The sequence below is a fragment of the Mustelus asterias genome, unplaced genomic scaffold (assembly GCF_964213995.1).
Source record: "Mustelus asterias unplaced genomic scaffold, sMusAst1.hap1.1 HAP1_SCAFFOLD_198, whole genome shotgun sequence".
Taxonomy (NCBI): domain Eukaryota; kingdom Metazoa; phylum Chordata; class Chondrichthyes; order Carcharhiniformes; family Triakidae; genus Mustelus; species Mustelus asterias.
In genome coordinates, this window is record NW_027590190.1 from 107901 (window position 1) to 229796 (window position 121896).

Below are 121896 nucleotides of genomic sequence, written 5' to 3' on the forward strand. Positions count from 1 at the left end.
AAATGACAGAAACAGTGGAAGCTCCAAATGTCCAGATATTTCACAGCTGGATTCACACAATACACACAGCAATGGATCTGATATTGCGGAATTGTTGTAAATGTGGTTAATCTCAGTACGGAGGCTGTCTTCATGTTACAATGTTAATCTGATCACTCTCATCAAAACAGGATCAACATTTCTGTACAATGTGAGTGAATCATCAGTTCAAATAGTTCAGGTTCAATGTTTAAAATAACCAGTCACTTTTCTGTGGCTGCTTTGGGAATGTCAGTGGAATGTAGTTCACAGTAAAGTGTGAACAATTGTATTGGGGAATAATTGGAAGCAGTTTCCATTGAGAGCTTCCTGCATTCTGGAAATGTGTGTGATCCATTCAGAGATAGGAAATGGACGGATGAATAAAGATGCAGTTTGTTGTTAATTACATGAGATTGTCTGCCTTGAAGATTCACAAGTTCCATGTGCTGAGAGAAAGGAATGATTAAACAATGTCTATAATTCAAATCCTTCAGACAAGTGAAAAAGCAGGAGAACAACTGAATCCACAAACGCTGCCACAGACAGTATTCGAAGCTTCAACTTCATGTTTGAATGTGAAGGGCTGATTGAAATAAACAGGAGGCCACACTGGGATGCTGAGCAATTTGATTCCTGTTTTTCCTAAACTTCAAAATAATAATATGTGATGAAACATTCCTTGGACAGAGCAGAGGGAATTTTACTCTGTATTTAGCCCATTCCAGTATTTGTGTTGGGAACATTTGATGAACAGTGCAGATTAAACATTATTCTTAACCGCTGGAATTTAAGTTGGGGGCTGATTTAATCAAACATTGAAAATAATGAGGGAAAGGGAGAGGCTGATAAAGAACAAGTTTTTCTGCTGGCTGGGAACTCCAGGATTTGGGAATATTTGAATGTTAGCCTCAGTTTAGAATTTTAGAATTGTAGAAATGGAAACATTGCCAGATGTGGTGTGGAGTTAGTTTGAAACAATCTTCTGCAAATGGCTATTGATGCTCAGTCACTTGTTATTATTTATAATCTGGGGTTGATAGATTTTCCTTAGTCCAAGGGGTTAAGAGACAGAGAGTTAGATCACAGATCAGCCAGGATCTTATTGAATATTGGAACAGGCTTTCAGGAAGATTGTTCCAGATTCCAAACACCCTCTTGATGAAGTGCTTTTCCTCACTTCACTTCTGATCCATTTCCCCATCATTTAGAATCTGTGCCCTCTAGTTCATGACCATCTCTTGAGAGGGAAGAGTTTCTCACTCTTTAACCTGTGGATACCCCTTAGGATCTTGAATCTCTCTTTCAAGTCTCACCTCAGCCTTCTTTCCTCCAAGGAAAACAGTCCCAACCTCTCCAATCTACCCTCGTAGCTACGGATCTTATTCCCTGGGATCATTCTTGTGAATCTCCTCTGCACTCTCTCCAATGTCTTCACATCCCTCCTCAAGTATGGTGCCCAGAACTGGGCGCAGTCTCCAGATGAGGCCTAACAAGTGTCTTATACAAGTTCAATATGAACTCCTTACTCTTGTCCTCAAACCCTCCATTAATAAAAGCTGGGATACCATATACTTCATTTACTGCTCTCTCAAAGTGCCCTGCCACCTTCACTGACGTATGTACATATTAGAATCATGGAATCCCGACATTGCAGAAGGAGGCCATACAGCCCATCGAGCCTGCGCTGACAACATTCCCACCCAGGCCCTATCCCCGTGATGCAACGTATTTACCCTGATAATACTGGCATGAATTGAGAAATGGTTAACGGACAGAAAACAGAGCTTAGGTACAAATGGGTCATTTTCAGGGTGGCAGGCTGTGACCAGCGGCTTATCACAAGGATCAGTACTCGGGAGCCCAGCTATTCACAATCCATATCACTGATTTGGACGTTTGGGATCAAATGTAATATTTCCGAGTTTGCAGATGACATGAAAGCAGGTGGAAGTGTGAGTTGTGAGGAGGATGTAGACTCTTCAAGGGGATGTGGGAGAGGCTGAATTAGTGGTGAAACCACACACGGAGTGTTGTGTACAGTTTTATCCTCTTACCTAAGGAAAGACATTCTTGTCCGAGAGGGACTTCAATGACATTTCACCGCATTAATTCCTGGGATGGAGGGATTGTCCTCTGAGGAAAGAAAATGGACTTTTACTTTATGCACTTGAGAAGCATGAGAGGTGACCTCATTCAAACTTGGACAATTCTTACAGGGCTCAGCAGGGTCGAGTCATAGAGGTTTACAGCATGGAAACGCGCTTTGGCCCAACTTGTCCATGCCGCCCAGTTTTTACCATGAAGCTAATCACAATTGCCTGTGTTTCGCCCATATCCCTCTATACCAATCTTACCCATGTAACTGTCTAAATGCTTTTCAAAACATAAGATTGTACCCGCCCCTACTACTGCCCCTGGCAGCTCATTCCAGACACTCACCACCCTCTGTGTGAAAAGAATTGCCCTCTGGACCCTTTTGTATCTCTCCCCTCTCACCTTAAACCTATGCCCTCTAGTTTACAGCAAGTGTCTCATCTGCCTTCTTTCCCACTTGATTCACCTGCTCTGCTGCCTTCAGGGATCTGTGAATAATTGCCCAAGATCCATATGTTCCTCTGAGCTTCCCAGTGTCCTGCAACTCATTAAATACTCCCTTGCCTTGTTACTGCTTCCAAAGTGCATCACCTCGCACCTATCAGGGTCAAATACCATCTGCCACTGCTCTGCCTATCTGACCCACCCAGCGATATCTTCCTGTAACCTACAACCTTCATCATAGAAACCATAGAAACCCTACAGTGCAGAAGGAGGCCATTCGGCCCATCGAGTCTGCACCGACCACAATCCCACCCAGGCCCTACCCCCACATATTTACCCACTAATCCCACTAACCTACGCATCTCAGGACTCTAAGGGGCAATTTTTTTAACCTGGCCAATCAACCTAACCCGCACATCTTTGGACTGTGGGAGGAAACCGGAGCACCCGGAGGAAACCCACGCAGACACGAGGAGAATGTGCAAACTCCACATTCTTCACTATTCACTTCTTCACTATTAACCATCCTACCAATCTTGGTGTCATCTGGAACCTTGCTTATCATTGCCCCCACATTATCATCTGTCTCATTTATGTATAACAACAATAAGCCCCCCAGCACGGAGCCTTGTGGTGCACCACTGGACACCGGCCTCCAGCCACTCAAACAGCCTTCCAACACCACCCTTTGTGTCCAATTACTAAACCAGTTTCCGATCCATCTCGCCAAGTTTTCCTGAATTCCATGTGCTTCCAGGATGGTAAATCTTTGGAATTCCCTATCCCAGAGGGCTGTGGAGGCTCAGTCATCGTTCACAGACTGAGATGGATAGGTTTCTACAGATTAAACATATTGCAAAGTTTCACCATCTGTGACCCCTTGTTCCAGCCTCTCCCCCCGCCCCCCCCCCCCCCCCACCGCCCCTCTCCCCACCCCCTCAGCCCCTCAGTTGGAGGAAACAACATCCCTGTATTCAGTCAGTCCAGCCCGGTCAGAATTTATACATTTCAATTCGATCCCCTCTCATTCTTCGGAACTCCAGTGAATACAGGCCCAGTCGACTCAATCTCTCCTCATACGACAATCCTGCCATCCCAGGAATCAGTCTGGTGTGCCTCCGCTGCTCTCCCTCTATGGTAAGTGCAGCATTTCATAGATACAGAGACAAAAACTGTACACAATATTCCAGGTGTGGTCTCACCGAGGGCCTGTACAGCTGCAGTAAGACATCCTTGCTCCTTTCCTCAAGTTCTCTTGCAATGAAGGCCAACATATCATTTGCCTTCCTAACTGTTTGCTGTAGCTGCATGCTTGCTTTCAGTCTCTGGTGTACTGGGGCAGAGTTTACTGATACAAGGCCCAGATTGTAATAACTGAGAGAGGTTTAGGGCAGAGATTACTGATACCAGGCCCAGATTGTAATAACTGAGAGAGGTTTCGGGCAGGGATTACTGATACAAGGCCCAGATTGTAATAAATGAGAGTGGTTTAGGGCAGAGTTTACTGATACCAGGCCCAGATTGTAATAACTGAGAGTGGTTTAGGGCAGAGTTTACTGATACAAGGCCCAGATTGTAATAACTGAGAGAGGTTTCAGGCAGAGTTTACTGATACAAGGCCCAGATTGTAATAACTGAGAGAGGTTTAGGGCAGAGATTCCTGATACAAGGCCCAGATTGTAATAACTGAGAGAGGTTTAGGGCAGAGATTACTGATACCAGGCCCAGATTATAATAACTGAGAGAGGTTTTGGGCAGAGATTACTGATACAAAGCCCAGATTGTAATAACTGAGAGAGGTTTAGGGCAGAGATTACTGATACCAGGCCCAGATTGTAATAACTGAGAGAGGTTTCGGGCAGGGATTACTGATACAAGGCCCAGATTGTAATAACTGAGAGTGGTTTAGGGCAGAGTTTACTGATACCAGGCCCAGATTGTAATAACTGAGAGTGGTTTAGGGCAGAGTTTACTGATACAAGGCCCAGATTGTAATAACTGAGAGAGGTTTCAGGCAGAGTTTACTGATACAAGGCCCATATTGTAATAACTGAGAGAGGTTTCAGGCAGAGTTTACTGATACAAGGCCCAGATTGTAATAACTGAGAGAGGTTTCAGGCAGAGTTTACTGATACAAGGCCCAGATTGTAATAACTGAGAGAGGTTTCGGGCAGAGTTTACTGATACAAGGCCCAGATTGTAATAACTGAGAGAGGTTTCGGGCAGAGTTTACTGATACAAGGCCCAGATTGTAATAACTGAGAGAGGTTTCGGGCAGAGTTTACTGATACAAGGCCCAGATTGTAATAACTGAGAGAGGTTTCGGGCAGAGTTTACTGATACAAGGCCCAGATTGTAATAACTGAGAGAGGTTTCGGGCAGCGATTACTGATACCAGGCCCAGATTGTAATAACTGAGAGAGGTTTCGGGCAGAGTTTACTGATACATGATCCGGCAGGATTTACTTTTTGGTAATCCAGCTGTTTGGCCCCGTTATGAGCACACCTTCCATGGCCATCAAGTCCGGAAGTCGGCCTTGAACCCTTGAAGAATGAGAGGCGATCCCATTGAAACAGACTTAAAATTCTTACAGGGTGTGACAGGGTGGATGTAGATTGGATGTTTCCCCTGGCTGGTGAGACTAGAACCAGGGGACACAATCTCAGAATCAGGGTCAGACCATTGAAGACTGAGATGAGGAGGAATTTCTTCACTCAGAGGGTGGTGAATCTTTGGAATTTTCTATTCCAGGGGGATTTGGAAGCCCAATCATTCAGCATGTTCAAGACGCAAATCGATTGTGTGAAATAAAATAGGAATCTGTGTGTGTGTTTGTGTGTGTGTGTGTGTTTGTGTGTGTGTGTGTGTTTGTGTGTGTGTGTGTATGTTTGTGTGTGTCTGTCTGTTTGTGTGTGTGTGTGTGCATGCATGTGTGTGTGTGAGTATGTTTGTGTGTGTGTGCATGCGTGTTTGTGTGTGTGCGTGGACATGTTTCCGTGTGTGTTTATTACTGTGTGCGTCTGAGTGTTACTGGGTGAGAATATCTGTTTCTGTGTGTTTTCATAGAATCCTAGACTCCTACAGTGCAGAAGGAGGCCATTTGGCCCATTGAGTCTGCACCGACCACAATCCCACTCAGGCCCTATCCCCATAACCCCATGCATTTACCCGAGCTAGTCTCCCTGACGCGGAGGGAGAATTTAGCACGGCCAATGCACCCGAACCAGAACGTCTTTCAGACTGTGGGAGGAAACCGGAGCACCCGGAGGAAACCCACGCAGACACGGGGAGAACGTGCAAACTCCGCACAGACAGTGACCCAAGGCGGGAACCGAACCCGAGTCCCTGGCACTGTGAGGCAGCAGTGCTAACTGTGTGTTTGGTGTGTGTGTGTTTATTGTGTTTGTGTGTGTGATTTGTGTGTGTTTTATGTGTGTTTGTTGTGTGTGTGCGTGTTTTGTGTGTGTGCGTGTTTTATGTGTGTGTGCGTGCTTTGTGTGTGTGCGTGTTTTGTGTGTGTTGGTGTGTGCGTGTTTTGTGTGCGTACGTGCACCATGATCTGTTTGAATGCTGGCGCAGGATCGATGGGCCAAATGGCCTACACCTGCTCCTATTTTCCTTTGAGATTTAAATACATTGACACACATGCACGCTGACACACACACACAGAAAGATATACACAGTGTGGACGTATTTATTGACCACTTAATGTGACTGAAAGCTACACATCCCAGTTTACCAAAGACACACAATATTCAGCAGCATTGTAAACAGCGCAGCTGGAAACATCAAATTGGGGATTTGGTTTGAAAAAGGGTCAAAGCCTCTCTTGCTAAAGGCTGTTTGTCTATATTGTGCTGACAGTGATACACTGCCATCCTCTGCTGCCTGCTGGACATTGCTCCAGCCGCAGAGAGAGTGAAGTAGATCAGAAACTCACTGGGAGAGAATGCAGCTTCACACAGTATCCATCCAAAATGACAGGAGCATCAGCACACACACAAGCTCCGTGTGGAGACTGAGAGGGGCTCAGTGTGGAACACAAACCTTCACACTAAACCTGGAAGGACATTGATAAAGAGTTTAAAACAAAACTTCAGCAAATGTTTTGAAACATTTTGGTCCGTGGAAAAGTGCAGTGTGTAAAAAGCTGAAGATGTTTCCATTTCACATCTTCCTGCTTTGGGGAAATGGGAGTTATCTTTGCATTTACAAGGATATGGGGAGGGAGGTGTTTGAATGGACATTCACCTTTTTGGGTGATTAAAGTGTTAACTTTGCTTCCAGAAGCTGTTTACAGTGATTGTCCCGAGAGATTGTATTGTTTCAGTGATGTCGACGTCTCCAATACTTCAGACAGAGGAAGGAAGCAATATACAAAAGGAAAGATTGGGGGAATCACTACATTGAAGGTGTGAGGCCTCATCACTCTCTGTCTAGTTTTGTTCTGAAATCTTTACATTTTTAAACACTGAAACCTCTTGCCCTTGTTGGGAATATCACTGCGGTTTGAGAAAAGCAAACACTGATCCCACACTAAACACCTCCCCCCCAACACAGGACTGAGCAGAGAGTGTGAAATGTGACTGGTGTCAGAGTGGATTGTCAAACTGACAGAAGGGATTTGAAATATCTCTAAATGATTCATTGATTAAAAACTCTAACATTAATGTCCCGCATCATAAACATCTGCTTCATTATTGTATCTTTCTTTTACAGATCAAGTGATGGGTTGAATTTTGGACGGTGTAGATTTCCCTCAGCTGATTATTAAGATTCCTGATTGACACAAATACAATATCTGCTGTCGGTGACTCCAACAGTGAAATTCTCTCAGTTTATCATTCTGAATCTGTCACTGAGACAATTGTGGGCGGTAGTTCAGTTTTCAGTGTGAAATGTAGAAGGTAACTTTTGTTGTAATGTAATTGTAGTGAATAGTTTTCCTGTAGTTTAAATCTCAGGTATAAATTAATAACTTTTCTCGTTCCTTATTCACAATTGTTCATTTCCCGTGATGTTGAGCTCTGGTTTTCTCTTTCTGGTGTCTGGTACAGCTGTACAGATATTGGGCAGCTCAGAGCGGGGGGGGGGGGGGGGGGGTTCTGATCTCACTGTGAAGCTCAAAGGTCAGATTCACTTTTGTTAACTTTAAAATCAATTTTCCTGTCAAATATTCTCTGAATTTTTAAATAAATATTGAATGGAAAATTAAATCTGACTTTGCCAAACTCTCTTTCTGTATTTCTCTGTTCGTGTGTTTATGTGTGTGTCTCTCTGTCTCTATTTCTCTGTGTATCTGTGTGTCTCTCTGTGTCTCTATCTCTCCGTGTATCTGTGTGTCTCTCTGTCTCTATCTCTCTGTGTATCTGTGTGTCTCTCTGTCTCTATCTCTCTGTGTATCTGTGTGTCTCTCTGTTTCTATCTCTCTGTGTATCTGTGCGTCTCTCTGTGTCTCTATCTCTCTGTGTATCTGTGTGTCTCTCTGTCTCTTTCTCTCTGTGTATTGTAAGGGAAATTGTACTGGATATTGTATGAGTTTAGTATGAAATTCAGATTCACTTGTAAGGGAAATTGTACTGGATATTGTATGAGTTTAGTATGAAATTCAGATTCACTTGTAAGGGAAATTGTACTGGATATTGTATGAGTTTAGTATGGAATTCAGATTCACAGGTTTTAGTAAAATGATAAAGTAGATTTAGGTCTTAGTGAAATGATAAAGTAGATTTAGGTGAATAGTGAGATGGATATGTAACCTAAAGTAACTTCGTGTGACCTAATATAATCAAGTGTAGTCGATATGATTAAAGTGGAGGAACTAGAAGAACTAAAGAAGTAATATAGCAGTCACTGATTAGCAAAAGCAGACAATAGTCACTTAAGAAAACAAGAAAGACTGCTCGGTGGTTCAACTTAATAGCAGAGAGAATGTTTTCTTCTAAAAACACATTAGTAGACTATAAATCAGCAGGGGGGATGTCTTTTCTTCTAAACACATTCGCCTTAGCTTACAAAACCACGATTATTGTACAAACAGAAAAGTTCAGATAAGAGCAAGAGTTATTACCACCATGGTTTAAGAAACGAAGAGATATAACAGTGAACGACCGATTGCAAAGAAAACAGATAAAGTGTCAACTAAAAATAATGATGGCCAAAGAAAGAGCGGGCTGTAGGGTAAGATTACAACCAAGGACAGGCAGTAAAAGGGAGATAAGGATCTTGAGATAGGAGGCTGAAATGTACATAAAAGATTGTAAGCCCAAGAGCTCTTTGGAGTTTTCCGGACGCTCCCGGCTTTATCTCTTATGCTGAGAAATAAAGTCTTTTGCTTGAAAGATCGCTGCTCAGACTCTCTGTTTTAAACCGATGTAAACGAATTGTCGTCCTGGGGAACCACGACAAAATTGGCGCTGCTTAGCAGGGTTGGTGAGAGATCGCCCAGAAAAGCATCTGGAAGGAGTAGCGGAGACGGTGGTCCAACCGGAACCGAGAAGTCCCCAGCCGGCCTTCTGTCAACAAGGTAAGCAGACTTGCATGCATGTAAATCCTTGTTGTCAGAAAGGGGTTTTCTCGAGGCCCGGTGCACCCGGCTCTCTGCTGGTCCTGGATCTCCCCAACCCAAAAAGATATCCTGCACAGGTAAAACCAAATTGTGTAAAAATTTTGAGAGACTGAGTCTGATCCGAAGAGCAGAATTTTTGCATGCAAAAGCGCGCTGCGAATACTGTATTGTCTGTGAATGGGTAAAAAGTGAGACGGGAAAAAGGCCGAAAGCTAAAGTAATGCAATTAGGTTAAGTCAAGCGGTTTGGAGCGGGTTTTTCAGGTCACGACTTGCCCAGAAGAGAGTAAGTGTGGGAAAATCTGCCAGTCCAAACCTACCCAGGACCTCGGGTAAGGGACGTCAACCGAGAGGGAGAGAGATCAGTGAGAGATCACTCTCTGACCTAATACAGTAGCCAAAAGCACAGGAGTGGATTTTAACCACAGGAAAGGGGAGTAGCAGCTAGAATAGAGGAAGTAAAAGACCAGTTTGAACAAACTGGTCTGAGACAACAGCGTGAAGGACAGAAATAAGAGAGAGAGTCGGAATATAGGTAGGGTAATAACTAACAACTTGAAAAATTACCCTGACAAAACTGCCTGGTGACAAGATTGAAAATAACTAATCTTTGAATAATAACAAAAACGGAAGCAACACTGGATTGGAAAAAGATTACACACATAATTAACTTAGAGGAGATAAAGAATGAGTGGCCGTATGTAAAGTGGGAAAGAGTAGTCGATAGGAATTGGATAGACGAAATAAAATTGGAAACCCTAGAGAAATTAATAAAGGGATCTGACCGATACAGGATTCTTATACACATAGACGAGCAAGTGAAAACCTACTACCCTCTGGCCCGGGAGAGGAAGATAGTGCCAGGACAGGGGACTACGGGGAAGTGGATATCAGGACCCCGGTTAGAATTACAGATAGTGGCAAAAGAAATCCAAAGGAAAGGTAAACAGGGGACTGAGCACGGAAAAACAATACAGCAAGTAATAATCACTGTGATACCTAACTCTGACAGATTAAGTGACAAAAATTGCGACAGTGATCCAAAAAGACGAGTAATGGCGCACCAAGTTAAGACACCAGTGGAGATATTAGGGGATAAGTTCCCAGCCCTTAGGGGAGATATAGAACACGTCTCTAAAAAATGGGCCAAAAGAACAAATAAGAGCAATACACAGTGGCCGGAGGAAGGCACATGGTCCATAGAGAGGTGTGAGGACCAGAAGGGAATGATAAAGAACTATAAGATTAAGGATAAATCGAGCAAAAGAAGGGAAAAGCGAGAAAAGGAGTTAGAGATATTAGCCCTATTCCAACAAGAAGGGAAAGAGAGAAGAGGGGTATGGAGGGGAGGTAGAATGCAGAGGCCAGTACAACTTGAGGAAAAAGCAAAATTGGAAGATCCAAACGTAGCCCCACCCCCATACTTAGAGAAACAGAGCTCCATGGGACTGTACCCAGTTATATCAGGCACAATGAATTTTGAGGGAGAATATGACATAGAACAGATGACGAAGGCGGGAAAGGCACCCACCTGTAAAGTTTCCAGATGTGGATAGGAGAGGGAAAAGGGTATTCCCGGTGATTCTGAAGGGTGGCAGACCGCAGTATATCCCTTGGTCAGGTCAGGATTTGCCTAATTTAATTAATGAATTACCCAATATTTTGGATGGGGCTGGAAGGTGGATTGGACAGTTGGAGGCAGGGATGGTGGGAAAAAGGATGGCACTGGGCGACATCAAAGCTCTCCTGACAAAGGTGCTAGGAATGGACCAAATGGCGGAAGTAATGAGACGTGCTGGCATCCTGACCGCAGCTTATAACCCAGCGGTGGATGGGATACTAATGGACCAGTACCGCCAAGACATCTGGCAGGCACTGCGGGATATGTACCCCAATCGAATGGATGTAAAAACCCTAAAGGGAGAGCCACTGGGTGAGGAGGAGAATGCAGCTGTGTATGTGGAGAATCAATTAAAAAGGTGGAGAAGGGACACGGAGAGGGACATTTTAATAGACCCACTGACCAATTCCATGTTCCGGGCTGCAATCCTAGAGGGCTTGCCAGCCCCAGCTAAGACAAGGCTGGAGGAAGTGGTGGGCTTGGACTCAAAAAATTACCGAGAGTTTGTGGATTATGTTGCCCATGCAGTAGAGAGACATCGCAAAGATGAAAAGAATGCAGACAAACAGCTGAAGGAGGTACAACGTAAACTCCTTCAGGCACAGTTGGAGGAGATCAAAAGCAAGGATAAACTGAAGGCAAAAGAGGATCTCGCACCCAGAAAAATAGCACCAATGATGGTGGAGCAAAAGCCAGAGGAAATACCTGCACTAATCAAAGGGGGGAGCGGAGATGGAGGCCAGCCCGTCATAACCTATAACATTTCTGCCTTCCCACTGTCCATGAACCCAGGAGCCTATGGCCTAAATTATCAAAACCCATACGCCCTGCAAAGTCAGACTGACTGGAATAGAAATGGGAAAGGACAGGGAGGTGGTAGGCCACCCTATCAGAATCAGAGAGGACAGGGACAGGTTAATCATCAGACTCCGAGACAGGGACCACTGCCTGGCCCTTCAGGTGTGTGCTGGGGGTGCGGGGAGGCAGGGCACATAAAAAGGAATTGCCCGCGGAATTTCCCCAGACAGGGAGAAAACCAGCAGCAGACAGGCCAACAACTGATCCAAGGGTCGCCAAACAGCATCCCGATGTTTCAAGGGCCGGTAAACCATCAGAATTCCCCATAGGGAGGCCCAGAGAACCCCGAAATGGTAGGACAGTACGTACAGATAACAGAAACTGCAGAGCAGGAACCTATAGTTAACGTTAGAGTAGGAGGGATCGAGGTCCCCATGATGATAGACACCGGCGCCACATGTACGTGCATGCAAACGAAATATGCGGATCACTTACCATTGTCAAACCAGTTTGTAAAAACTGTGGGGTTCTCGGGGAAAGTAATATTAGCTCGAATGACGACGCCGGTGCCTGTTACCATTGGAAATAAGACAACCCATGTACCTATTTTAGTATGTGATAAAACTCCTTTAAATCTATTGGGAAGGGATGCAATCCTAGGTTTAGGACTGAAATTAGAATGCACTGAACAAGGAATTGATTTGATGGGAATGTATCCACTTGAAATACCAGGAAAGGAAGGGGTTAATGTATATTGGTTGGGAGATATAGAGGAACAAGTTAAAAAACAGATATGGGAAGTTTGGGGAAAGCTTATAAACACTTGGGTTCCACAAGCCAAATGGCCAAGAACAGAATTACACAGTACAATGATATTTGATGAAGGGCAGGAACCTGAGATACAGGAGAAATGGGAAAGGGAGGCAGGACGAGAACAGGAAATAAAGTCAGGAAGTATTTTAATCGGACTAGAGGGAGTAGCCCTCACAATTGTTAGGAATGAATGGGTTAACAAATGGTTCTCTGTATCTGGGGCGGAGCCACATGTCACATTGAAAGTGAATCCGGGATACAGAACAAAAGACCTAGGACCAATGGTGTTGAGAGCACAAGATTTAGAATTTGTCCAGACAGACAATGTAGATATTTGGACGTCCAGCAATGGACAAATGACGAAAATAATTTTGGATGTTAAAATGCTTGGGAAACCGAAGCAGATAACAATAGGAGTGCAAATCGAGAAACAGGAACTGGAGTGGAGAGAGAGGTTAGAGCAGGATTTGAACTCCCTCCCGCAGGAGTTGTGGTCCAGACAGGACACGGATGTAGGGAGGGTCAAAAACGCTAATCCAGTTGAAGTCAGATTAAAGATAGGACGTCAGGGGCCGTTTAGGCCGCAATACCCAATCAAGACAGAAGCAATTGAAGGAATTAGAGGGACAATTAAGGGATTGATAGAAGCAGGGGTATTAAAAGAAACCCGGAGCAGGTGTAATACACCGCTACTACCAGTGAAAAAGGCGGACGGAGAAAAATGGAGATTGGTGCATGATCTAAGGGCAATTAATGAGGTAGTGGAAGATATGCCAGCAGAGGTTCCAAACCCTTATACCTTGATGACAAATATACCACCTGAAAGTAGATGGTTTACTGTAATAGACCTATGTTCGGCATTTTTTAGTGTGCCACTAGCTCAAGAAAGTCAGTATCTCTTTGCATTTACGTACGAGGGGAAACAATACACATACAATAGGATGCCCCAAGGATTTAAACATTCCCCACATGTATTCAATCAGGTGTTGAGAGCAGATTTAGAAGGAATACAGTTGGAAGGAACACTGATACAATATGTGGATGATTTATTATTATGCACAGGAACACAAGAACAGTGCAGGAAGGATAGTTTAAAACTATTGGAAAGACTAGCAGAAGGGGGTCATAAAGTTTCCAGGAAAAAGCTGCAGCTGTGCCAGAAAAAGGTAGAATACTTGGGAAGAGAAATATCAGCAGGACAGAAGGAGATAGCTTCACAGCAAATAGAAGCAGTACTAAAAGTTCCGAAACCACAGACGGTGGGACAAATGATGACATTTTTGGGAATGACAGGATTCAGTTCAGAATGGGTGGAAAGCTATGCCGAAAAAACGCAGGCACTACGAAAGATAATGAAGGAGGCAGGGTGTGACGAATTAAAAGCCAAACTAAAATGGGATAAAGATGCTTCAGACGCATTTGAAAACGTGAAAAGAGAAATGGCACAGGCACCAGCATTGGCCTTACCGACCTATGACAAGCCCTTTGACTTATTTGTGAGTAACAGAGAAGCCGGATTTGCTACAGCAATGTTAATGCAGGAAAATTGCAAGGGTAGACGAAGGCAGGCTGTAGCATATTACAGTACCAAGCTAGACGACGTAGCGATGGGATACCCTCCGTGCCATCAAGGCCTGGCAGCAGCTTGGTGGGCGTACGAAAAGGCAGCCACGGTCACAATGGGATATCCGATAAACATACATGTATACCATAAGGTAGCTGAATTGATTGAGCAAGGAAAATTTGTGCTGACACCTGCTAGGATCCATCATTATCGAATGCTAACCACATTTCCAGATATCACGATTATAAAGTGCAACAGAGTAAATCCAGCTGATTACATGCCATTACCTCATGAAGGAGAAGAACATGAATGCTTAAGAGAAGCAAAAACATTTATGAAACTGAGAAAAGATTTAAGAGCAGAGGGACTAGTGACAAAAGGGAAAAGGATACTGTATGTAGATGGCTCATGTTACAGGGATCACTTAGGAAACCACGCAGGCTATGCCATAGTTGAACAGAAAGGGGAAACACTTGAAGTCATAGAAGCAGAGAAATGTGAACAGCCCTGTTCAGCCCAACTGGCAGAACTTAAAGCATTGACCAGAGCATGTGAGCTAGCAAACGGGGAAGCATTGGAAATTTATACTGATTCAGCCTATGCCCACGGGGTCTGCCATCTGTTCGGGGCAATATGGAAGCAAAGGGGATTTAGGAAAAGCGGAGGAGGACCAATACAACACGAAGGTCAAATCAGGGCTTTAATAAGGGCCATGATGGGTCCAAGGGAATTAGCCATAATTAAGTGTCAGGCGCATAAAAAGGGAGCAGACAGCATCACACAGGGAAACACCAAAGCCGACAAGGCAGCTAAAGAAGCGTCAGGATGCATTGAGGCTACGATAGCCCCAGTAGAAATAGCAAGGCCGCACCCAGGGCCAGGTACGGGGGATATCGAACCTCACATCACATTAGAGGATGTAGCACAATTACAGGAGGAAACCTCTGTAGCTGAAAAGGCAATGTGGAAAGATAGAGGAGCACTACAGGGACAACAGGACAGGATATGGAGAAATGGGGAGGGATTAGTCATAGCACCCACATCATTACTAACCGTACTAATTAGCGAAGCGCATGGAGTGGACCACTGTGCGAGAGGAGAAGTGGCTAGAAAGATCAAGAAGGAAGGATTCTGGTCACCATACCTGCAAAACTCGATTGTCTACATACTAAGTCAGTGTGAGGTGTGTGCTCAGAATAACATCAGGAAGGGCATTACTGCCCCAATAGGGCATATACCCATTCCTGAAGGACCATTTAAACATCTATGCATGGACTATGTGGATATGGGAAAGGTGGTAAGAGGGAAAAGATACATGCTAGTGATTATTGATAGATTCAGCAGATGGATAGAAGCAACGCCATCCAAAGATCAAGGATCTGGAACGGTGATTAACTTCCTGTCAAAAGAAATTATCCCAAGATTTGGCATACCCACGCAATTAAGTTCAGACAATGGATCTGCTTTTATAGGAAGGGCACTGAGAGAGACACTCTCGGCACTCCGAATAAAGCAGAAGTTTGGATGCGTATATCACCCTCAATCCCAAGGAATGGTGGAGAGAGCAAACGGGACCCTTAAGGCTAAAATAAGCAAAATTTGCAGTGAAACAGGGAAAAACTGGATAGATGCTCTGCCATTGGCTCTAATGCAATACAGGAGTCAGGAAAACAGAATCACACATTTGAGCCCACATGAAATGATGACAGGAAGAGTAATGCCGGTACCTAAGATCAGGGGATCAGGAGGTCCTACGCTAGAATGTTCAGATCAAAGCACAAAAGAATATATACAACAATTAACTGTTATACATAGAACTATATTTGAACAGGAAAAAGCCAAGGAGGAGGAGAATCCGGTAACAGAACATCAGATCAAGCCTGGAGATCGAGTATACATCAGAAAGTTCCGGAGACGTTGGAACGAACCGAGACGAGAAGGACCGTTTGAAGTCACCAAAGTGTCTCCCACGGCTTTGCAAGTAGAAGGCAGTACACTGTGGTATCACTTGAACCATTGTACCAGAACGATACCAGGGGTGGGGGAGAGAAGGGAAATTGAAGAAGTACACAGAGTGGATAGAGGTGATAGCGAGGAAGAAATAGAAATACACGGGGAGAATCGTGGGGAGGAGGAACAGGGCCAAGGAAGAACAAAAAGAATAGAGGATGATGAAAGTAGTTCTGTACATGAGCTGGCTGATGATACAAATGCCCAGCCTGAGCCTATTAGTCAAGGTGCCGAGGGAGGTGAGGACAGGGAAGGGGCCCCATTCCCCACCTGGGAGTTGGAAACTATTTCCCTTAGGAACTTCCGTGACCCATAGAAAAGGAGAATGGGATACAGAAGACATAAGGGTGCAAAATCAGGAAGATAGAGTATTAAGACGAACAAAACGTGAACGATTAGTGAGCACAAATACTATTTGGGAAAAAGCGCAGAAAAACAAATGGTGGAAATGGGCTGAGTATACAGGTCAGAGAAACAGTGATGGGAAAGAGTGTGTAGTATGTGCATCAGAGAAACCTAACACCCAAGTAACTGATATACCATGGGGATCAGGAGACTGTAGAACCAGGAAACAAAGCTGGAGAAAGGAAAATTGCCGTCCATATACCACATATATAAGGTATCATATGATAGGGAATCGGAACTACTCGTATGAGAATATAGACTGTTCCGGATCCGCATGTGATAACCTTTGTAAAGGTGAGCCGCCGTTGTGTCAATACCACTGCATCCTGTTTGCTGGGGTAAAAAAGGGCATCTACAACTTGACCCACAGATGTCCAAAGTGGCCAAAAACGGCAGTGGACGCGGTCCCAAAGGAATGGAGTGTAGAGCCCAACTTACAAATCCGAGATTGCTATTGGAGGGAAAGTAGCACAGGAAGTAGTGTGGGAAATTACACAGGAGAGTGTGAAAGGATTTGGAATATAACCGATGCTCTTTATCTGATCCTCTCAGGAGGGGGATGGGCACCCCCTCCTTTTGTGTTAGACTATCAAGAAAATCAACTGGCCGATCTCTGGTGGCTTTGTGGCCCGGAGAAAGGGCTATTGGCAAAATTACCACAGAATTGGAAAGGACTATGTGCTCGAGTTATGCTTGCCCAGAGCATTGTGATACTACCGGGGGAAAGAGAAATTAAATCACAAAGAATTAAGAGGGCATATACCCCTGACCCTACGATAAAATTGGACGCAATCGGACAGCCCCGCGGCATCCCGAATGAGTTCAAAGCTAGGAACGAAATAGCTGCAGGGTTTGAATCCCTCTTTGTTTGGATCACACCCAGCAAGAATACTGAGTGGATCAATTACATCTATTATAATCAGCAGAGGTTTATTAATTATACGAATGATGCCCTGGAGGCCTTAGGAGAGCAGTTGGATGCGACCAGCAAAATGGCGTGGCAAAATCGACAGGCGTTAGATTGGCTCCTGGCAGAGAAAGGAGGGGTGTGTGTTATGTTTGGGGATCAGTGCTGCACATTTATCCCTAATAACACTAATCCAGAGGGGTCATTTACACAAGCCATGAATAAGTTAAGAAATCTTAAGAAAGAAGTGAAAGAAAATGCTGGGTTTGGGCATGAGGTATGGAGTTGGCTGGACAGAATATTAGGAAGATGGGGGGCGTGGTTTGCCAAAGCTGGAGCTGTAGCAATCGCAACAATAATCATTCTGGGACTGATATTTTGTTGTTTTTTACCCGCCCTGAGATCCTTCCTTACCAGAGTGGCAGCGCGGCAGATGGTGACGCGGGTGCTAAGCAGCTCACGCTCGAGAGAAAAAACAGAGGAATGGGAAAATCTTGAGCCGCCCCCGCTGAGTGGATTCACAATGACCTTGGTCGAAGTTGAAACTCGTCACTCTGTAAAATAACTACAATAGTGGAAGATCACCTTGTGGAAACAACAGCACCTTGCTGAAGTCCGCACGAAACCAGGAGAACTTAGTCTGTACACAGGAATCAGTCTTTTTCCCTTCCCTAGACAAGAGTGGGAAGGTTTTTGGCTGATGACTGTCAGGGGCAGGCAATCTGGAGGAGCAACCCAAAAATCAGAACCGGGATAGACAAATTATGATAAAGTTAGAATAGGGACACTGATCCCTGACCAAAATATTCGGCTCCTCCACATCGCCTGCAAAAAGTGATTAAAATAAAATACAAATGGGATCGAGCGAGGGGATTATTTGAGCTTGGTAATTGGGATGAGGCTAGGGAATAGCCTCAAAGGGGGGACTTGTAAGGGAAATTGTACTGGATATTGTATGAGTTTAGTATGAAATTCAGATTCACTTGTAAGGGAAATTGTACTGGATATTGTATGAGTTTAGTATGAAATTCAGATTCACTTGTAAGGGAAATTGTACTGGATATTGTATGAGTTTAGTATGGAATTCAGATTCACAGGTTTTAGTAAAATGATAAAGTAGATTTAGGTCTTAGTGAAATGATAAAGTAGATTTAGGTGAATAGTGAGATGGATATGTAACCTAAAGTAACTTCGTGTGACCTAATATAATCAAGTGTAGTCGATATGATTAAAGTGGAGGAACTAGAAGAACTAAAGAAGTAATATAGCAGTCACTGATTAGCAAAAGCAGACAATAGTCACTTAAGAAAACAAGAAAGACTGCTCGGTGGTTCAACTTAATAGCAGAGAGAATGTTTTCTTCTAAAAACACATTAGTAGACTATAAATCAGCAGGGGGGATGTCTTTTCTTCTAAACACATTCGCCTTAGCTTACAAAACCACGATTATTGTACAAACAGAAAAGTTCAGATAAGAGCAAGAGTTATTACCACCATGGTTTAAGAAACGAAGAGATATAACAGTGAACGACCGATTGCAAAGAAAACAGATAAAGTGTCAACTAAAAATAATGATGGCCAAAGAAAGAGCGGGCTGTAGGGTAAGATTACAACCAAGGACAGGCAGTAAAAGGGAGATAAGGATCTTGAGATAGGAGGCTGAAATGTACATAAAAGATTGTAAGCCCAAGAGCTCTTTGGAGTTTTCCGGACGCTCCCGGCTTTATCTCTTATGCTGAGAAATAAAGTCTTTTGCTTGAAAGATCGCTGCTCAGACTCTCTGTTTTAAACCGATGTAAACGAATTGTCGTCCTGGGGAACCACGACAGTATCTGTGTGACTCTCTGTCTCTATCTCTCTGTGTACCTGTGTGTCTCTCTGTTTCTATCTCTCTGTGTATCTGTGCGTCTCTCTGTGTCTCTATCTCTCTGTGTATCTGTGTATCTGTCTCTGTATTTCTCTGTACCTGTGTCTCTCTTTGTCTCTCTGTATATATCTCTGTATATTTGTATATTTCACTCTGTCTCTGTATTTGTGTCTCTCTCTGTCTCTTTGTTTCTCTCTGTTTCTATCTCTCTGTGTATCTGTGTGTCTCTCTGTCTCTATTTCTCTGTGTATCTGTGTGTCTGTCTCTGTATTTCTCTGTATCTGTATCTCTCTCTGTCTCTCTGTATATATCCCTGTATATTTGTATATTTCACTCTGTCTCTGTATCTGTATCTCTCTCTGTCTCTCTGTATATATCTCTGTATATTTGTATATTTCACTCTGTATCTGTATCTCTCTCTGTCTCTCTGTATATATCTCTGTATATTTGTATATTTCACTCTGTCTCTGTATCTGTATCTCTCTCTGTCTCTCTGTATATATCTCTGTATATTTGTATATTTCACTCTGTCTCTGTATCTTTACCCTGCTTCTGTAGCGTCTCAGATTCCACCTAATCTGCACATCTTTGGACTGTGGAAGGAAACCGGGGCACCTGGAGGAAACCCACGCAGACACAGGGAGAATGTGCAAACTCAACCCCCAACCGAGAATTGAATCCTGGTGCTGTGAGGCAGCAGTGCTAAACACTGTCCACCATGTCGCCCTATCCCATGTATTGGGACACGGTGAAAAGTATTGTTTCTTGCACGCTACACAGACAAAACATACCATTCATAGAGTCCATTTGGGAGAAGGAGAGGAGAGCGTGCAGAATACAGTGTTGCAGTTACCGATAGGGTATAGAGAAAGATCAGCTTAATGTATGGTAGGTCCACTCAAAAATTAACATTCTGACCAAACACTAAAGATTTCCACAAAACAAGGCTCACAAATTCAACACCACTTTCCTTTGTCCGCTCTCCCATCATGCTGTGCGCGGAGTCTCTGATCGATGCTAAGGGCCTAGTATTTGAGGCTCTGAGCTGAACCCACAATCTGTCTGATTCTGAGGGAAGATTACTGCCACTCAGATACAGCTGGCTGCAATATCCCCTTGAAATATATCTGTTGTGTACAGAGTCACATGTTTTTTTTCCCCTGTGTCTGCTGTCCTCAAAGAACTATTGAATAATCTAAACATCCGCATTAATGATCACAGAACAAGGCCAACATGGGGGAATCGAGTATCAGGTTTAAAAGTTTATTTATTAGTGTCACAAGTAGGGTTACATTAACACTGCAATGAAGTTACTGTGGAAAATCCGTAGTCGCCACGCTCTGGCGCCTGTTTGGGCAACTTGGGGAGAATTTAGCATGGCCGATACACCTAACCAGCGCGTCTTTCGAACTGTGGGAGGAAACCGCAGCACCCGGTGGAAACCCACGCAGACACGGGGAGAATGTACAAACTCCACACTGACAGTGACCCAAGCCAGGAATCAAACCCGGGTCCCTGGCGCTGTGAGGCAGCAGTGTTAACCACTGTGCCGCCCCTCATCAAAAAATTGTGCAGTTGTGGATTGCACAGGATAGGAGGGATGTGATAGCACTGGAAAAGGTGCAGAGGAGATTCACCAGGATGTTGCCTGGCCTGGAGAGTTTTAGTTCATAGAATCATAGAATCCCTACAGTCCAGAATGAGGCCATTCGACCCATCAAATCTGCACGGACTCTTACCCAGGCTTACCCCGTAACCCCACGTATTTTCCCGCTACTCCCCCTAACCTATACATCGTGGGACCCTCAGGGCAATTTTGCATGGACAATGCACCCGGAGGAAACCCACGCAGACATGGGGAGAATGTGCAAACTCCACACAGACAGTAACCCGAGGCCGGAATTGAACCCGGGTCCCTGGCGCTGTGAGGCAGCAGTGCTAACCACTGTGCCACCGTGCCACCACTCGAACTGAAGAGAGATTTTATAGACTGAGGGTGTGATCTTACCACCTGTTGACGCCACACTCCCGCTCAGCGAGGTCGGAGAATCTGGTGAGCAGCCAAATCTCCTTTCACTGCAGTGGGATGGGAAAATCCTGCCGGCCTGAACGGTGATAAGATTCCACCCTGGGGTTGTTTTCCGTGGAGCAGAGGAGGCTGAGGGGGAACATGACGGAGATGGATAAGATTATGAGGGACATCGATAGAGTAGACGGGAAGAAAGCTTTCCCCTTGGTGGTGGGATCAATGACCAGGGGGTATAGATTTAGGGTAAGGGGCAGGAGGTTTACAGGGGGTGTGAGGAAAACCTTTTTCACCCAGAGGGTGGTGGGAGTCTGGAACTCTCTGCCTGAAAGGATGATGGAGGCAGAGACCCTCAGAACGTTTAAGAAGTGCTTAGCTATGCATTTGCAATGCCAAGGCTTACCAGGCCGTGAGCCAACTTGGGTGATTTGTCTTTGACCGGCACAGATGCAATGGGCTGAAGGGCCTTTTCTGTTCTCTAGACCTCCATTGCTAAAACACAACCTCACTGACCCAGCGTCTGGTCATCCATCCAAATCTCTCCCTCCACAGCTCGGGGACAAATCCTGCCGCGCAATCTTCCTTTGAAGTGGCTTTGGACATTTCATTCTCCGTGAGGACTTGTCCGGACAGTGGTTGCTGTTGTTGTGTTTGTCTCAGTGTCAGCTCAGAAACATGGACAACATGTTAGAAATGGCCGTCTCCCAGTGAGTGTGAGGACAGGGCAGGCTTTGAGCGAGGCCTGGGCCGCTCCCTGAAGGACACAGGGCCACCATTGTGCTTTTTGCTGACAAACAGAAAGCTTTCACCCCTCTCTCTCTCTCTCTCTCTCTCGTGTCTCATCTCACTCACATTCTGCCCCTTCCATTCACTCTGTGCTGCTTTCTGGAGGAGGCTGCCAGCTTTATCCGCCACAGAGCATCTGCCAGCAAGAGCATCAGATGAAACTTTCCATTCCCCAAGTCCCTCTTTCCTCTCTGCTCCTCGCTGTCTTTCCGGGGGAAATGGGATGGGAAGCTGATGGGAAAAGATTTGCAGGGCTCCAGGGACAAGGTGGAGCAGTGGGACTGGCTCGATTGCTCTAGCAGAGAGTCGACACCAGCTGAATGGGCTGAATGGCCTCCTTCATTCTGTGGCTATTCTATGGTTGACACACAATAGATAGTCAATATCTTTTCCCAAAGGTAGGGGAGTCTAAAACTCGAGGGCATGGGTTTAAGGTGAGAGGGGAGAGATACAAAAGTGTCCAGAGGGGCAATCTTTTCACACAGAGAGTGATGAGCATCTGGAACAAGCTGCCAGAGGTAGTAGTAGAGACGGACACAATTTTATCTTTTAAAAAGCATTTAGACAGTTACATGGGTAAGATAGATGTAGAGGGATATGGGCCAAATGTGAGAATTGGGAATAGCTTAGGGGTTAAAAGAAAAAGGGCAGCATGACAAGTTGGGCCAAAGGGCCTATTTCCATGCTGTAAACATCTATGACACTATGACAACTTGTCATTTGGGTCTCAACTTCAAGTTTCTAGGTGTCCAGATCACCAACAACCTGTCCTGGTCCCCCCCATGCCGACACTATAATTGAGAAAGCCCACCAACACGTCTACTTTCTCAGGGGGCTAAGGAAATTTGGCATGTCAGCTACGACTCTCACCAACTTCTACAGATGCACCATAGAAAGCATTCTTTCTGTATCACGGCTTGGTCTGGTTTCTGCTCTGTCCAAGACTGCAAGAAATTACAAAAGGTCGTGAATGTAGCCCCGTCCATCGCGCAGACGAGCCTCCCATTCATTGACTCTGTCTACACTTCCCGCAGCCTTAGAAAAGCAGCCAGCATAATTAAGGACCGCATGCACACATTCTCTCTTCCACCTTCTTCCGTCAGGAAAAAGATACAAAGTCTGAGATCACGTACCAACCGACTCAAGAACTTCCCTGCTGCCCTCAGACTTTTGAATGGACCTGCTACATATTAGATTTATCTCTCTCTACACCCTACGTATGACTGCAACACTACATTCTGCACCCACTCTTTTACTTCTCCCCGATGTACTCTATGAACGGTATGTTTTGTCTGCACAGCATACAAGAAACAATACTTTTCACTGTATCCCAATACATGCGACAGTAATAAATCAAATCGAAATCCTCCCAATTCTTTCCTCCACGATAGATCGCAGCATTTAAAGAACACGCCCAGGGCCCAGTGCTGAGTCTGAGGGTATGTGACTACAGTAAGGTGAGTGATACAGGAGGGTCTCACTGTCTGAGGGAGGTGAGTCTTAGCCGGGGGTGCGTGAGTGACCCAGGTTAATCTGACACTCCAGGGACAGTTGGAATGGAGCTTTCCCCCGGGCTGTCCCCTCCCCGTGTCTGCGTGGGTTTCCTCCGGGTGCTCCGGTTTCCTCCCACAGTCTGAAAGATGTGCTGGTTAGGGTGCATTGGCCGTGCTAAATTCTCCCTCAGTGTAACCCGAACAGGCGCCGGAGTGTGGCGACGAGGGGATTCTCACAGTAACTTCATTGTAGTGTTAATGTAACCCTACTTCTGAGACTAATAAATAAACTGAAACTGAAGGTGAAGGTGCTGCTGTGACAATGCACTCTTGTTTAAACACTCTGCAATGCTGAGACTGGGAGAAGTGACCAACAGGGGGCAGCATTGCAGCTTCTGTCCCCCGATTGAAACTGGGATTGTTGCTCCATCTGCTGCACAATCCCAACCCCATCCACTGGGGGCAATCTGGACACTGGCTGCAGACAGACCTCACTGCGCATGCGCAGCAATGACACCCACCGCCGGCGGCCATTTTGCGTTGCCAAGGGAGGCGGCCAGCGGCCATATTGCGTTGCCAGGGGAGACGCCATCAATGCGGCGGCGTCCCGCGCGCTGACCTCTGGGAGCATTCCCGTCCCGCACATGCGCACAGGCAGCCCCCGGCAGCGTCACAGCGACGCCTGGTGGCCAGGAAGGGCAATAGCAGCAGCACAGTCTCTGCCCAAAGGCTTCCCCAGTTCAGCTGCTCAGAGACACTGGGAATGTCTTCAAGTGGAAACTTCAGCTTCTCACATTCACCCCCTGTGTTCAGTCATTGTTTCCTAGACAACCTCTGTAGTCACATCACAAACAACTTCTTCACATTGAAGGCCATGGCAATCTGGACCATTCGGCTTCAAAGACATTGAGCTTTGAAATTTCAATTGAAATGTTGGAGATGAGAGTTTATCGATGCAAGTCATGTTGCGTGTGGAACGCTCACGATGCCACAATTAGAGCGGTGCAGACATCTCACAGGGTTGTGTGACTGGAGGAGATGTCAGAGACGGGGTGGTTAAATATAGAGGGACAGGGTCTGAAGCTAAGTTTTGGGTAAAAGATGGCAGTAATGTTGTGACATTAATTTAGCTTCAGATAGTTGCTGGGGAGGGGGATAGAGAGGTTGGGGAGTGATGTTTGTATTGGGGCAATCTCTCTCTCTCTCTCTCTCATCATGTATATATATGAATCCATCTCTCACTCTCTATCTCTCTTTACCCATTGTGTCCAGAGTCTTGTGAAGGTGCAGGCCGGTGGCAGGTTCTGTTTCCTGAAGGACATTACCGAACCTGTCAGATTATTGTGACAATCCAGTAGTTTTCATGGTCACTTTTTCCTCGCGCCGGCCCCACAAATGATCAGATTCATTCAGCTCAATTTCACAATCTGCCTTTGTGTTTTTGTGGGTTCTCTCTCACTTCCTTTTTTCTGTTCGAACTCAATTTCCCAGGGTTTTAGAAGAGGAGGATTTGCAGTTGGGAAACTGAAACCAAATATGATATCGAAACCTGCTGGAGTTAGCCAATTTATTGTAACCTGAATATCATTGTGTTTTGAACATGGAAGGAAAAAGCACCATTTTTAGGGGAGAGAACCTGTACACGTGTTCTGTGTGTGGACAGGACTTCAACCAATCATCCAGGCTTTCGGAACATAATTGCAGTCACAACAGGGAGAAGCTGTGGAAATGTGGGGACTGTGGGAAGGGATTTGATTACCCACCCCAGCTGGAGATTCATCGGGGCAGTCACAGCAGGGAGAGACCATTCACCTGCTCCCAGTGTGGGAAGGGATTCACTCAGTCAAACAGCTTACATATACACCAGAGAACTCACACTGAGGAGAGGCCATTCACCTGCTCCCAGTGTGGGAAGGGATTCATTACCTCATCCCATCTGCTGAAACATCGGCGAATCCACACCGGAGAGAGGCCGTTCACTTGCTGTGTGTGTGGGAAGAGATTCACTCAGTCTTCAAACCTCTTTATATGCCCTGTTTGCCCTGTCTTTATATGCCCTGTTTGTGAACAGAATTCCCACTCACCTGAAGAAGGGGCTTGAAGCTCCGAAAGCTTGTGTGGCTTTTGCTCCCAAATAAAGCTGTTGGACTTTAAGCTGGTGTTGTTAAACTTCTTACTGTGTTTACCCCAGTCCAACGCCGGCATCTCCACATCATGTTCTGTCTGAGTCAGAGGTGGGAGAAGATTCCATCAAGAGGAAATTGAATGGGAAGCTGAAGGGAAAATATTGACAGCGTTACGGGGAGAGGGTGGAGGATTTGGAATACTGCGTCCAGTTCTGGTCGCCACACTCCCAGAAGGACGTGGAGGCTTTGGAGAGAGTACAGAGGAGGTTTACCAGGATGTTGCCTGGTATGGAGGGGCTTGGTTATGAGGAGAGATTGGGGAAACTGGGGTTGTTCTCCTTGGAAAGACGGAGGATGAGGGGAGACTTAATAGAGGTGTATAAAATTATGAAAGGCATAGATAGGGTGAACGGTGGGAAGCTTTTCCCCGGGTCGGTGGTGACGTTCACGAGGGGTCATAGGTTCAAGGTGAAGGGGGGAAGGTTTAACACTGATATCAGAAGGACATATTTTACACAGAGGGTGGTGGGGGCCTGGAATGTGTTGCCGGACAAGGTGGTGGAGGCGGACACACTGGGAACGTTTAAGACTTATCTAGACAGCTATATGAACGGAGTGGGAATGGAGGGATACAAAAGAGTGGTCTAGTTTGGACCAGGGAGCGGCGCGGGCTAATTGTTCTTTGTTTCTCGTTTCAAGGCTTCATTCTATGATCATCTTGCTGGTGCCAGTACAGAGCGAGACTGCGGATAGTTGGGAACCTGTCTCGGGGGCAGGGAATTCAGATGGTGTTCGTAAAGCAGAAGTGGAAATGACTAGGGTTGGGAAGCAGTTTCTGATCAGGGCCAGTGTGATCTCCTGGACTCGTTTCGATCGCCTCAGGGGGTCGGAGAGGAATTTCCCAGATTTTTTTTCCCCATATTGGCCCTGGGGTTTTTCACTCTGGGTTTTCGCCTCTCCCTGGAGATCACATGGTCTGGAATGGGGGGGTGGGGGTGAGTTAATAGGTTGTGATGAACAAAGCATCGTAGCTGTGAGGGACAGCTCGGTGGATAGGATATTAGGATGTAGATAGGCTGGAAAATTGGGCGGGGATCCTGGATTCAGGATTCAATCCTGGACCGGGGAGCGGCGCGGGCTTGGAGGGCCGAAGGGCCTGTTCCTGTGCTGTATTGTTCTTTGTTCTTTGATTGGGAATAGTGAAACTGCTCTTGCAGTGTGTCGATCCAGGCTTGACGGGCTGAATGGCCTCCTGTGCTGTCCCCATTCTATGATTCATACACAAGTTAACTTCTCAGTGTCTATTAGGCCCCACTCGTTCCTCCACGATCAGTTCCAGCATTTCAAGTTCAGATCCCAGTACTTTTTAGTTGGGGGATTGAGGAGTAAAACAGAAATAGGAATAAGAGTGTCGGTGCGCTTATGTTTTTGTATTTCTGTGTGTGTGTGTGTGTGAGAGAGAGAGACAGTTTCTAAGTGTGTGCAAGTGTCTATTTCAATGTGTGTTTCTGTGTGTGTGATTGTGTTTCTCTGCGTGTGTCTGTGAGTGAGTGTCTGTGTCTGTGTGTGTGTCTCTCTCTGGGTCTTTGTGCATGTGTGTCTGTGAGTGTGTGTTTGTGTCTCTCTGCGTGTGTGTCTGTGTGTCTCTCTCTTTGTCTATGTGTGTGTGTCTATGAGTGTGTGTGTGTGTCTGTATCTCTGTGAGTGCGTCTGTGTGTGTGTGTCTATGAGTGTGTGTGTGTGTTTGTGTGTGTTTGTCATGATCTGTTTGAGTGGGGGAGCAGGCTCGATGGGTCAAATGGCCTCCAACTGCACATATTTGAGATTCAAATACATTGACACACATGCATGCTCACACACACACACACACACACACACAGAAAGATATACACAGTATTGACATATTTATTGACCATTTAATGTGACTGAATGCTACACATCCTGGTTTGCCGATGACACAAAACATTAGACAGCATTGTAAGCAGCGCAGCTGGAAACATCACATTGCAAAGAGTTATTCATATTTTGTACATGGACAAAACTGGTGGAGAGGTTTCAGTGCTGCAGGGAAATGTAAACTGACACAACTTAGATTTAAAAGGGATAGAACAACGTACTTTAATAAATGATGAAATGACAGAAACAGTGGAAGCTCCAAATGTCCAGATATTTCACAGCTGAATTCACACAATACACACAGCAATGGATCTGATATTGCGGAATTGTTGTAAATGTGGTTAATCTCAGTACGGAGGCTGTCTTCATGTTACAATGTTAATCTGATCAGTCTCATCAAAACAGGATCAACATTTCTGTACAATGTGAGTGAATCATCAGCTCAAATAGTTCAGGTTCAATGTTTAAAATAACCAGTCACTTTTCTGTGGCTGCTTTGGGAATGTCTCTCTACACCCTACCTATGACTGCAACACTACATTCTGCACCCTCTCTTTTACTTCTCCCCAATGTACTCTATGAACGGTATGTTTTGTCTGTACAGCATACAAGAAACAATACTTTTCACTGTATCCCAATACATGCGACAATAATAAATCAAATCAAATCAAAATCCTCCCAATTCTTTCCTCCACGATAGGTCGCAGCATTTAAAGAACACGCCCAGGGCCCAGTGCTGAGTCTGAGGGTATGTGACTACAGTAAGGTGAGTGATACAGGAGGGTCTCACTGTCTGAGGGAGGTGAGTCTTAGCCGGGGGGTGCGTGAGTGACCCAGGTTAATCTGACACTCCAGGGACAGTTGGAATGGAGCTTTCCCCCGGGCTGTCCCCTCCCCGTGTCTGCGTGGGTTTCCTCCGGGTGCTCCGGTTTCCTCCCACAGTCTGAAAGATGTGCTGGTTAGGGTGCATTGGCCGTGCTAAATTCTCCCTCAGTGTAACCTGAACAGGCGCCGGAGTGTGGCGACTAGGGGATTCTCACAGTAACTTCATTGCAGTGTTAATGTAAGCCTACTTCTGACACTAATAAATAAACTGAAACTGAAGGTCAAGGTGCTGCTGTGACAATGCACTCTTGTTTAAACACTCTGCAATGCTGAGACTGGGAGAAGTGACCAACAGGGGGCAGCATTGCAGCTTCTGTCCCCCTATTGAAACTGGGATTGTTGCTCCATCTGCTGCACAATCCCAACCCCATCCACTGGGGGCAATCTGGACAATGGCTGCAGACAGACCTCACTGCGCGTGCGCCGCAATGACACCCACCGCCGGCGGCCATTTTGCGTTGCCAAGGGAGACGGCCAGCGGCCATATTCCGTTGCCAAGGGAGACGGCGGCGGCGACCATCTTGCGTTGCCAGGGGAGACGGCATCAATGCGGCGGCGTCCCGCGCGCTGACCTCTGGGAGCATTCCCGTCCCGCACATGCGCACAGGTCGCCCCGCCCCCTCGACAGACCCCCCTGCTGTCCCGCCAACGAGCATGGGCCGGAGTGGGCAAGAGGTGACACTGGGAGGAGCAGCCCCCGGCAGCGTCACAGCGACGCCTGGTGGCCAGGAAGGGCAATAGCAGCAGCACAGTCTCTGCCCAAAGGCTTCCCCAGTTCAGCTGCTCAGAGACACTGGGAATGTCTTCAAGTGGAAACTTCAGCTTCTCACATTCACCCCCTGTGTTCAGTCATTGTTTCCTAGACAACCTCTGTAGTGACATCACTAACAACCTGTTCACATTGAAGGCCATGGCAATCTGGACCATTCGGCTTCAAAGCCATTGAGCTTTGAAATTTCAATTGAAATGTTGGAGATGAGAGTTTATCGATGCAAGTCATGTTGCATGTGGAACGCTCCTGATGCCACAATTAGAGCGGTGCAGACATCTCACAGGGTTGTGTGACTGGAGGAGATGTCAGAGACGGGGTGGTTAAATATAGAGGGACAGGGTCTGAAGCTAAGTTTTGGGTGAAAGATGGCAGTAATGTTGTGACATTAATTTAGCTTCAGATAGTTGCTGGGGAGGGGGATAGAGAGGTTGGGGAGTGTGTTTGTATTGGGGCAATCTCTCTCTCTCTCTCTCATCATGTATATATATGAATCCATCTCTCACTCTCTATCTCTCTTTACCCATTGTGTCCAGAGTCTTGTGAAGGCGCAGACCGGCGGAGAGGGGGGCTGTGGACGCCGGGGTGACCAGAATCGGGGACGTGCTCGATGAGAGAGGGGCGGGCTGGATGAGTCCCCGCGTGCTGGCTGAGCGCGCGGGGATGTCCGTCTGGCGCGCGGCCAAAGCCATCCTAGACCTTAGGACGGTCGTGCTCGGCCCCGAAACTGCACGCAAACTTGAGATGGCGCAGGCGTGCGGTGGGATCCCGCCCGAGCGTTCCCCTGTTCGGGCGGAATTCCACATTGGCCCAAAGCCTCAGCCCCCTCCCCTGGGTGAGGTGCCCCACAGCCTGAGCCGCCTCGCGGAAATGCCCTCCGTGCCTTTTTCTACCGCGCGGAGGCGTTTCCTGTGCGGGCTGCTGCTGCACACCCTCCACTACCGCCTCCTCGCCTGTCGCCCGGATACACCTTGGCGGGCCTTGTTGCCGCCGGGCGGCGGAGGTCCCCGCTGGAGGTCCCTCTACGGAGGGATCTCCCCCAATTACGTCGGGGACCTGGGGTGGAGGGTGATGCATGCAGCAGTTCCGCACAACCGTAGGATTCACTGGTTCACGGGCTCCGAAGACTGCCCTTTCTGTGGCCTTGTGGAGTCCGTGGACCATGTCTATGTTGAGTGTCTTAGGCTGCACTCCCTTTATGTTTTCCTGAAGAACCTTTTATTGATGTTTTGTTTGCACTTCAGTCCCACGCTCCTGATCTACGGACACCCAGTGCGGAGAGGGGAGGTTCGGGATGGCGACCTCCTCGTGAACCTGCTCCTGGGCCTGGTGAAACGCGCCATTTACCGGTCCAGGCAGCGGGCGATCGAGGGGGCCGTCCATCCTGACTGTCTTCCCCTCTACCGCGGCTACGTTCGCGGCCAGGTGTCCCTGGAGAGGGAGCATGCGGTGTCCACGGGCGAGGTTGACGCTTTCCGCGCCCGCTGGGCACCGCAGGGGTTGGGGTGCATTATTGACCCTAATAACCACATTTTTATTTGATGTTTTTAAGTTTCCTTTGCATTTTGATTTCTGTTCGGGCTGTTCCCCCTCCTTTTTGGGGAGCTGCCCCTTTTACTTTGTCCTGATTTAATTTGAGTTTGTTTACTTGGTTTGACCTAAAAAGAGGTCTCTCTGAATGAAGATTGAGCTTCAGACGGCCTGAAACGTGCCTCCTCTGGGGCAGCGCCTGCACTTTGTTTCCGGGGTGGGTTTGTTTAAGAAGACGCCCGGTTCTGTTTGTTTTTGTTTTGTTTGTTTGTTCTTGGCTCCCTGCGGGGAGGAAGGAGGGAGGTGAGCTGCTGCCTGCCTTGCCCGGCCTGCCTGTTGCCTGCCTGCCTGCCTGCCGTCTGGCCTGCTTACCTGCCTGCCTGCCGTCTGGCCTGCTTACCTGCCTGCCTGCCGTCTGGCCTGCTTACCTGCCTGCCTGCTGTCTGGCCTGCTTACCTGCCTGCCTGCCGTCTGGCCTGCTTAACTGCCTGCCGTCTGGACTGCCTGCCTGCCTGCCGTCTGGGCTGCCTGCCGTCTGGACTGCCTGACTGCCTGCTTGCCTGCCATCCGGCCTCTGGAGGGTGCGCTCTCCCCGGGGGGAGGGAGGAAGAGAGGACAGGGAGTGACTGGAGGAGAGGGGGGGGGCGAAGGCGTTTGGACTGTCTCTTCTCCATCTGCAGTGGGGGGGGTGAAGGCCTTTTCCTAATTCCCCTACCCACTGCTGCTGCCCCCGGGACCGGCACCCCCTCCCCTTTTCCCTCCTGACTGGGGCACCGGCCTTGTGCCTCATCTCCCTCCTGCTCCTCCAACCCCCTCTCTCCCTCTCTCGCTCCGGGGAGAGAGCACCTACACCCTTCCCCGCCTACCCCACCCTGCCTTCCCCACCCTGCCTTATCTTCCCCATCCCACATACGCCCTGCCGTGCATCTGGGCAGTCTCTGGGTGGGCGTAGCACTTCCCCTGATACCATGGCGACATCACCAGCGTCGCCGGTGGCAGGGCCTTCTCGGCCCACCTATGCGGGCGTGGCGGCTGCCAGAGCCCCCGCCGCTCCCAAGGCCCTGCCGCCATTCTCTTTAATCACGCGGCAGCTCGGGGTGAAGTGCTACGCCCACCCCGACATGTCTATCGAGGCCTGCGTTAAGGCAATGGCTGGGGTTGTCGGCCCCTCAGCCATTGTCGCGGCCTCTAAGATGTACGGCCGGGCCGTATTCTTCCTGAAGGCCGAGCGGGCGGTTCGCCTCGCCCTGGAGAGGGGGCTCACGGTGGGCGGGACGTTCCTGGCGGTGGACCCATTGGAGGCCACCGCCCACAAGATAGTAATATCGAACGTCCCGCCCTTCCTACCGAGTGAGCTCCTCCTCCCCCACCTCCAACTACTGGGGGAGGTCAGGTCCGGGGTGCAGCCGATCCCGCTCGGCCTTCGGGACCCCTCCCTCCGCCATATTTACTCCTTCCGGCGCCAGGTTTTTGTCCGCCTGGCCCGGGAGGAGGAACTGGAGGGAGGTTTCAATGTCCCCCACGAGGGGACCGCGTACCGGGTCTTTTGGTCCGCGGACGGTGTGCGGTGCCATGCCTGTAAGGAGGCGGGGCACGTGAGAAAAAACTGCCCTGTCTCCAAGGCCGCCGACCACCAACCCAAGGCGGCCGCAGCTGGCACCGCAGCCCCCTCTCCCCCCAAGCGAGTACCATCTGCCCCCCCGCGAGGGGAGGCCACGCCGGCAGCAGCTGCCACCTCAGCTGCCGGCGGGGGGGGGAGCGGAGCCCCCGCGCGGCCAAAAGGCCCAGAAGGGACCTACAAAAAAGAAGGGGGGTACCGGAACCCCGGCCCCCAGGAAAGACACCCCAACCACCCCGGCAGCCGGCTCGGGGACCGCCTCAGTCTCCACCTGCGCCCCCCCCCCCCCACCACCACCATCTGCCGGGCCCGTGGGCTCTCCGGGGCCTAGTGCTGGGTCCGGCGCCCGGGATCATGGGCCCGAGCCGGCAAAACTGGCGACGCCGCCACCTCGGGGGGAAGTGACGGGAGAGCAGGGGGGGCGCGGCAAGGCGAAGAGGGGCGGAGGGCGAGGGGCCTCGCCTGCCCGAGGGCAGGTTAACAAAAAGAGGCGGGGCCCCTCGGGCACCGTAGAGTTCGAGGTCTGCGTGCCCCTCCCCCCTTGAGTCATCTCCTGCCGTGCCCCCACCTGTCTTTGTGCCTTGTCCCGCGAAAAAAGGGGGCAAGGCACCCTGTAAATCGAAGCATGTGTTGCCTCAGTCCCCCGGCGAGGAGTCTCCGGGGCCGGGTGGCAGCGGGACCCCCACGGTTCCGTTCCACCCGGCCGGTTACAACCCGGAGTTCTTCTTCAGTCTGTCGGGGGACTGGGGCGACACTCCAATGTTCATGTCCTCGTGCGACGGCGGCGAAGAGACGATCCACTCGTCCTCTCCGTCCCGACCTTGGACGCTGGACATCCCCAACCTCAGTCCGAAGGATACACCGGACCTGGGGGGTGTCCAAGCGTCTGGGGCGGGGGGGGCGGCTGGGCCGCCGTCGCACGGGGGCCCGCAATCCGGGAAAGGTGAGCCCGGGGGGAACCCCTCCTCCACCGATCCTGGGGGTGGGATCGGGGAGGGGCTGGGGCTAGTTGGTGGCTCCGTGCCGCCCGCCGTACGTCCTGCGGCGGGGGACTCGGAGTCGAGGGGCGACCGCCCTGAGGAGGTCAGCGGCTCGGTGGAGGGCACGGGGACACTTTCAGAGTCTGCCCAGAGCGAGGCGGGGGACTCCCTCGTGCCCCCCACCGAGTCGTCCCTCATCCCCTCCAAGGACCTCAGGGTCTTTATCCGTAACCATTCCGGTCGCTCCGACATAATCCGGCTAGCCCTCGGCCACTGGCCGGACCTGGCGCAGCTCGTCCGGTCCGTGAGGGCATGCTCGCATGCCTCCGCGGGCCTGGAGAAAATAGAGCGGCGCTGGGTACTGCGGTTCCTCCACAGGCTCGAAAAGGTGGGGGGTGGACTGGTGAGAATTGCGCCAGCGCCCCCCCACACACCTAGTTAAGTGGTGACGGTGGCACAAAGCTGCTGACATGAAGGTGACCATAGCCAGCCTCAACATCAACGGCAGCAGTGGGCCACACCGCAGGTTCCAGAACTTCTCGGTCCTCCGTGACGGGAAGTATGCGGTGTGTTTCCTGCAGGAATCCCACACCGTTCCGGGAGACGAAGCCCAATGGCTCCTGGAGTGGCGAGGGGGGGTCTACATGAGCCACCTCACGCTCGCTTCCAGCGGGGTGGCTATCTTGTTGGCCCCACATTATCAGCCGGAGATCTTGGGGGTCAAGGAGCCGGTGCCAGGCCGGTTGCTGCACTTGACGGTCCGTGAGGGGGGCGTGGTCATTCACTTGAACGGCCTCAACCGGGATCTTGGGTTCATGTCACACTGTCTGTAACTCCCACAACTTGCCTGGGCTTGCAAAGTCTCACTGGCTGTCCTGTCTGGAGACAATACACATCTCTTTAACCTGGGCTCATGCTCCCTCCACTCAGTGTCTGTACCTTTAAGACTTGATGAGCTGTAAAGACTCGCATTCCAATCATTATTCATTGTTCTGTAAATTGAATTTGTGTCTTTATATGCCCTGTTTGCTGTGTATGAACAGATCTCCCACTCACCTGATGAAGGAGCAGCGCTCCGAAAGCTAGTTGCGTTTGCTACCAAATAAACCTGTTGGACTTTAACCTGGTGTTGTTAGACTCCTTACAATAAATGTTAGCCAGCCAGTGACACCATGTCCCACAAATGAATGAAAAAGATGTCTGTCTGATCTACAAACTATCGTCGACATATTCACTGAGGCAGATGAGAGAATGGGCCTCTGACTAAACATCCGGGAAACAAAGGTTCTCTAGCAGCTCACTACAGCTCCCCTCCTGACCATCAAGATCCACGGTGAGCCCTACACCTCGGGAGCCTCCTGTCGGCATAGGCAGACATCAACGATGAAATCCAGCATCGACTCCAATGGGCCAGTTCAGGCTTCGGACGCCTGAGGAACAGAGTTCAAAGCTCGAGACCCCAAATCCAGCACCAAGCATGGTTTGTAGAGCAGCCGTGGTCCCTGCCCTCCTGTATCCATCAGAAACATGGACAATGTACAGCACACACCTCAAATCCCTGGAGACATGTCACCAACGTTGCCTCCACAAAATCCTGCAAATCCAATGGCAGGATAGGCTTACCACCGTGAGTGTCCTCTCCCAGGCCAATATCCCCAGTATCGAGGCACTGGTCACACTTGACCAGCTGCGATGGGCGGGCCACATTGTACACAAGCCCCACACGAGACTCCTGAAACAAGTGCTGTACTCCGAGCTCCGCAATGACAAACTGTTGGAGAAAATTCCTAATAGATTCGAGAAATTTTAAACCATTCGGCATTTCGGACACTAACAGAACTACCAGCATTGAGTTAAATGACTAAATCAGACACAGAAGCTAACAAGGGACCAGTCTACACACACGAACGTAGTAAAAGATTTAAACAATTAATTCTGATTTAAACATGAATTTTCTGATTTTAAAATGTATGTGAGCTGTATTTTTAAAAGCAATTGTAAACTTTAGCCAAAGGCAGGCTGCTGCAAGGCATGATGGTACTGGGACACTTACAGACAGGCTACATTCTTCGGAACAATGAAGCCACAGAATGTGACAACCTTTATCAGCGAAGTTTATAACAGAAAGGTTCTCAAGGCAGCTTCATGAATAGGATTGATTCACACTGTTCAGATAAGACAGTGTCTTCTCAGACATGAGAACGTGCATTTGTCTGGTTTGGCCAGTGGCGAAGTAAGAGCCGGTGGGAACATTAACTTTGACCTTTGTACCTAAGTGTCTGGGGTTGCTAAGCAATAGGAGGAGGAAGTGTCTGGATTCTACTGACCATTAAATCCCATTGTGTCAGAGGATAAAATGCAATTGGCTAAAGTATATGACGTGTAATTAAGGATTTATTTGTATCGAAAATGATTTGTTCACACCTAATGAAAGGCAGGAGAATTTCTGATGAATGTATAATTGATCCAGCCGAAGCATTGTACGTCAGAGTTATTGGAGAGATAAGGATGCTTCTCTTCGAGAGAGGCATTACAGTGTCCAATAATTTCTCCCTTCGATTGTTGGTCAGGTAAAAGATGTGTCTTTAAACTGGGACACTGGCTTTCATGAGTCTTTGTATTGTCTGAAGTTTTTGGCGATACCTGGTCTCCAGTGGTAATGTACCCAGTGTGTTTTGGGGAATGAACTCAGAAGAATCATTCAACACTCAAGCCTGATTCAATTGACAAAAGTTTATTGAGTTACGCCAGTGGGGAGAAGCCACAGGGGCTGACCATGTGTAACTCCACCCAACAAAGAATATCATCAATTCATATCCAGTTACTCAGCCCAGCCCAGCTGGACACAATCCAATCAGAATGGTGATAGATTACATACATATATATCGGTCCAATGAAATCAGTATCTGGGCATCATGGGGCTTTGTGATCAGCTCATGAACAGATTGGTGCCCCCATCATGATGTTTTCCAGACCACCTTAGCTTGGGCTTTCTTTGTACATAGAATCCCTTAGTTTGAAAAGGGGTGGACTAAAAGTTCTCAAATGGACGTCAGCACCCTTCCTTTGTTTTAATCTAATGACCACACGGTCTGGGAAACATTTCTATTGAATAAGCTCTCCTTTTCAACTCTCTTGTTCAGTATCCAATTCCGGAATTTCCCTTTTCATTGCGTCAGGAATAAATCTTTCGACCTTACATAAGAACTAGGAGCAGGAGTGGGCCATCTGGCCCCTCACGTTCTCTGCGCCATTCAATAAGATCATGGCTGATCATTTCGTGGACTCAGCTTCATTTACCCACCCGCTCACCATAACCCTTAATTCCTTTACTGTTGAAGAATTTATCTATCCTTGCCTTAAAAACATTCAACAAGCACTGGCAGGGAATGTCACAGAAGGCGCCGGAGTGTGGCAACTCGGGGAATTTCACAGTAACTTCACTGTAGTGTTAATGTAAGCCTTATTTGTGATTAATAAATAATAAATAAACAAACTTTGGATGAAGAAGTTCCTCCTCAATTCAGTCCTAAATCTGCTCCCCCTTATTTTGAGGCGATGCCCCTAGTTCGAGTTTCACCTGCCAGTGGAAACAACCTCCCTGTTTCCAATCGATTCCCATAATTTTATATGTACTATATTTCATAATTTTATATGTTTCGACAAGAGCTCCTCTCATTCTTCTGAATTCCAATGAGTATCGTCCCAGTCCACTCAGTCTCTCCTCATAAGCCAACCCTCTCAGCTCTGACAGGAAGTTTAACCAAAGATCAATCCAATACAGGATTGGTCAGAATCATTTCACATGTCTCAAATTGTAACTAAGCATGACAAATTAAAACTCTCATTCTTAAATGTGTGAATTGTATCCGGATTAAAATTCCCACATGTTCAGAAAAATATCCTGGAATCAGGTCTCTGTCCAGTAAATATGGTTCCACGGTCATAAGGTTTGAAAAAAAATCTTTATTAATTACACTTCGTTTTTAAAATCTGTTTGATTTAAATCACAGACAGAAATCCTCAAGGCTTGAAGCGTTCAACCCACAAATATCATCCACACACAAGAGAAACCTCATCATGTGCTTTACAACAACAATGACCAAATGAATTCCCAAAGCGTTCTTGTGGTTCTGTTTCTAAGCTTCCAGAAATACCTTTAATTAAAGACTCAAAATAAGATTAAATCCCCAGAAAGATAAACCTTAACAAATGTAGCCCAAAACAATGATAAAACACATCTACAAACATCCACATAAAACAAACAAAACACAGATTCTCACAGCTCATAAATTTCAAACAATGAATCCTCAGCATTCTCTCTCTCTTGCAGCTTTCGCTTCTTAAAGCGACAGAGCACTACAAGCTCACAACTCCTCAATTAAAATAAGATACAAGATCTACTCTCAGAGATCCGCTTTTCAGTCCAGTGCTACTTAGAGTGTACCGTCACTTCACCGACTATCAGGTCACAAGTCACTCACAAATCTATGATAAAATAATTGATACGATGCCTGAGAACGCTTCTTAACTTCTGAACCAACTACCTACTGCTGTTTGATGATTGGTCAGATCCCCTTTTTACAGATTCGGGAATCTCAGCCGCTGACCACCAGCCAGTCCTGGAATAAGTTTAATTCTAACTCATTCTGAGTACATATTCTCACCAGGTCCTCTGTCGGGGCCCTGCTAAGCAGCTTTAATGGTCCGTGATTGCAGAAACTGAGCAGTCACAGGAATGTGGTCAAGATAGTCCAGTCCCAGAATGCCTCACATTCAATCTGCAGTCCTTCAATTATAACAGAATATGTGGCTGTATGTAGCTGCCTCGGCCATGGTCAACCCCAACACTGCCTTCTTGAACTGCTGCAATGTCTGAGGTGTAGGTACACCCACAGTGCTGTCAGGGAGGGATTTCCAGCTACACATTCCAGACTTTCACTGGACTGTAGGTGGTTACCAGATTGATATATTCCATTCAACCACACCCAAGGTGAGTTATCCCAATTCCGTTATTGTCCAGGACAATATATTCACAATATCTTTAAAACAGAAATTAAACATTCCCATTTGATTTCAGGTATTAACATATTCTGTTATATTGTTGATGTCAGGTTGGGGTTGTTCTCAACAGGTCGTACCAGGGCGGCACGGGAGCACAGTGGTTAGCACTGCTGCTTCACAGCTCCAGGGACCTGGGTTCGATTCCCGGCTTGGGTCACTGTCTGTGTGGAGTTTGCACATTCTCCTCGTGTCTGCGTGGGTTTCCCCCGGGTGCTCCGGTTTCCTCCCACAGTCCAAAGATGTGCGGATTAGGTTGATTGGCCATGCTAAAAATTGCCCCTTAGTGTCCTGAGATGTGTAGGTGAGAGGGATTAGTGGGTAAATATGTAGGGATATGGGGGGTAGGGCCTGGGTGGGATTGTGGTCGGTGCAGACTCGATGGGCCGAATGGCCTCCTTCTGCACTGTAGGGTTTCTATGATTTCTATGATTTCCTCTTGGATAAAAGGAGGTTGAGGGGAGATTTGATAGAGGTGGACAAGATTCTGACAGGTTTAGATAAGGTGGACAAAGAAAAGCTGTTCCCATTTGCTGATGGAACAAGGACGAGAGGGACACAGATTTAAGGTTTTGGATCAGAGATGCAGTGGAGGGGATGTGAGGAAGAATATTTTGATGCAGCGAATGGTAATGACCTGGAACTCGCTGCCTACGAGGGTGGAGGAAGTGGAGACAATAAACAATTACAAAGGAAATTGGATGGGCATCTGGGGGAGTTTCAAACAGAAATGCTGACTAAATATCTCTGAACTTCCTAACACCCGGTCACTCTGTGATCCTTGTGAAATTTGAAACCAGGTATTTGCAACAAGACTCAAAGAGCATCAGCCCACTGGAGGCAATGTCGTGAGACCGGCCAGTCCAGCAGAAAGAAACCCTCCGAACCTCCCCATTGACCAACTGTGAGAATGAACAAAATGCAGTCCTGGATGTAATTGAGAGCAGAAACAATAACAGCAGAATCCAACCCTAGGAATCACTCATGAACTTGTTGGTGTCTCTGCAGAGTGGATAAAACACTGAATCCCTTCCCTCACTCAGAGCAGCTGAATGGTTTCTCCCCAGTGTGAACTCGTTGGTGTGTCTGCAGGGCAAATAACTGAGTGAATCCCTTCCCACACACAGAGCAAGTGAATGGTCTCTCCCCAGTGTGAACTCGTTGGTGTGACTGCAGGGCAGATAACTGAGTGAATCCCTTCCCACACACAGAACAAGTGAATGGCCTCTCCCCAATGTGAACTCTCTGGTGTTTCCGCAGGTTCGAAGACAGAGTGAATCCTTTCCCACAATGAAAGCAGGTGAACGGTTTCTCCCCAGTGTGAACTTGCTTGTGTCTCTGCAGGTTGGATGACTGACTGAATCCCTTCCCACAAACAGAGCAGGTGAATGGTCTCTCCCTGGTGTGAACTCGCTGGTGGGTCTGTAGGGTGGATAACTGAGTAAATCCCTTCCCACACTGAGAGCAGGTGAATGGCCTCTCCCCAGTATGAATGTGCTGGTGTTTCAGCAGAGTAGATGAAACACGAAATCCCTTCCCACATACTGAGCAGGTAAATGGCCTCTCCCCAGTGTGAACACGCTGGTGTCTCCGCAGGGTGCTGGAATCACTGAATCCTGTTCCACACACAGAGCAGGTGAACGGTCTCTCCCCAGTGTGAACTTGCTGGTGTGTCTGCAGGCTGGCGAACTGAGTGAATCTCTGTCCACACTGAGAGCAGGTGAATGGCCTCTCCCCAGTGTGAATTCGCTGGTGCCTCTGCAGACTGGATAAACAAGTGAATCCCTTCCCACACTGAGAGCAGGTGAATGGTCTTTCCCTGGTGTGAACTCGCTGGTGGGTCTGCAGGTTCGATAGCTGAGTAAATACCTTCCCACACTGAACGCAGGTGAACGGCCTCTCCCCCGTGTGGCTGCGCCGATGGGCTTCCAGCTCTGATGGTGACCTCCATCCCTTCCCACATTCCCCACATTTCCATGGTTTTTCCATCTTTTGGGTCTCCTTGAATCTCTGCAGGTCAGTCAACCAGTTGAAGCCTTTTCAACACACACAACACAGTCGCTCCTCACTGTGAATGCTGCAATGTATTTTCAGGCTGTGTAACTGGTTAAAGCTCTTTCCAGTCAGTGCATTGGAACACTCTCACTTGGGGGTCAGTGTGTCAGTGCTTTTCCAGTCGCACTGATGTTCAAAATCTTCTGAAGCTGATAAATATTTCTCCCCTTAGTTTTAAAGGCTGACGATATTCAGGTCCCAAGGAACCAAGTGATTCTGTCAGATCTAGACGTGACACAGCCGAGAGTTCTCTCTGATATCCTGTGAAACATTTTTGTAAAAACATCACAGTCAGTACAGGATAGAAATTCAGAAGTGACAATTCTAGTTTCTGTGGAACATTCTTTCCTCTCTCATTCCTCAAAAGCTGTGAATCTCCATCCCATTCATTCTGCCCTTATTCTCACTCTGCTGTATCTAATATTTACCCTCCCAATTCTCCTGAAGGTGCTGATTCAGACTGATGGACAGATCCATGCTCACTGCTTCCTGTCCTGGACAGTAATAAGTCTCACAACACCAGGTTAAAGTCCAACAGGTTTATCTAGTAGCACAAGCCACAAGCTTCCAGAGCGCTGCCCCTTCATCAGTTGAGTGCACTGGAACACTCACCTGATGAAGGGGCAGCGCTCCGAAAGCTTGTGGCTCATGCTACCAAATAAACCCGCTGGACTTTAACCTGGTATTGTGAGACTTCTTACTGTGCTTACCCCAGTCCAACGCCGGCATCTCCACATCCTGTCCTGGAACACAGAGAGCTGAAAATTTCCATGCAGGCTCCCAGACTAAAAATGCTGAAATAAACAGACTGGATTCACTTCCTTTCCCTTCAGTTGCTGCGAGTCCCCAATTTCCCCCAGAATGTGAAAAGAAATGGAAAGGGGGAAACATTGATTTCCTCCCAGAGGAGGACGTTTCACTCGGAAGCTCATTGGACACCTTCCGTGTTGTGACGTCACAATAGAGCCCTTCCTGAATCAGCCAATAGGAATCGCTGCGCTCCGCGGTGACGTCTCCGGGTTCCAGTGCGCAGGCCCGGGCGCGCGGACCCGGGAGCCCCGCCTCCACCCATTGCTCCCCTCCCCCTGCACCTCCTCGAGCCAAGGTTTCCAGGCAACCGGCTGACGACTCCGGCCAGAGCGAGATGCAGCTCGGTGATCTCCCCCTCCTCCCGGCCCGGGACTGCGCATGTCCAAGGACGAAGGGAAGCTGCGCATGTGCGAAGGAGAGCCCACCCCCTGAACTGCATGCTGAAGCCTGGACCAATGGGGAGATTTGGAGGACCGGAAGGACTCTGGTCCTCCAGTCAATCAGAGCGCCGGCTTTGTGTGAATGAAGATTGAGCTTCAGACTCAAACTTCCTCCTGTCTCTGTGAGTAAAACACCTTTTGTCCCCTTTCCATTTCTTATTATTTCTAGTTGTGTAATATATTACTGTGGGTATATTATACATTTCCAGTCATAAAGTCATTGCAGCACAGAAGGAGTCTGTTGGGTAACTCGAGTCATAGAGTCCAGTGCAGAAGGAGGCCTTTTGGTCCATCAAGTCTGCATCGACTCTCCAACAGAGCATTCTTCCCAGGCCCTTATCCCTGTTATCCCACGGTTTTACCCCACAACTCCCCTGCAACCCACACATCCTGGGACACCAAGTGGCAATTTAGCATAGCTAATCAACCTAACCTGCACATCTTGTCGAACTATCCGATCAGTCCCATTCAATCTCTATATCAACATTTCCTGCAAGTTTTATTTCCTTCAAATACCCACCCAATTTCATTTTGGAATTATTGATCATCTGCTGTTCCACCATCCTTATAGGCACAAGTTCCAGATCATGCTCTCCCTGCCTAAGTATGAATCTTCCTCAAATCCTTGCTCTACCTACTCAAGTGATAATGTCCTGGACATAACACTTGGTGCAGGAATTCTGACATGGTATATGCCTGGCAACCTATGTGGAGATTTTCAGCTCTCTGTGTCCAGGGCTGAAAGCAGTGAGCATGGATCTGTCAATCAGCCTCAATCAGCACCTTCAGGAGAATTGGGAGGGTGAATATTAGACACAGCACAGTGAGAATGCAGGGAGAGTGTGTGGGATGGAGATTTACAGCTTTTGGGAATGAGAGAGGAAAGAATGTTGCATAGCAACTAGAATTGCCTGTTTTGAATTTCTATCCTGTACTGACACTGATGGCTTTTGTAACTTGTTTGCACAGGATATTAGAAGAGGAGGAATCTCGGACAGAAATCTCAATCGTCACATTTAGATCTGACAGAGTTATTCGATTCCTTGGGACTTGAATATCATCAGCTTAGATTCCAGAAGGAGAAATGTTTCTCTGTTCTGTCAGCTTCAAAAGACTTTAAACATCAATATGACTGGAAAAGCACCGAGACACACACACACACACACACACACACACCCTAATGAATGTTCCAGTGAACTGACTGCAGAAAAAAGTTGAATCAGTTGCACAGCCAGAAAAAAACATCACATTGTTCACAGCAGGGAGATTGTACATGTGTTTTGGTTGTGAACAAGTGATTAACTGATTGTCTGACCTGGAGAGATAGAAGGAGACCTAAAACATGAAGAAACCATGGAAATGTGAGGATTGTGGGAAGAGATACAGATCCCCATCAGACCTGGAAGCTCATCGGCGCAGCCACACTGGGGAGAGGCCATTCACCTGCTCTGTGTGTGGGAAGGGATTCGGTCGTTCATCTACCTTAAAGACACACCAGCGAGTTCACACTGGGGAGAAACAGTTCATATGTTCTCAGTGTGGGAAGGGATTCACTCTGTCATCCCACCTTCAGACACACCAGCGAGTTCACACCGGGGAGAGACCATTCACCTGCTCTCAGTGTGGGAAGGGATTCACTCAGTTAGCCCACTTGCAGTCTCACCAGCGAATTCACACTGGGGAGAGGCCATTCACCTGCTCTTGGTGTGGGATGGGATTCAGTGATTCATCCACCCTGCAGAGACACCAGCGAGTTCACACTGGGGAGAAGCCATTCACCTGCTTGCAGTGTGGAAAGGGATTCACTCTTTTGTGCAACTTGTTGAGACACAGGCGAGTTCACACTGGAGAGAGGCCATTCATCTGCTCTCAGTGTGGAAAAGGATTCAATGATTCATCCACCCTGCAGACACACCAGCGAGTTCACACCGGGGAGAGACCATTCACCTGCTCTCAGTGTGGGAAGGGATTCACTTTGTCATACCAGCTGTTGAGACACCAGCAGTTTCACACTGGGGATAGGCCCTTCACCTGCTCAGAGTGCGGGAAGCGATTCACTTTGTTAACCCCCCTGTTGCGACACCAGCGAGTTCACACTGGGGAGAGACCATTCACCTGCTCTGAGTGTGGGAAGGGATTCACTCTTTCATGCAACCTGTTGAGACACCAGCGAGTTCACACTGGGGAAAAGCCATTCATCTGCTCTCGGTGTGGGAAGGGATTCAGTGATTCATCTAACCTACAGACTCACCAGCGAGTTCATGCTGGGGAGAGGCCATTCACTTGCTCTCAATGTAGGAAGGGATTCAGTGATGCCTCTCGTCTGCGAAGGCACCAAAAAATTCACAAGTGATTCCAGGGGTTAGATTCTGCTCTTATTGTTCATGCTCTGAGTTACATCTAGAACTGCATTTTGTTCATTCTCACAGTTGGTCAATGGGGAGGGTCGGAGGGTTTTTTTCTGCTGGACTGGCCGGTCTCACAACTTTGCCTCCAGTGGGCTGATTCTCTTTGAGCCTTGTTGCGAACACCTGGTTTCAACTTTCACAAGGATCACAGAGTGACAGGATGTTCAGAACTTAGAAAATATTTAGTTCCCATTTCTGTTTGGAATCCCCCAAAACATGCCACATTGCCATGGAGATGGGCTGTGCTGGTTGCATGGTTCTTTTGTTTAATCCATCTGGGTGTTTCTCACAGAAGAAAACCATCAAACCAGGAGGGGTACATTGGCTGTGACAGCTGGGAAATAACATTAAAATGTATTTATTTATTAGTGTCACAAGTCGGCTTAAATTCACACTGCAATGAAGTTACTGTGAAAATCCCCGAGTCAACGCATTCCAGCACCTGTTCAGGTACACTGAGGGAGAATTTAGCATGGCCAATGCACCTAACAGAACATCCTATGGGAAGAAACCGGAGCACCCGGAGGAAACCCACGCAGACACTGGGAGAATGTGCAAACTCTGCACAGACAGCGACCCAAGCAGGGAATCAAACCCGGACGCCTGGCGCTGTGAGGCAGCAGTGCTAACCACTGTGCCACTGTGATGGTAGACAGTTAATCTCTCAAATATAAATAATTATTACATATTGGCATCAAATATAGATTCCTTCATTGAACAAAAATCCAACAGAAAAGTGCAGCAACCGTGGCTACAAGAAAAGATAAAGATTCAATTAGATCAAAGGAAGAGACTCATAAAGTGGCCAAAATAGTTGTCAGCCTGAGGATTGGGAACTTTTTTTAGAATTCAGCAAAGGAGAACCAAGAAACTGAGAAAGAGAAAATAGAATATGAGAGCAAACTGGTGAGAAAGATAAAAACCACCTGGAAATGCTCCTAACGGTATGTGAAAAGGAAAAGCTTAACAAAGACAAATGTGGGTCCATTCCAGGCGGAGACAGGAGAGTTTATAATGGGGAATGGGGAAATGGCAGAGAAACTGAACAATGTGTGTCTGTCTTCTCGGAAGAAGATACAGAAATCATCCCAAAACACGAGAGAACCAAGGGGGTAGTGAGCATGAGGAACTGGAAGAGATTAGTATTAGTGAGAGAGTGGTACTGGAGAAATTAATGGGATTGAAATTGAATAAATCCCCAAAAGTTGATGATCTACATCTCAGAGTGTTGAAAGAGGTGGCTGTAGAGATAGTGGATACATTGGTGGTCATCTTTCCAAATTCTATAGATTCTGGAATGGTTGCTGCAGATTGGTAAATATAACCCCACTATTTAAGGAGGGAGATAGCTATGATGTGGAGATGCCGGCGTTGGACTGGAGTGGGCACAGTAAGAAGTCAACACCATGTTAAAGTCCAACAGGTTTATTTGGTAGCACGAGCTGTCGGAGCGCTACTCCTTCATCAGGTGATTCCTGAAATCTCGTACAACCAAATAAACCTTTTGGACTTTAACCTGGTGTTCTGAGACTTCTTACTGTAAGGAGGGAGAGAGAAAATGGGGAACCACAGACCCATTAGCCTGACATCAGTAGGATGGAAAATGCTACGATCTATTATAAAGGATGTGATCACATATTAGGAGCAGGAGTAGCTACTCGGCCCCTCGAGCCTGCTCCACCATTCAGTACAATCGTGTCTGATCTGATTGTAACCTCAACTCCACATTTCCATTATCTCTCATCTCCAGATGTCTGATTTCATGAATTCTCTCAGGCTAAGAGGCTTTGTTAGATAAACCTATATTCTGGGGTTGTCTCTCTTGTAACCAGGCCTTGCCGCTTATCTGGGTTCTGCTTCAATAAAGATCTGTGGTTTATCCCATTGCCGCTTATGTGATTTTGAAACTTGTGTGATTATTAACCCTTTCAGACCCCCCTTTACCTATTAGGTGACCACTCAAAAAAGCCAATATAATGTTGAGAACACCTCTCCAAATCCTTCAGCTGGCCAGTCTTCCAGATGTCAGGAGAGAGCCTAAACTATCCTGCTGTAAAGTTCAGTTTCTAACTTCCCCCTTCTTTTAACAGGGTGCTGCTGGAGCTTGGTGAGGGACTGCCAGAACTGGCAATTTAATAGATCCTCCATGATAACAGCACCTCATGGTGTCCCATAATAACATCCCCCCCATCCCGATGGTCATCCCTATCCTGATTATTTCCCACCACTTAGTTTCCTGCTGTTCCCGGAACAAATCCGTCCCACCCATGGTGTCCGCTGATAGTTTCAGTCTGGTGGCAGTCTGGGTAGTGAGGTTCACCTGTGTTCCTCCCTTATGGGTCTTGTTCTTTGGAGTACCTGACCTACTCATGGGCAATTTCCATAGGCTCCTGCATGGCCTGTCAGACCACTCTCCCCAGTGTTTCGTCAACGTACGCTTCATCCCACCAGGCACCAAACAAGTATCCCGATGTTTTTCCAGACGTGTGGAACTCTCCCACAGTCAGTGAGTCTGTCACTTACAGACAAAACACTGTGATAGCTTTCACAGAGTAAAGCTGCTGAGATTATCTCTGTCTCTGGGGTGATTATGTACAGTAAGAAGTCTCACAACACCATGTTAAAGTCCAACAGGTTTATTTGGTAGCAAATACCATAAGCTTTCGGAGCTTGCTGCTCCTTCGTCAGATGGAGTGGTCTCTGTTCTCCAACAGTGCACAGACACAGAAATCAAGTTGCAGAATACTAATTAGAATGCAAATCTCTACAGCCAGCCAGGTCTTAAAAGGTACAGATAATGTGGTTGGACGGAACATTAAGCACAGGTTAAAGAGATGTGTATTGTCTCCAGACAGAACAGCTGGTGAGATTATGCAAGCTGTTCTGTCTGGAGACAATACACATCTCTTTAACCTGTGTTTAATGTTCCCTCCAACCACATTATCTGTACCTTTTAAGACCTGGCTGGCTGTAGAGATTTGCATTCTAATTAGTATTCTGTAACTTGATTTCTGTGTCTGTGCACTGTTGGAGAACAGAGACCACTCCATCTGACGAAGGAGCAGCAAGCTCCGAAAGCTAATGGTATTTGCTACCAAATAAACCTGTTGGACTTTAACCTGGTGTTGTGAGACTTCTTACTGTGTTCACCCCAGTCCAACGCCGGCATCTCCACATCGTGATTATGTATCACAGAGTGGGGCCCACCTGTACTGCTTTAAATGCCTCCTTCAATGGTAAAATAGCAATGATTATCTTGCTTGTGTTCCTAAGAAGCTTGCAGGTCCGACAGGCACACACAATGTAATGCTCTGATTCTGACAGCATTCTGCCCTGCTCACATATTCCAGGCCCTCCCCATGGGTCATGTATCCTTTAGACCTGGCTCGGTGAACCCAGCCCCTTTCCTCTGTCCCCAATGATTCAAATCTGTAACTGTCCTTAAAGATCCCGTTGGATGTGTTTTCCTGTGGAAATGCCAGAATAAATGTTGTAGCCCTCACCGGACCACCTCCCAGTCGAGTGATCACTAATTAGAAAAATTAATCATTAATCACTAATCAGATCTCTACTCCTGTTTTCCTGTCCTGCAGTGAAAAGGAAAACTTTCAGGCATGCTGGTAACCTAAACATCTACATCGAAACATAGGCAGGCAGATTGGATGTGAGGTGAAACTTTAGTTACACGATAAGTACCCCGGCCTGGAACTCGCTCGCGGAAGCAGAAAATATCACTGATTTACAGACAAGTTTGGGTGAGCAGTTGGAGGAAATAAAAGTGCAGGGGAACAGGGAGAAGGGGGGGAATGAGACTGACTGGATTGTTCTACAGAGAGTTGGCACGGACTCCAATTACCCAATGTACTCCTTCTGTGAATCATACAATCCCTACAGTGCAGAAGGAGGCCATTCAACCCATCGAGTCTGCAACGACCACAATCCCACCCAGGCCCGATCCCCACAAACCCATAACCCCATGCATTTACCCTAGCTGGTCCCCCAACACTAAGGGGCAATTTAGCATGGCCAATCCACCTAACCCGCACATCTTTTGGAATGTGGGAGGAAACCAGTGCACCCGGAGGAAACGCACGCAGACCCACGGAGAATGTGCAAACTCCACACAGACAGTGACCCAAGCCGGGAATCGAACCCAGGTCCCTGGCGCTGTGAAGCAGCAGTGCTAACCACTGTGCCACCCCATTCATGTCTGTCCCGGTGAATATTAAGAAAGTTTAAGCAAGGTAAATAAATGTCAGGAAATGGTTCCAAATCTCAAATCTTCAAAGTCAGACCGAACCTCATCTATCGAGAATATCACACACCCGAACTTTGACTTGGGCCTCAGTGGTTTGAATTATCCCTTCAGTTACAACGGTTAAATGTTTTTAAGGGTCCTTCACCCTGTAGATCTACAGTGGTCAGTGCATATTCGGTTCCATAAGCTCCACACTGCAGTCCCTTTCCAACTTCGGTGCCAGCTCTGGAGGAGTAGCTATTCAGTTCAGACAGTTGTATTGAATTGACTCCCGAGTTTGCACTTCCAAATAATCCCCCGATATCTCCCAGCATACTTCTTTTATTTTGTATCCGATATTCAGGAGCAATTGTGTAAGTATAATTGTCAATGATTCCTTGCAATTGGATTTTAGCCCATTTAATGGCATTGAGATGATCATGGCATGTTGAATGTAATATCATTAAATACCTGACATATTCTAGCTTACTCTGGGGATACCATTGTCACATTGTATCATAAAGTTTTAAGAGTTCCCAATCCTAACTAGCCCATCCGGGGGGGCCTCTAACATGTTTGGACAGTAGGTAAGTTTTTGATATCTGTAAGTACTAAGATTATAACATCTAACATCGAAACAATCAAGTCTATTGGTTCGATGAGTACTTAATTCTTGGCAATAACGACCTTCTAGTCCGGCTTCCCACACAAAGGAGGGGAGATGAGTCTACCCAGTAATCAAATTAATATTGGATCTCAAGATCACAGGCTCTTGGTAACAAATGAATAATTATAAACACATAGGGTGGCACAGTGATTAGCACTGCTGCCTCACAGTGCCAAGGACCCAGGTTCAATTCTGGCCTCGGGTCACTGTCTATGTGGAGTTTGCATGTTCTCCCTGTGTCTGCGTGGGTTTCCTCCGGGTGCTCCGGTTTCCTCCCACAGTCCAAAGATGTGCAGGTTAGGTTGATTGGCCGTGCTAAATTGCCCCTTTAGTTTTAGGGGGATGAGCAGGGTAAGTATGTGGGGTTACGGGAATAAGGCCTGAGTGGGTTAGTGGGTGGTGCAGACATGATGGGCTGAATGGCCTCCTTCTGCGCTGTAGGGATTCTATTCTGTGAATCATAGGACCATCGTCCTAGCCCTGGGAAATAGTTATATATATTCTTAATGTCCAGATTATTGTCTGTATGTAGGCGACGTTAAAACCTTCAAGTGGCTGATACTCACACCGCCATCCCATTTCATAGAGTGCTCCCCATCCTCTAATACCGGCCAGTCCCTCTCCCAACTTCAGCCCGGATGCACGAGTCAGACCAGGGTCCCGGCTCTGGTTAGGATGATGTCTTTAACCGCAAGGGTAGTTGTGGACCCTTCATGTCAGACCCCTGGCAGAGTTACAGCTCTGGTTCTGTAACTAGTCAATGTTACCCTGTCCAATATCCAAGTGTTGGGTTTCTTTATCCACCCCCCTGTTCCTCCTGTGGGTTGCTGTCTGGGGTGCGAGCAAGTGTCGCCTTCCATATACATTGTTGGTGCTTCCCACAATTCCACGATAGTCATCCGAGTGAACAGGAACCTGTGAAAACATTGATGTTGGTCCCCACCAGTCGAGCAGTTGCCAGGTTTGTTCGGGTCCTCATATGTTTTTAACTGAATATAATGTTTCCACAGACTTCCCATTTTTGTGTCACCGAGTGTGCAGGTATCACCTGCCTTCACATTCCATGCCTTCACGGTTGGAGACCACTACGCTCCGGTCGCATCTTCACCATTACCTTATCACCAGATTATGGTACTTTTAAACTTTCACATTGCTGATTTCTCTTTGAATCCTGCGCTGCCTGTCAGTCTCCGAATCCTTTTTGCACTATACTGTCTTACTCCTTCGCACCTTGTCTCATTATTATTCTTGATCATTTCTTTGTCTTCTTTCGCCCTTGAGTGGGGGTGATCTGAGCAACAAGAAAATCCACTTCTCTTTTTCCTTTTGACTCCAGCCTCCTCTTCACCTGATTTGTGTCAAATTCCATTCATATGAAATTGAATGTGATCTGGGAATGATGAGATTGATGCTCCCTGATACTTCCCAGCTGCAGATCACCTCACTCAATATCATTCCAAATAATATCACGCATGGACTTCAAATATTCTCCAGCTCTCCATTTATCTGGATCCATCTAATGGAAACAAATTAAAACATGCTACCGTGCAAAGGGACCTGGGGGTCCTTGTGCATGAGACGCAAAAGCCCAGTCTGCAGGAACAACAGGTGATCAAGAAGGCAAATGGGATGTTGGCCTATATCGCGAGGGGGATAGAATATAAAAGCAGGGATGTCTTGATGCACCTGTACAGGGCACTGGTGAGGCCGCAGCTGGAATACTGTGTGCAGTATTGGTCCCCTTATATGAGGAAGGATATATTGGCATTGGAGAGAGTGCAGAGAAGGTTCACCAGGTTGATACCGGAGATGAGGGGTTTGGATTATGAGGAGAGGCTGAGGAGATTGGGTTTGTATTCGTTGGAGTTTAGAAGGATGAGGGGGGATCTTATGGAGACTTATAAGATAATGCGGGGGCTGGATAGGGTGGAGGCGGAGAGATTCTTTCCACTTAGTAAGGAAGTTAAAACTAGAGGACACAGCCTCAAAATAAAGGGGGGTCGGTTTAAGACAGAGTTGAGGAGGAACTTCTTCTCCCAGAGGGTGGTGAATCTCTGGAATTCTCTGCCCACTGAGGTGGTGGAGGCTACCTCGTTGAATATGTTTAAAGCGCGGATGGATGGATTCCTGATCGGTAAGGGAATTAAGGGTTATGGGGATCAGACGGGTAAGTGGTACTGATCCACGTCAGATCAGCCATGATCTTATTGAATGGCGGGGCAGGCTCGAGGGGCTAGATGGCCTACTCCTGCTCCTATTTCTTATGTTCTTATGTTCTTATTAGACCTCTGGCAGCTTGTTCCAGACACTCACCACCCTCTGTGAAAGGATTGCCCCTCTGGACACTTTTGTATCTCTCCCCTCTCACCTTAAACCTATGCCCTCTACTTTTAGACTCCCTTACCTTGGAAAAGATATTGACTATCTAGCTGATCTGTTCCCCTCTTTATTTTATAGACCTCGATAAGATCACCCCTCAGCCTTCTCCGCTCCAGAGAAAAAAGTCCCAGTCTATCCAGCTTCTCCTTATAACTCAAACCATCAAGTCCCGGTAGCATCCTAGTAAATCTTTTCTGCACTCTTTCTAGTTTAATAATATGCTTTCTATAATAGGGTGACCAGAATTGCACACATATTCCAAGTGTGGCCTCACCAATGTCTTGTACAACTTCAACAAGACGTCCCAACTCCTGTATTCAATGTTCTGACCAATGAAATCAAGCATGCCGAATGCCCTCTTCACCACTCTGTCCACCTGTGACTCCACTTTCAAGGAGCTATGAACATGTACCCCTCGATCTCTTTGTTCTGTAACTCTCCCCAACGCCTGACCATTAACTGACTAAGTCCTGCCCTGGATCAATCTACCAAAATGCATCACTTCGCATTTATCTAAATTAAACTCCCACTGACCCAATTGATCAAGATCCCGTTGCAATCGGAGATAACTTTCTTCACTATCCACTACTCCACCAATCTTGGTGTCATCTGCAAACTTACTAACCATGCCTCCTATATTCTCATCCAAATCGTTAAGATAAATGACAAATAACAGTGGACCCAGCGCTGATCCCTGAGGCACACCGCTTGTCAAGAAGCCAATTTTGTATCCATTTAGATACCTCACCCTGGATCCCATGAGATTTAACATATGCAACAACCTACAATGTGGTACCTTGTCAAAGGCCTTGCTCAAGTCCCTGTAGACAACATCAACTGCAGTGCCCTCACCTACCTTCTTGGTTACCCAAAGAACAAAGAACAAAGAAAATTACGGCTCCAAAAGCTCGTGCTCCAAATCAACCTGTTGGACTTTAACCTGGTGTTCTGAGACTTCTTACTGTGTCTACCCCAGTCCAACGCTGGCATCTCCACATCATGGCTATCTTCCTCCTGAAACAGTGAGGGTTACATTTACCACCTTTCAATCTGCAGCAACCATTCCAGAATCTATAGAATTTGGAAAGATGACCACCAATGTATCCACTATCTCTACAGCCACCTTTTGCAATACTCTGGGATGTAGATCATCAACCTTTGGGGATTTATTCACTTTCAACCTCCATTAATTTCTCCAGTACCACTTTCTCACTAATACTAATCTCTTCCAGTTCCTCATGCTCACTACTCCCTTGGTTCTCTAGTGTTTTTGGATGATTTCTGTATCTTCCTCCATGAAGACAGACATACATTGTTTGGTTTCTCTGCCATTTCCCCATTCCCCTTTATAAACTCTCCTGTCTCTGCCTGGAATGGACCCACATTTATCTTTGCTCATCTTTTCTTTTTCACATACCGACAGGAGCTTTTCCTGTCGGTTTTTATGTTTCTTTCCAGTTTGTTCTCATATTCTATTTTCTCTTTCTCAGTTTCTTGGCCCTCCTTTGCTGAATTCTAAAACAAGTTCCCAATCCTCAGGCTTGCTCCTGTTTTGGCCACTTTATGAATTTCTTTTTTTGATCTAATGGAATCTTTAACTTTACTTGTTAGCCACAGTTACATCAATTTTCCTGTTGGATTTTTGTTCCTTAAAGGAATCTCGAATGTAAATATGTAACGATTCCTTAAATTCTCATGATTGCCTGTCTCCCATCATACCTTTTGATGTAGTTTCCCAATCTAACACGGCCAACTTACCCCTTATACCTCGATAGTTTCCCTCTGTGTGAAACACCCAGATCAATTATACAAAAGAACCATGTAACCACCACAACCCATCTCCATGGCAATGTGGCATGCTTCAGAGGGTTGGAAACAGAAATGCAAACTAAATATTTATAAACTTACAAACACACTTCCATTCAGTAATCCTTGAGTAATATGACACTAAATATTCACAAAAAGTCTCCAAGCCCTTTGGAAACAAAGTCATGAGTCCGGCAAGTCCAACTCTCTGATCTTCCCACTTCACCAAATGAACAAGGTTCAGTCCTGGATGTGGTTAGGAGCAATAACAGCAAAATCCAACCCCTATAATTACTTGTGAACTCGCTGGTGTCTCTGCAGGTCAGATAATTGAGTGAATCCCTTCCCACACAGAGAGCAAGTGAACGACCTCTCCCCAGTGTGAACTCGCTGGTGTCTCAGCAGGCTGGATTTCTCAGTAAATGCTTTCCCACATCCCGAGCAGGTGAATGGCCTCTCCCCGGTGTGAATTCGCTGGTGTCTTAGCAAGTTGGCTAACTGAGTGAATCCCTTACCACACAGAGCAGGTGAATGGCCTCTCCCCAGTGTGAACTCGCTGGTGTGTCCGCAGAGTGAATAACTGAGAGAATCCCTTCCCACACTGAGAGCAGGTGAATGGTCTCTGCCCAGTGTGAACTCGCTGGTGACTCAGCAGAATAGATGATGTAGTAAACCCCTTACCACACTCAGAGCAGGTGAATGGTCTCTCCCCTGTGTGCACTTGCTGGTGTATTTGCAATTTTGATAACTGAGTGAATCCCTTCCCACACTCAGAGCAGATGAACGGCCTCTCTCCGGTGTGTATTCGCTTGTGCTTTTGCAGGTGGGGTAACTGAGTGAATCCCTTCCCACAGACCGAGCAGGTGAAGGGTCTCTCCCCAGTGTGAACTCGTTGATGTGTCTGCAGATGGGATAACTGAGTGAATCCCTTCCCACATTCACAGCAGGAGGTCAACCTTTCCCCAGAGTGCAGCCGCTGGTGTGTCTGCAGATGAGGAAACTGAGTGAATCCCTTCCCACATTCAGGGCAGGTGAATGGCCTCTCCCCAGTGTGAAGTCGCTGGTGTGACTGCAGTCTGCAAAACCGACTGAATCCTTTCCCACACACAGGGCAGGTGAATGGTTTCTGCCCAGTATGAACTCGCTGGTGTGTCAGCAAAGTGGAGGAGTTCCTGTATCCCTTCCCACACTCAGAGCAGGTGAATGGCTTCTCCCCAGTGTGAAGTTGCTGGTGCTTGTGCAGGTTGGATGAATCGATGAATCCCTTCCCGCACTGGGAGCAGGTGAATGGTCTCTCCCCGGTGTGAACTCGCTGGTGTGTCTCCAGATGGTATAACCGAGCGAATCCCTTCCCACACACATAGCAGGTGAACGGTCTCTCCCCGGTGTGACTGCGGCGATGGGTTTCCAGCTCAGACGGGGCTTTGAATCCCTTCCCACAGTCCCCACATTTCCATGGTTTCTCCATGGTGCGGGTGCCCTTCTGACTCTCCATGTTGGGTAAAAAGTTGAAGCTGCGTCTAAGTAGAGAACACGTGTAATGTTTCCATTCACTGGGAATTGTGCAATGTTTCTTCAAGCTGTTTAACTGTTTAAAGCTCTGTCCACAGGCAGTGCACTGGAACACTCTCATTCAGGTGTGTGTGTCACACAGATATTTAAAATCTTTTAGAGTACACAGAACTGAAAAACATTTCTCCTTCTGGATTCAAAGGCTGATGATATTCAGGTCCTGATGATTTGAGTGACTCTGTTGGGTCTGAAGTTCTGTCTGCAATTTTTCCCCTTCTAATATCCTGCAAATCAAACTCACAACAGACATCACAGTCAGTACAGGATAGAAATTCAGAACAGACAATTCCAGTTTCTATGGAATATTCTTTCCTGTCTCATTCCCCAAAAGCTGTAAATCTCCATCCCACACACTCTCCCTCCATTCTCACTCTGCTGTATCTAATATTCACCCTCCCAATTCTCCTGAAGGTGCTGATTCAGGTTCATTGACCTTTCCTAACTGACGATTTCCCATTCAGGACACCGAGATCAGAAGAAATCCAAAGATTAAACAATTCTCTGAGGAAGCGATGACTGAAAAAATATAACCTCGCTACAGTACCACATTACAAGTCTATTTAAAAATCAAACTGGATGGGCACTTCAAGGAAATAAACTTTCAGGGAAAGGGAGACTGAAGGAGGGAATGGGACTGGATTGGATGGTATTTGCTACCAAATAAACCTGTTGGACTTTAACCTGGTGTTGTGAGACTTCTTACTATGCTTACCCCAGTCCAACGCCGGCATCTCCACATCATGACTGGATTGTTGGACAGAGAGTCAGCATGGATTTGAGTTACCGAATGGAACACTTGTGCGCTATAATGACTCTATGACTGGAAATGTATAACATAGTTACAGCATTATATTACAAGAAGAGAAATAATAATATGTTTTATTACAGAACCATAAATAATATATCTAATCTGTACCATATAACAACACTAGACATATCTCTGTCCGATATTAATTTACTGTCCCCTTAAATGTCTGCCATCTCCGGGGAAAACCAGCTCTTTAATTGTGAACAAGAGGAAAGAGACCATCCTTTTAGCCAGACAAATAAATATCAATCTGAGGGAACAAAGGATTTCAATGTCTTTAAGAGAGAGAGAGACCTGGGCCAACCTTTCCAGAGTCTGCAGCCTCCCTGGATTCACTTCCTTTCCCTTCAGTTGCTGCAAATCCCCAATTTCCCCCCAGAATGGGAAAAGAAATGGAAAGGGTGAGAAAAGAAAGTGTTTTACTCACAGAGACTGGAGGAAGTTTGAGTCTGTCTGAAGCGCAATCTTCATTCACACAAAGCCCGCGCTCTGATTGGCTGGAGGACCAGAGTCCTTCCGGTCCTGCAACTTCTCTCATTGGTCAACACCTCAACTAAAAGTCAGGGGATGGGCTCCCCCGCACATGCGCAACTTCCCCTCTCCCTTGGACATGCGCAGTCCCGGGCCGGGGGGAGGGGGAGATCACCGAGCGGCTTCTAACTCTGGCTGGAGCCGTCAGCCGGTTACCTGGAAACCTTGGCTCGAGGAGGTGCAGGGGGAAGGGAGCAATGGGTGGGGGCGGGGCTCCCAGGTCCGCGCGCCTGAACCCGGAGACGTCACCGTGGAGCAGAGTGATTGCTCTTGGGTGATTCAGGCAGGGCTCCATTGTGCCGTCACAATGACTCAGAGGGGCGTTCCCAGCACACAGTGACCCATTGGCAGCAATATCACTGGTTACAGAAGCCGCACACTGCGGATTGGACACCAGCTCAGCGCAGCTGGCGGTCAAAGCCCCGCCCACCCCCCCACGTGGGCTCGGGTTCCGCCCCCTCATTGTCTACATGCGGGAGATTAGACCATAAGACATAGGAGCGGAAGTAAGGCCATTCGGCCCATCGAGTCCACTCCACCATTCAATCATGGTTGATTTCAACTCCATTTACCCGCTCTCTCCCCATAGCCCTTAATTCCTCGAGAAATCAAGAATTTATCAATTTCTGTCTTGAAGACGCTCAACGTCTCGGCCTCCACAGCCCTCTGTGGCAATGAATTCCACAGACCCACCACTCTCTGGCTGAAGAAATTTCTCCTCATCTCTGTTCTAAAGTGACTCCCTTTTATTCTAAGGCTGTGCCCCCGCGTCCTAGTCTCCCCTGCTAATGGAAACAACTTCCCTACGTCCATCCTATCTAAGCCGTTCATTATCTTGTAAGTCTCTATCAGATCTCCCCTCAACCTCCTAAACTCCAATGAATATAATCCCACGATCCTCAGACGTTCATCGTATGTCAGGCCTACCATTCCTGGGATCATCCGTGTGAATCTCCGCTGGACCCGCTCCAGTGCCAGTATGTCCTTCCTGAGGTGTGGGGCCCAAAATTGCTCACAGTACTCCAAATGGGGCCTAACCAGTGCTTTATAAAGCCTCAGAAGTACATCCCTGCTTTTGTATTCCAAGCCTCTTGAGATAAATGACAACATTACATTTGCTTTCTTAATTACGGACTCAACCTGCAAGTTTACCTTTAGAGAATCCTGGACTAGGACTCCCAAGTCCCTTTGCACTTTAGCATTATGAATTTTGTCACCGTTTAGAAAATAGTCCATGCCTCTATTCTTTTTTCCAAAGTGTACGACCTCGCACTTGCCCACGTTGAATTTCATCAGCCACTTCTTGGACCACTCTCCTAAACTGTCTAAATCTTTCTGCAGCCTCCCCACCTCCTCAATACTACCTGCCCCTCCACCTATCTTTGTATCATCGGCAAACTTGGCCAGAATGCTCCCAGTCCCGTCATCTAGATCGTTAATATATAAAGAGAACAGCTGTGGCCCCAACACTGAACCCTGCGGGACACCACTTGTCACCGGTTGCCATTCTGAGAAAGAACCTTTTATCCCAACTCTCTGCCTTCTGTCTGACAGCCAATCGTCAATCCATGTTAGTACCTTGCCTCGAATACCATGGGCCCTTATTTTACTCAGCAGTCTCCCGTGAGGCACCTTGTCAAAGGCCTTTTGGAAGTCAAGATAGATAACATCCATTGGCTCTCCTTGGTCTAACCTATTTGTTATCTCTTCAAAGAACTCTAACAGGTTTGTCAGGCACGACCTCCCCTTACTAAATCCATGCTGACTTGTCTTAATCCGACCCTGCACTTCCAAGAATTTAGAAATCTCATCCTTAACGATGGATTCTAGAATTTTGCCAACAACTGAGGTTAGGCTAATTGGCCTATAATTTTCCATCTTTTTTCTTGTTCCCTTCTTGAACAGTGGGGTTACAACAGCGATTTTCCAATCCTCTGGGACTTTCCCTGACTCCAGTGACTTTTGAAAGATCATAACTAACGCCTCCACTATTTCTTCAGCTATCTCCTTTAGAACTCTAGGATGTAGCCCATCTGGGCCCGGAGATTTATCAATTTTCAGACCTTTTAGTTTCTCTAGCACTTTCTCCTTTGTGATGGCAACCATATTCAACTCTGCCCCCTGACTTTCCTGAATTGTTGGGATATTACTCATGTCTTCTACTGTGAAGACTGACGCAAAGTACTTATTAAGTTCCTCAGCTATTTCCTTGTCTCCCATCACTAGATTACCAGCGTCATTTTGGAGCGGCCCAATGTCTACTTTTGCCTCCCGTTTGTTTTTAATGTATTTAAAGAAACTTTTACTATCATTCCTAATGTTACTGGCTAGCCTACCTTCATATTTGATCCTCTCCTTCCTTATTTCTCTCTTTGTTATCCTCTGTTTGTTTTTATAGCCTTCCCAATCTTCTGACTTCCCACTACTCTTTGCCACATTATAGGCTCTCTCTTTTGCCTTGATGCATTCCCTGACTTCCTTTGTCAGCCATGGCTGCCTAATCCCCCCTCTGATAACCTTTCTTTTGTTTGGGATGAACCTCTGCACTGTGTCCTCAATTACTCCCAGAAACTCCTGCCATTGCTGTTCTACTGTCTTTCCCACTAGGCTCTGCTTCCAGTCGATTTTTGTCAGTTCCTCCCTCATGCGCCTGTAATTACCTTTATTTAACTGTAGAACCTTCACATCTGATTCTGCCTTCCTTCTTTCAAATTGCAGACTGAATTCTACCATATTATGATCACTGCTTCCTAAGTGTTCCCTTACTTTAAGATCTTTTATCACGTCTGGCTCATTACATAACACTAAGTCCAGAATAGCCTGTTCCCTCGTGGGCTCCATCACAAGCTGTTCCAAAAAGCCATCCTGTAAACATTCAATGAATTCCCTTTCTTTGGGTCCACTGGCAACATTATTTACCCAGTCCACCTGCATATTGAAATCCCCCATGATCACTGTGACCTTGCCTTTCTGACATGCCCTTTCTATTTCGTGGTGCATTTTGTGCCCCTGGTCCTGACCACTGTCAGGAGGCCTGTACATAACTCCCATTATGGTTTTTTTGCCTTTGTGGTTCCTCAACTCTACTCACACAGACTCCACATCGTCTGACCCTATGTCGTTTAGTGCTATTGATTTAATTTCATTTCTAATTAACAAGGCAACCCCGCCCCCTCTACCCACCCCTCTGTCTTTTCGATAGGTTGTGAATCCCTGGATGTTTAACTGCCAGTCCTGAACCCCCTGCAACCACGTCTCTGTGAAGCCTACCACATCATACCTGCCAGTCACAATCTGGGCCACAAGCTCATCTATCTTGTTCCGGACACTGCGGGCATTTAAATATAGCACCTTTAATTCCCTATTGACCGTCCCTTTTTGTTTTCGTAGTGTGGTGGACCTTGGTTTACTGAGCCTTTCCAGACACTGTGTCATATTTTGTGAGATGGGGACTATCGTAACCTCTCCTGAGTGCTGTCTTTTCGTGATTTTTTGTAATCCTAAGCAGCTACGCTTCCCACTGATTCCTTCACCTCTTGGTTCCCTGACTTTCCCTTCCCCCCCAATCTCTAGTTTAAAGTCCTATTGACCACCCCATTTACTCTCTTCGCCAGAACACTGATCCCAGCTCGGTCCAGGTGGAGACCATCCCAACGGTATAGGTCCCCCCTGCCCCAAAACTGATGCCAGTGTCCCATGAAAAAGAACCCTTCTTTCCCACACCACTCTTTCAGCCACGTGTTAACTTCCCTTATTCTTGCCTCCCTATGCCAATTTGCACGTGGCTCGGGCAGTAATCCGGAGATTATGACCCTTGAGGACCTGTTTTTTAATTTGAATCCTAGCTCTTTATAATCTCTAAACAGGTCCTCTTTCCTAGACTTGCCTATGTTGTTGGTACCAACATGGACCACAACAACTGGATCCTCCCCCTCCCTCTCCAGTATCCTTTCAAGCCGGTCAGAGATGTCCCGCACCCTAGCACCGGGCAGGCAACATACCATGCGGGACACTCTATCCTGCTCACAAAGGATCCTATCTATCCCCCTGATAATAGAATCCCCTACAACTACAACTTGCCTATTTACTTCCTCCCCTTGAATGGCCTGCTGAACCATGGTGCCTTGGTCAGCTGACTCATCCTTCCTGCAGCCCTGTTTGCCATCCACACAGGGAGCAAGTGCCTCGTACCTGTTGGACAGGGTCAAGGGCTGAGGCTCCTGAGTTCCTGACTGCTGATTGACCAATGGCAACGCTTGGAGGACCGGATGGGCGCTGGTCCAGTGGTCTTCCAGTGTTGTGTGAATGAAAATTGAACCTTCTTTGAGTCAGTGGCTGCCCTGAAGCAGCGGAGTAAATATTTCAAATACAGACTCCAACTTCCTCCAGTCTCTGTGAGTAAAACACTTTCTTTTCTCCCCCTTTCCATTTCTTTTCTCATTCTGGGGGGAAATTGGGGACTTGCAGCAACTGAAGGGAAAGGAAGTGAATCCAGTCTGTACATTCCACACATTGTTAGTCCAGTCAGATAGACATATATCTGTCTGGCAGCCTGCATGGAGATTTCCAGCTCTCTGTGTCCAGGGCAGGATAAACACAGTAAGAGTTTTAAAAACACCAGGTAAAAGTCCAACAGGTTTATTTGGTAGCAAATGCCATTTGCTGCTCCTTCATCAGATGGAGTGGAAATCTGCTCTCAAACAGGGCACACAGAGACACAAAATCAAGTGACAGAATACTGATTAGAATGCGAATCCCCACAGCCAACCAGGTCTTAAAGGTACAGATAATGTGAGTGGAGGGAGCATTAAGCACAGGTTAAAGAGATGTGTATTGTCTCCAGACAGGACAGCCAGTGAGATTCTGCAAGTCCAGGAGGCAAGCTGTCGGGGTTACTGATAGTGTGACATAAACCCAAGATCCCGGTTTAGCCCATCCTCATGTGTGCGGAACTTGGCTATCAGTTTCTGCTCAGCGACTCTGCGCTGTCGTGTGTCGTGAAGGCCGCCTTGGAGAACGCTTACCCAAAGATCAGAGGCTGAATGCCCGTGACTGCTGAAGTGCTCCCCCACAGGAAGAGAACAGTCTTGCCTGGTGATTGTCGAGCGGTGTTCATTCATTCATTGTCGTAGCGTCTGCATGGTTTCCCCAATGTACCATGCCTCGGGACATCCTTTCCTGCAGTGTATCAGGTAGACAACGTTGGCCGAGTTGCAGGAGTAGGTACATGTACCCGGTAGATGGTGTTCTCACGTGAGATGATGGCATCCGTGTCGATGATCCGGCACGTCTTGCAGAGGTTGTTGTGGCAGGGTTGTCTAGTGTTGTGGTCACTGTTCTCCTGAAGGCTGGGTAGTTTGCTGCGGACAATGGTCTGTTTGAGGTTGTGCGGTTGTTTGAAGGCAAGAAGTGGGGGTGTGGGGATGGCCTTGGTGAGATATTCGTCTTCATCAATGACATGTTGAAGGCTCTGGAGGAGATGCCGTAGCTTCTCTGCTCCGGGGAAGTACTGGACGACGAAGGGTACTCTGTCCACCGTGTCCTGTGTTTGTCTTCTGAGGAGGTCGGTGCAGTTTTTCGCTGCGGTATTTGCTACCAAATAAATCTGTTGGACTTTAACCTGGTGTTGTTAAAACTCTGACTGTGTTTACCCCAGTCCAAAGCCGGCCTCTCCACTCCAGGACAGGATACAGGACAAGGCGGCCTTCACGACACATGACAACGCAGAGTCGCTGAGCAGAGACTGATAGCCAAGTTCCACACACATGAGGTCGGCCTCAACCGGGATCTTGGGTTCATGTCACACTATCTGTAACCCCCACGACTTGCCTGGGCTTGCAAAATTTCACTAACTGTCCTGTCTGGAGACAATACACATCTCTTTAACCTGTGCTTAACCCTCTCTCCACTCACATTGTCAGTACCTTTAAGACTTGATTACCTGTAAAGACTCACATTCCAATCATTATTCTGTAAACTGAGTTTGTGTCTTTATATGCCCTGTTTGTGAACAGAACTCCCACTCACCTGATGAAGGGACAGCTCTCCGAAAGCTAGTGGCTTTTGCTACCAAATAGACCTGTTGGACTTTAACCTGGTGTTGTGAGACTTCTCACTGTGTTTACCCCAGTCCAATGCCTGCATTTCCACTCCAGGACAGGAAGCAGTGAGCATGGATCTGTTAATCAGCCTCAATCAGCACCTTCAGGAGAATTGGGAGGGTGAATATTAGATACAGCAGAGTGAGAATGGAGGGAGAGTGTGTGGGATGGAGATTCACAGCTTCTTGGGACTGAAATAGGAAAGAATGTTCCATAGAAACTAGAATTGTCTGTTCTGAATTTCTATCCTGTACTGACTGATGAATTTTTACAATTTTTACAATAATTACTTCTGTAAATTCCTTTTACAGGATATCAGAAGGTGAGGATTTACAGATAAAAACTCAAAACAAACATCTCATAAACATCTGACAGAGTCATTCAATTTATCGGGACCTGAATATTATCGATATTTGATTCGAGAAGGAGAAATGTTTCTCTGTTCTTTCTGCTTCAGAAGATTCTCAACATCAATGCAACTGGAAAAGCACTGAGACACACACACACCCGAGAGAGAGTGTTCCAGTGCACTGAGTGTGGAAAGAGCTTTAACCAGTTACACAGCCTGAAAATACATCGCAGCATTCACAGCGGGAGAGACTGTACCCGTGTTCTGTGTGAGATTTAACTGATTATTTAACCTGGAGAGTCACAAGGACACCCGCACCATGGAGAAACCGTGGAAATGTGGGGACTGTGGGAAGGGATTCAGGCACCCATCTGCAGTGGAAACTCATCGACGCAGCCACACTGGGGAGCGACCATTCAGCTGCTCTCAATGTGGGAAGGGATTCACTCAGTTCTCCAGCCTGCAGAGACACCAGCAAGTTCACACTGGGGCGAGGCCGTTCACCTGTTCTGACTGTGGGAAGGGATTCACTCGCTTATCCCACCTGCTGAGCCACTATCTGACTCACACCAATGAGAGACCCTTTAAATGCTCTGACAGTGGGAGCAGATTCAAAAGCTCTCGAGTACTGATTTCCCACCAGCGAGTTCACACTGGGGAGAGACCGTTCAGCTGCTGTGTGTGTGGGAAAGGATTTACTCAGTTATCCAACCTACTGACACACCAGCGAGTTCATACCGGGGAGAGGCCATTCACATGCTCTGTGTGTGGGAACAGTTATATTCACTTATCCAGCTTGCTAAGCCACAAAGTCACTCACACCAATGAGAGACCGTTTAAATGTTCTGACTGTGGGAGTGGCTTCAAAAGCTCTGGAGAGCTGATGTCCCACCAGCGCATTCACACTGAGGACAGACCGTTCAGCTGCTCTCACTGCACAAAGAGATTTAGAACATCATCCAACCTGTGTGCACACCAGCGAGTTCACACTGGGGAGAGACCATTCACCTGCTCTGAGTGTGGGAAGGGATTCACTCATTCATCCCATCTGCACAGACACAAAGGCTCTCACAGCAATGAGAGGCCCTTTAAATGCTCTGACTGTGGGAGTGGCTTCAAAAGTGCTGCGGATCTGTTGGACCACCAGCGCATTCACACTGAGGAGAGACCGTTCAGCTGCTCTCACTGCACAAAGAGGTTTAGAAGGTCATCCGCACTGCGGAGACACCAGCGAGTTCACACCGGGGAAAAACCATTTACATGCTCGGAATGTGGAAAGGGATTCACTGAGTTACGCAATCTACAGACACACCAGCTACTTCACACTGGGGAGAGGCCATTCACCTGCTCTGTGTGTGGAAACGGATTCACTCGGTCATTCCACCTACAGAGACACCAACAAATTCACAAATGATGACAGGGATTGGATTCTGCCGTTATTGCTGCTGTTAATCACATCCAGGACTGAATCATGTTCATTCTGATAGTTGGTGAAGTGGGAGGATAGGAGGGTTTCTTTCTGCTGGACTGGCCATCTCATGACTTTCCCACCAGTGGGCTGATGCTCTTCGAACCCGGGAGAGCACATTTCCACTGAAATGATCCACAAAAGCGGGTGGCATGGTGGCACAGTGGTTAGCACTGCTGCCTCACAGTGCCAGGGACTCAGGTTCAATTCCTGACTTGGGTCACTGTGCAAACCCAGCATAACATTCTCCCCATGTCTGCATGAGTTTCCTCCGGATGCTCCGGTTTCCTCCCACAGTCCAAAGATGTGCGGGTTACGTTGATTGGCCATGTTAAATTCACCCTTAGTGTCAGGGGGACGAGCTAGGGGAAATGCATGGGGTTGTGGAGATGGGGCCTGGGTGGGATTCTGGTTATTCCAGACTCGGTGGGCCGAATGGCCTCCTTCTGCACTGTAGGATTCTATGATTCTATGAAAAGCTGATGAAGGATATTTATTCTATCCTGGACAGTAAATAATGTTTTTCCTACCACTACAGGTAGATCTAAAGTAAGTACATTTGTCTCTGTTCCAGTGAGTCTACAGCACAGGGCCAGGCCAGTCGGCTCAATTGGTCTGTGTCAGTATTTATGCTCCACATGAGCCTCCACCCACCCCTCTTCATCTCCCCCCATCAGCATATCCTTCTATTCCTCTCTCCCTCATGTATGTATCGAGCTTCCCCTTCAATGTATTCATGCTGTTCACCTCAACCACTGGCTGTGGTAGTGAGTTCCACATTCTCACCACTCACTGGTAAAGAGGATTCTCACTGAACTCACTATTGGATTATTGAACCCCTTCATAATCTTAAAGACTTCCATCAGGTCACCCTTCAGTCTTCGCTTTTCTAGAGAAAAGCAGCCCCAGCCTTTCCTGAGGGTTAAATGCTCTCAGTTCTGGGATTATTCTTGTGAATCTTTGTTGCTCCTTCTCCAGTGCCTCTATTTCCTTTTTCTAAATGGAGATCACAGATGTTGACAGTGCTCCCAGTGTGGTCTAACCCTGGTTCTAAACCAGTTGAACAGAACCTCCCTGCTGTTCAATTCTATCCCTCTGGAATGGAACCCTGTATATGGGCCTCACACTTTAGGAATGATGTGAAGTTCTTAGAGAGGGTGCAGAGGAGATTTACGAGAATGGCTCCAGGGATGAGGGACTTCAGTGAGTTAGAGGGACTGGAACAGCTGAAATTTCTCTCTTTAGATCAGACAGGCATTAAGATTGGGAATGGGGCCATTCAGCCCATTGAATCCATGCCGGCTCTCTTTAGACCAAACCGTTGTCCTGATCTCTCTCCGTATCCCTGCGGATTGATTTCCCTGATATGCCCGTCCAATTTCCTTTTGGAAACATTCCATTATCTCTGCTTCAGCCGCTCGTAAGAAGTGAGTTCCAGATATTTACCACTTCAAATGCAAACGAGGAGCAGAGAGCACAAAAGGAGGCCGTGTGACCCATTGTGCCCCTGCTGCCTCTTCAAACAGTCTCAGCAACAAGGTCAAGGAGGCCATGTTAAATTCTAACATGTGACTGGAGCTTTATTTTAAAAATTAATGTTGGATTCACCTACATGCTTGTGGAAGCTGCATTGCTGGCAGGAATTGTATAAACTAAAAATTTCTTCTATGAATTTGATCAGTTGGAGGACATTATATTCTGTCAAATCTGGCTCAAGAATAAGGTTGATTGCTCAGTTCAAGTAAGAAGGAAAGCTATTGGCTTGCAGCAAGTGTCTTTTCGAACCAGTATATCTTGTATTAACCTTATTCAGTTGTGGGACATGGGCGTCGTTGGCTGGCCAACATTTATTGCCCATCCCTAGATGCCCTTGTTCAGAGGGCAGTTGAGAGTCAACCACATTGTACGAACCAAATGTGTTCATTAAATATTACTTTATTTAGAACAAAGAAAGTTACAGCACAGGGACAGGCCCTTTGGCCCTCCAAGCCTGCACCGACCGCACTGCCGGATGAAATTAAAACCCCCTACCCTTCCAGGGACCATATGCCTCTATTCCCATCCTCTTCATGTATTTGTCAAGACGCCCCTTAAAAGTCACTACTGTATCCGCTTCCACTACCTCTCCCGGCAACGAGTCCCAGGCACCCACTACTCTCTGTAAAAAATCTGCCTCATACATCTCCTTTAAACATTGCCCTTCGCACCTTAAACCTGTTCCCCCAAGTAATTGACTCTTCCACCCTGGGAAAAGGCTTCTGACTATCCACTCTGTCCATGTCCCTCATAATCTTGTAGACTTCTATCAGGTCGCCGCTCAACCTCCGTTGTTCCAGTGAGAACAAACAAAGTTTCTCCAACCTCTCCTCATAGCTAATGCCCTCCATACCAGGCAACATCCTGGTAAATCTTTTCTGTACCCTCTCCAAAGCCTCCACATCCTTCTGATAGTGTGGCGACCAGAATTGAACACTCGATTCCAAGTGTGGCCTAACTAAGCTTCTATAACGCTGCAACATGACTTGCCAATTATTAAACTCAATGCCCCGGCCGATGAAGGCAAGCATGCCGTATGCCTTCTTGACTCCTTCTCCACCTGCATTGCAACTTTCAGTGACCTGTGTACCTGTACACCCAGATCCCTTTGTCTATCAATACTCTTAAGCATTCTGCCATTTACTGTATATTTCCTATCTGTATTAGACCTTCCAAAATGCATTACCTCACATTTGTCCAGATTAAACTCCATCTGCCATCTCTCCGCCCAAGTCTCCAACTGATCTATATCCTGCTGTATCCTCTGATGGTCCTCATTGCTATCCCCAAATCCACCAACCTTTGTGTCGTCTGCAAACTTACTAATCAAACCAGTTACATTTTCCTCCAAATCATTTATATGTATTACAAACAGCAAAGGTCCCAGCACTGATCCCTGAGGAATGCCACTTGTCACAGCCCTCCATTCAGAAACGCACCACCCTCTGTCTTCTTTGACCGAGTCAGTTTTGTATCCACCTTGCCAGCTCAACTCTGATCCCATGCGACTTCTTCTGCACCAGTCTACCATGAGGGACCTTGTCAAAGGCCTGACTGAAGTCCATGTAGACAACATCCACTGCCCTACCCTCATCAATCATCTTCGTCACTTCCCCAAAAACTCGACCAAGTTCGTGAGACACGACCTCCCCTTCACAAAACCATGTTGCCTTTCACGAATACATCCACTTATTTCCAAGTGGGAATAAATCCTGTCTCGAAGAATCCTCTCCAATAATTTCCCTATCACTGATGTTAGGCTCACCGGCCTGTAATTACCTGGATTATTCTTGCTACCCTTCTTAAACAAAGAAACAACATTGGCTATTCTCCACTCCTCTGGGACCTCCCCTGCCGCCAGTAAGGATAGAAAGATTTCTCTCAAGACCCCAGCAATTTCTTCACTTGCCTCCCTCAGTATTCTGGGGTATATCCCATCAGGCCCTGGGGACTTGTCTACCTTAATGTTTCTCAAGAACCCCAATACCTCCTCCTTTTTGATCTCAACATGACTCAAACTATCTTCACATCCTTTCCCAGACTCATCATCCACCAAGTCCTTCTCTTTGGTGAATACTGACGCAAAGTACTCATTTATTACCTCACTCATTTCCTCTGGCTCCGCGCATAGATTCCCTCCCTTGTCCTTGAGTGGGCCAACCCTCACCCTGGCTACCCTCTTGCTCTTTATATATGTATAAAAAGCCTTGGGATTTTCCTTAATCCTGCTGGCCAATGCTTTTTCGTGACCCCTTTTAGCCCTCCTTACTCCTTGCTGAAGTTTCTTTCTACTTTCCTTGTATTCCACACTTGCTTTGTGTGTTCCCAGCCTCCTAGCTTTGACAAATGTTTCGCTTTTCTCTTTGACGAGGCTCACAATATCTCTTGTTATCCAAGGTTCCCAAAACTTGCCATACTTATCCTTCATCCTTACAGGAATGTGCCAGTCCTGAATCCCTATCAGCTTACACTTGAAAGCCTCCCACATGCCAGATGTTGATTTGCCCTCAAACATCTGCCCCATCTGGTAGCTATTTATTAGCTACCAGTCATTAACAGATGAGAAAGTCATGAGCCTTAATTGAGTTATAGTTAATCAATGAATCAGTAGTTCTAATAAAAGATTGAGTTTTATTTGCTGTAAGAGTTTAATTGCTGTGTATGTAAAGAATGTGCAATGAGGATAAATGTACTGGCGAGAGAGACCTTCAAGCTCTGATTAGCCTCAACATTTGAAACTGTGAGAATAAGGGATTGTACAGAATCAGATAAAGGGATAGTATGAACCAGTTCTATTGTATTCCTGTCTAAGATAATGAGAGAAGGTGGTGTCAGTAATTGAGGATCCAGTTAAATTAATCTTGTGATCAAATTGACCAATTGTCATGATTCAACAGGCCCAACTCTGACGTGAGGTCATCGTCACTTTGTGGATAAAAGTAGAGGTTCTGAAGGTCTTCCTTGCGAGCCAAATATTGAAAACTCCCGAGGCTGAGTTCTAAGGAAATTACTGTCAGAGAAGGAGCCAGACTCCCGAGTTCCACAATAATTCCTGTGAAAGGAGCCAGAGAGGGTTACGCTTCTATGGACCAATCACCCACACAAAGTTGTAAAAGTCAATATCTTAAAGTTGTTCAGTAAAACTTTTTCATTCAATAAACTTCTTTTAAAATTTACTATCCAGAGAATTCTGCCTTTACCACAAAGAGGGCAGGGAACAGGCTACAGATGAATTAAAGAGAAACCATTTGTGTCCAGAACGTTGTGAACATCCTTTGACTCTGGTTGTCTTTGATGCTCAAGTCATTTTCTGTTTGTTTTTAACCAAGTTCTGTTTCATTAATAAACTTTCATCAGTAAAGGTGTTTGATTGTTCTGGACTTTTCCTGCTGAGATTGATGCACTTTCGGGAAAGTGGGTGAGAGGGGTTGGCAGGCTCTTTAACAGAAAGTGAGTCCCTCTAAGGTAATTGGCAAAGGAGCCAGAGGGGGAGATGAGATTTTGTTTTATTGTTTGACACAGCGAGTTGTTCTGATCTGCCTGAAAACAGATTAAATAGAATCTTTCCAAAGGGTAAAGACTTGAAAGGGAAGAATTTGCAGGGCTGTGGGGACAGATCAGAGTGGTAGGATGAATCAGACAGTCCTTTCAAAGAGATAGCAGGGGCACGATGGGCTGAATGGACTCCTCCTGCATCCTGTCAATCTCAGCCTCCTGCTTTTGTGCAGGTTAAAAGGGACAGATTTCAGTGCAGCCTCTTCCCTGTATCTGTATTTAAAGAGACAGGTTTCTCTTTAGCTCTGAGTGACTGATATAACAATTGGTTGGAGGCCCATTTCCCAGTCAGTCCTCCAGCACCTTCCTGTCTCTCTATTAGTGCGACGCCCATGGCAGTTTCCCAACTGGGGCGCAGGCCCCGTTATTCTCAGCTAAATTCAGCCCTCAGCTCCGTCACCTGGCTGTCATTGACACGCGCAACAGAGAGACAGAAAGGTGTCCCAGGCTCAAATGGGAAATCAAAACTCGGGGCTTTAAATGAACTGTTAGGATCTCTGTAACGATCAACAATTTAAAAAAAAGAATTCTAAGCCCAGTGAGTAAATTAAAGAATCACACGACAAAACTTCAAGTTTCTGGCGTTTATTCCAACAAACTGGAAGCAACAATGATTAAACACTTTTTTATAGGGAACATTGCTCTTAAACTTAAAATTAAACTTTGCCCTTTTACTCTTAACACCATTAAATATCCCACTCAACCGTTATATTTTATTCTGCCTTGGAATGTTGACACTCTTTCTCCAAAAACCAGTCCAAAGTGATTCTTCACTCCCCAAGGGTTTATTTCCATTGTTTTCCTTTTCCAGTCGGGCAACCTTTAATCCCAGAACTGTCCTTCACAGTGATGGTTCTCCTGGACATTTTCCCACTAACACAAGCAAGGCGAATCTTCCAGCCTTGTTTCACAATCCTCAGGAATCTGTGACCAACATTCGACATCGGAGCAGATGTAGGTCATTTGGCCCTTTGAGTCTGCTCCCCCATTTATTTAGGTCATGGCTGATCTGTTTGTGTGGAGTTCCACATTCTCGTTCTACACCCGATATTTTTGATGCCCTTATCCAACAAGAATTGGGATAAAGGCAAAATTCTGCTGTTGTTGGAATGTGAAACAGAAACAGAAAATGCTGGACAATCTCAGCAAGTCTGACAGCATCTGCAGAGAGAGAATACAGACAACATTTTGAGTCAGGATGACCCTTTGTCAGAGCTGAAGACAAGGAAAATCGGACATAATTTATACTGTGAGGGTCAAGAATTGGGAAGCAATCTATTAAACCTCCTCTGAACCACTTTCAATGCATTTGTATCATTTCTTAAATAGGAGACAAAGCTGCACCCAGTATTCAAGATGCAGTCTCCGTAATGCCCTGTATAACTGAAGCATAGTAAGAAGTTAAATGGGATTATATTCATTGGAGTTTAGGAGGTTGAGGGGAGATCTGATAGAAACTTACAAAATAATGAACGGCTTAGATAGGATGGACGTAGGGAAGTTGTTTCCATTAGCAGGGGAGACCAGGACGCGGGGGCACAGCCTTAGAATAAAAGGGAGTCACTTTAGAACAGAGATGAGGAGAAATTTCTTCAGCCAGAGAGTGGTAGGTCTGTGGAATTCATTGCCATAGAGGGCTGTCGAGGCCGAGACGTTGAGCGTCTTCAAGACAGAAATTGATAAATTCTTGATTTCTCGAGGAATTAAGGGCTATGGGGAGAGAGCGGGTAAATGGAGTTGAAATCAACCATGATTGAATGGTGGAGTGGACTCGATGGGCCGAATGGCCTTACTTCCGCTCCTATGTCTTATGGTCTTAAACAACACAGGTTAAAGTCCAACAGGTTTATCTGGTAGCAAATAAACCTGTTGGACTTTAACCTGGTGTTGTTAAACTTCTTACTGTGTTTACCCCAGTCCAACGTCGGCATCTCCACATCATAACTAAAGCAGAACATCTTTACTCCTGTGTTCAATTTCTCTCATAATAAAGGATAACATTCCATTTGTAAGAACTTTGATTTATTTGAACTAAGATTTATGGGGGTTCTCTTGTTTACAATAACCTCCCTCATCATAAATCACACCAGGTTCCAGTGACTTAACCAAATGGCAAGAAAGAACACTTTAAATCGTGAATTCAGAAAGTTTATTAATCATTAAAAATGTAACAAGTCAGAAAGATAAAACAGAGTGTCGATTAACAGTTAATAGAGAAAGAATAGAAAAATGTTGAAAGCCCATCTTAGCCAATTCCCATAAATCTTCAATTATAAACTAAAATAGACACGAGTTTTCAGATGATTTGAAAAGAAATGAATTGTCTGCTGAAAGGGTTAACTTTTCTACAGAACCTAAAGGGATGGGGAGTGAGCAGAAAAAAATTGGCACACAATAATACCACTTTACACAAGTAAAAAAATCAAAACAAACTAGATTGTAAACTTCAGCTCTTCATTTTTTTGTTATATTCCACAACCTAATTATTTTAATTTGATCAGTTTTTTTAGGGATGGATAACTTCTGTTCTTTATAAACTGCTTCACTCATTTTGTTGATTCCACATGGGCTCGGAGAATCAGAACCCAGACTTTATCATCCTTATCCTTTTTCCCCTTTTGCCACCACTCCCTCTGTTTTGCAGGAAGGTCGTAGGGATTCCAATCAGAACTAATCATTTTATCATAAAAGTTAAATACTGTGGATGCTGGAATCTGAAACAACAACAGAAAATGGTGGAAAATCTCAGCAGGTCTGACAGTATCTGTGGAGACAGAATAGAGTCAATGTTTAAAGTATGGATGACCCTTCATAAGAGCGGTTATGAAGTGTCTTCCAGACTCGAAACGTTGGCTGTATTCTCTAATAATTTTATCGATACGTTTCTTGTTCTTAGTTTCCAAACAGCAGGTAAGAGACCTGTCCAGTCCTCACTCGCGCTCTGATTTTTTCACTGGCCATGCTTGAGTCAGTTTATAACCATTAGAATCTACTCAGAGGTCTGCTTTTCAGTCCAGTGCTATTTGGAGTATACCGTTACTTCACCGACTAACGGGTCACAAGTCCCTCAAAGTTCTTATCACAAATTTGGGATAAAATAATTTAAACAATGCCTGAGAATGCTTTTTAACTTCTTAACCAACTATCTCCCACTGTTTGTTGATTGGTCAGACCTTCTCTTCACAGATTCGGGTATCTCAGCCACTGAACACCAGCCGGTCCTGGAATAAGTTTAATTCTAACTCATTCTGAGTAAATATTCTCACCAGGTCCTCTGTTGGGCACTAAGCAGCTTTAATGGTCCGTGATTGCAGAAACTGAGCAGTCACAGGAATGTGGTCAAGATAGTCCAGTCCCATAATGCCTCACATTCAATCTGCAGTCCTTCAATTATAACATATGTGGCTGTATGTAGCTGCCTCGACCATGGTCAACCCCAACACTGCCTTCCTGAACTGTTACAATGCCTGAGGTGTAAGTAAGCCCACAGTGCTGTTAGGGAGGGATTTCCAGCTACACATTCCAGACTTTCACTGGACTGCAGATGGATACCAGATTGACATATTCCATTCAACCACTCCCAAGGTGAGTTATTCCAATTCCTTTATTGTCCAGGACAATATATTCACAATATCATTAAAACAGGAATTAAACATTCCCATTTGGTTTCAGGTTCTAACATATTCTGTTAGTTTGTTCTTTATTGTCAATGTCAGGCTGGGGTTGTTTCCCTTGGAGCAAAGGAGGTTGAGAGGAGATTTGATAGAGGTGGACAAGATTCTGACAGGTTTAGATAAGGTGGACAAAGAAAAGCTCTTCCCATTAACTGAAGGGACAAGGACAAGGGGGACACAGATTTAAAGTTTCAGGTGAGAGATGTAGGGAGGGATGTGAGGAAGAAAATGTTGATGCAGCGAATGGTAATGACCTGGAACTCGCTGCCTATGAGGGTGGAGGAAGTGGAGACAATAAACAATTACAAAGGAAATTGGATGAGCATTTGGGGGAGTTTCAAACAGAAATGCTGACGAAATATCTCTGAATTTCCTAACATCCTGTCACTCTGTGATCCTTTGAAATTTGAAACCAGGTATTCACAACAAGACTCAAAGAGCATCAGCCCACTGGAGGGAAAGTTGTGAGACCGGCCAGTCCAGCAGAAAGAAACCCTCTGACCCTCCCCATTGACCAACTGTGAGAATGAACAAAATGCAGTCCTGGATGTAATTGAGAGCAGAAACAATAACAGCAGAATCCAACCCCTGTGAACTTGTTGGTGCCTCAGCAGCCGTGATGAAATTCTGAACACTTTTTATACACTGAGCAGGTGGACAGTTTCTCCCCAGTGTAACTTCACTGATATCTCAACAGGTGGGATAACTGAGTGAATTCCTTCCCACACTCAGAGCAGGTGAATGGTCTCTCCCCAGTGTGAATTCGCTGGTGTCTCCGCAGGTGGGATGACTGAGTGAATCTCTTCCCACACTGAGAGCAGGTGAACGGCCTCTCTCCAGTGTGAATTTGCTGGTGTTTCTGCTGGGTGGATAACTGACTGAAACCCTTCCCACACTGAGAGCAGGTAAATGGTCTCTCCCCAATGTGAACTCGCTGGTGTCTCCGCAGGACGGATGACCGAGTGAATCCCTTCCCACACTGAGAGCAGGTGAATGGCCTCTCCCCAGTGTGAACTCGCTGGTGTGTCCGCAGGTCGGATGAACGAGTAAATCCCTTCCCACAATGAGAGCAGGTGAATGGCCTCTCCCCGGTGTGAATGTGCTGATGTGTCCGCAGGTCGGATGACCGAGTGAATCTCTTCCCACAATGAGAGCAGATGAATGGCCTCTCCCCGGTGTGAACTCGCTGGTGTGTCTGCAGGTTGGAAAACTGACTGAACCCCTTCCCACACCGAGAGCAGATAAACAGCCTCTCCCCAGTGTGAATTCGCTGGTGTCTCTGCAAAGTGGATAACACAGTGAATCCCTTTCCACACTGAGAGCAGGTGAACGGTCTCTCTCCGGTGTGAACTCGCTTGTGTGACTGCAGGCTGGGCAACAGAGCGAATCCCTCCCCACACTGAGAGCAGATGAATGGCCTCTCCCCAGTGTGGCTGCGCCGATGAGCATCCAGCAGAGAGGGGGCTCTGTATCTCTTTCCACAGTCTGCACATTTCCATGGTTTCTCCATGGTCCTTGCCTCTCCCTTGGGTGGCCAATAAGTTGAAGCCTTGTCCACACACAGAACACGGGTAGAGTCTCTCCCCGCTGTGAATGATGTGATATTTATTCAGGCTGTGTAACTGGTTAAAGCTCTTTATGTGGAGATGCCGGCGTTGGACTGGGGTAAACACAGTGGCTTTTGCTACCAAATAAACCTGTTGGACTTTAACCTGGTGTTGTTAAACTTCTTAGTAAAGCTCTTTAGTCAGTGCACTGGAACACACTCACTGGGGTGTGGCAGTGTGTTGCTGCTTTTCCACTCACTGATGGCCGAAGTCTTTTCAAATCGAAGTGGAAGGTTTAATCTGAAGCTCAGTGGCCAACTTCCGCATTGAGACGTCACAATGGAGCGCTGCCTCAATCAGCCAATAGGAATTACTCGACACCGCAGTGACGTGTCGGGGTTCCATGGCGCAGGCCCGGTTCGCGGACCCGGGAGCCCCGCCCCCACCCATTGTTCCCCTCCCCCCTACACCTCCTCCAGCCACGGTTTCCAGGCAACCGGCTGACGGCTCCGGCCAGAACGAGAAGCCGCTCGGTGATCTCCCCCTCCCCCCTCTCTCTCCGGCGGCTGCGGCTCCAAAAAGAGATCGAGAGCGACCGCTGGCGGCAGCCGCACCCGACAGCTCGGCTCAGCAGCGCTTTCTGCGCCTGCGCGCTGGGCTGCCAGCTGAGGGAGTGGGGGAGGGGACTTTGCAAAATCTCTTCCCATCATTTTCTTCCCAGTCCCGCAGTTTGATTTGAAACAGAACAGCTTCTGTTTGTAGCTTCACCACAGACTCAAACTTCACCACAGACTCAAACTTCACCACAGACTCAAACTTCACCACAGACTCAAACTTCACCACAGACTCAAACTTCACCACAGACTCAAACTTCACACACAGACTCAAACTTCACACACAGACTCAAACTTCACCACAGACTCAAACTTCACACAGACTCAAACTTCACCACAGACTCAAACTTCACCACAGACTCAAACTTCACCACAGACTCAAACTTCACCACCACAGACTCAAACTTCACCACAGACTCAAACTTCACCACAGACTCAAACTTCACCACAGACTCAAACTTCACCACAGACTCAAACTTCACCACAGACTCAAACTTCACACACACTCAAACTTCACACAGACTCAAACTTCACACACAGACTCAAACTTCACCACAGACTCAAACTTCACACACAGACTCAAACTTCACCACAGACTCAAACTTCACCACAGACTCAAACTTCACACACAGACTCAAACTTCACACACAGACTCAAACTTCACACACAGACTCAAACTTCACACACAGACTCAAACTTCACCACAGACTCAAACTTCACACAGACTCAAACTTCACCACAGACTCAAACTTCACCACAGACTCAAACTTCACCACAGACTCAAACTTCACCACCACAGACTCAAACTTCACCACAGACTCAAATTTCACCACAGACTCAAACTTCACCACAGACTCAAACTTCACCACAGACTCAAACTTCACCACAGACTCAAACTTCACACACACTCAAACTTCACACAGACTCAAACTTCACACACAGACTCAAACTTCACACACAGACTCAAACTTCACCACAGACTCAAACTTCACACACAGACTCAAACTTCACCACAGACTCAAACTTCACCACAGACTCAAACTTCACACACAGACTCAAACTTCACACACAGGCTCAAACTTCACCACAGACTCAAACTTCACCACAGACTCAAACTTCACCACAGACTCAAACTTCACACACAGACTCAAACTTCACCACAGACTCAAACTTCACCACACAGACTCAAACTTCACACACAGACTCAAACTTCACCACAGACTCAAACTTCACACACAGACTCAAACTTCACACACAGACTCAAACTTCACACACAGACTCAAACTTCATCCTCTGGACAACATCTGTGAGGAAAACACTTTATTTCTCCCCCTGGGAAATACAGAGACAGAGAAATTCTCTGGAACTGGAATTAGAGACAAATATACTGAGGGGGAAATGTTTGTGATTTTGTGGAACCTGTTTTTATTGTCTTAGCTTTTTAAAGTGTAATTTATCCTGTCTATTCAAATACTGTTTCTTAATGCATGATTCAGTGATGTTAATTTTAGATTAATTTTTAATGTAAAATTTTTAAAAATGAAACATTGTCTTTTAGTTTATTCTATTGGGATTTGTGGGAATTTGCTGATTATAAGGTGACCATGAGGATCGTAACAACATTGATATGTCTGGTGTTGTTATATGGTGCATATGATGTGGAGATGCCGGTGTTGGACTGGGGTGGGCACAGTAAGAAGTCTCACAACACCTGGTTAAAGTCCAACGGGTTTATTTGGAATCACGAGCTTTCAGAGCGCTGCTCCTTCTCACCTGATGAAGGGGCAGCGCTCTGAAAGCTTGTGATTCCAAATAAACCTGTTGGACTTTAACCTGGTGTTGTGAGACTTCTTACTATATGGTGCATAATGGGTATATTATTTATGGATTTGTATTACAGTTGATGTTGTTTAATTCCAGAATAGTATTGTAACTACTCTGTATATTTTCCAGTCAAAGAGTCAGCAGAGCACAAGATAAATCAATTCAGCAGCTTGACTCCGTGCCCAGTCTCTGTCGGGGAATCCACTCGGTGCCATTTGTCCTCGATATCCCTGTTCCCCAGTACGTTTCATTCCTTCAAGTGCCCGACCAATTTTATTTTGAAATCACTGGTCGTCTCCACTTCCACCACTCTCATCATCAGTGAGTTCCAGAACATGATTGTTTGCTCCCTAAGTCAAGTTCTTCCGCACCCATCTGTATCTCTAATCATGTAATAGAGTGCTGAATATTGCATACATTTTTAGTTCACTAAATATGCAAATGTTTTATATGCTTAGACACAAGCCTGTGTGAAGATTTCAGGAATATGTGTCCTGTACAGGAAACAGTCGGCACGGATCTGTCGATTAGGATGAATCAGCACCCTCAGGAAAATGTTAGACCTCAAATAGACAAAGGTGAGAATGGAGGGAGAGTGTTTGGGATGGAGATTTACAAATTTTCAAGAATGAGAGGAAAGAATGTTCCACAGAAACTAGAATTGTCTGTTCTGAGTTTTTATCCTGTACTGACAGCAATGATTCTTGTGAATTTCTTTCACAGGCTATTAGAAGGGGAGAATTTACAGACACAAATCTCAACAAACATGACGTTAGGATCTGACAGAGTCACCCAATTATTCAGGATCTGAATACCATCGGCATTTGAAACTAGAATGGAAAATGTTTGTCTGTCCCTTCAAACTGTTTAAACGTCAGTGTGACTGGAAAATCACTGAGACACAGACACTCGAGTGAGAGTATTCCAGTGAACTGACTGTGGAAAGAGCTTTAACCAGTTACACAGCCTGGAAAAGATTGAAGGATTCACAGTGAGGAGAGAGACCATGTACGTGTTATCTGTGGGGTCAAACCTTCATCTGAACCTGGAGATGTACAAACACACTCAGACCATGGAAATGTAGGGACTGTGGGAAGGGATTCAATTGTCCCTCGAAGCTGGAAACCCTTCGATGCAGCCTCACTGTGGAGATACCGTTCACCTGCTCTGAGTTTGGAAGGGGATTTCGTGATTCATCCACCCTGAGGAATCACCAGCGACTTCACATCAGGGAGAGGCCATTCACCTGCTCTGAGTGTGGGAAGAAATTCAGCGATTCGTCTGCCCTGCTGACACACCAGCGGGTTCACAATGGGGAGAGACCATTCACCTGTTGTGTGTGTGGAAAGGGATTCACTCAGTCATCTACCCTGCAGAACCACCAGCGATTTCACACGGGTGAGGGACTGTCCCCCTGCTCAGAGCGTGGGAAGGGATTCACTCACTCATCCCTCCCGCTGACACACCAACGCATTCACACTGGGCCGAGGCCATTCATCTGCTCCGAGTGTGGGAAGGGATTCACTCAATTATCTAGTCTGCTGAGACACAAAGGATTACACACTGGGGAAAGGCCATTCATCTGATGTGTGTGTGGGAAGTGACTCAGTCAATCATCCAGTCTGCTGGAATACTGAGGCACCTCCCCCAATAAGAAACCTGTTCAATGCTCTGACTGTGGGAGCTGCTTTAAGACCTTAGCCTACCTGAGGGTCGACCAGCGCATTCACACTGAGGAGACCCCGTTCAGGCGCTCTCACTGTGCAAAGAGGGTTAGAACATCATCTGACCTACTGAAACATCAGGGAATTCACACTGGGGAGAGACCCTGATAATTCCCACTCACTTTCAGCGATTTCTCATAAAACCTACCAGATTGGAAGCTTCTGCCTGAAATTTTATTTTCCCTCAGTTTCCAAACTGAGACCATTCACCTGCTCAGTGTGTGGGAAAGGATTCACTTGTTCACCCAAGCTGCTGAGACACCATGGCAGTCACAACCATTAGTGACCTTTCAGATGCTCTGACTGTGGCTGTTAATTATATCAATAGAGGTTAAGTTTATTCAGATGGAGGGCACTGATTAGATAGTTATGAGCAGGTAAAAAGTGGGACTCACTAATATAACTTGGAGTCAGAGTTGAACCTGTAATGTTTGATTCTGTGAACAAATCTAGACCAAGTAAAGATTGACTCCACCCCAAGGCTGTCAGGATTATAACATGGTAACAGAAAATGCTTGTCTAATGGTGAAGGTTGGAAACTAAAAGAAAGTATATTTCAGACAGAAGTTTACAATCCCAGCAGCTTTTGTGAGAAATGAGTGAAAGGCAGTGGGAATTGTCAGGGTCTGATTACCTGCTGATGCTCTCGGAGTCTGAACCATACAACCAGTGGAAGAATGAAGTGGCGATGTGGACACGGGTTACATCCCGATCAAGGAGGAAACAAGATCTGGCCTTGGCATTGTCACTTCCTAACACAAGGAAAATCAGCAACAAAGCATTTTCTGATCAGCCAAACTGCAAGTTGATAACTGCACTGGCACGGATGATTCATGTAAAGAATTCACTTCAGGTGGTTGGAGGGTAGAATCCCTGTCAATTGGTCTATGGGAGAAATCCCTGATTCCCCTCTGTGCCGGGCGATCGCCCTCCTGCTTTAAAGGGATACAATTAGTTCCATTTTCAGTCATCAATTATCTGATTGTTCCATGAAAAGAATTGCTCGAAGCAACAAATTATTGGAGATACCAGAAGAGGGTTTCTTCATGTGTAACGTTTGTGTTGAAGAAGAAAAACCATCTTTTTCTTCGATTTGTTTTGAAACACTGTTTGTGTGAATTTTTGCGATCCCGGTCAGGACTGTTAACGTTTGCAGAGAAATTCGAACACCCAGTGATTAACTGAAAGAATTACATCACAAGATTCCACATTTTTAAACAAAAACAAACTTTACTGTATGTTTAAATAAAATTTAAAAAGACAACACTACAAATTGAATACTACACTCAATGAAGATTTATGATATAAACCTAGTTCTATTTTTTTACCTCACCCCAAGAGTTTCTTTATACTTAATGATATCTTGAGGTTTCATTCACTTCTGTTCCTAGGACCATCCCAAAGGTATGCTAAAGCTCTCCACAATTCACTTTAATTCTCCCCAGTACTCCAGATATTCTCCAAGCTCCAAGAGTTTATGGGAGTCCATCCATTATCTTTTCACTAAACAAGCCTCCAATTTTCCTTTAAGCTCTCAAACTGTGGACTCCTCAGTCCAAACATGGGCTTCACTGCATTCTTGCTGAGGGATTTAAATGTTGGAAACACCCCTGGTTTCTAATGGTCCTCTAGGCTTCTAGTCCCACAGATGGTTCACAGCTCCTGATCCCACAATTGGTGGCTTCCAAGCTAACTGCAGACTGTCCGCTGGAACCAGGTCATTGATTGGAAAGGACTCAAAAGGTTACGGGGAAAAGGCAGGAGAATGGGATTGAGATTTATCAGCCATGATTGAATGGCACAGCAGATTCGATGGGCCGAATAGCCTAATCCTGCTCCTATATCATATGGTCTAATTCTAACCAAGGCTCCACCCTGAATCACATATCCCCATGGTAACAGAGACGATTGAATATCTAACAGATGTTCAGCTTCAAAATTGGACCTTTTTTCCTGAGGTCTGCATGAAGAATTCACCTGACAAAAACAGTACAATAATTGTCAGACCCAATGTCTCCAGCTAAAAGATCCAGCTGACCTTTTACAGTTCTTACCTCTCGAGTTTTGACTTCTGAAACCAACACGGGCCATGCTTTGTGACTGCGAATTCCCTGAGGGTGTTTTCATCAGATTCTCAATCCAGGTTTTCCATTTTTTAAAAGCAATTCTTGCAACTAATTCATATTTCTAAAACATAGGAATTATAAAATTAGATTTTTGTAACAAAAACAGGAAGAAATGGAAATGTATCACCTTCATAATATCCCATTTAGAATATTACAATATACAACATGCTGTATATCTTAACAACAGCCATGATCTTATTGAATGGCGGAGCAGGCTCGAAGGGCCAAATGGCCTCCTCCTGTTCCTAAATCCATTGTTTTCCTCTGTTGATCTATCTTATAACCTGCAACAGACACAATAATCCCTCCATTGTCCACTTCACAGTCACAAGTCCAGCTTGGTAACAGCACACTGCTGGGTTCCATGTCCAGGAATTCAGTCCACTGAAGATGGAAATTACTGCTTGCAGTGTTTTCTGAAACTTTTCTTTTTACAATAATTATAGTCCAAAGTTCCTCCTGCAAAAGGAGAGTCTTCACTGCTGTTCATTTGTGAATTTTCAAGTTCTATTTTGAAAACAGTCTGTACAGAGTTCACATTTTGAAATTTATTTTCTTCCATGTTTGCAGTTCCTCCATTGTTTAAATCCAGAGAGAATATTCCACTCAATTCCACATTGAAACTGTCTTCTTCTTGCTCAGTTATAGCTGATTCCTTTATTGTCCAGGACAATATATTCACAATATCTTTAAAACAGAAATTAAACATTCCCATTTGATTCCAGACAGTAACATATTCTGTTAGTTTGTTCTTTATTGTCAATGTCAGGCTGGGGTTGTTCCCCTTGGAGCAAAGGAGGTTGAGGGGAGATTTGATAGAGGTGGACAAGATTCTGACAGGTTTAGATAAGGTGGACAAAGAAAAGCTGTTCCCATTAGCTGAAGGGACAAGGACGAGGGGGGACACAGATTTCTTGTTTTGGGTCAGAGATGCAAGGGGGGTGGGGGGGAGGTGTGAGGAAGAATATTCTGATGCAGCGAATGGTAATGACCTGGAACTCGCTGCCTACGAGGGTGGAGGAAGTGGAGACAATAAACAATTACAAAGGAAATTGGATGAGCATTTGGGATGTTCCAAACAGAACGAAGAACAAAGAAAATTTTGTTTTCTCAAAGAAAACAAAAAAAAACAAAAAAAAAGAACAAAGAAAATCCATCAAGACATCATTTGACTGAAGTGTGGCAGAAAGGGACCTACACAGGGTTGGAGTCGGTGGGATTTGGCGGGGGGAACTCTCCACCGGTTGGGGATATACCAGGTACAGACGAGGATGGCTGTGGTTGTTGGAAGTCAGTCATCACTGCAAGGGTCACTGCAGGGTTCATCTAAAACTCTGCTGGCCATGTTTAAACTCACATTAAGTGTTATTCCACTATCACCCTTGTGCACGATGATCCACCCAGTAAAGCAACAACTTAATATTAAAATTCTCATCCTTGGTTGCAAATCACTCCATGATCTTGCCTGTCCCAATATCTATAATCTCCGATAAGCCCCACAACCCTCAATATATTACACTGCTCTAATTCTGGTCTTTAGTTTGTCCCTGACCTTGCTTCACCATTGCAAGCTCTACCTTCAGTTGCTTAGGCTCCAACCTCTGGAATACCATCCCTACACGTCTCCAACTCTCCACCTCGCTTTACTCCTTTAACACACCCCTTAAAATCTACCATTTTGACCAAACCTTTGGTCATCTAACCTAGTATCTTCTTTGTGGCTCAATATCATACTTTATTTTACAATGCTCCTTGGATGTTTTATTACTTTAAGGCACTATATAAATATATTTTGTTGTTCCTCATGTCTCCTGGGCCTAATCATTTTCAGCTGCTTCATTAATTACCGTCTCCCCACCGTAGGGTGGGAAACAGGGATGTTCACTGATGATTGCAGTGTATATGACCATTCACAACTCTGAATACTGAAGCTGCCCGCATGCAGCGCAGGACCAGGACAACATTCAGGTTGTCAATTCATATTGACACCACATAATTATCAGGAAATATCTATTTCCAGCAAGAAAATCTAACCATCTTCCCTTGATATTCAATGACATTACCATCAGTGAATGTCCCACCAGCAATAACTTTGGGGTTACCATTGACCAGTCATTTAAATACTGTGGTTACAAGAGCAGATCAGAGGTTGGGAGTTTTGTGGCAGGTTACTCACTTAATGACTCCCCAAAGGCTTGCCATGATTCACAAGGTATAAATCAGGAGTAAGGTGGAATATTCCCTACCTGGATGAGTGTATCTGCAACAATTTTGTAGATCCTATCCAGGACAAAGTAGCTCGCCTGATCAGCATCTCAAATACCACCTTAAACATCCACTCTCCACCATTAGCCCACAATGGTGGCAGTGTATCCCACAGATTAGATGCACTGCAAGAAATCACCAAGGCTGTTTTCACAGCATGTTCCAAACCCTAACTTCTACCACTTGAAAAACAAGTGCAGCCAGCGTTTGGGAATGTCACCATCTGCAAATTGTACTCCACATCACATACCATTCTGACTTGAAAATCAATCACCATTCCTTCTCTGTCACTGCATCAAATTCCTGGAACTCCCTAACAGCGTTGTGGGTATACCTACACCAGATGGATTGCAGCGATTCAAGAAAGTGGCTCACTTTCTTCACAAGGGCAATTAGTGATGCGCAATGAATGTTGGCCTTGCCAGTCACATTCACATCCCCTGAAAGAATAAAACAAAATCCTCATCCCTGGTATCATTCTCAGTCATGAGTACTGCAATTATCAATGAACAGCTCCGCTTTCGACTTTATGATGGGGGGGGAAGGTCATTGGTGGAGCAACTGAGGATGGATGGGCCTCGGACACTACCCTGGGGCTGAGATGATTGGCCTCCAACAACCGCGATCATCCTCCTCTGTGCGGGATGTGGCTCTCGCCGGTGGAGAGTTTCCCCGATTCCCATTGACTTCAATGTTAATAGGGTTGCTTGATGGCACGCACAGTCAAATGCTGCCTTGATGTCAATGGCAATCACTCCAACATCACCCAGTTCAACTCTTTTGTCCATGTTTGGACAAAGGCTGTAAATGAGGCAGGAGGTGAGTGGTCCTCGGTGGAACCCAAAATGAGCATCAGTGAGCAGGTTATTGCTGTATAAATGCTGCTTGATCGCACCGTTGGCAACAACATCTTCCATCATTTTGCTGATGAGCGAGACTCGAGACATTGGAGGGCAGTTGGCCAGTTTGGATTTTTCCTTATCCATCGCCTTCAGCTGTTTATTGATATCCCTTGAAGTGAATCGAATTGGCTGAAGATGGGCATCTGTGATACGAGGGACCTCAGGATGGATAATCCATATGGAGAGATTAGAGAAGCTGGAATTGCACTCTATAGAGCAGGAAAGGTTAAGGAAAGATTTAATAGAGATATTCAAACTTTTGAGAGGTTTTGATAAAATGCATGTCTGTTTCCATTGGTTTAGAACCAAAAGACATCGGGTGGAATTTCATGAAAAAAATTCGAAGTGCTGAATGAGTGAGAAAAGTTTCAAACTCGTTTCTTGGCAAATTTAAAAAAGCAATCTTGTGGCACTTAGTCAAAAACAGTCACAATATAATCCTCACTGCAGGAGGAAGGGGAGGAACCTAAACTTGCTGGGGAAGCCAGCTGCTGATCTGGAGGGGTGTCATTGTGCATGCGCTCCATCCTCCCAGTTTCCATCTTCAGTGGACATGCCCCCCTCCCCACAGAAATCGCCCCGCCAATCTCCTCATCTGTAGCGTTTCCCCCAAATCACCAACCCCTCCTCCCAATCAGCATCCCTGCAGAGTTCCCCCTCTCGCCCCCTCCCCGATCACCACCCCTGCAGAGTTTCTCCGACAACCAGCTCCCTCCCCCATCAGGACTCCTGCAGAGCTCCCCCCCCACTAACCCCCTCCTCAATCACCACCCCTGCAGAATTTCCCAATCACCACTCCCTCCCCCGAGTCAGCTTCACCGTCCCACGGAGTGACCCAGGGGTCCATTGGCGCCTCGAGGGAGGAGGGGGACCTGGGGACGGTGCTGGGGCCTTCCACCTGGGGGATTCCGGCCGATGGGATGCAGGGCTTTCCGACTCCCCCATTCCTGACACCGGTGCATCTCAAGAGCAGCAGGGTGAACAGCAAGGCAAGGATACATCCATATCACCAGGAAGACGGCTGGACCCCTCTAGGTCCCAGCTCTCCAGCAGACGCCTGCCAGCGGCATCACAGGCAAATGGGTGCGGAGTGCAGCTGGCTGCCTCCAGTTCTGATGTGCATCCTGGGGGGGACGTGTTGATGTGGCGCTGGACCACGGGAGATGGAGATGTTGTGGGATCGCCAGGAGGGCACGGGTGAAAGTCTATATGAGAAAGGTTCAGGGAATTGGGCTCGGTTGATGATTACATCCACCTGTTTTATAGCACTGTTAACTATCGGCCCTTCGTGTTATTGCATTGTTAGTTTCACCAATAAATGTCCAAAGATGTGCAGGTTAGGTTGATTGGCCATACTAAATTGATCCTAGTGTCAGGGGGATTAGCAGGGTAAATGTGAGTTTACGGGAGTAGGGCCTGGGTGGGATTGTGGTCGGAACAGGCTCGATGGGCTGAATGGCCTCCTTCTGTACTGGAGGGATTCTATTCTATTCTCTATAAAATTACAGCACAGAAACAAGCCCTTTGGCCCTCCAAGCCTGTAGCAACCATGCTGCCCGTCTGAACTAAAACCCCCTACCTTTCCGGGGACCATATCCCTCTATTCCTATGCTATTCATATATTTGTCAAGACACATCTTAAAGTCACTATCGTATCTGCTTCCACTACCTTCCCCGGCAACGAGTTCCAGGCACCCACCACCCTCTGTGTAAAAAACCTGCCTTGTACATCTCCTTTAAACCTTGCCACTCACACCTTAAACCTATGCCCCTGGGAATTGACTCTTCCACCCTGGGAAAAAGCTTCTGATTATCCACTCTGTCCATGCCCCTCATAATCTTGTAGACTTCTATCAGGTTACCCTCCTCAACCTCCGTTGTTCCAGTGAGAACAAACCAAGTTTCTCCAACTTCTCCTCATAGCTAATGCCCTCCACACCAGGCAACATCCTGATAAATATTTTCCATACCCTCTCCAAAGTCTCCACATCCTTCTGGTAGTGTGGTGACCAGAATTGAACACTAGATTCCAAGTGCGGTCTATAAAGCTGCAACATGACTTATCAATTTTTAAACTCAATGCCCTGGCCGATGAAGGCAAGCATGCCGTATGCCTTCTTGATTATCTTCTCCACCTGCATTGCCACTTTCAGTGACCTGTGTACCTGTACACCGAGATCCCTCTGCCTATCAATACTCTTAAGGGTTCTGCCATTTACTGTATGTTTCCCATCTGTATTAGACCTTCCAAAATGCATTACCTCACATTTGTCCGGATTAAACTTCATCTGCCATCTCTCCGCCCAAGTCTCCAACTGATCTATATCCTGCTGTATCCTCTGCCAGTCCCCATCGCTATCCACAATTCCACCAACCTTTGTGTCGTCCACAAACTTACCAATCAAACCAGTTACATTTTCCTCCAAATCATTTATATATATTACAAACAGCAAAAGTCCCAGCACTGATCCCTGAGGAATGTCACTTGTCACAGCCCTCCATTCAGAAATGTACCTTTGCACTGCCAACCTCTGTTTTCTTCTGACTAAATAGCTCGAAACTTCCGAACACCCTGTCACTCTGTGATCCTTGTGACATTTGAAACCAGGTATTCACAAAAAGACTCAAAGAGCATCAGCCCACTGGAGGCTGAGACCAGCCAGTCCAGCACAAAGAAACCCTCTGACCCTTCCCATTGACCAACTGTGAGAATGAACAAAATGCAGTCCTGGAGGCAACTGAGAGCAGAGACAATAACAGCAGAATCCAACCACTGTCATCACTCGTGAACTTGCTGGTGTCTCAGCAGCTCCGATGAAACTCTGAAACGCTTTCCACACTGAGAGCAGGTGAATGGCCTCTCCCCTGTGTGAACTCGCTGGTGTGTCTGCAGGTCAGATGAGTTCGTAAATCCCTTCCCACACTGAGAGCAGATGAATGGTCTCTCCCCAGTATGAACTCGCTGGTGTATCTGCAGGTGGGATGACCGAATGAATCCCTTCCCACACTGAGAGCAGGTGAACGGCCTCTCCCCTGTGTGACGGCGCTGGTGTCTCTGCAGGTCGGCTGACTGAGTGAATTCTTGCCCACACTGAGAGCAGATGAACGGTCTTTCCCCAGTGTGAACTCGTTCGTGCGTCCGCAGGTTGGATGAGTTCATGAATCCCTTCCCACACTGAGAACAGGTGAATGGCCTCTCCCCAGTGTGAACTCGTTGGTGTCTCTGCAGGCTGAATGACCGAGTGAATCCCTCTCCACACTGAGAGCAGGTGAACGGCCTCTCCCCAGTGTGAACTCGCTGGTGTCTCTGCAGGTGGGATGATCGAGTGAATCCCTTCCCACACTGAGAGCAGGTGAATGGTCTCTCTCCAGTGTGAACTCGCTGGTGTGTCAGCAGGCTGGATGACTGAATGAATCCCTGCCCACATTGAGAGCAGGTGAATGGCCTCTCCCCAGTGTGAACTCGCTGGTGTGACTGCAGGTTGGATAACCGAGTGAATCCCTCCCCACACTGCGAGCAGGTGAATGGCCTCTCCCCTGTGTGACGTAGCTGGTGTGATTGCAGGTTGGATACCCGAGTGAATCCCTTCCCACACTGAGAGCAGATGAACGGCCTCTCCCCAGTGTGGCTGCGCCGATGATCTTCCAGCAGGGATGGGTATCTGTATCCCTTCCCACAGTCCACACATTTCCATGGTTTCTCCATGGTGCAGGTGTCCTTACCTCTCTCTTGAGTGAACAATTCGTTGAAACTTCGTCCACACACAGAACAAGATTACAGTCTCTCCCCGTTGTGAATGGTGTGATATTTATTCAGACTGTGTAACTGGTTAAAGCTCTTTAGTCAGTGCATTGGAACACTCTCACTCAAGTGTGTCAGTGTGTTGATGCTTTTTCACTCACACTGACATTTCAAATCTTTTCAAATCGACAGACTGGACAATCATTTCTCCTTCTGGATTCAAAGTTCGATGGTATTGAGGTCCCAAGGAATATGACTCTGTCAGATCTAGACGTGAAGTTTGAGATTTCAGCCTGTGATTCCTCTTTCAATATCCTGTAAAATGAGTTTACAAAAGTCATCAGTGTCAGTACAGGATAGAAATTCAGAACAGACTATTTCTCTGGAACATTCTTTCCTCTCTCATTCCCCAAAAGCTGTAAATCTCCATCCCACACACTCTCTCCCCATTCTCATCAGGTCTGGCAGCATCTGTATGGAGGGAAAATAACTGATGTTTCAGAGCTTTGACAAAGGGTCATCTAGACAAGAAACATCAGCTCTTTTCTCTCCTTACAGATGCTGCCAGACCTGCTGAGATTTTCCAGCATTTTCTCTCTTGGTTTCAGATTCCAGCATCCGCAGTAATTTGCTTTTATAAGGCTGCAGATACCTCCTCCCAAGTAACATGGCGCGTGTGCCCAAGACATCACCACTTGTTTCCCTTATTTCTTTAGCACCCATGGTGCTCTCCGCAGTAAACACAGAGGAGAAGTATTCATTAAAAATCTCACCCATCTCCTGTGGCTCCACACACAGATGGCCATACTGATTTTTAAGGGGATCTCTTCTCTCTCTAGCCACCTTTTTACTCTTAATATAGCCATAGAACCTCTTGGAATTTTCTTTAATCTTACCTGCCAGATCCATATCATACCCTCTTTTTGTCCTCCTGATTTCCCTCTTCAGTATTTTCTTACACTTTTTATAGTCAGAGTGATTCACTTGTCCCCGATTGCCGAAACCCAATGTCTGCTTCCTTCTTTTACCTGATGTGGAGATGCCGGCGTTGGACTGGGGTAAACACAGTAAGAAGTTTAACAACACCAGGTTAAAGTCCAACAGGTTTATTTGCTGGCAAAAGGTGTGGCTTTTGCTACCAAATAAACCTGTTGGACTTTAACCTAGTGTTGTTAAACTTCTTACTTCTTTTACCTGACCAGAGCCTCAATGTCCCTTGTCTGCCAGAGATCCCTAAATTTACCATTCTTTCCCTTCATCTTAACAGGAATATACTGCCCCTGGACTCTTGATATCACACTTTCAAAGCCTCCCAATTGCCAGTCATTCCTTTCCCTTCAAACAAACTCACCTCATCGACATCTGCTCGATCCTGCCTAATGCCCACAAAAGTGGCCCCGCTCCAGTTTAGGGCCTTGACCTGTGGACCTGTCCTATCTGTTTCCAGAACTATTTTGAAACTATTGGTGCTCCCAATAGTGCTCCCTGACTGACACTTCAGTCACTTGCTCCACCTCATTTCTTAACTGTCTAATAGAAAGTGAGTCCAGGAATTGATGATGAAAAATAAGAAGCTGGGAGATGAATTGAACAAGTATTTTGCCTCGGTGTTCACAATAGAGGATACAGTTAAAACTCAGAAACAGCTGGAAATCAGAAAACAGAAGTGTGGGATGAACTCTGAAAAAGCACAATTCCCAGGGAAGTGGTCCTCAGCAAACTGTTGGAGCTGTGGGCTGATGAGTCCTCGGGTCCTGCTGGGCTTCATTCTCGGGTCCTGCTGGGCTTCATTCTCGGGTCTTAACATAGAACATAGAACATAGAACATTACAGCGCAGAACAGGCCCTTCGGCCCACGATGTTGCACCGACCAGTTAAAAAAAAAAACTGTGACCCTCCAACCTAAACCAATTTCTTTTCGTCCATGAACCTATCTACGGATCTCTTAAACGCCCCCAAACTAGGCGCATTTACTACTGATGCTGGCAGGGCATTCCAATCCCTCACCACCCTCTGGGTAAAGAACCTACCCCTGACATCGGTTCTATAACTACCCCCCCTCAATTTAAAGCCATGCCCCCTCGTGCTGGATTTCTCCATCAGAGGAAAAAGGCTATCACTATCCACCCTATCTAAACCTCTAATCATCTTATATGTTTCAATAAGATCCCCTCTTAGCCGCCGCCTTTCCAGCGAAAACAATCCCAAATCCCTCAGCCTCTCCTCATAGGATCTCCCCTCCATACCAGGCAACATCCTGGTAAACCTCCTCTGCACCCTCTCCAAAGCCTCCACATCCTTCCTGTAATGTGGGGACCAGAACTGCACACAGTACTCCAAGTGCGGCCGCACCAGAGTTGTGTACAGTTGCAACATAACGCTACGACTCCTAAATTCAATCCCCCTACCAATAAACGCCAAGACACCATATGCCTTCTTAACAACCTTATCTACTTGATTCCCAACTTTCAGGGATCTATGCACACATACACCTAGATCCCTCTGCTCCTCCACACTATTCAAAGTCCTCCCGTTAGCCCTATACTCAACACATCTGTTATTCCTACCAAAGTGAATTACCTCACACTTCTCCGCATTAAACTCCATCCGCCACAGAGGGAGATCGTTGATGTTCAATTTTCTAAACTGTCCGTCGCCATTACCCGCACTGCGCATGCTTCAGGTCCCGCCCCTCATTCACTCCGATTGGTTGGAGGACCAGCCGCTCCCGGTCGGTCCTCCAGTCCCGCCCCCTCTTCCTATTGGTCCGGAGCTGCCGTCAATCAGTCCCCGGGCATTGTGATGTGGAGCATGCGCAGAGTCATTGCTGTCCTTGGCGCTTGTTTGTCCCGGAGAAGCGGAGTCAGCGTTAGGCGGTGGCTGGGAGGATTTGGAAACACTTTGTGGATCCGCAAACCCTTCAGAATCATTGTCAGCTCCCTGGTTTGCAGCTGCGGGGCTTCTCCCTCCCTCCCTCCCGGGAACAGGCCCAGGTTAACGGCCCCATCCTGGCTCAGCCACTGGAGGATGGTTCACATCAGAGGATGGGGGAGGGGGACAATAAATAAGAGGTTACACTTTGGCCTCAAATCAATGAGGACTCTGATCTCTGGGAAGGAAGGAAACCCTGGGAGGTGGGCGGGGAGGATTCACAAATACCCGCTGGAGGCCCCAACACCCCCAGTAAGAAGCTGCAGCTCCCTGCAGTGACCAGGAGAGAAAATAATTGATTTTATATTCACTCTGTACAAAAGAACTGAACCCAGCCAGAATAGAGAGTGGGAGAAAAGATTTGTGAAGATATTTCACACTGGGTTTGCCAGGCTGACCAACTCTCTGAGAAAATGAAAGGACATCCTTCATGAGTCTGTCGAAGCAGGTGAGCAGTATTGTGTGCGGTGCTGCTGGAACTGTGTGGGTGGACAGGGGCTGGTTGGCAGCCAGAACAGTTGGAAGAGGGTGCTGCACAGATCCATCTTACGGGTGAAACAGCGCCCATACACCATGCAGCCTGGCACACTGGAGTCATGGGACAATCCATTGAAATATGAGCTGGTTGGTCAGTGTGGGAGTTGGTTGCAGGACAGGGAGGAGGGAAAGTGTTCAGGATGAGGATTTACTGCTGCACAGGAACAAGTGAGGAAACGATGTTCCACAGAACATAGTTTCAAATTCCAGCATCCGCAGTAATTTGCTTTGATTCCAAATAAACTTATTGGACTTTAACCTGGTGTTCTGAGACTTCTTACTGTGCAAACTCCACAGAGACAGTCACCCACCGCTGGAATCGAACCCAGACTCAGTGAGGCAGCAGTGCTAACCGCTGTGCCACAGTGAAGGGAGTTTGCCGCAAATTTCGGGTGATAACAATGGACTGGATGTTGCTCAGAATGTGGAGCACTGCAGCAAAGTACAGAGAGACAGAGCAGCAGACTGGACTGAGAAATGGAGTCTGCAGACTGGAACTGGCAGCATGAGGAGAGGTTATTTAGTCTAACACTCACAGCAATCTACAACCCACCCCCATTACCGAGACAGTGAGACAGAGATTACAAACACTCACCAACACAGCTCCAGTGAAACGTCCCAGGAAAAAGGGGGAATCTGTGGCAGTTCCTGTCCTGAAATAGCCCCAGGACTGTCACTCAAACCCCCAACCCGGCCCAGCTCACAGCTCAGCCTCTCAGCTTGCAGCTTCCTGCACCTTGAGCCAACCCTGCCCAGGGGTGGGAGGGATGTGGAACCACAGAGTGGGGGGAGGGGTGACCTCCTGCTGTGCCCCAAATAGTTTCTCCTTCCCCTCCCCCTTGGCTCTCTCAGGTCTGAATGGGGATGTGTTGATGGACATTGCAGAGCCGCACTGAGCTTATCCTGGGTCACCCCCTCCCCCTGGGTTCAGTGTGTTCGGTTCGTTGCTTGTTTCCCTGCTGAACCTTCAGTTAATCAAAAACAGAAAGTGCTGGAAAACCTCAGCAGGTCTGATCGCATCTGTGATCATCCAGACTGGAAGCATTAACTCCATTCTCTCTCCACAGATGCTGTCAGACCTGCTGAGATTTCCAGCATTTTCTGTTTCAGATTCCAGCACCCGCAGTATTTTGCTTTTATCTTCATTTAAACAAGCATTCTTTCATGGCCTTTACCCCCATTGCTCCTTTCCAGAGCTTCCCACCTTCTGCTTTTGTCCCTGACTCCCACATTAACTCTGTCATTCCTTCCCTTTACCCCGCTCACCCTGTCTAAACTCAGGCTCAGAGTTTTCCCGCCATCTCCCCCTCCCCCAGCTCCCACATCCCAACACCCGGAATCTCTAACCCAGCGGTTCCAGTTTGTCTGGTTTGAGTTCAGATTTGCCGCAGCACCGACAGGATTTCACTTCAAACCAGCCGGAACTGACTGCTCACAAATCCCCAAATGTTTCTCCAGCAGCCCGGGCTTGTTAATGTTGTTTAAAGTCAGCGCCCAAATGCAGTTACTCTCCTCAGTTTAAAAAACTTCTCCGTTTAATCCAAAGTATTATTCGCCCCGGACATAAACACAAAATTGTGAACGTTACCCCCCCGCGCCCCCCCCCCCTCCCCCCCAACCAGACCCGAGCTGGGGTGTCCCGAGGAAGAGACATCTGTTTCGGGTGTGACAATTCTTACACATTCTCTGGTTGACATAAAACGGAAAACGCTGGAAATTGCCCCCATTACCGAGATAGTGAGACAGAGATTACAAACACTCACCAACGCAGCTCCACTGAAATGTCCCAGGGAAAAGGGGGAATCTGTGGCTGTTCCTGTCCTGATATCGCCCCAGGACTGTCACTCAAAACCTCAACGCCGCCCAGTTCACAGCAAATTGCTGCTTTTGTCAGAAGGGTCACTTGGACTCGAAACCTCAGCTCTTTTTGTCTCCTTACAGATGCTGCCAGACCTGCTGAGATTTTCCAGCGTTTTCTCTTTTGGCTGGAAATACTCAACAACAGGTTTATTTGGTAGCAAAAGCCACACAAGCTTTCGAGGCTCTGAGCCCCTTCTTCAGGTGAGTGGGAATTCTGTTCACAAACAGAACTTATAAGACACAGACTCAATTTACATGAATAATGGTTGGGATGCGAATACTTACAACTAATCCAGTCTTTAAGAAACAAAACAATGGGAGTGGAGAGAGCATCAAGACAGGCTAAAAAGATGTGTATTGTTTTGTTTCTTAAAGACTGGATTAGTTGTAAGTATTCGCATCCCAACCATTATTCATGTAAATTGAGTCTGTGTCTTATAAGTTCTGTTTGTGAACAGAATTCCCACTCACCTGAAGAAGGGGCTCAGAGCCTCGAAAGCTTGTGTGGCTTTTGCTACCAAATAAACCTGTTGGACTTTAACCTGGTGTTGTTAAACTTCTTACTGTGTTTACCCCAGTCCAACGCCGGCATCTCCACATCATGAATACTCAACAAGTCAGGCAGCCTCTGTGGAGAGAGAAACAGACTGAATGTGACCTGTCATCGGAACTGGGAAATATAATATTATTTCCCGCAACTGAAAGAGACACTTTACAGCCTTCAGAACAAAACTGAGCTCAACAATTTTACACCACAATCTCTGCCCCCATTGTGTTCTGTGTTTCGTTGCTGCTTTTTTCACCTCATTTCCCACTTGTTTACTTTACATTCAGACTATCGCTCACCAGCTATTCACACCTCATCCAGAACATCTTTTGTGTCTTTACTTGTCCCATTACCACTCGTTTTGGTCTTGGGCCGTGAAACATTTTGTCATTTTGCAGATCTTTCATTTTGTCCTTTTCCACCTCCCTCTCTCAATTCTTCAGAGGTCAGTCTTTGACAAAGGGTCATCTGGACTCGACACGTCAGCACTTTTCTCTCCTGACAAATGCCCGTGACCGCTGAAGTGCATCATGGGCATTCAGCCTCTGATCTTCGGGTAAGCGTTCTCCAAGGCGGCCTTCACGACACACGACAGCGCAGAGTCGCTGAGCAGAAACTGATAGCCAACTTTCGCACACATGAGGACGGCCTAAGCCGGGATGTTGGCTTTATGTCACACTATCAGTAACCCCCACAACTTGCCTCCTGGACTTGCTGGCTGTCCTGTCTGGAGACAATACACATCTCTTTAACCTGTGCTTAATGCTCCCTCCACTCACATTGTCTGTATCTTTAAGAACTGGTTGGCTGTAGAGATTTGCATTCTAATCAGTATTCTGTAACTTGATTTTGTGTCTCTGTGCACTGTTTGAGAGCAGATTTCCACTCCATCTGACGAAGGAGCAGCGCTCCAAAAGCTAATGGTATTTGCTATCAAATAAACCTGTTGGACTTTAACCTGGTGTTGTTAAAACTGTTACTCTAAATATATCCCCATCGCTCTGGGTGGGAGTGGAATTGATGATTTCTTGACTGTCTGTCTGCACTGCTGCCTCACAGTGCCAGGGACCCGGGTTCAATTCCCAGCTTGGGTCACTGTCTGTGTGGAGTCTGCACGTTCTCTCCGTGTCTGTGTGGGTTCCCTCCGGGTGCTCCAGTTTCCTCCCACCGTCTGAAAGATGTGCTATTTAGGTGCATTGACCCAAACAGGTGCTGGAGTGTGGCGACTCGGGGAATTTCACAGTAACTTCATTGCAGTGTTAATGTAAGCCTTACTTGTGACTAATAAATAAATTTAACTTTTAACTTTAATTTTGTGAACTCATAGAATCGTAGAATCTTACAGTGCAGAAGGAGGCCATTCAGCCCATCGAGTCTGCACCAACCACAATCCCACCCAGGCCCTATCCCCGTAACACCACATATTTAACCTGCTAATCCTCCTAACACGGGTCAATTTTGCATGGCCAGTCAACCTAAGCAGCACATCTTTGGACTGTGGGAGGAAACCGGAGCACCCAGAGGAAACCCACGCAGACACAGGGAGAATGTGCAGACTCTGCACAGACAGTGACCCAAGCCAGGAATTGAACTCAGGTCCCTGGCGCTGTGAGGCAGTAGTGCTAACCGCTGTGCCACCATGCCGCCCTCATCTCCTTGAACAAATAGTAAATTGTAGAGATTATAAAGTTTGAATTGTAATATCTAATGGTGTAAAATATCTGGGAGCAGAGTGGATGTGATAAAGGCTGGAATACAGACTGTGGGAATGAGGCTGAAACTGCTGTGCTCAGTGAATGGTTCTTATTGGAGGGAGGGATGTAGCGGGATCTTCCTTGTTACTCCACTTACAGGCCGATGTTTGAGGGTCTGCCGATAGCTGTGAGTGTCTCTCTCTTACAGGCCTTGAAATTTCAAAGGCTGGGGAATGCTGCACTGGGGCAAGTCCACAGGAGAGAGCGCTGAACCAGGCTCACCGTTTATAGCTGACCGGTAACCTGATACTTATATCACACAGCCATCCCAAAACCCCCACCAAGGCCTGAGTGATTCTCTCCCTTGTTGGTGGGACAATGGCCACCCTGCACCCACTCCACTCGAGTAGGTCTCCAAGAGAGAGAACAGAGAGACTCTGTCCCTTTTATCTCCTGACCAGCAGTCTCCCTTGAGTGAGCGGGTTCGAATCACTCAGATCACCCTCGGTTCCAGACTCCGGATTTATGGTAAGGGATATTGAAACTGTGACCTCGTCAGAGTGCACTGATGAGAGAACAAGAGGCAAGATGGACTCCAAATGAGTTTCAAAACTTACAGTGATTTATTTAACAATAAAATCAACCTCTTCAATACCCCACCACACATGAATAAAACTTATACTTCATACTACACTATGGGAGAAATGCTAATGGGTACAACGTATTACTGAACTTTAAAATTACAATACACCACCCCTCCCCTTGCCTCAACCTCTATCCTATCCTCGGGAGCTTCACAAGGTTGGCTGGGATACTCACAATTCTAAAAGGGGTTCCTTTGTGGTCGGCTCGAATGTCTTAGTGCAGGGTCGAAACGGAAGAGAGCTCGGTCCTGCTTGTCTGTGTCACTGCTTGCGATTCTGGAAGAGAGCTTGGTTCTGCTTGTCTGTGTCCCTGCTTGCGATTCTGGAAGAGAGCTTGGTCCTGCTTGTCTGTGTCACTGCTTGTGATTCTGGAAGAGAGCTTGGTTCTGCTTGTTTGACTCTCAGCTCAATTTAACAAAAACACCTTCCCTGCCCCCGTAGGTGATTTTCAAGGACAATGGGGCTTTCAATCACCGGCAGTTTCAGTTTAATTTAGTCAAGTCCACACACAAAAGGCTGGAACTGCCTTGACCCCCTGTGGGTCGTTATTTCAATGTCTTCTGTGGATGGGCCGATTTCTGTGGCCATGGACTCCCTGCTGGTCTGTTTACTGTCCTTTGTCCTTCTGATGATTCGATCACTGGTGGATCTGCCTTTTTGGCCACTTGCATATTCAGGGACCTCACACCTTTCTTTCTCTTCGCACAGCCCACCGACAGGTTATGTTTGTCCTGCCGAGCCTTCTGGGGGTTTTTATCAGCCAGCAGCCAGAGTTGGCCACTTTTAAACTGCTACGACAACGGATGAATGAACACCGCTCGACAATCATCAGGCAAGACTGTTCTCTTCCTGTGGGGGAGCACTTCAGCAGTCACGGGCATTCAGTCTTGGATCTTCAGGTAAGCGTTCTCCAAGGCGGCCTCACGACACACGACAGCGCAGAGTCGCTGAGCAGAAACTGATAGCCAAGTTCCGCACACATGAGGATGGCCTAAACCGGGATGTTGGATTTATGTCACATTATCAGTAACCCCCACAGCTTGCCCCCTGGACTTGCAGAATCTCACTAGCTGTTCTGTCTGGAGACAATACACATCTCTTTAACCTGTGTTTAATGCTCCCTCCACCCACATTGTCTGTACCTTTAAGACCTGGTTGGTTGTAGGGATTCGCATTCTAATTAGTATTCTGTAACTTGATTTTGTGTCTCTGTGCACTGTTTGAGAGCACATTTCCACTCCATCTGACGAAGGAGCAGCGCTCCAAAAGCTTATGGTATTTGCTACCAAATAAACCTGTTGGACTTGAACCTGGTGTTGTGAGACTTCTTACTGGGTTCACCCCAGTCCAATGCTGGCATCTCCACATCACTTTTAAACTGTCAGGTTTCTCCTGAGTCCTTTTAAAATATGGAGGATTGCCCTGAAACTTACAGGGATGGGAGGAGGGAGAAAGGGATGGATGGTGAGAGGGAGGGATGGAGAAGGGAGGGAGAGTGAGGTGGATGGAGGGAGAGAGGGATGAATGGGGGTGAATGTGAGAAGCTGAAGTTTACATTTGAAGAGGTTCCCAGTCTCTCTGATCAGCTGAACTGGGGAAGCTTTTGCGCAGACTGCACTGCTGCTGTTTCCCCTCTTGTAAGAAGTCTCACAACACCAGGTTAAAGTCCAACAGGTTTATTTGGTAGCAAATACCAATATGGTATTTGCTACCAAATAAACCTCTTGGACTTTAACCTGGTGTTGTGAGACTTCTTACTGTGTTTACCCCAGTCCAACGCCGGCATCTCCACATCATTTTTAAACTGTCAGGTTTCTCCTGAGTCGGGTACACCTGTTCGGGTACACTGAGGGAGAATTCAGCATGGCCAATGCACCTAACCATAATGGTATTTGCTACCAAATAAACCTGTTGGACTTTAATCTGGTGTTGTGAGACCTCTTACCGTGTTCACCCCAGTCCAACGCTGGCATCTCCACATCATCCCCTCCTGTCCACCAGAGGTCGCTGTAGGCCTCCCAGCTGCTGCTCCTCCCAGTGTCACCTGTTGCCCACTCCAGCCCCTCCAGTACACCTCACTGGAGCCCCGGGCCATTCTTGCCATCCTGCCAGGTCTCGGGTACTGAGGCCAGTAGTAAAGTTTATTTATGAGTCACAATAAGGTTTACATTCACACTGTAATGAAGTTACTGTGAAAATCCCCGAGTCGCCACACTCCGGCACCTGTTCGGGTACACTGAGGGAGAATTCAGTTTGGCCAATGCACCCTAACCAGCACATCTTTTGGACTGTGGGAGGAAACCGGAGCACCTGGAGGAAATCCACAGACACGGGGAAAATGTGCAAACTCCACACAGTGACCCAAGCCGGGAATCAAATCCAAATCCCTGGTGCTGTGAGGCAGCAGTGCTAACCACTGTGCCACTGTACCACCCAGTGCTCTGAGGTTAAGTTTCTTCTTCAAACCTAAGAAGATTCAGTGTCACATCAGGACGGGGAAAAAGGAGTCCATTGGCTTCAGATGGATAATGATAAAAGTTAATATCCCAATTTATTCACTTTATTCCTTCAAGCTGAGGTTTACAAAGTGAGAATTCCGCTGTTTATAGCAGTGACTAAATAAGCAATGACACTCATCCTATATTTAAATTAGTCTGGAATACACCTCAATTTCACACAGGTTAACATTTTTCAAGCATTTGGAACCCCAAATGTCTGCTGACGTGTCATCCAGAGCTGTTTTCCTGGCAGTTTGTGTCAGTAGCAGGCTGCCGTTACCATCCACTCTTGGGCAGGGTGAGGAGACAGCTCCGACACCGACCTCAGCTGGAATGGGAATTGAACCATACATTAGTCCGCAGGCCAGCAATGCTGCAGGAATTGCAGAGGGGCTGCACAGAGGTCCAGAATTGGAAGAGGGGGTTGTGGAGATGGAGGAAGCGTCTGCAAGACATGGGGACATTTTGGATTATCTCAAAATTACAGAATGCGGGAGACCAGTCAGGAATGTGTTGAAATTGTCAAGTCTGGCAGTAATGTGTGGATGTGGGATTCAGCAGCAGATGAAGGGCTGCACGGTGGAACAGTGGTTGGCACTGCTGCCTGACAGCAGTGGGTTTCTGTGTACGTTCTCCCTGTGTCTGAGTTTCCTCTGGGTGCTTCCGTTTCCTCCTACATTCCAAAGATGTGCAGGTCAGGTGGATTGGCCATGTTAAATTATCCGTTAGCGTCCAAAGATGTGTAGGTTAGCAGGGTAAATGCACATGGGTACAGGGCTCATCGAGTCTGCACCGACTCTCCAACAGAGCATCTTACCCAGGCCCTATCCCAGTAGCCCCACATATTTATCCCGCTGTTCCACTGTGTTACTTGTTCATTACAATAGGGACCAGAGTCTGAGGTTATAAATGGGTGAGTTTACTCCAATAGTAATTCTTTCGACATCTGACAAGTTTACAGCTATGAACATCCTGCCTATCAAATAGCTCCAGCCTACATATGAGAGGACCAACATTCAGAGCTTTCAAATCTTTATCCTGAAGTTACAAAACAGACTTTAGTCATCGGCCTGCTGATACATCGGCACATTCACACAGGGGTGGATTGGACTGTCATCTGTTTATTATTCATCTTTAGTTCAATACAGTTTCTGAGTGATTTAAATTTAAAACAAGGTCTGCAGGCGTGAAGATTTATTGACACATGAATGTGAGATGCTGTGGGGTATTCTACAAGTCCAACAGGGCTGATTTACATCAGAAAAACTCCAACTATCAGTATAAACATTATTTAGTTGGGATGTAATTAACAGCAGCAATAACAGCAGAATCACACCCCTGTGATCACTGGTGAACTCGCTGGTGTCTCACCAGGTTGTATGACTGGGTGAATCCCTTTCCACACATTGAACAAGTGAACGGCTTCTCCTCACTGTGAACTTGTTGGTGTCTCAGCAGAATGGATGACCGGGTGAATCCTTTCCCACACTCAGTGCAGGTGAACGGTTTGTCCTCAGAGTGATTTCGCTGGTGTGCGAGCAGAAGTTTTCTGCTTTTAAAGCTCTTCTCACAGTCAGAACATCTGAACGGTCTCTCATTTGTGTGAACAAGTTGGTGTGAAGTGAGAGAAGATAAACAAGTGAATCTCTTCCCACACACAGGGCAGGTGAACGGCCTCTCCCCAGTGTGAATTCGCTGGTGTACAGTGAGGTCGCCTGATCGCCTGAAGCCAGTCCCGCAGTGAGAACACATGAATGGTCTCTCGTCAGAGTGAGCACGTTGATGGTGATGCAGTTCCTCAGAACTTTTATAGCCTTTCCCGCAGTCTGGACATTTAAACAGTCTCTCTTCACTGTGAACTCGTTGGTGTTTCTGCAGGTTGGATGTTCGGTTAAATCCTTTCCCACATTCAGAGCAGGTGAATGGCCTCTCTCCAGTGTGAATGCGCTCATGTGCCACAAGGTGGAATGATGTCCTGAATCCCTTCTGGCAGTGGGAGCAGCTGAACGGTGTGGAACCGGTGTGAATGTACTGGTGCTCCCGCAGTGTGCGTGGAGTTTTAAAACTCTTTCCACACTCAGTGCATTTAAACTCTTTCCTGTCGGTGTGAACTCGCTGGTGTCTCTGCAGGGCAGAGAAATCTGTGAATCCCTTCCCACACACGGAGCAGGTGAAAGGCCTCTCCCCTGTGTGAATGTGCCGATGTATCAGCAGGGCCGATGACTGAGTAAATCCTTTTCCACATTCGGAGCAGGTGAACTGCCTCTCCCTGCTGTGAATGCGCTGGTGAATCAACAGGCCAGCCGTCTGAGTGAATCCCTTCCCACACACAGGGCAGGTAAAAGGTCTCTCTCCAGTGTGAGTGCGTCGGTGATTTTCCAGGTCAACTGGGGAATTGAATCCTTTCCCACAGTCTCCACATTTATACGGTCTCTCCCTGATGTGACTGCGCTTGTGTCTTGACAGGCCAGACGATCGTTTGAAGCCTTGTCCACACACATGTGTATGTTTTCTCCCCACTGTGAATGGTGCTTTTTTCTTCCATGTTTAATGGCCTATGATATTTAGATCCTGATGAATCGAGGCACTCTGTCTGATCTTGATGTGATCCTTGATTTACAATTGTCTGTAATTCCTCACCTTCTAATCCCCTGAAAAATGAATTGAAAACAGAAAGAGGGAAACATAAGAGACAAGCCATTATAACACAAAGGCAAGATGTGAAATTGAGCTGAATGAATCTGGTAAATTGTGGGATTAGGAATAGGAAAAAGGATATGAAAGCTGCTGGATTGTCATAAAGCTTCAAACGGTTTACCAGTGCACTGAGGGAAAGGAACCCTTCACCCTTCAGAGCCCACAACAAAAATCCAGCCTTTCTGTGTGAAGAGGGAGAGGTCGGGAGGAGGGTGACGGAGAGAGACTTTATACATCAGCAACTCAACCAGCATTTTGGCAGAATCTCCCAAACCCACAATCTTTCCCACCTGGAAGTACCAGAGCAGCTGGGACATGGGAAAACTACACAACTCCCTGACTTGGACAAATATCACTATCCCTTCAATGTGACTGGGTTAAAATCCTAATACTGTTGCATTGTGGGAGCACCTTTACTATATGGACTGCAGAGGTTTAAGAAAAAGGCCAACTATCACCATCACAAAGGATAACTGGTGATTGGTAACATATCACTGTCAGTGCAGGATAGTAATTCAGGACAGATACCTGAGCCTTGTCAGTAACGTCCACATCCTAAGAAGTTTTATTTTTTTGCAAGTCTATCTGAAACTTGCAATGAAACAAAACCCACGACCACTACAATCTACAAGGACAAGGACAGTGGACAGATGGGAAACCACCATTTGGAATTCCCCCTCCAAGCCACTCACCATCTTGATTTGGAAATATGTCGCTTTCCTTCACTGTCATTGGATCAAAATCTTGGAATTCCCTCCCTAACGTCACTGTGGGTGTACCTACCACATGGATTGCAGCGATTCAAGAAGGCAGCTCACCAACAACTTTTCAAGGGCAATTAGGGATGGGAAATAAGTGCTGGTCTAATCAATGACACCCACCTCCATTGAATGATTTTGAGAAGTGACCTGGAATATCCATGAGAATACAATCCTGACAATTACTCAGTGAAATACTTCACTCAGTCACACCATTTTCTGAGTTTACATTTGACTGGAGCTCTTGGATTCCGCTGTAATTGCTGCTGCTTGTGGAAGACTTTGGGACATTTACAATTCTCCACCTATTACCACTCCCTTTCTTTCTGATGGATAATGAAAGATCTATGCATAGATTTCAGTATAACTTGGTTCCTCTTTTAATTAATTTATCGAACCCGCCCCCGTCCCCCAATCTACACACAATAGTAAAAACATCACGAGCTACTAATAATGACTTTCAATGGCAGAGCCCTGACCCAGCATTCCCCGCGGTGCTGAATGTCCCCTATTCACACCAGAGGCAGGCACCGCACAGGCGCATTAACCCCTCATATTGGAGCGTGCGCACTGTCAGTAATGGCGATGGGGTTGGGCTGTTTTTGCCTCTTTGCAGGGGGGAAGAAAGAGAAAACTCTGATGGAGCGGGTTCTGGATAGGGAGAGTTTCTAAACAATTGGTGAGTGCCTCAAACCGCGATTGAGACTCTGCCGCTCCCGTGTTTGCAGCTCTGGGTCTTTTCCCCTCCGAGGCCCAAGTCCAGGCTGACGGCCGCCATCTTGGTTCAACGAGGAGCGCATGCGGCTGGTTATTCTTGACGCAACAGTATGGGGGCGGGGCTAAGGTTATTCTCTTCACACCGGGTCCTAGTGTCCGATACAGCCACCAGAATTTGAGTTTTTTCAACATTTTCACCCACTCTCAAGCTGCAGCTGATGTTTTGCAGCCGCGAGGAATCCATGAACCATGTTTATATTCAGTGTGAGAGGTTGCAGACCTTGAAGGAGCTGCCTCTCCCCTTTTAATTACACTTCTTTTCTGCCCCACACTCCTATTCGTTGGCTGCCCAGTGTGGAGCAGGCTAGGGAGGTCAGAGGATCTTTTCCTGGACCTGCTCTTGGGGCTGGTTAAAACAGTAATTTGTAGATCAGCAGGAGGTAACTTGGCTGTCGGCTGCTCTTCCGTGGTCTTGTCCATGCTCGAATGGTCCTGGAGAGGGAGTGTGCGGTGTTGACTGGAACACTCGATACCTTCCACAACTCAGGGTACAGAGTGTCTCATAGACACTGGAAACAAATTTCTGGTTTAGTTGAGATGGAAGTTTGATTGGACCACAAGATTGGAGAAACAAGAGAGAAAAGAATGTTCTGTGGAAACTAGAAATGCTTGTTCTGAATTTCTATCCTGTACTGACAGTGATACTGACTCTGCCAATGGAGTTGAGGATTATATCAGATCAACCATGATCTCATTGAATGGTGGAGCATTCCGGGTACACAGGTACACAGACGGGAAACTGAAAACAAACATCACATCAAAATCTGAAAAAGTCACTCCATTCATCACAACATGAATATCATCGACCTTTAAATGTGAAAGATTTCAAACATCAGTGTGACTGGAAAAGCACAGAACAAACATACACCCAAGTTCCAGTGAGCTGACTGTGGAAACAGCTTTAACCAGTTACACAGCCTGAAAAAAACATCACACTATTCACAGCAGCGAGCCAAAGGATGGGAAGACCTAGGATCAGAGTTAGGCCATTGGGCCCATCGAGTCTGCTCCACCATTCAATGAGATCATGGTTGATCTGATATAATCCTCAACCCCACTTTCCTGCCTTATCCCCATGACCCTTGATTCCCTTACTGAGAAAGAATACACAAGTTCTTTGTGTGGGCAAGGCTTGAACAGATCATTTAACCAAGAGAGACACAAGGATACTGGCACCATGGAGAAACCATGGAACAAAGAACAAAGAAAACTACAGCACAGGAACAGGCCCTTCGGCCCTCCAAGCCTGCACCGACCATGCTGCCCAACTAAACTAAAATCCCCTACCCTTCCGGGGACCATATCCCTCTATTCCCATCCTATTCATGTATTTGTCCAGACGCCCCTTAAAACTCACTATCTTATCTGCTTCCACTACCTCCCCCGGCATCGAGTTCCAGGCACCCACCACCCTGTGTGTAAAAAAACTTGAAAATGTGGTGACTGTGGGAAGGGATTCAATTATCCATCTCTGCTGGAAATGCATCGCCGCAGTCACATTGGGGAGAGACCATTCACCTGCTCTGTGTGCAGGAAGGGATTCATTCAATCATCCCATCTGCTGACCCACCAGCAAGTTCACATTGAAGAGAGGCTTTGACAGTGATAACAATTCTAAAAGCTCTGAGGATCTGTCAAGCACCAGATCATTCACATTGTGAGACAGTTCAGTTGCTCGCATTGTGGGAAGCTATTTAAACAATCACAGAACCTCACTGAACACGAACACACTCACACTGGGGAGAGGCCATTCACCTGCTCTGTGTGAGGGAACGGATTCACATGATCATCCCACCTCACTACACACCGACTGGTTCACATTGATAACAGACCTTTCAAATGTACGGAATTTGAGAAGCGTTATAAAACCACAAGTGATCTGCTGATACACCAGCGAGTTCACAATGAGGAGAGGCCATTCAGATGTACAGTGTGTGGGAAGGAATTCACTCTGTTATCCAGCCTCCAGAAACACCGCGAGTTCACATTGGGGAGAGGTCATTCACCTATTCCTTGTGTGGAAAAGGATTCATTTATTTAACCAGCCTCAGATCACACCAACTCGTTCACTTGGATAAGAAACCTTTCAAATGTTCTGAATGTGGGAAGAGCTTTAAGACCTCCAGTATTCTGCTGAGACACTAGCAAGTTCGCAGGGAGAGACTGTTCACCTGCTCCGACTGTGGAAAGGGATTCACTCGCTCATCCAACCTGCGAACACACCAGCACATTCACACCAGGGAGAAACCGTTCACTTGCTCTGAGTGCGGGAAGGGATTTTCTCACTCATCCCACCTGCTGAGACACCAACACACTCACAATGTAGAGAGACCGTTCACCTTCTCTGAGTGTGAGATGGGATTCTCTCAGTCAACCCACCATCTTACCCACCAGAAAGTTGACAAGTGTCTGCAGGGGTGGATTCTGCTGTTATTGCTGCTGGTGATGACATCCAGGACTGAACCATGTTCATTCATCGCTATAACTGGGCTGGAGATTAATATTCTGGATAAATGTCAGATGAACTAATATTGTTTCAGACACAATGCGGGGACCTTCATTTGTTCAGGATAAGAACAGATTAATCAATGTCTTGTTACCAATTGCTGCTTTTTTGTGGCCTTTGTCTTTTCTAACTCTCAATTATTTCAGTTCTCATACCTTCAGTTACTCTCATGGACAAGTTCCAGCTCCCATCCCTTCCAGAGTGTCTTTCCTGGTCTCGGAATCCAAGGAACATATCAATAACATATCTGTGATCACCAAAGACAAAACAGTTAAATGCACTGATCCGCTTCTTTCCCCAGTCACTGAGGATGGGGATATCTGTGGAGCTTTCTCTCTCTGTGATTTGTTTAATTGTCCCCCACCATTCACGGGTAGATGTGGGGGGACTGCAGCTCTGATCTGATCCGTTGTTTGTGGATTGTTTGGTCCTGCCTAGAACATGCTGCTTCTGTTGTTTAGTGTGCTTATAGTAAAGTGTTACCAGTCACCAGATTGGAATCTCAGCTATAGGGTGCCTGGTGCTGCTCCTGACATGTCCTCCTACACTCCATGTTGAACCAGAATGGTCCCTTGGCTTGATGGTGATGGTAGAGTGAGGGATGTGCCGGGCCATGAGTTTACAAATAGTGGTTGAATATTGTGATGCTGATGACCCACAGCACCTCATGGATGTGCAGTTTTGATCTATGTCTATTCTGAATCTATCCCGTGCCACACGAGATGATGGAGGGTTCAGATCACAAGGATTAGGAGCAGGTGTCGGCCATTTGGCCCCTCAAACTTGCTCCACAATTCAATAAGAATCATGGCTGATCTGACTGTGGCCTTCACTCCACTTTCCTGCTGCTCCATAATCCTTGACTCCTTGTTAATACTCTGTCTAACTCAGCCTTGAATATGTTCAATGACCCACAGCCTCCATTGCTCTCTGGGGACGAAAATTCCACAGCCTAATGACCCTCAGAGAAGAAATTTCCCTGATATCTGCCTGAAATGGGAGAGCCTTATCTTTAAAGTGTGACTCCTGCTTCGAGATTCCTCACAAAAACAAAACATTCTCTCGGCATCCACCCTGACAAGATCCCTCAGAATCTCATGTTTCAGTCAGGTCACCTCTCATTCTTCTAAATTCCATTGAGTATAGACCCAACTTGCTCAACTTTCCCCAGAAGACAAACTCCTTCATCCAAGCAATCAGTCTAGTGAATCTCCCCTGAACTGTCTCCAATGCACCTGTATCACTGTTCAAGCAAGGAGACCAAATCTGTACACAGTACTCTTGGTGCAGTTTCACCAATTCTTTGTATAGTTGTAGCAAGACTTTGTTACTTTTATATTCCATCTCCCTTACAGAAAACCTTCCTAACAACTTGCTGTTCCTGCTTGTTACTTTTCTGCGATTCTTTTAGAATTTCACCCAGATCCCTCAGTCCTGCAGCATTCTACACTCTATTTAGATTATATAGTTTTTTCCTATTCTTCCTGCTAAAGTCAATATCCTTATATGTTCCCATATCATACTCTGCTAAGATTTTTCCCTACTCACTTACCTATTTATATACCTTTGCAGATTCTTTGTATCCTCCTCACAACATGCTTTCCTATCTATCTCCGTGTCAACCTGTTGCTTGATTGGACTGTGAGACTGTAGGAAAGGTCAGTTTGTAGTTTAGTGATGTGTAATGATCAAATAATTGAATTATATTAATCATTTAACCTGATGTGATATTCTGCTTAATTGTAATCAGTGTAAGATATGAGAATCTTGTGACTGGCTCTTTGTCTGTAGCTGCATCCTTATTTGACAAGTGAAATACATCACATACCCTTGGATAATTATAGAGCAAGTGCTGTGAAACCCATCAAGTCTTGGTGAGGTAAGGTCTGGAGCCATTAGCTTCCCAGCCATTGACAACTGACAGTTATATTTGAGTTAGAGGCCCTGTTACATTGAAACATACATAGAAACTAGAAGCAGGAGTAGGCCATTCAGCCCTTCGAGCCTGCTCCGCCATTTATTATGATCATGGCTGATCATCAAATTCAATATCCCGGTCCCCCCCGCCAAATATCCCTTTAGGCCCAAGAGCTATATCTAATTCCTTCTTCAAATCACAAAACATTTTAGCCTCAATTATTTTCTGTGGTAGTGAATTCTACAGATGCACCACCCTCTGGGTGAAGAAATTTCTCAACTCAGTCCTAAAAGGTTTACCCCTTATCCTCAAACTATGACCCCTAATTCTGGACCCCCCCCCCAACCATTGGGAACATTCTTTCTGAATCTACCCTGTTTAACCCTGTTAGATTTTTATAAGTTTCTATGAGATCCCCTGTCAATAAACCATCACACCTGCAATACTTTGTTTTAAATTTATATCATTTAGAGACTGCTGAAATAAAGATGAACAATAAACAGATCACAGTGCATTCCTGCAGCTCTACATTGACAGGAGAAAGTCTGTTCTGTAACTCCAGGATGAGGCAGTGTAAGCTCTGAATGTTGGTAATCACAGGCAGGCTTGAGCTGTTTGATAGATGAGTTGTTCATAGCTGTTAACTTGCAGATATTGAAGGAATTACTCTGAAAGTAAACTCGATAATTTATAAGCTCAGACTCTGCTCCTTGCTGTAATGAATACTCAGCATCCATTAGTGCTAATTTACAGTGAATCACTGAGTATCCTGGGATCTTTGTTACTTGTTTTGTGAAATATCTCTCCCCATTAGTGTTGAACTGCTGGATAACTCTGATTGCATTTAGACATGTCTGGAAAGAGACAATTTGCCCAGATTTAACTGCAATTTGTAACCAATAAACAATGTTTATATTCTGACTTGTAGACTGGTGATTTGTGAAGAAAGATTTAATTCACTCACTCAGCAGTTTGAGGGAAATCAGACTGAGGTTTAATGTAATAAGAAATAGGAGCAGGAAGAGGCCATTCAGCCCTTTGAGTTTGTTCAGCTATTCACTGAGATCAAGGTTGATAATCTACCTCAACCCCACCTCCCCGCACTGTCCCCATATCGCTTAACTTCTCTTTATACCCAAATATTTATCAATCTTTGTCTTAATTATACCCAATGCCGAGCATCCACTGCTCCCTGGGGTAGAGAATTCTAGACATTCACAACTGAGTGAAGAATTTTCTCCTCAATTCAATCTAAATGATTGACCCCTTATTCTGAGACTGTGACCCAGTGTTCCAGGTTCCGCAGTCAGGGGAAACATTTTCACACCATCGAACCTCTCAGGCCCATGAAGAATCATATACTCTGATCAGATCACCTCTCATTTTTCTCACCACCATTAATTTGATCCGAGTCTGATTTTATCGGTAAAAGCAAAATACTGCGGATGCTGGAATCTGAAACAAAAATAGAAAATGCTGGAAAATCTCAGCAGGTCTGACAGCATCTGTGGGGAGAGAATAGAGCCAACATGTCGAGTCTGGATGACTGTCTGTCAGAGCTGACGAAGGGTCATCCAGACTTGAAACGTTTTTTTGTTTTTGATTTTATAAGTACCCTGTTACCAAGTCCCAAACAATAAGATTTCTAATATTTCACCTACAACTGATGTGAACTGGTCTAAATTCCCCATTTTCTCTCCTACTTTCTGGACTAGTGAGGTTAATGTTTGCTGACTTCTGATCCTTGGGAACTGTTCGAGAGTTTAAGGAATTCTGGAAGATCAAACTAATGCATCCACTATTTCTGAAGCTCCCTCTTTTAAATCCCCAAGATGCAGGTTGTCTGGTCCGGGGAATTTGTCACCATTTAGTCCCATTAATTTCTCCAGTCTCTATTTCTATAAGACCCTCATTCTTATTGGACAAGGGACTGTGTCACCGGTCTCCAAAGCCACCACAGCTTTGGACTTGTGCAGCTCCCACCATTGATCGATCAAACCCATTTTGATGGGAATTAAATGGCTAGTTTCATTTTTTAAAACTTTTATTCACATTGCACTTGTCAGAAAGGATCATTTAATTAACAACTTTTCTGTAAAGTTCCATAAAATGAGGTTGGAACATGTCTGTCTAGTTTTTCATTATTATTGACATTTGATGAACAGCATTACAACTCGAACGATATTGTATTGGTGACTAATGTTTAAAAATGGCTCTTCCTTGTATTAAAGTTCCCGCCCCCTTGCACTAACCCCTTGGTTCCCCATTATTAGAATTTCTCTTTTGTCTTCTACCATGAAGACAGATAGATACAAAGTATTTGTTGCATTTCTCTGCCATTTCCTTGTTCCCCATTATATTTTGACTTTTATCTGCCTCTCATAGAGAATGTTTACTTTCACTCACTTCTTCCTATCCACATACCTACAGAAACATTTAAAAATCTACTTTCTAAACTCTTACTGGTCTGCACCCAAAGAGGGAATTGAGCTCAGAAGCGATTTTAAAACAGTTTATTGAGAAGTAACAGTTAAAACAAGATGTGTGAGTTAAATAGATAGGAAAAGCACCTGACCTGTGACAGGTGAGAGAGATTTACAGATCCCAGAGGACAAGCAGACGGATGAAGCCAAGTGAATGTTGATGTCCATAACTGGTGCCTATGGAAGGTTCACTTCAATGAGCCTGATTGTGGGTGTTGGGGAGAAGCCAGTCAATTTGAAATCTCCTTGCTCTTGAGGGCCTGTTTTAACCTTTACATGTAGTTAGTTACCATAAGAGCCAATGGTATCAGGATTAAAAATGTCTTGCTTCAGGGCCTGTGCGAGAGACAGGTCCTTGGCAGGGAGAAAGGCTTGTCCTGTGTTTGTCAGCCAGCAAGCTTTCTTCAGAAGACAAAGGGAAGGCTCTTTCTATAATATTCCATCAGTATCCAAAGATTTTATAAGGCTATTAGATGGTGATTTCTTACAATCTGTTACTTGGATTTGACTTTTCTCCATTCCTGAGCTGAGGGAATTTTTGTTCCAGACGGGATGGGTGACATTTGGAGACTCTCGATTCTCCACCAATTCCCATTCCCCTTCTTTCTGGGGGATAATGGAGGTGTCACTGTGTGTAGGTCAGTAAGAATTCTCAGCAAGGATTAATCAGCACTTTCAAATTGGAGATGTTCATCAGTGCAACCTCTCAGACACTGAATTGTAGAATTCCGGCCAAAGATCAATAGGGTGGCACGGTGGTTCGCACTGCTGCCTCACAGCGCCAGGACCCCGGTTCGATTCCTGATTTAGGTCACTATCTGTGCGGACTCTGCACGTTCTCCCCGTGTCTGCATGGGTTTCCTCCAGGTGCTCTGGTTTCCTCACAGTTCGAAAGATGTGCTGGTTAGGTGCATTGGCCATGCTGAATTCTCCCTCAGTGTACCCAAACAGGCGACTAGTGTGGCGACTGGGGGATTTTCACAGTAACTTCATTGCAGTGTTAATGTAAGCCTACTTGTGACACTAATAAATAAACTTAACTTAAACAATTTGAGATTGAAGTAAAAGTTCCGAATCTTGTTGTAAACTAATTTCAGATGGACCGCGGTAACTGCAGCCCCAGGAACACAATCACCTCTAGATCCAGAATATTAAACTCCAGCCCAGTTACCGGCTGTATTAACATCAGCAGAAACAAACTCCAGCTGTCAGAATGAAAGGGCCCGGTTGTCATTAACAGCAGCCATAACAGCAGAATCCAATCCCTCACTTGTGAACTCGCTGGTGTTTCAGCAGCTGAGATGAATCAATGAATCCCTTCCCACACTCGGAGCAGGTGAACGGCCTCTCCCCGCTGTGAACTCGTTCATGTCTCAGCAGTTGGCATGAATCAGTGAATCCCTTCCCACACTCGGAGCAGGTGAATGGCCTCTCCCCAGTGTGAGCTCGCTGGTGTACAGTGAGACTGCCTGAGTGTCTGAAGCTCTTTCCACAGTCAGTGCAGCTGAATGGCCTCTCCCCAGTGTGAACTCGCTGGTGTTTCAGCAGGTGGATGAAAGCCTAAAGCTCATTCCACAGTCAGTGCAGCTGAATGGTTTCTCCCCGGAGTGAACTCGCTGGTGTGCCACTAGGTTAGAGGAATTAATGAATCCCTTCCCACACACGGAGCAGGTGAACGGCCTCTCCCCAGTGTGAACCCGCCGGTGTAACGCTAGATTGCATGACTGAATGAACCTTTTACCACACACAGAGCAGCTGAACGGCCTCTCCCCAGTGTGAACACGCTGATGTAATGCTAGGTTGGATGACTGAGTGAAATCCTTCCCACATGTGGAGCAGGTGAAGGGTCTCTCCCCAGTGTGGGTGCGTCGATGAGTTTCCAGTTTGGATGGGCAAGTGAATGCTTTCCCACAGTCCCCACATATCCACGGTTTCTCTGTGGTGTCGGTGTCATCATGTCTCTCCATGTTGATGATCAGTTGAAGCCTCGTCCACACACACAACACGTGTACAGTTTCTCCTCACTGTGAATGGTGATGTATTTTCAGGCTGTGTTAAAGCTCTTTCCACAGTCAGTTCACTGGAACACTCTCACTCGGGTGTGTGTGTGTCTCGGTGCTTTTCCAGTCACACTGCTGTTTGAAATCTTTTCCCATAGACAAAACAAACACACATTTCTCCTTCCACTTTCCAAGTACGATGATATCCAGGTCCTAATGAATCAAGTGATTCTGTCAGATCTTGATGTGATGTCTGGTTTGAGATTCCCGACTGCAATCCTCAACTTCTAATAGCTGTAAAAACCGTCAATAAAAGTCATCACTGACAGTCCAGGATAGAAATTCTCAACAGACAATTCTAGTTTCTCTGGAATTTTTTCCTCTCGAACCCCCAAAGTTGCAGATCCCCATCCCACACACTCTCCCTCCTCCCTGAACTGAAATCCAAATAAATTAACAGATAATCATTTCAGTATCCTCTTAAAAAATGTGTACAACTAGAGATAGTATTTTTGATGATTCACTTCATTCGTAACACATGAGAAAACATTAATCTGAATCACCCTGATCCGATCAGTCAGAATAGCAGATGTTAACTTTGTGTCCAGAACTGACTGTTTCGAGATTTGATGAGAAATTGTGAAGGGGGTTTCTCTAAACCTCCCTCTCTAACTAAGTTAAACCTGGTTTCAGTGTCAGGGCCCATTCTGCTTTCTGGTTCTCTTCCTGCTGACTATTAACCTCAATAAAATATCAAGAATACTGAAGCCACTGTTTTTGGTCCCCCTTCCAAGTCTTGTTCCTTTGCAATCCACTCAATCCCTCTTCCTGGCAAATGTCTGAAATTAAGCCAGTTTGTTCATAACCTCGGTGTCCCATTTGATCCCAAGTTTCTGGGACTGCCTATTTCCACCTCGGTAACATCACATGACATCAACGCTACCTCAGTGCATCTGGTGCTCAAAACCCTCATTCAGGCCATTGTTACCTCCAAACTCAACTGTTCCATCGCACTCTTGCAGGTCTCGCACATTTTACACATGGGAACGTGAAGTCATCCAAAAGTCCGCTACCCGTTTCCTAATTAACAGCAAGTCCTGTTCCCTGATCACCCCTGTCCTCCCTGACTTGCCTTGGCTCCCAGTCATGCAACACCTTGATTGTAAAATTCTCATCTTTGTTTTCAAATCGTTCCATGGCTTCAGCCCTCCTGATCTCTGTAATCTTCCCACAAACATCCGAGATATCAGTGCTGTTCTTGTACATTCCCTACCATAATTGCTCCACCACTGGTGGTTGTGTCTTCAGGTCTTCAGCCCCAGGATCTGAATTCCCACCCTACACCTCTCTGTCTCTAACTCACTTTCCTCCTTTAAGCCTCTCTTTAAAACTCACCTCTTTGTCCAAGGTTTTGGTCATTTGTCCTAATATCTCCTGATGAATCTGGGAATCTCACTTTGTTTTATAATGTTCCTCAAAGTTTATTTATCAGTCACAAGACTTACATTAACACTGCAATGAAGTTACTGTGAAATTCCCCAAGTCGTCACACTCCAGCACCTGTTTGGGTCAATGCACCTAAGCAGCACAGCTTTCCGACTGTGGGAGGAAACCATAGTACCCGAAGAAAACCCACGCACACACGGGGGAGAATGTACAAACTCCACACAGTGACCCAAGCCGGGAATCGAATCCTGGCGCTGTGAGGCAGCAGTGCTAACCACTGTGCCGCCTGTGTGAAGTGCACTGGAATGATTTATGATATTATAAATAGAAGTTGTTGTTGGCTATAATTCTGACCTCCTGTTTTACAACAACTCACTGATTTTACAACAAACTCTATCTCTGATGTTTTGTTTGCTGAGGATTATCCATTTGGTTTTGCCCTTAATAAAGATGGCCGATGTTAACATCTGAGGATTTTGCCTCACAAATTGAGGAATTAAAATTTAATTATTAGTGTGACAAGTAGGTTTACATTAACACTGCAATGAAGTTACTGTGAAATTCCCCCAGTCACCACACTCCGGCACCTGTTCGGGTTACACTGAGGGAGAATTTAGCACGGTCAATGCACCCTAACCAGCACATCTTTCAGACTGTGGGAGGAAACCGGACCACCCGGAGGAAACCCGCGCAGACACGGGGAGAATGTGCAGACTCCACACAGACACTGACCCAGGCTGGGAATTGAACCCGGCTCCCTGGCGCTGTGAAGCAGCAGTGTTAACCACTGTGTCACCCTGACCCGAGATCCGGCATCTGGCCGACACCGGGTGTTTATGAAGCCTCACCGCCCGGATCCATTTATGTTTCCGGTTTTCTTTCGGGCTCTGGATCCGCGCCATTTAAAATTCCCATTGAAAACCCGCCGGCTCGAGCTCCTTCCCGCCTGCGGATCCACAAAGTGTTTCCAAATCCTCCCAGCCACCGCCTAACGCTGACTCCGCTTCTCCGGGACAAACAAGCGCCAAGGACAGCAATGACACTGCGCATGCTCCACATCACAATGACGGCAGCTCCGGACCAATAGGAAGAGGGGGCGGCGCTGGAGGACCGAGCCGAGCGGCTGGTCCTCCGACCAATTGGAGTGAATGAGGGGCGGGATTGGAGGACCGAGCGTGAGCGGCTCGTCCTCCAACCAATCAGAATAAATGAGGGGCGGAGCTGGAGGACTGAGCCGGAGCGGCTGATCCTCCAACCAATCGGAGTAAATGACAGGCGGGTCCAGGCTGGGAGTGGAGCATGCGCAAAGATGATCAGGCGTTGGGGAGCCTGGGAACGGACTGCGCAGGTGTGGTGTGCACAGGAAGAAGTCACAACACCAGGTGAAAGTCCAACAGGTTTATTTGGAATCAGGAGCTTTCGGAGCGCCGCCCCTTCATCAGGTGACTCACCCAGTCCAACACCGGCATCTCCACATCAGGTGGTGTGGGTGTGCGCTCTGAGCATGCTCAGTGTCAGTCATGGTGTTGGGGAGGGTTCGGGAGGAGATTGTGAGCACAGGGTGGGAATGGAAACCAAGGCTGCACTGGAAACAGCACCAACTTCTGGCCTAGGCCGCAGGCCCCGGCTTTATCGCAGGGATAGCGCTGAAACCGGTGGCTGGACATTGAGGAGGATTTGGAAACACTTTGTGGATCCACAAACCCTTCAGAATCATTGTCAGCTCCCTGGTTTGCAGCTGCGGGGCTTCTCCCTCCCTCCCGGGAACAGGCCCAGGTTAACGGCCCCATCCTGGCTCAGCCACTGGAGGATGGTTCACATCAGAGGATGGGGGAGGGGGACAATAAATAAGAGGTTACACTTTGGCCTCAAATCAATGAGGACTCTGATCTCTGGGAAGGAAGGAAACCCTGGGAGGTGGGCGGGGAGGATTCACAAACACCAGCTGGAGGCCCCAACACCCCCAATAAGACCCATTGGTTTTATTGTCAGTCTGCAGACAGGAGCTGGAGAACTGAACCCAGACAGAGGAGAGGGAGGGAGAAAACTGGGAGTGGAGAAAAGAAAATTGTCTGTTCAGCGTTTCTATTGTGGATTGACAGCTGCTTTATAGATGCAAGATGGGGCAGCACGGTGGCACAGTGATTAACACTGCTGCCTTACAGCGCCAGGGACCTGGGTTCAATTCTGCCCTTGGGTGACTGCCTGTGTGGAGTTTGCACATTCTCCCCGTGCCTGCGTGGGTTTCCTCTGGGTGCTCCGGTTTCCTCCCACAGTCCAAAGATGTGCAGGTTAGGTGGATTGGCCATGCTCAATTGCCCCTTCGTGTCAGAGAGATTAACAAGGTAAATATTACGGGAATGGGTGGGATAGTTGTCGGTGCAGACTCGATGGGTTGAATGGCCTCCTCCTGTACCTTGAGGATTCTCCGATTCTATGATGGATGTTTGAAAACTGCTTTTACACACGGTTACATGTTGACGATTTACACACAGAAAACTCAACCCCAAGAGAAATGTTTGTCTCTCTGTGATTTCTATTCTGCATTGACTGTGATGATTTTTGTAAACAGAGATTACAACTTTCAGGAAAGGTTAAATGGACTGAAGTTTTTTCCTATCGAGCAGTGACCTGATAAAAGTCTTTCAAATTATTAGTGGCTTGGACAGGGGAAATGTGGAGAGAATGTTCCACTTGTGACAGAGTCTAAAAGAAGGAATGATCAATAAACGAAGAGTCATAAATACAAGATAGTTACCAATAAATCCAAGAAGCAATAAGGACAAATTTCTTCACTCACAGGTTTAGAATTACCATAGAAATGAGTTGAGGAAAGTGCTGAGATTGTTTCAAAAGGAAATGGGAGAAACACACAAGAGAAAAAGAAATGGAAAAATCAACTGAAAGGCTGAGATGAGGTCTATGGGACAGGAGAAGATGTGTCAAGTATAAAGAATTAAACTGAATGGCTTGTTTGTGTCTTGTGTATTCAAAGTAATTCAATGTAAACTCCTTTTCCAGAATATCTGCAGACGGGCGATTCAAACCAAACGTCTCGGGATCTGACAGTGTCACATGATTCTTCAGGATCTGAATATCAAAGGCCCATGAATGTGGAAGGAGAAACGTTTGCCTATTTTGTCTTTGGGAAATTATTCAACATCAGTGTGACTGGAAAAGCCCCGAGACACAGACATCTCAGTTACTTTTCCACAGTCAGCTGGAACAGAGCTTTAACCAGTCACACAGCGTGAAAAGAAATAGCACATTTTCATCAGGTAGACACCGCACTCGTGTTCTTTGTGTGGACCTGGTTTCAACTGATTATATAACCTGGAGAGACATGAGGACACCTGCACCATGTGAACAAGGAGCAGCAATAGGCCATTCGGCCCCACGGGCCAGTTCCGCCATTTAATAACATCATGGCTGATCTGATAGTGAGCTCAAATCTGCATCCCGCCTACACCCGATAGCCTGTCAATAATCATGGAGAAACCGTGGAAATGTGCGGACTGTGGGACGGGATTCAATTACCCGTCTGAATTGGAAACCCATCGACGTATTCACACTGGGGAGAGACCATTCACCTGCTGTGTGTGTGGGAAGGGATTCACTCAGTCATCCAGCCTGTACACACACCAGCATGTCCATACTGGTGAGAGGCCATTCACCTGTCTTCAATGTGGGAAGGGATTTAATGCTTTATCAAACCTCCGGACTCACCACCAGGTTCACTCTGATCAGAGACCGTTTAAATGTTGTGAGTGTGAGAAGAGCTTTAAAAGCAGAAAGGATTTGTTGATTCACCAACGCACTCACACTGGGGAGAGGCCATTCATCTGCAACATGTGTGGTAAGGGATTCACTCAGTCATCCCACCTCCTGACACACCAAAGTGTTCACACTGATCAGAGACCATTTAAATGTTCTGATTGTGAGAAGAACTTTAAAAGTAAAAAGGATTTACTGATTCACCAGCGCACTCACACTGGGGAGAGGCCGTTCATCTGCTCCGTGTGTGGGAAGGGATTCACTTGTTCATCCCAGCTCCTGAAACATCGATTTGTTCACACAGATCAGAGACCTATCAATTGTCCTGAATGTGATAAAACATTTAAAAGCAAAAAGGATCTTCTGAAACACCAGCACACTCACACTGGGGAGAGGCCATTCACCTGCTCTCTCTGTGAGAAGGGATTCACTCGGTTAGCTCACCTTCTGAGACACCATCGAGTTCACACTGGGGAGAGGCCGTTCACCTGCCCTGTGTGTTGTCAGGAATTCATTGATACATCTGACCTTCTGATACACCGGCGAGTTCACACTGGGGAGAGACCGTACACTTGCCTCCTGTGCGGCAAGAGATTCACTCAGTCAGCCCACCTGACTACACACCAACTTGTTCACACTGATCAGAGACCTTTTGAATGTTCTGATTGTGAGAAGAGATTTAAAAGTAAACAGAATCTGCTGAAACACCGGCGAGTTCACACTGGGGAAAGGCCGTTCAACTACTCCATGTGTGGGAAGGGATTCGCTCAGTCAAACAACCTGCTGAAACACCAGCAAGTTCACAGGCGACAGCAGGGGTTGGATTCTGCTGTTATTGCTGCTGTGAATCACACCCAGGACTGAATAGTGTCTGGTTGCCAGTGAGGTTCCACAGTTTTGTGGTATATATCAATGACTTAGACTTAAATGTAAGGCTCATGATTCAGTTTGCAGATGAAACAACAATTGTATTTATGTTTAACAGTCCAGAAGAAAGCCGTGGACTGCAGGAAGATATCAGTGGGTTGGTCAGATGGGCAGAAAAATGGCACATGGAATTCGATCTGGAGCAGTGAGAGAGAATGAATTTGGGACATTAGACAAGACAAGGGAATGAACAGTAAAGGGATGATGCTGAGAATTATAGAGGATCAGAGAGAACCTGGAGTCAACATCCAGGCATCTGTGAAGGAGGCTGGACAGGTAGATCATAAGACCATCAGATGTAGGAGCAGAATTAGGCCATTCAGCCCATTGAGTCTGCTCTGCCATTCAATCAAGGCTGATCAGTGTCTCAATCAGGTGGTCAAGAAGACATTTGGCCCAAGCCTAGTGTATAAGAGGAGGGAGATTATGCTCAAACTGAAGCAGAGAGTGGGAATAAATGGATCCTTTTCAGAGTGGGAAGCAGTGACTAGTGGGTGCGGCAGGTTCAGTGCTGCAACCCCAGCTGTTCATAATATACATTAATGATTTGGATGAAGGAATTGAATGCAATATCTCCAATTTTCAGCCGACACTAAGCTGGGTGGCAGTGTGTGCTGTGAGGAGGATCCTGAGAGGCTACAGGGGGGCTTGGACAGGCTGAGTGGGCAGATACTTGTCAAATGCAATATAATGTGGATAAATGTGAGGTTATCAACTTTGGTGGCAAAAACAGGAAGAAAGATTATTATCTGAATGGTGGCAGTTTAGGAAAAGGGGAAGTGCATCGTGACCTGGGTGTCATGGTGGGACAGTTGCTGAAGGTTGGCATGCAGGTACAGCAGGCAGTGAGGAAAGCTAATGGCATGCTGGCCTTCATAGCAAGAGGATTTGAGTACAGGAGTAAAGATGTCTTGCTGCAGTTGTACAGGGCCTTGGTGAAGCCACACCTTGAGTATTGTGTGCATTTTTGGTCTCCTAGTCTAAGGAAGGACATTTTTCTTGCTATTGAGGGAGTCCAGCGAAGGTTCACCAGACTGATTCCTGGAATGGCAGGACTGATATGAAGAGAGATTGGATCGACTGGGCTTTTACTCACTGGAATTTAGAATGAGAGGGGATCTCAGAGAAACATTTAAAATCCTGATGGGACTGGACAGGCTCGATGCTGTCCCAACATGTTCCCAATGTTGGGGAAGTCCAGAACTCGGGGTTACAATCTTAGACTGAGATGAGGAAGAACTTCTTGTTGTGAACATGTGGAAGTCTCTACCACAGAAAGCTGTTGGGGCCAGTTCATTAAATATGTTCAAGAGGGAGCTGGATGTGACTCTTGTGACTAAAGGGACCACAAGGGGTATGGAGAGAAAGTGGGACTGTGATACTGAAAGTGCATGATCTACCATGATCATATTGAATGGTGGTGAAGGCTCGAAGGGCCGAATAGCCGACTCCACCTATTTTCTATGTTTATAAAATGCTTCATAAAACGTTCTGCAGAAGGATCATTTAGATCCAAAAGATTAACTCTGTTTCTCCCCACAGATGTTGCCAGACCTGCTGAGGTTACCCAGCATAGTCTGTTTATATTTATAAAATGCTAGTTAGAGCAAGCTGGAGTACTGAGCTCTGTTCTCGTTACCAGATTAATCAGTTATAAAAGTATATGTCTAGTAAAGCTGTGTGGCAGAAAGCTGAAGCCAGTTGGCGATTTTTTAATATAATTACAATCTGTTCAATTTTCAAATCTAGTGAATAAAGGATTGAAGAATTAGGAGGGTTCATGGAGGAATCATTTCACCCGGAGAGTGATGGGGATCTGGAACTCACTGCCTGAAAGGACGGGAGAGGCAGAAACCCTCATCACATTAAACAGGAACTCAGATACGCAGCTGAGATTCTGTAACACACAGAGGGACAGATCAAGAGCTGGAAAGTAGGGTGAAACTGGACAGTACTTTTCCAGCCAGCACAGACCTGATGGGCTGAATGGCCTCCTGCTGTTCAGTGAATTTTCTATATTTCAGTTCTGACAGTTGGAGTTTGTTTCTGCTGATGTTAATAACTCCTCGAACTGGGCTGTAGTGTAATATTCTGGATAAATGTGAAATCAGCTTGATTAAAACATCAGAGTAGATTTTTTGTCTTTCCCACCTGTGTTATCTGATTGTATTCTGATTTTCTTATCAGTAACGTGACTAACCTCAGCCGCCCCAATCTGCGAATGACTTAGTAAATTCCTTCCCTAACAGCACTGCGAGTGGACATCAAACCACAGGGACTGCAGCGGTTCAGGAAGGCAGCTCACCACCACCTCAAGGGCAATTAGGAATAGGCAATAAAAATACTGGTCCAGCCAGTGACACCCACACCCCATGAAAAGAAAATGTCTGTTCAAACAAGACTTAATTAAGGCAGGACAGGATTCTTTGGATAATAAATTTTACAACATTAAATTAACATTAAAATTATTATTAAAGGAAAGAGATTTGCATATCAATTCAGGAAAACTTCCAAGATGGTGCTGCAGTGAGGCGACTTCTTGCAAGCTGCGCCCAGCATACCCTCTAATTCTATCTTCTACTCGTTCGATGCTTCTAAAACTTTATTCTAACTCTTATGACTGCAACACTACATTCTGCATCCTCTCCTTCTCTATGTATGGTACTCTTTGTATAGCACACAAGGAACAATGCTTTTCACTGTATGCTAATACATGTGACAATAATAAATCAAATCAAATCAGACAATGATTTTTGCAACTTTATCGAGGTGTTGATCCATCACAGCGTTCCCCTCTCAAGACTCTTGTCTCAGATACAGTCCCACTTGCTGAGATGTACATGTGATTCTTGCCTCGAGTGAGTGTCTTCAGTAATCAGCCAGCCACAAATCATTACGGAGCCCTGACTTTTCACCCCTGAGTGGCCAGCTCCCTGTGTCAGAGTCAAGCTTTCCCTCAGTGAATAATTACCTCAAGCTGCTGCTCGGGTTAATCCAATTAGTTCTTAGGCACAGTGGCCACCCAACCTCAGTACATCAGACAAGAATACAAAAGAGCTAAAATCTCTTGACTTTCAAGTACTTCGCTATCCACTATTTAAGGTGAGAGGGGAGAAATACAAAAGTGTCCAGAGGGGCAATTTTTTCACACAGAGGGTGGTGAGTGTCTGGAACAAGCTGCCAGAGGTAGTAGTAGAGACGGGTTCAATTTTAGCTTTTAAAAAGCATTTAGAAAGCTACATGGGTACGATGGGTATAGAGGGATATGGGCCAAATGTGGGCAATTGGGATTAGTTTAGGGGTTTTTAAAAAAAAAGGGCGGCATGGACAAGTTGGGCTGAAGGGCCTGTTTCCATGCAGTAAACCTCTATGACTCTATGACACTGGATCAAACTAAACATTATAATGTACCATTCCTTGGGACCTTTATCTAGGATCCTTCATTATTAGAACAGTTTGTCTGAAATTACTGTTCCTCACACAGAGAGACATGCAATAATTCAACGTAACGAGTTTTGAATGAAAATCCAGTCTTTCCAATATGATTATTGATTCATTATTTATAACTTAATCAAGGTTCATCAATTGTACAATCATCTGTTTCATGACTGGTTACTCCCTTCAGAATTTGATTAATACAGAAAATAAAATGAGCTCTTTCATCACATAGAGTCAGAGTGTCTGCAACAAGCTGCCAGAGGTAGTAGTAGAGGTGGGTACAATTTTGTCTTTTAAAAAGCATTTAGATAGTTACATGGGTACAATGGGTATAGAGGGATACGGGCCAAATGCATGCAATTGGGATTAGCTTAGGGGTTTCAAAAAAGGCCAGCATGGACAAGTTGGGCCGAAGGGCCTGTTTCCATGCTGTAAACCTCTATGACTCTATTTGTTACATGGTCAGTGCATTCTGACTGGTGAGAGGCTGCTTTAATGTTGTGTGTTAGATAAGATTCATTAATTCAATCACTTGAGCTAGCAATTCCTGAATGGGCTCACATTTAACTTTAGGGTTAGTTTCTAATGTAGCTGCTACTGTTGATCATAGTAAGGAGTTTAACAACACCAGGTTAAAGTTGATCATATCTAGGACAGCACTATGGCAGATAACTAATTAAGTGCAGTTTTTGAAGAAAAAATGATAATTGTATATCTAGATCATTGGATGCAATCGCAAACGGATCAGAAAACATCATTACCAAAATTGCCATTTAATGGTGGAGTGATTACCCATCATTCTCCGCGGGTCAGAAAGTGCTCTATCCTCACTATAGGGAGAGACTGCGCAGGCGTGGGGGAAATGCTGTGATTGGAGCATGCGCGGTCCGGGTGTCGGTCTGTTCGATCAACATCAGGTGAGAAGCAACTGGAGAGGAATGGGGCTGGGGAAGAAATGGAACCGTCTTGTGGGGCCGGGGGAGCGGGGAAACTCATTAGTAAAACATGCTCATGCCTCAGAGCCCGAATCCCAAACTCC

At 46.4% G+C, this 121896-nt stretch overlaps 4 protein-coding genes and 1 pseudogene across 6 annotated transcripts; 1 reads left to right on the forward strand and 4 right to left on the reverse strand.

Moving 5' to 3' along the window:
• Positions 1-39260: 39260 nt before the first annotated feature.
• On the reverse strand, positions 39261-40291 carry LOC144485538 (uncharacterized; annotated as a pseudogene).
• Positions 40292-42860: 2569 nt separating this feature from the next.
• LOC144485539 (uncharacterized) lies at positions 42861-43940 on the forward strand. The gene has a single exon (XM_078203673.1). The coding sequence runs from the start codon at positions 42930-42932 to the stop codon at positions 43938-43940; it is 1011 nt and encodes a 336-aa protein (XP_078059799.1). The 5' UTR covers positions 42861-42929.
• A 736-nt stretch (positions 43941-44676) lies between these two features.
• On the reverse strand, positions 44677-87502 carry LOC144485540 (uncharacterized). The gene is given in 5 exon segments (XM_078203674.1): positions 44677-44746; positions 53404-53607; positions 53609-54684; positions 73394-74111; positions 86464-87502. Coding segments are annotated over 5 exon segments (2991 nt in total). The 5' UTR covers positions 87387-87502.
• Positions 87503-98905: 11403 nt separating this feature from the next.
• On the reverse strand, positions 98906-102366 carry LOC144485541 (uncharacterized). Its single transcript, XM_078203675.1, has 2 exons — positions 102283-102366; positions 98906-100671 (listed from the first exon to the last, which is right to left on the reverse strand). Exons 1-2 carry the CDS (start codon positions 102364-102366, stop codon positions 99478-99480), a joined length of 1278 nt encoding a protein of 425 aa, XP_078059801.1. The 3' UTR covers positions 98906-99477.
• A 6926-nt stretch (positions 102367-109292) lies between these two features.
• LOC144485556 (uncharacterized) lies at positions 109293-113731 on the reverse strand. Of its 3 annotated transcripts, none has more exons than XM_078203690.1 (2): positions 113567-113731; positions 109293-111566 (listed from the first exon to the last, which is right to left on the reverse strand). In XM_078203690.1, the coding sequence occupies exon 2, from the start codon at positions 111237-111239 to the stop codon at positions 110814-110816; it is 426 nt and encodes a 141-aa protein (XP_078059816.1). In that variant the 5' UTR covers positions 111240-111566; positions 113567-113731; the 3' UTR covers positions 109293-110813. The 3 variants fall into 3 exon arrangements, with proteins under 3 accessions (XP_078059816.1, XP_078059817.1, XP_078059818.1); XM_078203691.1 differs by having other exon boundaries at positions 113451-113731; XM_078203692.1 differs by lacking the exon at positions 113567-113731 and adding an exon at positions 112261-112375.
• Between the last annotated feature and the right edge of the window lie 8165 nt (positions 113732-121896).

Excerpts from the sequence above, each read along its gene's own strand:
- LOC144485539 (XM_078203673.1), top strand. The coding sequence starts at position 42,930 with ATGAAGAAACCATGGAAATGTGAGGATTGTGGGAAGAGATACAGATCC.
- LOC144485541 (XM_078203675.1), bottom strand. The coding sequence starts at position 102,366 with ATGGCGGCCGTCAGCCTGGACTTGGGCCTCGGAGGGGAAAAGACCCAG. Across the intron at positions 100,672-102,282 it reads GCGGCAGAGTCTCAATCGCG|AAAAAAGCACCATTCACAGT; the intron begins GTTTGAGGCACT and ends TAAACATGGAAG.
- LOC144485556 (XM_078203690.1), bottom strand. The coding sequence starts at position 111,239 with ATGGAGAGACATGATGACACCGACACCACAGAGAAACCGTGGATATGT.